This window comes from Ornithodoros turicata, chromosome 3, assembly GCF_037126465.1.
Source record: "Ornithodoros turicata isolate Travis chromosome 3, ASM3712646v1, whole genome shotgun sequence".
NCBI classification, from domain to species: domain Eukaryota; kingdom Metazoa; phylum Arthropoda; class Arachnida; order Ixodida; family Argasidae; genus Ornithodoros; species Ornithodoros turicata.
In genome coordinates this window covers 80,738,365-80,854,599 of record NC_088203.1, presented here as the reverse complement: position 1 = coordinate 80,854,599, position 116,235 = coordinate 80,738,365, and the positions used below count along the sequence as shown (strand labels likewise).

General features: G+C 45.2%; 2 protein-coding genes and 2 long non-coding RNA genes across 5 annotated transcripts; 3 read left to right on the top strand and 1 right to left on the bottom strand.

Moving 5' to 3' along the window:
* Window positions 1–11,996: 11,996 nt before the first annotated feature.
* Window positions 11,997–12,605, bottom strand: LOC135389707 (uncharacterized). The gene has a single exon (XM_064619740.1). The coding sequence runs from the start codon at window positions 12,603–12,605 to the stop codon at window positions 11,997–11,999; it is 609 nt and encodes a 202-aa protein (XP_064475810.1).
* Window positions 12,606–38,218: 25,613 nt separating this feature from the next.
* Window positions 38,219–79,986, top strand: LOC135389706 (ovostatin-like). The gene is made up of 17 exons (XM_064619739.1): window positions 38,219–38,307; window positions 39,188–39,335; window positions 39,424–39,669; window positions 41,099–41,150; window positions 49,620–49,667; window positions 50,708–50,779; window positions 55,186–55,356; window positions 64,248–64,498; window positions 65,311–65,527; window positions 65,610–65,776; window positions 70,118–70,276; window positions 70,349–70,429; window positions 71,785–71,897; window positions 72,792–72,879; window positions 72,953–73,018; window positions 79,155–79,257; window positions 79,758–79,986. The coding sequence occupies exons 1-17, from the start codon at window positions 38,240–38,242 to the stop codon at window positions 79,883–79,885; spliced, it is 2,178 nt and encodes a 725-aa protein (XP_064475809.1). The 5' UTR covers window positions 38,219–38,239; the 3' UTR covers window positions 79,886–79,986.
* Window positions 79,987–99,752: 19,766 nt separating this feature from the next.
* Window positions 99,753–100,848, top strand: LOC135387396 (uncharacterized). Its single transcript, XR_010421093.1, has 7 exons — window positions 99,753–100,324; window positions 100,384–100,416; window positions 100,476–100,511; window positions 100,568–100,591; window positions 100,647–100,676; window positions 100,733–100,759; window positions 100,818–100,848. It is a non-coding gene; the product is annotated as an uncharacterized LOC135387396 (long non-coding RNA).
* Window positions 100,849–101,027: 179 nt separating this feature from the next.
* Window positions 101,028–101,680, top strand: LOC135387394 (uncharacterized). 2 transcript variants are annotated; one of them, XR_010421091.1, is made up of 6 exons: window positions 101,028–101,051; window positions 101,148–101,171; window positions 101,268–101,291; window positions 101,385–101,432; window positions 101,529–101,552; window positions 101,646–101,680. It is a non-coding gene; the product is annotated as an uncharacterized LOC135387394 (long non-coding RNA). The 2 variants fall into 2 exon arrangements; XR_010421092.1 differs by lacking the exon at window positions 101,148–101,171 and having other exon boundaries at window positions 101,032–101,051; window positions 101,268–101,432.
* Window positions 101,681–116,235: the final 14,555 nt, after the last annotated feature.

Genomic DNA, 116,235 nt, shown 5'->3' with positions numbered 1-116,235 from the left:
GTGACCTGGAAAGAGAGTAACATTATGCTTCGTAAATTCTGCCACCCTGAGCTCCCATCTGACTAGGTGTCCACAGTTACACAGGTAAAAATGAAACTTGCACAACTGTGATGCTCATATAAAAAGAGAATGTATCACTACATCTCCATGAAGGGCAGTAGTTTTCACCAGCCAGTAACGAGCACCTCAGGAAGAAAGCAGATACGAGAGTACTGCCTAGTGCCAGTCAAAACAAGCAGCCATGAGGACAATTACGAAGTACAGCTAAGGGGCAGATGGGACAACTGCTTACTCGCAACTAAACTTTTACTGAACGATGGAGGGCTCCAATTGATGAGAGACGCCTAAAAACTTGGATACCGAGTACAAAAGGATATCTTAGTTGCCGAGAAGATAGTTTGTGTCCTGAGGGTTACCGACGGGGTGCTTATACAAGCGTCCGAGGTGCCCGATAAGAAAGTCTACCCATATCTCACGATATCTGTTAACAAAATAACGCCCTATTGCTGTAGAAATTAAGATTTGCCATTCAGTTTTTCTTCGCGTGTTTGTTTGAAGTTTTTGCTTCACTTAAAGTTTTAGTTGTGAGTAAGCAGTTGTCCCACCTGTTCCTTATCTGTACCCCATGTTCTTCTCACAGCCGCCTGTTTTCATTTACCAAATACCAACAACCGCCTTGCAGGTGTGGTACTACCGAGGTAGAAAGCTACAGACATCTGGGCTACAGGAAAACAGTACTCGCACTTCAAGTGCACTGCTGCCACTCCGCTGTGGTTCGTCCACATGTGGAACTCCTGTGAACGTGTCCATTGTGCACTTAAAATAGTGCATAGAGAATACAGCAGAAGTGCAGTATAGGATATGGCGAACTGGCTGGTCCTGCAACAAAACAGCATCCTTCGCTAAAGGGATGTTTCTTTTCTCACACCTCTGCTGTCTGCTTCTTCTTCCGCCTTCTAATTCTGGGCACCACCACTGTCACTGTCACAGGTCAGCCAGCTTCTACAATGCTCTTTACAACAGCATCCGTAATGATGTTGAGGTGAACTCTAGCGGACGCTGGAAACATATGAGTGAAACGCCTCTTAATAAGTACACTTACAATATTAATTGGCACAATACATGTGCTGTTTAACTGACTTGGCACTGAACTCCTGATAACTCAAACACACACCACCCAAGTGTGCATTTGGCTTCAGCAGTGGTTTCACATATCCAATACACATCATAATACCGTAAACATATTTTTATGCGCGATATATTAATTTACGCGAGTCGCGCATTCAGTTATTTGCAATGTTATTCCCGTCTTTTCACGTCTTTGAAGCGACGTACAGACCTCACGTCTCGATGATGCTCACTGTGTCCGATACAAACGGCTATAGCACCCCTCGTTTTGTTGACTTCGACATAACTGATGAAAACAAGTTCATGTACCAGGTAAGTGGTAAGCGCTAAAAGGCACAGACGATCTGCCAAGCGTTTCTTACATGATATGTTTATTCATTCCCATCTAGCATAGAGTCCTTGAAAAGTCGACTGCGACGAGGTTTCTAACCAGAATTCGACCAGGAGGGATTGGCTGTGCTGTTATATTTAAGCCCACCTTGTTGTGGTCGATATCGCTCGATTTTCTCGACTCTACGAGATGACTTTCTTGCTGTTGAGAACCCATCTATTATGCCTGCTCACTGAGGGACGTGACTGCCACGGACTTATCTTCACGGGGTGGTCTCTCAGGCTAGCGTTAACGTTAACGTTATCCATTGACGCGTACCGTGCTCTGAATGCGCGATTTTCATCAGTGTCGCGGATAGGAAATCCTGAATTTAATTTAACAAGCTGGCTAAACGCTTAGGGAAAGTTTAGGGAGATCAGTAAGCAATCTTCTCTGGCTCATTTCGTGGGGTCAATATTACACACATACACACGATACAGGGAATAGTAGGGCAAGACATTAAGGAAGATTGATTTACTAATTGTGTGACTCATTGAATTAGTCAACAATACAAATCTGCACTAGAGGCTTGGGAATTCCATTGGAATGTCATTGGTGGCCATTTAATGCTAGGATTTATATTTCGATGTAACCACGTTTCTTGAAGAGGCATCTGGGATTGAATCATTTTTATGGAGTGGGATATTACGATTGAATCATGCCCTTGCAGAGGGCTTTCGATTGAATCACTTTTCTGCATAGGGATTTGGAGTCAGATTGAATCCTTCTGCTGCAGACAAAACTGAATTTTAGCTGACTCGACATTCACATGTGGGCTTCCAATGCTCGTCCATGATACGTATTTAAAGCCACAGTGTCTTATACATATATAATGCCGTGTTCGCCCTTATTTATATATACGATACCCCAAAGAACACATGCGGTCCTCAGGACGTCACCACAGTGTCATCGTGTCCTCATCCTTCTAACATATCCTCAGGACGTCCTGAGGATAACACTCTCAGACTGACCGTGAAGAGTCATTCAGGTACGTCCTGTACCCGTACCTGTGGGTAGCTAGCGGGACGAGAAATATTACTTTGTTTAATTTACCTGTTCAGACTTTCTGTACACATTTGTTTTCTTTTTGGGCCGATCATAGGACCTGATTGACATTTTTCTGAAATAAAGGGTGGTCCTGGGTAAAATTCTCTGTATCTAAAAAGGATGACTGTCTATGATAAATGGAGCGCATTACTTGTGCAATGAAGAGAAACGCGCGATTCTGTCGCACTGCTTTTGACTTTCAAAGCTCCTACCTGAAGGTCTCAAACCAAAACGAGTAAGAAACATAGACTTTGCATTGATGTGGAGCTAATACTTCAATCAATTCCTCACTTTGAGTATTCTTTCTTTACATAATCGAAAGAAACATGGATAGCTCACTCTTCATTTTGTGTCACAGCCGACCAGGACTCTCGAATGTACGGAGCATCGCGTTATAATCATAAACTGTTAGCAGTGCAGCGCAGGGCAACCTAGGTGTTCTGGAACAGAGACAGGAAGAGGAACCGAGACGTGGTTGATCCAACTTCAACGCTTTTCTTTTTTGATGAATGCGCTGGGCGCGAGCAGTGCAATATATATACCAAACCAAACAAAGAAAACGAACCACTCCCCTTTCGCCCACTGGTGGCGGTACATTACACACAGAAATACCAACACACCCCCTAATGTACTGACACCATAATCTATACACATGTCTTGATGCCAAGGTTATTACGGTGTTCTGCAGTTTTCGTTCCAGGCATGGCCTTTGTGAAGATGTCGGCAGGATTTCTGGAAGACTCAATGTGCTGCAGGTCCAACTTTTCCTCTTCGATCTTCTCTCGAAGAAAGTAGTACTTAATGTCAATGTGCTTGCTCCGTTCTGATGTTATGTGGTTTTTGCTTATAGAGATTGCCGCCTGGTTGTCAGCGAACAACACTTGTGGTTTCCGTGTGAATTCTCTGGCCCCGATTTCTTCTGCGAAGTGCTGAAGCCATAGCACCTCTCTTGCTGCATGATACATTGCCATGTATTCTGCTTCGACAGTTGACAGCGCGATAGTTCGCTGCTTTTTACTGCTCCATGAGATAACAGAACCTGCCAAAGTGACCGCGTATCCGCTGAACGACTTTCGGTCAGTCTTGTCTCCAGCCCAGTCCGTGTACGCAGTTTCCGCTTCGGCGGTAAACGAGCCCATGATTGATTGTTTGCTTCACGTAGGGAAGGATATGTTTTATTCCATTCCAGTGCTCCTCGCTCGGGTTGTCGCTAAATTGGCAGTTGCAGGCTAAATTGGCTTCATGTAGGCAGTTGCGAACGCAAGATCCGGCCTTGTTCCGCCCGAGAGGTACAGTAGTGCTCCAACCGCTTGTCTGTGCTTTCGTCCAAGCTCTCTACTTGAGCTACTGCTCTCCGCCCTTTCGTACTTACTTCCGGGATCCAGGGGTGAGGATGTCCCTTTTATGTTCGACATACCGAAAGCCTCCAGGATCTCTTCAGCGTAAACTGCCTGGTCGAGAGATAGATCCCCGTTCGCATTTCGCTTCAAGCCTATTGAGAGAATGTGACTAGCCTCTCCCAAGTCCTTTATCTCAAATTTTTCGCCAAGCCGTCGCTTGAACTTTGCAATTTCTTCATCGTCTTTAGATATGATGAGCAAGTCGTCCACGTAGACCCCTACAATCAACTGCTTGTCTGGACTGACGTAGACACAAGGGTCTGACTTGGCTCTCTTCATGCCATCGTACTTCAAGAATTTGTCCAAGGTGTAATTCCATTCTCTCCCAGATTGTCGTAACCCATAGAGACTTTTCCGTAGAAGGCAGACTTCGTCTTGGTCCTGTGGCTCAAAGGACTGAGGCTGCTCCATGTATATTGTCTCCCTTAATGTCCCGTTTAGGTAGGCTGCTGTGACGTCCACCTGGTGAATCTTCCACCCTCTTTCTACGGCTAAGACCAGCAGTGTCCTTACGCTCTTCAGCTTTACAACGGGCGAAAAGGTTTCACTGAAATCCACTCCCTCCACTTGCGAATAGCCACATGCCACTAGGCGTGCCTTATAGCGATCCAGCTCGCCGTTTGCGTTGTAATTTTTGTGAAACACCCACTTGCATATTATGACTTGCCTGTTCTTTGGTCGAGGCACAATTTCCCACGTTCCGAAGGTTTTTAGATTGTCTAACTCGCAGTTATTAGCAGATTTCCACTCTTCTCTATCAGGTGCTGCTAGCGCTTCATCAAAGGTCTTCGGATCTTTGCTATCGACTTGTTTGGCAACGCACGTCACGTGACTGGCCCCTGCTTGCAGTCTCTTGTTTGCTAGCCTTTCTGAGCGCCTCAGCGTGGACACTTCCACTTGGATGTTCACTGGGGGAGTCTCTGCGGGGACTTCTGCCCTCCTCCAGGGTCTCTCTGATCGCTGGTGTCGAGGTGTTCGGCTCTTCTCCCAGTTTCTTCATAAGCTTCTTCTGCGTCAAAGGTAACTGCGATGTGACCGTCGTCGGACACTTCAATGCCGGTGTCTTTGGAGTGGAGTGCTTGCACGGAAAGAACTCCTCATTAAAGACAACATCGCGACTCACGAAGAAGGATCCGTCTTTCAGACTCAGTAGCTTATAGCCTTTTACTCCTTGTGGATACCCGACGAAGACACACTTTTCTACTTTCGGGTCCAGCTTTCCTCTCTGCTTCCTCCGGCTCTGCGGACTCCATGCACGGCATCCGAACATCCGTAGATGATTTAGTACTACATCGCTCCCTGACCAGAAAGCTTCTGGGGACTGTCCTCCAATTGCCTTCAATGGGCACTTGTTCCTGATGTGACATGCAGTAACTAATGCATCCGCCGAGAGCTCTTTGGTCACTCCAGACTCAATGAGTAGACATCTGGTCGTATCCAGCAGTGTTTGATTCATTCGTTCCGCAACTCCATTCTGTTCAGGCGTTCCAGGTATGGATAGTTGCCGTCGAATTCCGTGCTTTACCAAGTACTCGTTGAACTCTCTGCTGGTACACTCCCCTCCATTGTCACTGCGGAGTGTCTTGATCGTCCTGTTGTGCAGGTTCTCTGCCATGCGCCTGTACTCATCAAACTTTTGGATGACTTCACCCTTTGTCTTGATCGGATATACTACTGTGTATCTCGAGTAATCATCGATGAATGTGACAAAGCAACTCGATCCTCCCTGCGACGTCGGAGTGATCCTTCCCGCTACATCCAAGTGTACCAGTTCAAGTGGTGCCTTTGCTCGACTGGCTTCGGCCTTTGGAAAGCTTCGTCTTCTCATCTTTCCCAAGCAACAGGTTCTGCAGACGTCCCCTGTACGCTCCTCTTCGTTTATTCCACACAGCTGCTGTACCGCTTCGTGATGGAGATGTCCCAGCCGTCGATGCCACAAGGACAGATCCCTTAACCGCGGGCCTTTCGATTCTGTTTGAGATTCGCTGGTTTGGTACAGTCGTCCTTCACGAGTTGCAGTGAGGATTATCACACCAGTGTTTTCGGTAACTTCAGCTGAGCCTTCAGCAAAGGTGACACGCAATCCGCGTTCTTCCATTTTTCCTACAGAAAGAAGATTGCAGTTCAAGTCGGGCACGCAAAGTATGTCTTCGAGAGTGAGGTTTGTCCCTCCATGCTCTTCAGCCAGCTGTATTTGTATGCGCCCTTTGCCGATGACGCGCATGGATTCCTTACTTGCTGTCTGGACATTTGAATCGCAGGGATGAAAGTCTGTCAGCTTGGCCCTATGTGACGTCATATGATCCGTGGCGCCGCTATCGAGGTGCCAGACATAGGAGTCCTGCGACACGCTATTCCTGATGCACAGTGCCTTGTGCGCAATGATCCTCTTCTCAGATCTCATTCTTCTTCTCTGTGGCCCACTCTTCTCTTCTCTGGGGAACTGGTCACAGTCTTTGGCAATATGTCCTATCTTGCCACAGGCAAAACAGCGTACTCTCCTCTTTTCCTCAGGCCTTGAAAAAATATTTTGGTTCCCTTGTCTGTCATCCCGTCTCCCATAAGCTTGAGTGATGAGAGCTGCGGTCTGTCCGTCTTCTTCCACAGCGTGCCCATCTTGACGACGGGACTTTCTTCTCTCTTCGACGAGAAGCCTCGTCTTATTCACGGTCTTCGTAGTTAAAGCTTCCTCGTCCTGTTCGAGGTTTAGGATGAGTGGCTCGTACGTATCTGGGAGACCCATGAGCATTACCAATGCTACCTCCATGTCCATAAAACCATGACCAACATAAGCCAGCTTCCTGTGCAGTTCCATGAGTCTGCCCAAGTAGTTCCTCATTTCTTCTTCTCGCTTCATCTTCAAGTTGAAGAAATCCCGCATTAATTGAAGGATGTGTAGGAGCCCAAACTTGGAGTGCATTTCATGCAGCGCATCCCAAGCCTCCTTAGCTCTTGAACTGGTGCCAATGTCGTCTAGATAAGTATCTTCAACTACGAGAAATAGGAATGTGAGGGCTTTGCTATCATTTTTCTTCTCTTGGTCGGTCATTTCTTCGGCGTATCCGGGATCGATGGCTTCCCAGCATCCCTTCTGGACCAAGGCAGCCCGAACCTGTATTGACCATGAATGGTAGTTGTCCGAGGACAGCTTTATAAGCTTAAACTCATCCGTCGCGGACATGTTCCTCGAGAACTCACTGCTTAACCTCGTCTTCTTGACTCGTCTTTCGCAGCAGCCGTGCCCCGTCTCCAGCCTCTTGCTCCTCAAATGATTCCGGCGTACGTCAGCGGAAACCAAAAGATATGTCAAGGATACCGAGCTCAGGTCCCGTGATGCCGTCCGCAGTCACAACTGACGTCTTAGATGCCGGTCCAGAAAATGATTCCCGATGCGCTGGCCTGGGCCCATAACCTGTTAGCAGTGCAATATATACCAAACATCCAAACCTAACAAAGAAAACGAAACATTGCGCTTTCGCCCACTGGTGGTGGTACATTACACACAGAAATACCATCATAAACAGTGTCTGTTTTGGCTTCGGAAGAGAAGACTAGTAACTTTCAGAGTGGGTTCTTCGAACTTCCTGCCCCTGACGAGATTTTTATTTTGCGTCTTTTGTATTTCTCTCTGCTTTCTCTTTGAACCACTGCGCTCGTTGTCCGTTATGAATTGTACTAGAAACAAACAGCGACATTGTGTTGCAGAAGTTAATCAAGATGTATGGAAAAAGAGAAGTTATCAGGACTGCGTCTGGTTTCCTATGAATTATACGCAGAAAAATGAGGTGCAGGTGAAGTCGTCCTCACAAGGTCCTGCGAGTGTTCAAGGTTGACACCCTGAGGATGTGCAGGTGATATGACCGGGAGTCCCACTTTAACACGGAGGTAACACTGGGAGGACCAGTTGATAACTTCCTGAGGATGTCATCGTCGTCCGGGGTTGACATCCTGGGTATGATCGCAGGACGTTTCTGTGTTGTTGGGGTCATCAAACTGTGAGTCACTAACAGGGCTGCGAATTAACTAGTTATAAGTCACGAAGTCACTTCAAATAATTACTTTTAGCATAATTAACTGCTGCACGCAAAATACTTTTAGAACTGGGTAACTGCAGTTGAAACGCAATTATGTTTTGCCTATGACTTGGACTGGGAGGGATAGTGACTTTCTGAAGTGACCTAAGGTAGTCACATCGGCCGAAGTTTCGTGTCTTCAGAACTGCACCGAATCTTTACTAGTTTGAACCGCACCGGCTTTCAACAAACATAACAAAATACAGTTAACGTTTCGGGTCCCATTCGGGTCCCATCATCAGAATGACGCTGTCGTGGTCGTCACCGGGTATTTACGTAGAAGAGGAGCGTAGCATTCTGGGAGGGGGCCTGGTTGTCGATTGATAGCTTCTTTTGTTTTCTTTATGTGCCATGACTCCAGCTGTCTCCTCACCCCCCATTTGTTCTTTTTCGCCAGAATGCATGGGTTGTCAAGGTCTAACACGTGTCCTGTTTTGCGCGCGTGTTCACACAGTTCTGTTGGGTTTGTTGCTGATTTCTCGATATCTTTCTTGTGTTCCTTCATTCTTGTTCGTGTCTTCCTTCCTGTTTCTCCGCTGCTGCTTCCTGTTTCTCCGCTGCTCTCGCTCCTGCTCTGCCGTGTACATCGGAGAAACAGGAAGGAAGACACGAACAAGAATGAAGGAACACAAGAAAGATATCGAGAAATCAGCAACAAACCCAACAGAACTGTGTGAACACGCGCGCAAAACAGGACACGTGTTAGACTTTGACAACCCATGCATTCTGGCGAAAAAGAACAAATGGGGGGTGAGGAGACAGCTGGAGTCATGGCACATAAAGAAAACAAAAGAAACTATCAATCGACAACCAGGCCCCCTCCCAGGATGCTACGCTCCTCTTCTACGTAAATACCCGGTGACGACCAGGACAGCGTCATTCTGATGATGGGACCCGAATGGGACCCGAAACGTTAACTGTATTTTGTTATGTTTGTTGAAAGCCGGTGCGGTTCAAACTAGTAAAGATGTCTACTCCCGGCAATTGGACTATATTCAGACTGCACCGAATTTACACAATTGCTTATAAAGTTTCTCACACTGTACGCGTCAAAAATGAGAAAATACAACGGATTTAGCACGTTCGTGTTGAACATTCAGGATATTTAGCGCAACAACAACAGCAGTTTTTTGATGATGATGATGATGATTGGGCAGTTTCATCGCCAAGGGCGATACGCTACCCCATTACTAATGCTGGTGGTTTGTTGCAGTAAAGTATCACGAATGTCCCAAAATATTGTGTCTCAATGAGAACCTGAAATACTTCTGAAAACTACCGATCATGTTCATTGTATTTCCAGTTCCCATAAAGACACAATATTTTGGGAGATTCGTGATACTTTAGCGCAAAAAACCACCGTCACCAACAGCAGCAATGGGGTAGGGTATCGCCCCTGGTGATGAAACTTTCCAATCATCATCATCATCAAGTCATTCATGGAAAATTGCATCCGATTACGACATACTTCTCAAAACTATCTATTCATTTTATTGTATGACGTCATCAGATGCAATTTTCCACGCGTCTGGCAACATTGCTCCCCGAAGGTCGATGATTTCTGTACCGTCACCGAAGCCAAAGGCAGTCTTCGAACGTGGGGTGGAGAACACATACTCAACATTTGTTTCTTATGTCTGTATTTTTTAACTTTTTATGGTTATTGCTACACTGAAGGTCTAGAAAATCGAACAAAAATAAATATTTTCCCTCAGGTCAAGTATAGCCTCAACGTGAACAGCTTGAGACCATCCAACACCTTTCAAGTGAACGCAACGTCCGTTTCGCCAAGCGATTGTTCTGCAGCAGATGTTACCATCTGTGTGTGGTAAGCTAGACGCAAAGTGCTAAAAATCTACGAATTGATTAAAAGACTATTGATAAGCTTATACAACATGAGGAAGTACACAGCACGCATAGCATTTTTCATTGCTAGAGTGTATTCGAACGAAATAGTTCCCACAATGTCAAAGCAGAATGTAGACATCCGATTTCACGCTTTTTGGAAGAGATCACTGTTTTGGAGCATTATCACTGGTCTGCGCGGGATCACTAAGCTTCGCTGTCTGTTTAGGAATACGCAGTATTATTATGCCAGGACTGTCGTTATTGATGTCACACTCTTGTCTGGATATATCGTTGACGTTGCTTCCCTGCAGGGTGTACGTATAATTACCATTCTTTAAGAGTCCTTTTACCTAATATTGGATATTTCAAAGCCAGATTTTCTTCGCCGCTTCTCTGCAGTAGAGGCGTCCTTGCCTACACCGTCGGTGCGAACTCACTACTGATTCTACTAGAGGTAAGCTCTTGTACATCTTTCAGCTGTGCTTTGAGCTGTGAGTAAACAGTGAGTTTTAGTATATCGTTCGCAACACCTTACGTATGCAAGGGCGATGCCGTACGATGCGCTGAAGTTCACTAATTCGCACTGCGTTAGCGAAGACACGCATGAACTGGGACTTAAAAGAAATGTCAGACATAGGATAATAGCATGTTCACGTTCATTTGGGTACCAGTTCTTGTATATGGCAGAGGTTTACCCGAAAGAGAACACCCAGAACCACACACCGGAAGCGAATAATTTGTGACGTTACTATTTTACTCGTGGCGGGCTCTATCGTGCAAGCAATAGCATCTGCAACATTGTCCCTCTCCCCCCAAGAAAAAAAAGATAGAAAACATTCGAAATGATGTTGGGCTACTTAGTACAGGCTTCGCAGGCTTCAGTACTTTAACCGAAACGCGCAGGCAACTCGACAGATCACCTTCCATGTGCGAAGGTCACGTGCTATTAAACGATGTAGTTAATTGGAGCGAGATGGAGCTTAGCTGCTGGGTATGTAGTCCTTGTGAAATATTGCTGTGCATCTTATTGAAGTTTGATTCTTTTAATTAGGTGACTCCGACAGGCAGCTGCTTCTGCTTCCGTCAGAACCGGATCGCTGTGGTCCGCAACTTGCGACCGGCTCTAGTGACTGTTACGGACTACTATAATAGCGGTAAGTTAGAAACAGTTCCTTGTCTATTCCTCATTTATATTTCACACACCTATAATAACAAAAAATAAGAACAAGTATTGCAGTAGGGCTACGATGAACGTATTCAGTACGTCAGTAGTATGCAGTAACTTACGAAAGTGCAACGAAAGTAATTTACAAAAGTACAACTAAAGTAACTTACACCATCACAGACTTAGAACAAACTCTTGCGTGCCTCAGTTCCTGAATTGTTCTCTGTGATTACAGTGAACAATGTCTCCGCCCTATACGCTGCTGGGGACAACTGTGAGGAACCCAACATGATGTTCGGTACGGGTGAATCCTACACCTTTGGCGCGTCAAAGCAATATGGTGGACCATATACTTCTCACTAATATTTTGCGGAAAGCGTGAGATACCTTCCTATACATTATGGTGACCTAGTGGTGATACCTGCGTATCGCTACAAGTGGCAAATAAATCGTTTCTTTCTTTTAAGAGTGTCATATGAAGTGCGCAATGGAAAGCTCATCATATAAACAAACACGTAGACAGTCTTTGTCACCAGACTGTGGCTGTGTTGGCTATTAAAGCCCAATGGTAACTATATAACTCATATTTGGGTGTAGAGTTAGACGTAAGGTGAGGCCGAATGACAACAATTAATTTGCGGTGTCCAATAAGTTTTCCATTCACACTCGAGGTAACTGTTCGATGGGAAGATCCTATACCCCATGCGTTTGATTGTTTGCCCCGCATGAACTCACGAGTGAACTCCAACAGCCCAGAAAACGAGGGAAAGATCAATTAATTAATTAATCTACCTATGCAGTCGATGAAAACTTCCGGATGCAAGCGCATCGTTAACTGCGACGCGAAGTCCACGGCAACGAGAATCCAGAAGTCACGAAAGGAAGGTGTAGGAGCCCGAGAGGGATGAAGTGAACAGCCCGAGTGACAACAGCAACTGGTTTATTGGACGGGATCGCCTAGGTTGCTATAGGCGCGCGCTCTGCGCTATCTTGCTCATTGTCGATGGTGACGATATGCTACATAGCCCCCCCTCCAGAGACGGCGAAGGGACATCCGACCAACGAACGTGTTTGGTCTTCGGCGGAGAGGGCGTCGTCAAGGGAAAGAGAGCAGCGGCGAGGCACTCGTTGTCGACGTGGGCGGGCTTCAGGCGGTCAATGCTGACTGTGTCCTTATGGCCGTTTACCGAGATGGTGAAATGCTTGGGTGAACGGGACAAGACGAGGTGCGGACCAGAATATGGAGGGTGAAGGGACTTCCGCGTGGCATCAGTTCGAAGATACACGTGAGACACTGTGGCCAATTCGTGGGGAACGTGATGCGGGCGGTTGGAGGGTACACGGGTATCCGTGGGACGAATCTGAGCGAAGGTATGGCGGAGGCGATCAATGTATTCGGGCGCGGCTGTGGAGGGCTGAGCTGACGTGTGGAAGAATTCGCTCGGGAGTCGAAGCGTGGTGCCAAATACAAGCTTAGCACTGCTGCACGAGAGGTCTTGCTTGACGGCAGAACGGACTCCGAGGAGGACGATGGGGACGATGTCAACCCAGTTGGTAGGGTCTGCGTGAGCCATGATGGCTGCCTTGAGCTGCCTGTGTAACCGTTCTACAAGGCCGTTACAAGTAGGTGATAGGCGGTTGTGCGGCTGCGAGATGTCCCCAAGAGCATCGCGAAGGCGGCGTAAAGGTGCGCTTCGAACTGACGGCCTCTGTCGGTGACGATTTTAGATGGGACACCAAACCGAGAGATCCACGATGAAAGGAAGGTGGAAGCGACCGTTCGCGCTGAGGCGTCAGGCATTGATGTGGCTTCAGGCCATCTCGTGAAGCGGTCAACCGCCGTCAGTAGGTAGCGAAACCCTTGACAAGGTGGCAGTGGCCCGACAATGTCCAAGTGCACCACGTCGAAACGTGCGTCGGGAGGGGCGAAACGCCCTACGGGAGCTGTGGTCTGGCGAAAGACTTTGGTGGTCTGGCCAGGCCCCCACAGCTCCCCCTCTTCGCGGCTCTAAAAAAATGTTTGCACGTCATAAACACGTGGTATTACTCCGTCAGGCATCATAGTTGATATCCATTGGCCGAAGGACATTGCGCGCTCCGCTATTGGTTGGCAAAGTTTCAAAAGAGCATTCTTTCGCGCGCTGCCTGTCCGGCGGGCAGTTACGAGAAGAGAAGGGAGAGAAGTGGCAGCGGCGTCTCGCGTCTCGACGATGTCAGTTGACACCACGGTATGATGGCATTGTTCAAAGAGAAGTCCCAGATTTGTTCGTGTGTGAAGGTGACTCAACGCGTGTTGTGATGTTTCCCGACACAAGTATCCTACGTACGAACAGTCTCTCGAGTTCAGAACTGGAATGCAGTGGTGAGCTCACGCCTGAGGAACACTTGTGAGCGCCGTTGCATCTTCAAATGCAGTCACAACTGAGACAGGATTCCGTGTCCGTGCGACAAGCATTGCCCGCTGCGTTGAAACCTTCGCACTGCAACCAACGAAAGGAGATGCTAACCGTGAAATCGCGTGCACTCGTGTGAGCGTCGCTCACTTCTGGGAGTAGAGTGTGTGTTTTTCGAGTTCGAACTTGGTCAACGAACGCAACGATTTGGACTCTGTAGGCACGGTGAATATTTGTGTCAGACTATTGAATCAGTACGATGTTTCAAATAAATGTGTATTTTGTCAAAAATTTGCCTAGTTGTTCTGGAATACGGAATATCAAGCGTCGGGCATGAAAACCAGTAAAAGTAAAAGCCGATGGTAGCCAGTACCGGGCCGAAAGGCGAGCCAAACTGAGAGACTCCTGATTGGCCGAAAGGTAGGCATCATAGTTCATTTTCATTGGTTGCATGTCCAGTGTTGCCTGAATTATCTCAAACTATGGGCTCTATGGGGAGCTGTGGGAGCCTGGTCTGGCAAGCAGGACAGGAAGCAACCCAGGCTCGTATGTCCGCGTGCATTTTGGGCCATACGAAACGCTCAGCAACGAGCTTTTGTGAGGGGCGAATTCCTGGGTGCGAGAGGCGTTGCAGCGACTCGAAGACAGTTCTTCTGAGTGACAAGGGCACGAATGGTCGTTGTCGGCCTGTAGATGTGTCGCACGTGATACGGAGGGAGGAACCGGGAATTTCGAAATCTTCAAAGCATAGAGAGGAGGAAGACTGCCGGAGGCTTTGGAGCTCGACGTCCGCTTGCTGCTCTCGAGCAATGTCCTCGGAGGAACAAGTCGTGCCGTGTATGGCGTCGATGCGGCTGAGTGCGTCCGCGGGACCATTGTCTGAGCCCTTCACATGCACGATGTTGGTGCAGAACTGCGAAAGGAAAGCTAGATGGCGCGTTTCCCGCGGGGAGTAGCAGGTGCTTGCAGATCGAAAGGCAAAAGTCAGGGGCCACCAAATATGTAGGAGCCCGAGAGGGATGAAGTGAACAGCCCGAGTGACAACAACAACTGGTTTATTGGACGGGATCGCCTAGGTTGCTATAGGTCGCGCACTCTGCGCTATCTTCCTCATTGTCGATGGTGATGATATGCTACAAAGGCAAAGGTTGAGACTCGAAACAGCATGCTGCCATGTACATGATGCCGTTTGGGTGAACAGTTAGCACCGGAATCATCAGACTTCCATTGACAGGTGTATTACAATGATATCTTGATCACACTGGATACGACGTGGGCCCAACAATTCCCGTATATTCGACATCACAGCCCATCATATCATGACCCATCATTTAACATCATATCCCATTATTAAACGTCACAGCCCATCACATCCCCGTTATTTAACATCACAGCCAGTTACATCATATGCCATAATTCGTCTGTAACTCAGCTTCAGAACTGGTTCTGAATTCAACTTCAAAACCTATCATTTCTAGTTATGGACAGTAAAGTATAATTAAAGTGATGGGTTGAGATTTGGGGGAGAGCCGCTGGTAGCCGAGCAGTCCGCCTGCCTGAATTCGAGGGCGGCATAGCTCGTGAGACCTGTGCGTCCTTGGTGCGGACTTCACTTCTGTGAGATCAAGTCCTAAATTTTGAGTTTTGCAGTTGGGTGGCGGTGACGTTTTCTGAACTTGAACTGAATACCGCCATCATGGCAGGTTTGTTTTCTTGACTGGTTTTTGCTTCTTTTTGTTTTGCGGTGGTTGGTTGAGAGGACGAGAGTTCAGTAGCTCCTCTTGCGTTGTGGTGTCGCCATAGCGGGGTGCCCAGAGCCGTGTGTGTGTTTGGGACGGGAGGGGGGGGGGGGTTGCCGGCAGTGCTACACCGAAATCCAAAGGGGCAAATGTCACCGCGTTAGCAGTGGGTGGGAAGCTGTACACTCAAGAAGGCATAACAGATCTCGCCGGCTTTATCTCAGCGAATACATGGTGGTCTAGTAGACATCGAAACCTGTTCAAACTTTAGATTTTAGAGCTAAGCAAAAAGCTAATCGTTTACTAAACATCTGAAATTCTTACCGGTATTTAGACGGAACGGCCACGCTTCCACCTTTGTCCTATCAACGTACTCTTTTATTGCAAAACCAAACCTACCTTAGTGACCACTCCGAAGTGCCTTAAAGTGCTCCTTGTATTAAGCTTACGCCGAACCGGACGAACGCCGACATCGAAGACTCTGTGCTCCCAACTGGAGCTCTTGTCATGACAAGTCACTCAGTCCCATCTAAGCGTGCACGCCTTTCTGGGGGTGAAGGAAGCGATAGTGAGGATAGTGACATGCCTTTCGCGAGTGATGATATGTCCGGCGACCGCAACCTGGAGGCCGACGACACGCGCGGTGGCAAAGTCAAAATGGCAATTAATGCAATCCCCAACCAGAATAGCAAGATGGCGAACGACGGTGGCTTTATTACCGTCGTACGCAAGAAGAGCAGGAAGTCAGGAATCCGAGTAATCTTGCGTTCCGTGAATCCCAGACCACACGTTCATTCCAGTCAATGCCAATGCAATGGCAAAAGAAGTGATGAGCGCCACCCAAGAACGCATCAAGGGACATCGAATAGCCTCGAATTGTAGCCTCGTCATTACGGTTGCTTCCCTACCTGCGGCGAAAGCCATGCTGTCGCTCACTAGTGTTGCAAACATCGCCGTGACGCCTCGAGTGCCAGACTCCTATGCCCGCAATGGCAGCGGTTCGTGCTCAAGCCTACGAGGAAAACGTCAACAAGAAAACCATCAAATCAATTAACATGTAGCGGCACCGTTATCGTCATCGATCATCCCGATCATCTCGAGCATAGCGCGCCGCTGCGGAATAAACAGTCGAGATTCTGGCACGAACCCGAGCTCTTGTCTGCTCTTTGCCTCCTAGCCTCGACAATCTGGTGACCCGGACGTGATACGTTCGCCGACCTTGCGAAGCCATGTCCCGCGACGAACCCTCAGCCAGTTTAGTCCCACAGCCTTCGCTGTCCGCTGTTGCTGTCAAACTTCCGCAATACTGCGACCGAAACCCCGGGGTATGGTTCATCCAGGCGGAAGCCCAATTCAGCCTCGCTGGCGTCACATCCCAGCAAACAAAATTCTACCACGTCATCTCTGCCCTTACTCCAACCGCAGCAGACGAGGTATATGACGTTCTAGCTAACCCGTCCCCTACAACGCCGTACGACCAACTCAAGAAGGCCCTCCTCCAGCGCAAAACAGCTTCCAGCCGCTCCGGCGCGTCTCCGCGAACAGGTCTCCGGCGCGAATTCCGCTGGATGTTTCTGGTCGCCCACGTCAACCAACCAATTTTGGGCGCGGACTTCTTGAACAACTGTCACCTCTTGGTCGACATCCGCACTCGCAAGCTCACTGACTCCAATACTAACCTAGCTGTCACTGGCATACGTTCTTCCTTATCATCTTTACGTGTTGCCTTTTACCACGACACCAGCAATGCCTTCAGTGCCATTCTTAAGGACTTCCCCGAACTCACCCGGCCACCCGACTGGTCGAAGCCAGTAATGCATCGTGTAGTCCATCACATAGAGACTAAAGGACCACCTGTGTTTACTCGACCACGCCGACTGCCCCCGGAAAAGCTGAAGATCGCTCTTGAAGAATTTAACCACATGCTTGACATGGGAATTATTCGTCCCTCTTCTAGCGGCTGGGCATCGGCGCTACACATGGTGCCGAAGAAGACAGGTGATTGGCGTCCCTGTGGGGACTATCGGGCTCTCAATCGAGTTACCATCCCCGACGAATACCCGGTGCCCCACGTCCACGACTTTACAGCCTTCCTTCATGGCGCCACCATCTTTTCGAAGGTAGACCTAGTCCGAGCTTATCATCAGATACCCGTCGCTGAGGAGGATGTACCCAAAACGGCCATTACCACCCCATTTGGTCTATTCGAGTTTCTCAGGATGCCGTTTGGGCTGCGAAATGCCGCACAATCCTTTCAGCGCTTCATTGATTCGGTTATCCGTGGTCTACCTTTCGCGTATGCTTACATCGATGACATTCTTGTCGCCAGCTCATCCATCGAGGAACACGCCGATCACCTACGTGCACTGTTCTCCAGGCTTTCCTCCCATGGCATTATCATCAACGCCAGCAAGAGTCAATTTGGCGCTCCGTCTCTTGAGTTCGTGGGCCACCATATCTCTTCTCAAGGCGTCAAGCCTCTTCCATCCAAAGTCCAGGTCATTTCCGATTTTCCCCGTCCTGCTTCTCTCAGCAAGCTCCGCAATTTTCTCGGACTCGTTAACTTCTACCGGCGATTCGTCCCACGCTGTGCTAAGATCATCCAGCCCCTCGAGAAATTCCTCTCGACCTCTAACTTGGACGGATGACGCCATAGCAGCTTTCGACAACATTAAGCAGACTTTAGCTAACGCCACGGTCCTCGCCCACCCCCGCCCAGATGCGCCAACCTGTCTTATGGTGGACGCATCTTCAACCGCAGTTGGAGCCGTCCTGCAGCAGAACATGTCTGATGACCATACCGATTGGCAACCCATTGGCTTCTTTTCCCGGAAGTTGAGACCCCCTGAAACACGCTACAGCACTTTTGGCCGTGAGCTGCTTGCGATCTACCTGAGCACGAAGCATTTTCGCCATTTTCTTGAAGGACGAACTTTCACGATCTTCACAGATCACAAGCCGCTCGTCTACGCTTTCCAATCTCCGAGCACGAATCATTCATCAAGAGAGCAGCGGCACCTCTCATTCGTGTCTGAATTTATAACGCACATCAGACATCTACCCGCCATTCGGTACCCTGTTGCTGACGCCCTCAGCCGTGTCAGTATTGCCGGACTGAACAGCGATTCGTCCGCACCGTTAACCTTCGCCGCCATAGCTGACCTGCAGCGCACGGACGATGAGTTCCAGTTTTACCGTTCCTCTTCTCAGACCAGCCTTCAACTCCAAGACATTCCTCTCCCAGGGGTTGGAGGTACCATTTGCTGCGACTTGTCAACCGGCAGCCCACGCCCATTTCTTCCTCGGGCCGCTCGCCGACCCGTATCTGATCAGCTGCACTCCATGGCACACCCCGGGATCCGCGCCACCCAGAAGTTGATCTCTTCGCGGTATGTGTGGCCACGTATGCAAGCTGATATCAAGCGTTGGGTCCGTTCCTGCATACCGTGCCAGCGATGCAAAGTTTCCAGGCACCCCAAGACCGCACGAGCTCAGTTCCTACCACCAGACTCTCGCTTTGATCATATCCACCTGGACATTGTCGGTCCCCTGCCTTCATCTAACGGCCATCGATACCTCCTCACAATGATCGATCGCTTTACGCGCTGGCCCGAAGTCGTCTGTCTCCCCGACATCACAGCCGCCACCGTCGCCGTTTCCTTCGTACAAGCTTGGGTCGCCCGCTTTGGCATGCTCTCAGTCGTCACAACGGACCGCGGACGGCAATTTGAGTCCGCCCTTTTCACTCAACTGACAAACTTGCTTGGCACATCCCGTACAAGAACAACAGCTTACCACCCTGCAGCCAACGGGATGCTTGAACGCTTACACCGCCGGATTAAAACAGCCCTCAAGTCTGTATCCCCCGCTTCCTGGACGGACGCCCTCCCCCTCATCCTGCTGTCCCTTAGGGCCACCGTCAAGGAGGACCTGCAGTGCTCACCCGCCCAGATGGTTTACGGGACTACTTTACGCCTGCCTGTCGAATTCTTTGCGCATCCCTCGCCAATCGTCCATACCGACCCGACAACCTACCCTGAACGCCTGCGCACGGTCATGCAAGCCCTACCAGCCGTCCGACCCCGCTCACCTGCGCAGCCCTTCACCTATCGCCACCCCCTTCTTGAAACGGCTTCTCACGTCTTCATTCGCCATGACGCGCCCCGAAAGCCTTTGCAGCCCACATATGACGGTCCCTACAAGGTTCTGCAGCTGTCACCGAAACATTTCACGCTTCAGCTCGCTGGCCGCCAGGACACTGTATGTCCAACCCAGAGAAAACGTTAGAGGCATTCCCGAACCTCCCAGCTGGCGCGAGGCCCCAGTCACAACGGCAGCCGCACAAGAGTCGGGAAAAGAAAGCAGCCATCAGTCAGCCGCAGGGCATTTTGGAGATCAAGGAGACATCCAGTTAGAAACTGCCAGCACCAGCGGGAAAGCCAGTGCAGCAGCGCAGACAGAACCAACAGCCACGCCCGTCCCAAACACGGGTTCCACCGGAAAGTGAGACCCGCCGAAGCCAGTCGTCATCATTGACTCTTGAAGGATCCCTGGTGATGAAAATTGTCCTGTTCCTCTTAGCCACACTCAATACGGTTATTGCTGCCATTCCAAACGCAGCAGAGCTATCGGAAATTCAACCAGTCAAGACTTTCGAGCCACATTTCCTAAACGTCCTCTCATCCATCCACCATGGCTAACGTCTACAACACAGCCTTCATCCTACAATGGAACTGTGACCAACTTCAAAGTAAAATTAGTGATCAGAGGAATCTGCCTCATCGCCACCCCGTACCAGTCCTAGCCCTCAGCGAGGCGTATATCGATAGGACATGCAACTGGGTAACTATGAACTGCATTTCTTGCAACCATCGAAGCGCCGGATGGTGCTTGCAGTAAAGAAGGACTTACACCATCCACCATCCTGCATCTATCACCAGGCACCATTGAATTTTTCGCCTTCAAAGATAGACCGCCGTCCTCCTGCATCACTGTAGTCAGCACGTACATCCATCCTAGGGCAACCATCAGCACTACAGCCATCAAGACACTGCCCTCCCAGTTGGAACAGCCGTTCATAATCTGCGGGGACCTGAACGCCCACTCACCGGTATGGGGAAGCCACAAGACGAATACTAAGGGAAGAATCATACAAGAAGCAGTCACCGAAAGCGGGCTGTGCATTCTAAATGATGGTTCCCCAACATACCTCCAAGGCCCGCGGTACTCATCCTGCATCGACCTCACCATCTGCAGCCCTGGCGTCGTAGCAAACTTGGCTGGGAACGTGGACGAACCTTGCAGTAATATGCACTACTGATGGTGGTACCACTGGGCAGCAAATCAACGCCAGCCTTGCCCCAGAAAACCGTGGCTATGACATTACCCGCAAAATGGGTGCTTCGGAACTTCTTGGGAGCTGGCGAGCTCGAATGCTTCCACTGTTTTGATGCGCGTTTAGACTTAGGAGTAAAATGGTGCACGAACGTTTCATCGCACGTGATGTCATGACGGCTGTCCTTCAGTGTCGAAACTGCACCTTAGCTCTTGGGATATTTCCAGTCTTCTCTGCCGATAAAACACGGAGAGCTGCCTCGGGACCCAACGGGCACTAACTGGACGTGCTTATGAATGATAGTGTTCAACGTTCCCACAGAAAGGTCCGTTTTTCGAGCCAGTTCGAGACATGGTATCCGTCGGTCCCTGAGGATCAGGCACTCCACAAGTTGGATGTCCCCAGGAACTCTGACACGGGGCTCCGACCCGACCCGGCCGGCATCGTCCTCCACTGATGTACGGCCGTCTCGGAACCGTTTGCACCACTCAAACGCTTTGCTGCGGCTAAGTGTATCGTGGCCATACTGAGCCTGAAGTATTCTGTGAATTTCAGATAACTTTACGCCTTCATTCACGAGAAACTTCATGACAATTCGCTGTTCGATGTGCGCGCTCACCTCGTTGTCGGCTATCTTGTCCAGCACGTGTCTTCTGTTTTGCACAAACTTTGGACCACCACGTGGTGAACACGGAGGCCTGTCGCGTGTGAAAATGACGAAAAAGAAGTAGCGCGAGCCATTTGTACACTGGGTCAATCCACGCCAAGTGATCCAATGATGTTGCTCGACCATCACGGATTTCAATTAAAAAATTCTGGGTGATTGGTGGGGTCTCTGATAGATAGGTCACTAAATATCAATCCAAAATTCTGAAGAGTTTCGCCGCTAGAGGGCTCCAAATATCTCGCCGTGACCAAAAACCATGTTTTCTTTGGTAGCCTAGTGCTCCGCTTCTACTAGGCGTAGAAAGCTGAAATTTGGAAGTAATAGCTCCGAAACAGGTCTCCTCGAAATGAACTAATCGTCGATGATGTGGAGCAAGCGGTGGCAACAGTAGCGTCTTTGCAAGCGAAGCGAGAACTTACAAACTTCGACAATTTTTATTTAAAAATTCGCTGCGGCTAGAGACGCGAAATTTTACACAGGGACAGTGCACGGAAAGAACTTCATGGAGAAAAATTATGATCGCCATCCTCAGCAATTTTAGACCAGTAAAAATTGCGTAAATCTACGAAAAAACTAAAAAAACTCATATTTCAGGACGATTTTTCTCCATGTCCCTAACGAGGTAGGAGAACGCGGGTTTCACAGAAATGTAGACGATGGTGTCCGGAATGCGTATACCAAAAATTAGAAAAGTACTTTTTGTTAAAACGAAATTATGATTTTTTTTTTGGACGACGTACTTTGCACATAGAGTCCGCACCGCGATCACGACTGATCGCTACGGGGCAGCGCTGAAGAAGGAAATAGCAAAGATTCTGGCAATTATCGAAACAAAGGGACGAATTATCTTTGTTATTAAGCATTTATTAAGCACTCTTCAGGGCATTTAACATTTCCGTAGATTCGTGCGAGGTACCTTGCACGGAGTCCACACCCCGATCGGGACTCGTAATGACTCCACGCGGCAGCACTGATGCAGAGATAGTAAAACAACCGACATTTTTTTTTATCATGAGGGCAAAGGAACTCTGATAGAATACTTTAAGCGAAGGAAAGACCCTGCTGCTATTTTCCCACCACTGCCCTGTTTGAGCCGAAGGACAGTAGCGGCTAAACGCAGGAAGTTGCGACACGGGGAAGCAAGAATAGACTGTCAGATATGTATATCCTGTGCTCTTCCAGTAAAGATTTCTGCAACAACAAGTTTTAATGACACTAAGACGTCAACACACTCACTGGTCCACAATATTGTCTTTTGCAAAGCATGATCTATCCGTCGAAAACGCGGAAGACTGTTTTTTCAACTGAGAAGGACGTTGCCATTGCAGCGATGCTGGACCGTGTTAAAGGAAGAAAGCAGTGAAATTTTCTTGTGCCTGGCACAGTGATGGCCTTGCTGTACCTCCATGAAAGAACCTCGCCTTCCGCTTCGATTTCGTTCTTCGGCACCCATACCGGAATCACGTTCTTCATGTTCTCCTTTGCCCACTTGTACAAATCGTGAGGAGTCAAGATCTGGTTCTCAAACCGTCTCTGCAAGCTTGCTTTGGCTGCAAGTCTTTTCAGTGTTCGACCGATGCCATCGCATGGTCCCTTTCCATGCGAAGTCGCGAAAAAGTGCCATGAGGCGCGAATACCGAAGTCACCTTGGTGATGGCAAAGATTGACAAAATTCTTTTTGTTTTTGTACTGTGATGCCGCACCGTCCGTAAAGTAGGATACTGCTTCAATACGCGGAAAGTCCTTTGTGAAACTTTGTAGGAAGATCTTCTGGAAGGTGTGTACCGTAGAATTTTCGTGAGAAAGTGAATCGGATAGCATGACGTACGTCTTGTGCTGTAACCCATCATCTCCCTTTTGCTGGTCTCGGTAGTAAACGATTATTGGATGAATCGTAGCTTGACTGTCGTGCCAATAAAATGACTGAGGGGAGTCTTGAACTACAAAACTGTAATTTTCGGAGAAGTCCATCAAGACAATAGCTTCGTCCTGACGAAGCGTGCATTTCAGATGTTGCAAGTACCGCGCCTGCTCCTTCGACACAAAGTGATGGATTTTGAGGTCTTTAATGTCTTTTACTAGACGATCTAGGAGATCCTCATATGGAAGTATCATAGTCTCCAGTCTTGTGTGAAAACCAGGCACCCAGTGTTTGAACGCAACGTCCCCTATTAGGTCCTCATCACATTCGACGTTCGCCTCAAAATAGTCTCGCAAAGTGTCAACGCCAGGGCACATACTGCACGACCCATACATACACTCTTCTTTTTGCATGTCGCAAACCACCATACTAAGCAACTGTTTGTAGCTTTCTTTTACTCCGAGGGCATGCAGGATCAGCTTGACGTTTTGGTGGTAAGCGCACACGCAAACGGTGTGTGTTCCTGGACCCACTGCTAGTACGCACCACGGTGGACGTAATTGTGCAAATGTTGAGAAGCCAGCATTGAGACCCGGATTCTCTTGCTTCCAAATCTCGTAAGCCTCCCGCAAATTCAAGAGCAGCATTCTCTTTTGATGTCCGTGTTTTGTGTCCTTCTTTCCAGGAAAGCTGTGAGATATTCTGTCATCCTCGTAGAAGGATGCTATGGATGCTCGCACATCTTCGCTAATTCTCCTGCCGAGCTTCACACCAGGCTCCGAGAGAACGCCTTCTTCCTTGCGTAGCTTCTTTGCGGCTCTAACCATTCTCTCACTGGCACCGAAGTACTTGGCAACCTTTTGGCGGCTCCATGAATGTGGCGCTACAGTAAGGATGGCTACTTGCTTGGACCGAGACTTCTCCCTCTGAAACTTTTCCTTCAGTTCACGTAGCAGTGCCCCGTAATCAGATGAGACACCTAGCTCAGCGCTCACGTCGGAAATGTTGACCCTTAGGGAAGACTGAAGTCTTGCTTGAAGCGTCTTACGGGCTTGTTCCAATTTCCTTTTCGCGTACGCCTGCCTTCTGCTCAATGCAAGTTTCCGTGTGACCGGACTTTCACCTAAGGCAGCGAATGAAGCATTGAGAGGGCTAAGGTGTTCTAGCTCTTCAACAGCAGACGATGCTACAGGTGGAACGGCGCACTCTGGGCTTGCTTGTGCCGGGTTCAGACGCGAGGAGTTGGCTTTCATGTAGCACTTGGGGCACAATCTGTCGCCAGGAACCAGGCTTAGGCCAGCAGCTGAACTCGCAAGGTTGTTGGTGATCACGTTTGTTCCCCTGGCTTTCTTTTTTTTTTGTGGACGTCAAACGGATCGACGCAGTTTTTCGACGCGAGCATAATTGTATACCCCTTCGTATACAGGTAGAGGTGGTGACTACAGATAGTCCTTACGTCCTCTCTTTTGCACTTTGACCGAAGGCACACTATCCTTTGCGTCCTGCTGCTCAGGTGTCCGAAATCCTGCAGACTGGCCGATGCTACGAAATTGCCCTTGTGACAGCGAAGGGGTCCGAAGCTACATGGCGACAGAACGTTGCTACTTTGCCTGCATGAAAAATATGTTGCCGTGTAGCACACTGTACACAAAACTGCAGAATATTGTGACGTCGCCGACATTTGCGAAAGAGAGAGAAAAAATAAATAAAATAAAACAAAGCGCGAAGTGGTAGTGGGATGGTGAGACGCTGCATAATACAGTATGGCATGTTACCAAACACGGCGGAAAGGATGAACAATATATTACATTAAACAACAGTAAGCTAGGAAAAAACGTACGGAAACTGAGACAATACTTGCCTTTGGGGACATTCGCCACTCGGACCTGGTGCAGACATCGCATCCTGTTCCATGTCGTGATTGACACTACCGAAAAAGAAAGCTTGCTTCGCCTGTCGCAAGGCCGCGGTCATAAACCAGACAAGGTCAACCTGCGTTATCTCAACCATCCCTTGACAAAACAATGACCCTTGCCTATCATAGGTGTGCGCCATAAACCACGAAGATGGGAGAGCTGAGGACGGCGGAAACGCAGCCCTTCCATACCACGCTGTCTGCGAAGCACTGCGTCTATTCTTAACAGCCCAACATCGACAGTCATATGTGTATTCCAGAATATTTATACTCTACGGTATAGGTCACATGTCACGACAGCTCAAAGACTTACGTCGGTGACATTTTGGCAAGCAGCAAGACAGGGCTCTACGGAAACGTTCAACGCCCTGAATAGGGTAGACTGAAACTGTGCAACGCTCGTCCTGCTTAATTAATGCTTAATAACAAAGATAATTCGTCCCTTTGTTTCGATAATTGCCAGAATCTTTGCTATTTCCTTCTCCAGCGCTGCCCCGTAGCGACCAGTCGTGATCGCGGTGCGGACTCTATGTGCAAAGTACGTCGTCCAAAAAAAAATCATAATTTCGTTTTAACAAAAAGTACTTTTCTAATTTTTGGTATACGCATTCCGGACACCATCGTCTACATTTCTGTGAAACCCGCGTTCTCCTACCTCGTTAGGGACATGGAGAAAAATCGTCCTGAAATATGAGTTTTTTTAGTTTTTTCGTAGATTTACGCAATTTTTACTGGTCTAAAATTGCTGAGGATGGCGATCATAATTTTTCTCCATGAAGTTCTTTCCGTGCACTGTCCCTGTGTAAAATTTCGCGTCTCTAGCCGCAGCGAATTTTTAAATAAAAATTGTCGAAGTTTGTAAGTTCTCGCTTCGCTTGCAAAGACGCTACTGTTGCCACCGCTTGCTCCACATCATCGACGATTAGTTCATTTCGAGGAGACCTGTTTCGGAGCTATTACTTCCAAATTTCAGCTTTCTACGCCTAGTAGAAGCGGAGCACTAGGCTACCAAAGAAAACATGGTTTTTGGTCACGGCGAGATATTTGGAGCCCTCTAGCGGCGAAACTCTTCAGAATTTTGGATTGATATTTAGTGACCTATCTATCAGAGACCCCACCAATCACCCAGAATTTTTTAATTGAGCGTTAGATTTGTGCCGCGTATTACATTTGTGCCGCGTATTAGTGCATTGACAAGCGTATTTTTCAGTCGGTGCCGCGTATTACGAGTAAAATGACACATTCAGCCTTGTATCGCTAACAAATTGACGGGAAAAACGCTTGCAATAGGCGTTTTTCCATCGCAAGCGCCACAGTAAGCGTTTTTGGATTTAGAGTGTACTTCCGCCACAAGCTGGGTTACAGTAACACAATGCTATGCACTTGCTGTAATACTCCAAATACAGTGCAGCACATTCCCATCGACTGGCAGCAATATTCCACTCAGCGACGCGTCCTCCAGCGCCAACTTGAAGCCACTGGGACACCCTCACTCGCCCTTCCTGAACTGCTTGGGCCTCCGGCTATCCCAGCCCATCAGGTACGAGCTCTTCAAGCCCCCATCACCTTCTTAGCACCTTCTTAGCAGCATCAGGGCTCCATCGTGAACTCAGAACATTCATCATCATTCACCATCTTCTTCTCCCCAAGCAATGGGATAGGATACCGCCTCAGCGGCGCAACATCCCATTACATCATGTATTGTATCTTATTAACGAGTTTCGCTGTATATACAACTGTTATTCACTGCTTACACTGTACATATCATCAGGCGAATGTAATAAATTTTCTTTATACATCATCATTACTTATTTGTTGTTGTTGTTGCTGACAGCTTTATCGTATCGTTTCCGTAGGGTACTGCCGAATACTCCCGAAGTGTGCTTATTTCGAAAGCGGGCTTCTTTTGCATCTGAAATCGAGTCGTCGTCCTTCGTCTGTCGTAATGCTATCGCATTTCATACGCGTTTGGCAGTGTACAATCATTTTGTGCTCGCTCGCTGGTGGACAGGAGCATTTTGGGGACAAACCATTGCTGACCAATCATGGAATCTTAGAAAGCAAAAGTGTGTGTTTGCGGGATTTTAAAAAGCGAAAGTTTCTTTGTGTTTTGCTTGTTATGATATTGGGCGGGACGCGCGGATGTTCAACAAAAAAGCCGTGTCGCCCACGCCGTGGAACTTTTCGTTTTGGAATGAGGTAATGCTGGACAACTTGTACACAGTGTAGATAAACATATTCATCTACTACAACCTGGACTGGCCTGGTTCGCTCCGAAACGGACTTTCGTCATCCCAACACCATCTCTTTCACGATAACTCTTCCTCGTCACGCGAGGAAGAAGTTGACTGGCACCAGGAAGCTCGGGCGTTTCGATAATATACGCAGAACACTACATACCACAATGGATAATATCACCTGCCGCCAGAAGCTGCTCTTTCCAACTTCGAAACAACGAAAGGGACAATGAAGATAAACGGCAAAGTGAACAAAGTGAAACGTTCAGCGAATTCCTGAGACGATTTCCCGATGAATTTCCTCAACGCACTCACAGGGCTAGACGCATTGTTTTGCTTAATCGTTCGGACTTAGTTCATGCTCAGTCGTTCAGCTTGTACTCACCGAATCAATTATTATTGCAAGGCTCCGAGTAATCCATGCAGAGGAGGAATAACCACGGTCGCCGTCTTTCACGCACGCAAAGTACGTAGCAAACCAGTGATGGCCAGTAGTTAGCTACATGTAGTTAAACTACTAGTTAAACTACTATTTCGAGTAGTTAACTACAGTAGTTAGGCTACTGCAGGTGCCAACTACTTCCGATTTTGCCGCAAGATTTACGGCACGATTGTGCTTTCGACATTACCTTGAGCTGCTTCCGACAACAGAGAGAGGGCGCAGACAAGCTGGTTCATGATGACAAGGATGCAACCCGAGGCAGGGAATTAAACAACAGACAACAATTTCCTCAGACACAGCAACAAAATTTAAGAGCAAAACCGTCACTATATACACAACAACCTCCGGAGAGGGGGTATGGGCACAAAGGAGGGCTTGCTGACGCAATGTCCACGTGCAGCTATTTCTAAAGATTCCCTGAGTAACCTCCGCCACAAGTTCCTTTCTTTACACAAAACTTCGGTTTCAGAGAAAATCGGTTGGCGATTGTTGCATTCACGTACACGGGCTACGGGTTCACTGGAAATGTGATTCTTCCCTGTATTTAGGTTATGCTCTTGCAGTCTATGATTCAAGCACCTCTTTGTTTGCCCCACATAGCATAGACCACAACTAAAAGGAATACAGTAAACCACTCCGCTGGAACAAGGTACGAAGGGCTTTTTGTGCGTAACAGTACAGCTTTGTGATCGGGACAAAAAAGGCGTCACTCTGGATAACTTGTAAGCATTAGTGAATACTACCGTTATGCCATAGTCTTTTGCGACTGCCAAAATATTATGAGACACTGAGTGGAAATAGGGAATAGAAACTGTATGGTCGAAAGAAGGCTCTGTTGATGATTGATTACTGGGGGGTCCCATCATCTTGCGCAAAAGAATTACAGCACGCTTGGCCAGAATGTGTTGTTCGTACCCAGCCTGTATCAAACGGAAACATTGTGCTGACTGTACCCAACGTGGTGGACACAACTTTTCGAGATGGCAGAATTAAAGAGGTTGGAAAATTTGACCATTTTGGAGTGAGAGCTGCGTTGAGGTAAAAGGGGCTTTGGGTTGTCTTTTCCATAATACCAACAGAGGCCTCTTTCGGCAATCAGGATGAGGTCAAAAAATTTTAGTCTATGCTCTGTGGGATGTTCAATAGAAAAAGTTAGTTCCGGGGAGAAGGACGTGATCGTACTCGATAAAAGCTCGGCCGTCAAGAACGGAAGATCGGTTAGGACAATGATAGCGTCAACGTACCGCCGTATACACAAACGTTCACAGGAAGTCTCGGTTATCAAATTTCTAATAGAACGATCAAGGACACTGAGGTAGATTTCAGCTAGAATGGGTGCAACGGAAGCACCAATACAGACACCTTCGGCCTGAATATATGGTTTTCATTCCCAGGTTACAACAGTAGATTGCAGGTAACATTCTAAGATGGTGAGAAAGTTCGCGGCCGACATACCAGCAGTGTTTTGGAAAGCTCAGTGGTTATCAATTATCTCAGAGGTGTTATCAAGGCTTGTGGTTATCAATTAGCTCAGAGGTGCGTTCGAGTAGGAGCGGTACATTCATTGAATAGTATAAGTCCTTGATGTCCAGGGAAGAGAGAGTAACCTTTGAACCATGAAAAGGATTTAGAAATCGTAGCAATTCCTGTGAACTACGTAGGGAGGTCGATTCGGGGAGGGGAAGCGAGCGCAGGGACCTTTGTAGAAAATCTGAGACTATTCTTTGCCATGAGCCACGCTGACTGATGAAGACACGTACCGGCATACCCGCCTTATGATCTTTTAGAAAAAAACTTGACGGATAGGGACGAAGGCTTACAATTAATGATTGCATTCTTGAGAGGATGTTGATTCTTTGAAAGGACATTGACAATGCTTGATTTGGACAATTTAAGTGAACCCGTGAAGGGCTTAAAAAGTGAGTCAAGAGCGGTTCGCACCTTGGACTGGAAAGATGACATCGGAAGAACACCAAACTTGCCTGACTTGTCGCATTGAATTAGTTTGAGGTCGGCACTGTGGAGTTCACTCTGCACCTCCCGGATTTTACGCAAGCTATGATTACTCCCAGTACGGAAGGCATCTGACGGAATCCTGGAGATACATCGTTCAGCGAAGGCATTTTTCTTGGTTGGATCACTTATTTTGGACGCGACATTGGAAATGATAGCAGCAATATCAAATTTTGAAGGTGTCACAGGAACTTGTGGCGGAGGTTACTCAGGGAATCTTTAGAGATAGCTGCATGTGGACATTTTGTTGCTGTGTCTGAGGAAATTGTTGTCTGTTGTTTATTTCCCTGCCTCGGGTTGCATCCTTGTCATTGAGCTACTTGTTTGATGAGAACGGAGGTGCAGAGCAGTTGTGTCGTGCATGTGTACTAAATCTTCATTTTTAATGCTTGTGTAGTGAAGCCTCTTTCGCTGTGAAATAATTCTGCAACTTAGTTTATACATTTGTGCGTGGCGGATTGATCTGTGAGGAAGGAGCCTGAGTATAAATCTCGTACATGGTCGGTCGTATGTTGTACATACCTTTATAGCCCGGAAGCTTTCCCTCAATGGAAAATATTTCCGCAGCAAGCTCTTTTGTCAGCGCATAATGTACACGGGACAGGGACTGGATTTTACGACAGTATGTGAATTCAGCGGCGTAGGCACAAGAGTATATTTTAAATATCATTATCACTGCTTGTGATTCATATTTAGGTGTCCAAGAACACAACAAGGGATTGGTGTTGATGGACAACGTTAAGTAGTTATAGATGTAGTTAAAATACATTGCAGTAGTTAAAGAAGTAGTTTTAACTACTGCCCTGAAAAGGAGTTGAACTACTAGTTAAACTACTAGGTAAACTACACCATCGCGAAGTAGTTGGTAGTTATAGTTGAACTACTGTAGAAGTAGTTAGTGGCCATCACTGTAGCAAACAAATGCTCCTATGTTACAATTTCGTACCGTCAAAAGGACGCGTTATTTTTTTCTCACGACAAAATATATCAATTCGTATGTCCACTGATATAACATATTACCTCCCACATGGTGTTCATTTTCTGTTACCATATTCCCGTAGGGTTCCGCGTTTTCGATGTTTATTTTCGGGCGGATTCGGCGTGTGTTTTTCGATGTTTATTGATTTTCGCGAAATCGGAGTGTTTCGATGATTTTCCTTGCGTGTACATGGTTTACCCGACAGTTATCGACGAATTACAATGTAATTTCAGTGCTGTTCGCGTCTAACGCAGCCCTAACAACAGCAACCCATGCGAATTATCGGTTTTACTAGTACCAGTTTTACGAAGTACTAGTTCGAGTTCTATAAGTGCTGCAAGAAATGACCGGAAGGCATTTGCTCGCCTTGTTCGTTACGAGGATTCTTCAGATTCACGTGGCACCGCGATTGCACGTGCACCCATATGCGCGCCGCACCTCTTCCACAGCCCACATTAACTGTCACGCGACGATACTTGCACACTACAACATCTTCCTTGCCCGAGAGTACAAAATCTTGATTCTAGCAAACTTTGTCCCAGGCTCTCTTACTTTCTCTTCGCATTTCGGGTGCCGCGGAAAGACAGGACCGCCGTACGTGAAACGTGGAGATGTATGTACTGTCGTGACATCTCCACTAAACAACCAAAGGCCGGTGACCGAGATCGTACTTGACGTCACGTCCCTAAAAGGTTCACAAGCGCGGTGGGGCACCTACAATGGCAGAAGAATGAGATTCCTACCAGCACATCCGATCCGGGACAACAGGATTGACCCTGGAACACTCAATGTGGTTGCAGGTCATCCAACCTTGGCAAATACCAAGAAAAGAAGAGTAATGAAGGAAAGCCTGCTTCGCATGTTGGAATCTTAAGCTGGCAGGTGCAGCAATTTATCGGTCATGGTTCCTGGAATGTTCCTCTGTATTCGATGTTTTTCGCGATGTTCCGCCGTCGGAAACAGCATTCCAGCTGTCGGCTTACGCCAAAAGTGCAGCAAGTTGATCGAAATTGATGTAACCAGTTCTTAATTCGCCAGAAGTAAAACAAACGAAAAACGTCACAGAAAAGAAAAAGCTTAGATGAAAAAGTCCACCGGGCTATCAGTATCACCGGGCTCATTCGCATGAACTGTAAACAGGTTAGTCAGGTGGCAGCGCAGGTGGCAGCGCAGGTGCGACCTCCTGTTGAACCAACATTATATCCTGTCGCCGAAGTAGGAGGCCGGGCACTCTTCCTCGACGTGGAAGGTAGTGAAGCGGCCGAGTAAGGAATCGTGCGAAAACGCGGAGGGTCTCGCCGTCCGGCAGGACGCAGAAATATTCTGAAAAAAAAAAGAAGAAAAGAAAAGAAACATGATTTTGATTGCAATAGCGTTTTACGACCACGAACTTCCGGAATTCAGGAAGAAAAATGCTGCCATTGCGCGCGGCAATTTTTAGAGATTAAATATACATAGGTAATTCCAAGTAGTCGGTTGGGGTTAGTAGAAGTAGCATGGTTGCCAACCGTCATTCTATCGGCAGGCTCCTCTATATAGGCATGATTGTGGCATGTGATCGAAACTCAGCTTCGTTTTTTGCCCACATTTATAAAAAACAGATAAAACACCGGCGTGTAGAGAGAGCCAGGTACATCTAATCAATAAATTCAAGGAATATGTTATAGGTATTTATATGTATGGTCTGTATTGCGGATATGAATACATTAGCTAAGCTGGTCGTTATACAAACACGCAGTTGCCGAAACATCAAAGATTACTTTCCCGAAACGTTTCCGTTGCTTGTTCACTTGCTTTGATTGGCTTCGTGGAAATCTTCGGTTTTCAGCAAAAATTGCGAGCATATGTGTTACATGGAAATATGTTGAACGTACAAGGGGGGGGGGGGGGGCAACATGTTTATTAAGAAAAGAAGAAAGGAAGGGTCAGCCAGACGGAGGTCGGCTTGCTATTCCAAAAAAAGAAGAAAGGAAAGGAAAGAAAAAGGAAGAACACAAAACAAAACTGAAAAATTACACATACGGTCACACAATCACAAGCCGTTGGCAAGGTTCGAAGCGTGGAGAAAGAGGAGGAGCACAGTGGTGACGGCCCACTGGGTCGGCTGCAGAACGGGACCCAGTAAGATAGCCAGTGTCATATAGTGCCGTAGCCCAGTTGGGATACACGACGACAGGGGGCGTCACGGTGCAGAAGGTGTTGCCGGCAGTGTAGATTGCAGTGGGGAATATCAGCTACCACGCCAAGGCTAGTGCACAGGGGAGTGCTAGATTGACCCATTTTCAACAGCTGTAGAAGTGCGCTGGCGACGTTTAGACGGAGGCAGTGAAGGAGCGATTCCTCGTGACGAGTGCCGCGACACGTAATAAAGAAGTCCATTGAGGGGTCGATTGATTGCAGGTGACTGTTGTATGAGGCAACTCAGCTCTGAACGTTTGGGCACGAGCAGCACACCGGTGGCGTATAGACATACGGCAGACAGAAACAGTAAGGGGCAGATGTACAGTGGCATGCGTCACAACTTGTGCAGCACGTCGTGTAGCCGCACAACTGCATGCTTATGCCTTACCATTGCAGCGCATTTCCTATGGGGCTCGTACATGGTCGGCTCGTACATTCATATATTTAGTGCTGTGGCGTGACCCGGACGTGGCTCACCTCCTGCTCGTGGCTGCTCAGCTTCCGGAAGGTGCCTGTAGAATGCCGCCGTGTCCGTCTTGTGTCTTGCGTTGTGAGTCATGTTTGCTCCAAACGAACATACTCTTCACCGCCTCGCATAGAAACGAAAAGTTCAGCTTCAACCCCAACTGACGAGAAAACACAGAACAAAGCTGCATATAACGTCACAGCAGTAAATATATGAATACATGCAAAAAATTCAGCAGTGTCACTACGACCAACGGAAATGTGTATCCCGCTTGTCAGATAAAACGAGACTCTCATATCTGACACAATGACAACAAATTGAACGCTGGATGGTGACACGGGTTTGAATCCTGTCACCGGCTGTGCTGTCTGAGGTTTTCCCTGGGTTTTCCGAAGGCTTTACAGACGAATGTCGGCACAGTTCCCCCTGAAGTCGGCCCAGGACGCATACTAAACCCCCTGTCCCCCACTCCTTCCTGCTGTCCACTCTCCATCTGTACACGTCTGTACGCCGCTCATAGCCACAGTTGCTTCGCGGCGCGAACACGGAATTAAAAACAAAAACAAAATGAACTGTCAGTTTTACAATTAGAAAAACAAAAGCACCACAAGAAACTGTGGTCATTCCAGTCACAACATTTACCCATCATGGGGCACCTAGAGTCACTAAATACGGGCACAGAACATCGCATTCTTTTTCCGCGCCGGAGACGCCGTTCGTTGCCCGCCATTGGGCCGACCGTGTCACGTGGTTTTACCTTCCAAGAACACACCGTCTATGTTGAGTCCCTCCATCCAAACCGGTTTCCTCGGTTGCGATCTGGATCGGCTGCGCGCTGTTCTCCGGCGGAGAAAGGGGAGATTGGCGCCCCATTGCTTAGCAACGCAGCCCTGCCGGACACAACATGGCGGGCTCGCTCGCCGACGTGGCTCAGTGTCGCTGCTCTGCTCCCTTTTTAGTGACTCTAGGACCACCATAGGAGTTCTGACAGGAGGGGGGGGGGGCGCTTAGAGCCAGTGGAAATTGTGTTGTAACGACAGTGAAAGTGGTACATGTGAAAGAAAGAGGCGTACGACTAGTTGGCAACCTGTAAAGTCAAGGTTTACACGTTGCCATTGCTTGCATTAAGGTGTCAATAACTTGAACATTAACTGCCGGGTATACACACCACAGGTTTTGACAGTTTGCAGAACAGTGGCAAACATTTGCCACAAACGCTAACCTGAAAAAACATCTTCAAACAAACGCAACAAGGGCGATACAACTCAACTTAAAAATGATATGCCGCATATGCTATTACAACGAACGCACAACTATGCGCCGCACAGGCTATCGAGGTTAGCAATACCACATGAGCTAATTCAAATCAGTAGCAAAAGAACAGAAGAAGTTACTCTGTATTGCTTGCGTGGCGCAGTAGTAAGGTTTCAAGTTCTAGTTTTGTCCTAACATTTTTACTTTTGTTTATGAATTACGACGCTCCTTCGGTGTGACCAGGGAGAGGCACCGCACCACAGTGTGAAATCATGCCCCGCAGATGTATCTCAACGACCGTTACGAACACATTCATTCAGTTTCAGTACTGATAGTTAATAAAGTAATAAAAGGTAATAAATAATAATAGGTAATAATAATAAAATAATAATAAATCATAGGTAATAATAATAAAAGGTAATAGTCAAAGAGGTAATATGATGAAGTTATACGCGATGTGCCCCCATAACGCCCTGCTTCCACCCGAACAGCATCGTGAAACACCCCGTATAATGCTGCCAAGCTGATACTTGTGTCAAATCGAGACCACGTGGTGCGATCGAAAATCACCCACCGTTCGAAATTAAGGCGTTATCAATCATCATACAATGGTGTGCACTTGTAATCTTTAACTCTGCCGACACTTAATCAGAGAAAAACAACGCGTACCTTAGCTTATTATCTCAAACTCCTCAAACATAGCGGTGGTTCATGCAGATTGCTGTCGTTCGTTCGTGTGCGGGTCCAGTCGAGTCGACTGGACCTGATGCACTCACGACTGAGTCGACTGAGTGCGACGGGACTCGCCGACAGAAGCCACGACACAGCAAAAGCCTAAACTTCGCATGGCTTACCACGGCCGTCGGTATTATGTCGTAACTTCATCGGCGAACAATTATTTTCTTCAGGCTAGACCAGTGTTTCTCAACCGGGGTTACCGCGGAACCCAGGCCTTCCGCGAGCCTCGTCCTGAGGTTCAGCGAAGAGGATTCTGTTCAGCACCCGCGAGTGTAACTTGATCGCCCACCAAGGCTCGTTCTCAGACAGCCTCGTTATATCGGGCAGTGCTCGACATTTGATCGTTGGCATCGAAATTGACGTCGAGATCGCAGGACCAGGTTGCCAAGGCTGACGGTCATTGCAGACAACCAGCAGCTGCGATCTTCATGGTTTGGCTCATCCCGCAACTCAACCCAACAGTTTCTCCGCACCGCGCTTTTGCTTTTTTCTCCTATGCTTCAAAAGCTGTGGTCCCTGGCCACATCCAGCCCACCAACGTTCTGTACCTCAAAGCTCTCTTCATCTTTCTGGATACCATAGGACTTCAATCCTTATTGTGAAGGGGCTCATTATTTCATTCCTCGCATCTCCACCAGCAATGGGGTAGAGTATCGCCCCTGGCGATGAAAGTCCCCATTCATCATCTCCTGATAAAGTTGTTGTGTTGTGGAAAGCCATAGCTACTTCGGTGAAACTTCGGAGAGACTCTCCTGGCCACGTGGGATTTACAAGCATCAGTGGCAACCCACAAAACGTTACCTGGGGAGAAGTATTGCGAAACAGTTGAATGAATCCAGCAAACCTCAAGCAATAAATACTTAAATAAATTATAATTCAACGTTTATAAAATCAGTTAGACAGAATAATTATTTGCTACTTGTACGGAATCAAGTTCGCCTCATCCGCTTCTACACACAGTTGCCCCAGTGTGGTAGGTCCCTTGAGGTCGTGCTGGCAGGATCAGGGGTTCCCTAGAATAAAATAAGTTGAGAACCACTGGGCTAGACTGCCGTCTCCTGGTCCCATGACCATTTGTCGGCAATCGGTCACTGGCAGGTCGGAGCGCGTTCCCGTCTTCCTCGCCAATGTGTTTCGTCCTCGCACACGAGACGGACACCGGTTGGGCAACTCGTGCGACAGAGAGCCGATCGTGCCATGCTCTTCCCGTACTGCACCCGACACGCTGTACTGACTGGGCACTTCTACTAGAGGCCCACAAACAGTGATGGGATGTACTTGAAGTACCAAGTACTCAAGTGCTACTTTAAGTGCATTTCTCAGTACTTTTACTTTACTTCAGGTACATTTCAATTTGTGCACGTTTGTACTGTACTATAACTCCTTTTCTTCGGTACTTTCCTTTCAAGTACTCAAGTACGCAGTTGGCAATACAATCGCAAAACTTGGAGGCAAAATCATTTATTCCGGTTCATATCAATGAGTCAGCTTAGCCTAGCCATGTTTTGTAATTAGCACTTGGCAAAAATGCTAGTTAAAAAGCTAACAGTCGAAACATATAATTACCTCGCGTTTTATCACTACCAAGTTTTGAAACGTCCAGCGATACGATCTAAACTTGTGATCAACTGGATGAATACTTTAAAGGACTTTGTATTTTACTTTAAGCACATTTGTAGTATGGCACTTTGCGCTGTACTTAAAGCTCAGCTCCGCCGATTTTCGACTGCGACAGAATGGAGCCATGCTTGGGCTGTGCGTTCGTTTCCCCACAGGGAGCATACATGTGAAAAATTTTCACCCATTTGTTTGTAGTTTTTAAGAAAACAATTGTTTAAATTTCCCTGGCACGGCGGTCCTGTGGTCGGCAAACCCTCACCAATCCCGGCTTCGTCCTGGCTTAGCCGCGCTCGTGGCTTGGCTAACGCCAAATCGTCGATACGATGGCGGAGATCTATGGGCGAAGGTGGATGTTTTGGGTGTGTTCCGTGATAATTGCTGTCGTTAATAGCCTCAAAGATAGTTTTGCCGGTCTTCTTTAACAAGCCTTACAGGATGGCCTCGTTGTGCAACGACGGCCGTCGTGAGCGGACATTCTGTGCCCGTACTGTGCTTCATGCTACCAACAAGACCTAACACCTAACGTGTGACGTACACTTACGCATTCTCAATAGCTTTGGCAGCGCACTATGCGCGGAGTTGCTGCGCGTGCAGAAAGCACCACCAAAGCTATTGAGAACGAGAACGTGTTCGAAGACGAAGTATTCCTTATAAGTAACATCATAAAACGGTGCGGTGGTCCCCGATAGCTCGTGACAGCTATTTCAGCACGATACAGCGGCCATGACGGAGTGTAAACACAAACTGGTTGCCAGGCAGAGCTGGCTAGGTGTGGCTATCCAATCCGCGCAGTTCCAAGTATGACGAACGAGTGGAACCGCCGCCCGGTAGTTTTTCTCAAATTTCTCACGAAGTAGTATGTAAATTTGGAAAGCAATGTGCGTTTATGAATGAAGTTGGGACCACGGTTCTGAATATCACAATGTCTTCATACTTTCGGAACAGCAGCGGAGCTGCACTTTAAAGCACGACAGGTGTTATGTACGTGGTACTTCAGTTTGCCCATCGCTGCTTACAAAGAGTCGTTCAAGACAAACACGGTACTATTTGCGCTACACGCTCTGCAATGTTATCGTTCATATCTGAGTAAACAATGATGCCAGCTGTCGACTGGCGAGCAAACTGATGGAAACTGGTGTAACCCGTTCCAGTTCGCCAGAAGTAATGTAGAACGAACGAGAAACGTGAAAGAAATGTAGACGAAATAGTTCACCGACCTGTCAGTGACTTTCCCATGCGCATGAACTGTAAAGAGGGCAGTCAGGTGGCAGCACAGGTGGCCCCTGTCGACCACGCGAGCTCTGCGTCCCATTACAATACCATATATCGTGGTTTAGTAGTTGTCAAGTCACTGCTGGTTCGCTTGTAATGGCACACGTCGTAGTGCTCGCGATTTCCCTTGCGTTTTTTCGAATGACTTCCGCATCGGTGGCTAGGTAAGGTAGAGTGGTTTTAGGATACACGCTAGATAACTACGATATTTCATTTCTATAGGCCTAGTCCTTTTCCCGACATGTGTGTCACAAGTGGTTAATAGTGAGTTTTAGGATATCGTACGCTATCGCCTTTGCTTACGTAAGGGATAGGGTAGGCGATTCTGCGCACGCGCAAGACACAAGTAGAGCTTTTCGCATTGCGCAGAACCATCACGGTACCCCTTACGCAAAGACGACGGTGTACGCAAGGCGTACGCAAAGGCGACGGCGTACGTTCTACTAAAACGCAGTAATGAATGTGCAATGCGATGGCACGAGGTGCATAAGGAGCACTAGAGTGCAAAAATATCTACCGGGGGAATTTAAGTTGCCGCTACCTGGGCAACAATTCAAAAGGAACGGGATTTATCCGTTGCGTCGTTCATGATTTACACGCAAATGAAACTGCAATTCACGCTTTCCTCTTTTCTCCGTCTCAAGAAGCGCGGCAATGTGGTGCGGTCTGCCATTGCTCTTTTGAAACGATTCGCGCAATTATGCTGGGAGATCTGTTAAGGTGACCAATGGCGCATGAATCACGAACAAGGTCGCGGATCAATACAGTTCATTTTTGTGTTTACGTCGTGGTAACGCCATCTTTCATCCCACGAGGAGAAATCTTTGCACTTCAATGCCCGTCCATGTAATACATTTCAAGTCATGTTTTCGTTTATATTACATGCCATAAAGTTTGCTATTCCAGTATAGGTTTCCCAGCGTCAATCATTGTTTGAAAGTTTCACACGCCCATCAAATTCGCGAAATTCATGAAAGTAAGGGGCTCGCGTACATCAAGAATCTTACAGTAGAACGGGTGTCCCGCCCTAAAACTTCTGCGTAGTGGAAGCACAACCTATGACTCTGGCGTCAGAGAACACAAAGGACCTCAACCGGTTTCTCTCAATGTTACATTCCCTCCGTACATTGCATTGGGAGAGAAAGCCAGCGTCATTGTTACGGCAACAAGCAACGTCGATCAATGCATTGTGGTAAGTTTGGGCACTGCCTGTTTCGGGTATGCAGATACCGGGAAAAATGGCGTATTTGACCATTTGCACAATACGGATGCTATTTCAGGTCAAAGCAGGTCTACAAGCCACACAGAACTTGAATATAGTCTCGGCACCTTGCGACATCTATGCTTCGATATGTCGACTCTCGGGCACCGCATCGTTCGTCTTCTACGTTGTCCCATTTGCTGCTGGAATCGGCGTGCTCACTGCTACCGTGGAATACGATCCCGAATTTGCTTCGTACGCTCCGGGTAGCAATGTGTATCCTCACACCGGTGTAGACAGGGCTGCTGTGTCTCTGAGTATTAGGGTAAGTATGCCCGGTCTCGACTATACTGAAGGTGACGGTGATAGAAAATAAAATCAGTGCAATAACTAGGTCGCGGCTTATTTGTATGTCAACGCTTGAAACCCAGGCATTGGAAAAAACTAGGCTACCACAATAAGATTTTTGACGCAGTCGTCTAGTTTTTTTCCTCCGTCCGTCCTTTTTCGCTAATCTCTATGTGTCCTTACGGATTACTGCGGTATTGATAGTCTCATTCATTGTATGCCATGTCCGTGCTGGTCTTATCGCCGACGTGGTGAATATTGACTCGGATGTCTATTGCCCTTCAGATATAGTCTATTTGGTACTCCCCGAATCAGTAAATGAGAGCTTGAACGGGTTATTACAACGGCGTAAACGAAACCACTTTCAACGGGAGTCAGATTTCAGACAACGTTACACATGGTGTAAACACTTTACTTTTCTATTCAATTCGTGAACGTGAATTCAAGAACGTGAACAAAATCAATATGCAAGTTTCCGGCGATGCAGAATCAAATATAATATACCCGGTTAAGAGGCCTGTGTACGGCGACTGTGTACGGTGGCCCATTACAGTCGTTTATACAGTGAGTTTATTTATTTTTATTTATTTTTATTGTACGAATTATTTGTTTTTCTGCCCATTGTCATCTGTCTGTTATTCTTCACATGTTGCACAATGATACATAATCAGTAACCCGCGAACTCCGCACCACTTTCCCAAAGTCTGTAGGCTCTTAGCCATCAAGGTGCTCCGTGTCCTCAATCCTTCGCCCTTGAGCCCTAATTCCCCGAACGCATTCTAAGGCTCGTTTTCGTTAACTGCCCGCTGTCTATTGATGTGATGTGCATTGGTTTCCTCCACGTACACCTCCAACCCACCTGTATGTCTGTCTGGCCACCACCACTTGGTCTAGCCACCTCATATGAATTGCGTTTTGCTTTTGTTTATACTTGTATTGCATTTGTTTGTATTTCTCTGAGCCCTCACCCTTTTCTCTTGTACCATTTGACATGACTTCGATATATCCTTCACCACTTGTAACAGGTCCTCAAGCCTGAAGAAGTGCAGCCTACTGCACGAAAGTCTTGTTTTTAATTTGTATATAGTAAACAGTTGATGCTCTTAACCGTCTTCGTTATAAGTGTACTTCAGCAAATAACAACGTTTTTCGTACCAGGCAATTCACGATAAAGAAACATATTACGCAACACTCAGAAAGAAAATTAACGTGCTCTCGCAAAAGGCTCCTCATGTTGTTTATGGCGTCATCGTGCCGCAGAGAATGGGAGGAAGCGGCAGTATTGGTGCGGTGCGTCACCCCTTCCGTCACTTCACCCGGTGCGGACCGCACCCCCCGCACCCCCTAGTGACGCCACTGGTTGATAACAGCTGCTATGAGGCTGATAATGACTGCTTCCATTTCAGCCAGGAGGAGTGGTGGTGCCCGTGACCATTACGTACCCGATCTGCGCTGAAGGTAAGTAAGAAAAAAGACGGTTGAGAATATTCCGTCGAGACGGACAATATTTAAGTAATAGTGTAGAATAATTATTTTATTGTCGGTAAATAAGTAATGGTAAAATTTTAATAATAGTCTAGTAAGTATGTCAATGAAAAACGTCTAATAACAGTAAGAGTTTTAGAGTAGGAAACCCAAGCGCTTTGTGCTCCGAAAGATAACACCATTGCGTTTTCTCTAATGCGGATGCTCAGAACCCAAGCCATGCTGTAGTATTTGGGATCGCTCGCTATTTTTCGAAAATAGCGCTGGGGCAGCGTAGTTGACTTGCGTCGCTCTCCGGCTAGAGAGAATACGCGTGAGTGTGTCGTCTGCAAACGGCTGAAAGTATTGGCAGCACTAACAAAACTATCATGACCAGAATTCTGTGACAAAAACTGAAAGCGTGCTTCACCTGCATACTCCTCGAGGCGCATTCCATAAGAAATGCAAAATTGATTGTAATTTGCTTGGTTGATACCGCTCTACGTTTGTTCTCTAGAGGTACGTTCTTTATACCACCAAGGGTGATTTTTATCCAAATTTGTCGGTAATTAACGCAGTGTTGGAGGTTCAATTTAGGTTCCAATGTACAATCGTGCAGGTGAAGCCAACTTTACGTTCTCTCCGTATTTGTTTCGTTGTCACTTAATGCCAATTTCTTGTGGGAGACCAGCGAAAACAATAGACGACGCACAAGCGTGAAGTGATCCAGAAATAGTAGCAGCAACAACGCGCGCCGTCGAAGCTACTTCGTCTTGCTCTCTGCAGACCACCATAGTTGTGGTGGTACTGCAGATAGTATACAGAAACTGCTCGTGGTAGTCGAGCTCGCTATGGCGGGAAACGTGACGGGAAATGGCCAACAACAACAACATCAACTTTATTGTGATGTATTCGCTCCGTGAAGCGAATACACGTCGAAAGAACAACGCCATTCGCTGGGCCTCTGACACCCTTCATGAAAAGAAATTGTCACCGTCATCGCAAGAATTCATTCCATGGGGTTGGCCTTTAGCTACATTAGCGGTCAGTCTGTCGTCGTCGTTTTAAAGGCACAACGCACTTTTTCCTACTGCTTTGTACCACTGTCTACGTATTACGTAGGACGGTATTTCATAACTGTGAAGAATACTCTAACGAAACAATCCAAAGAGTCACGTATAATTTCCAGGTCACAATTATATTTCGCTACGCAGTAAGCAGCCGGAAGCAAGGACTGTCACCTCTGGGCATTCTTAAGCAGGTCAAACCCGCCTGTGGATTTGAAATCGCGTTAACAGTAAAGGGGTAAGAGCAGCGCCGACAATGGTAGGAGTAGAGACAAAAACGTGGGATTGGATCTCCTCCTGGCTTTCCTACTATCTTCTCCGATCCTCTTTCATGTGCTGCAGAGCTATGCATTTCAGTTTGTACTAAAAGGGGAAGAGGAATCATCTCCTGATAAACATAAGGGTCCTGCTCGAGAACGGAATCTAACATCGTGAGAAATCCGCGGTGATACGTCGCGGGTAGGAGACACCCTCTCTCTGATCATTGGAGTCTATATGTTACTGTTTCCCCGTCCAGTAAAGATACGTTATCATTGTTCTTCGTGAATCGATAGTGCATTCTCCATGTTTGCTTACAATGACATGGGGACAGTAGGGAACTAAATCTACCTAAAATAAATGTGCGGCTCCATACTTGTTTCTTTATTTGTAAAACGGCAAGATTTACTGCTCGGTAAAGTCTGTATCAAACATCAAAACACACTAAATTATTTTTTCGTCTCTCGTTAGTCATAAACTGTAATTCCACAGCGGTCGCTATGTGGCGCATTACTATTTGCCACGCGAAGGTTCGTTAACCTGGAAAATGAGCGTGAGAGAGAAAAGAATAAGGCGTTGTCTTCGCACAGCATTTTTAGCGTGTGAGCGTGGTTACCATAATAAAAACGGGAAGATATTAAATTCGTCGCCTAACGAATTCTGCTACTCCCATAAAGATCCCCTAACTTAATGAGCCCCACCTACGCACCCCAAAAAAATGAAAAGATAAAAATAGAAAAACATCACCCCTCCCGGTCAGGGAACTGTATGTGCACATACGTAGCTGTACCCCCGGAAGCGAAATGAAATGGTGAGAAATTTTATCATAATTTTTTTCAAAAAAAAGTTCTTGTTGAACAGGATATTAACGTTAGGCAACATCCATAAGCACATATATGCGCCAGCTTGATATCGTCGGCTAGGGGTACACAGTATACACGCTGATTGATTTTCGATACAGCTGCCATGCAGTTTCCGCTATCTACAAAGGATGAGATATCAGTCGGGCACACGTAACTCTATAGGAGAAAATGATAAGACACGAGCAACTGATTGCAGAAAAGATAACTAAAACTAGATCGTTCGTTGACAAAATTGGAAAATAGCTATACCGATATGCTCGGGGGCATTTCAAGGAGCGGGCGACGTTCCGACAGTGACAGTATCTGTATATCTTACTTATAGTGCTGCAGATGAATATTTACTAACAGTTGAGCAGTATTATCATCCGAGTCCCTTTTACTTCTATGTTGTATCGATAATGATGATATTGATTACTCCTTGTTCAATAAACAGCTTAACATTCATCTTAACAATATTTACAACTGCGAAGAAGGTGCAGGTGTCCATACCATTTGCCGCACGCTAGTCGTTTAGACGTATTTGTACTGCTTGCAACCCGGTTGTCTCAAATTAGCGTCCCGTTGTTGATGCCATCCTAAATCCCCATTCGTTTTGAGTAGTAAACATGTGCACCATATGATCTACCTTTAAATACAACATTGACACAACATTTAGGAGGGCAACCAAAGAAGCGCGGGCTGCGGATCCACTGATCAGCGATTTCAGGCAACCGTATCGCGAGCAGTACATATTATGTGGCCTTGTACGGAACTTCAAGGCCTTGTATGTAAACAGAAGTAGACCTTATTTTTGTCACAACAAATAATTTACCAACAACAACAACAAATAAGTAATGATAATGTAGTGGTAGCAGTCTCTGAAATAATGAAAATCTTTGGTGTTTACGTTTCACGTTTTGTCTTCACCGTTTTCTTTTCTTTCTTTCTTCGTTTGACCAAATCTGTTTAGACAAACTTTTCTTTCGACTAAAGTAAGGTAGAACCCTTCCTCAGAATGCAGGCTGAATATGTTATCTCCGTTGGGCGTATGGCTGGAACGTCGACACAGAAGGTTGAATGGGTGGCAGTAGGGATCACTGTCTTTTCTTCCGACGTAGATAAAGTAACACCAGTGACTGTACCTTTCTTTCAAATTTGTGCTACAATATGTGGCCTATCAGGCCTTCCCTCTCCCCCATCTCTGTGTTCTTTTTGTTTTATTATTTTATGAAGCCAGAATAGGGCTTCCGCAAACGGCGGGCCACAGCCCAAGTTCGAACGATAGCGCTGATCTCACGGGTTTCATTATCGAAATACTTGCACCTTTATGCCCAGAAATAAGATAAGAGGATGGATACGAAACACAGACGCCTCCATGTGAGCGGTTTTCGAGGTGTGTTTGTGCAACAGATTTTCCGCACCTCCCTTGCAGTTACAGATTAGGGAGTCTTAGGAAATCGAAAGCGCGCTCCGGTTCTTACTCCGAATCGCTGTCAGTCAATCAGATATCAGCAACATGATGTCAGCCACCCCAAAGGAATCAGGCGATTGGCTTACCACGTTTTCTGAAACCTTATCGTGAAACTTCAACGTTTTCCTAAAGATCCCTATTAACAAGCGGCCTTGTTCGCTACTCAGGACATATATTACGGGCATAGATGGGGATCGCAGTCAGATCACGCAGTTAAATTACGATTGCAGCTCAGGTCGACGCAAGAGGGTAATAGTCAACAGAACAGTCAAAACTAAAAGAATGATACGGGACTATATCGGTTATACCTACTGCCGTCTTTCTGGACAGTAGAAAAAAAAAATACAAAGTGGAGCCTGCCCACTCACTGCCATTATAACTCTGACGGCCGTACACCGCCATCACGCCCATCTGCGCTTTGGAACCCAAATGGAACCTCCGAGATAGCACTCCATGTAGAAATCTGTATTCAAAAACTTCGGATGTGGAGGTCGTGATCCTAAAGAGCAAATGCACAAAATTCTCGCTATCAACCAAATAAACTACGGGCGATTGTTTGTTTGTTTGTAAGAAAAAAAAACAAGGAGAAATTGAACTCGTCTCCCGACTTGTTCTGCTACTCCTAACAAAAATTCTCACCCCACCCCACCCCCAAAAACTACTTCGAGACAGCTAGACAGCAGGGTCTTCGATATAGTGAAGGTGTTGGGACTTTGGGCACCGAATACGATGGATACTGCCTTGGCGGCACTTGTGAAATTTGTCCAGAGCTGTGGGATGGATACAACCTTCTAGCATCCTCTGTGCATGATCTTGGAATAATTGTGAATAGTGTTTAATTGTGGACTTCTAGAGAACATGTGGATAGTGGACTTCTGAATAGTGAATAGCGAACTTGCGAGTAGAGCAACTGAGAAACTACAGGCGATTCTGTATTCCTTATGCCTTGTGTCTATGGGAGTACGCAGATCAAGCACGTTTTAAGTTTTTGTCACATAATTCTGTTCGTTCTGTTCTTCGTTATGATCCTCTTGTTTCCTCCCACAAATGAATAGAATGTGACTTATATCCTATCAGAAATGTTTTTCTTACAGTCTTGAGGATGGTTGAAAGGATATCTCAGATCCTTCTGAGAACCGAAGCCCACAACGTCGTATATTGCTCACATAAGTCAAGTTTTTTCATGACATTTAACGTGTCAAAGCACACTTGTGCAGTAGAATTTTAATACAGTGTAGCACGAATTGAATAAGTCAAATTTATCAGCAATATTCGCTCCGAGATCGAACGGTGTCGCCGCGCTGCGGAGAACGGAGAACTAGCATAGTGTGGACGCGTCGCCTGCCTTTACACGCTTATTCCGCATTCAGTGCAGTAGGTGGAGCATTGGGGAACCGAACAGTATCGTACCATCGCGGCACAAGTGATCTTCGGGTGAATATACACAAGAATTACGAAAAAGAACCATCAACTCTGGACATCGGCCCACGTGTTATGCACACTAGAAAGGTGACAGTGTCGCCCCCTATAGGTCGATATCGCAGCGAATAAGCGCTGCATATGAAGCAAGCACGTTAGCTATCCTCGCTGCTTTGAGGCTGCGACAATAGGATAGTACTTTCAAAATCAAAGCACATTTTGTGCATTTATGCAATTCCAAAAATCGCATTACTCAATCTGCTAAACAGGAGATGCAGTTACGAATTCATTCATGTCAATGAAAGTCTGGAGCAGAGAAAATTGTTTTATCGATTGGTTTATAGCGATTTAGAACTCAAGTTGTGATGGAACACATATTCATCTTGAGAGGCAACTAACGAGTACAGGAGCGGGATTAATGTTTCCTGGTGCAGGGACAATGAGGATTTTTATATAGGAACAGAATACCGAGAAAATATATGTGAATTTTAATGGGAACGATCCCATTTATTACTGCATGCCAACTACAACAAAGCGACTAAATTCATAATGCCCCTCGGCTGGTCAAATTATAAAAGCGAAAGCTTCACCGCAACGAACTCCGCTAAACCGTCTGCTCCCGTGTGTATTCACACCGACAGCTTCCCAACCATGCCACTAGGAAACTTCTGCTCCGCTTATCTGTGGCAGGTGGTGAACGTAACCTGTTATCTTTTGACAGTAGATGGGAATATCTAGATAACGTTTTGTCGCACAGCTATCGTTTCAGGGCCTGATTGTAACCACTTTTGCGTCATGCTCACAAAAGGACCTTTAATGATCATCCAATACAGAGCATATAGAAGATTTAATAATAATAATGGGGGGTTTACGTCGCGAGACAACTGATATCATGAGCGACGCAGAAGATTTAATCCCAGCGCACTGTCAACGCGTAACTGTGGGGGAGGTAAAAGAACCCATGGAGGTTCAAATTATCCGCAGTCCTACCCTGCGGCACGTGCAACATGTCGCCACACTGCGCAGACAAACCTTACGTGTAACATTACAGTACCGTTACCATTAATTAAGTGGCTCCCGTATTTTTTTCCAACAACTTTTCTCCACTTCACCTGAAGAACAATTCGTAGACTTGTTCGCAACTTAAGCTGTATACAAGCATTGCAAAGGATCACAAACGCGTTAAAGGGGCTATGAACTCTACCAGGCTTATTCATTAATGTGTGAAAACAATGTCAGGATAATGATATACATCAGAATGATATAAATAACGGAATGATATGATGCGCATAAGCTTAGGTTCAAACAGGAATATTGGGCGAAACTCGTTTTTTTTTCTTTCTGTAAAACATAAAAAGCCGTTACAGACGAATGCTCACTGCATTCACCTGTAACGATTGTCTACCTCTACCACTACGACTTGTATACGTTGGAACCTAAATGGAACCTCGGAGGTCGTCTTAACCACCTCCAAATTTGTAACCAAAGTCATCCTTTGGACTTAGGGAACGCAACTCAAGGATAAAAACGCACAATGACACGAAACAAATAAACAAAAGACGCTTTACTACTCCCAATGGACTACGTCTATGGGAGCACGCCGTGAGTTGCTGAAAGACATAAAGCCTGCCCGCTCAATGTCACCAGTATTGGCGTAGTGTTTCGTCACTAATTCGCTATAATGTAGAGAAGAATATGTGTGTACACCTAAATTACCAAGAATGTACTTTAAAAAAATCACACACAGCGTTTGAAAGCGTTGATCTTCGTTTTTATATGCCGTCAGCACTTCCTCGACCCATCACGTCGCTTATCTACAGGCTCCGCCTCAACGTGCCATACAGTGGCCGACTTTTGTTTAAGCTCGGCAACGTTTCGTCCCCCTAATGCGGTCTGTGTGATGTAGTTCAAGACGTGGATCATATACTGCAAGACTGCCCGAGGTACAGTGCACACCGTTGTACCCTTGTGTCATCGCTGGCCCGCCTGGATAATCGGCCATACTTCACCGAAACGGTTCTTAGGTGCTGGCCCTGAAATCAGCTCATACCTGCCATGCGGACCCTTGTGCAATTCCTCGTGTCGACGGGCCTCTCTGACACTTTGTGACGCTCTTTGTTTTTTGTGCGTTGAGATTTCGCACCTGAACTCTCCTACGCTGTTGCTTTTGGTGCCAAGTTTTGTGATGATGTTTTTATCTATTCCGTTTCAAAGTGTATAGATTTGTGTAGTTTCCCTTTCTTATTTTCTGGGTAACGCGTGCTGGAGTAGCCAATCACGAGTGGCTCGGGACTAACATCTACGTTTTTTTTTCTTTTACAAGTCAATCAATCTTATCACATGAAGCGTAAAGCAGGCTTCACCCCACGCGCCTACTTTGGAACCTAAATGGAACCTCGAAGATGGCGCTAAGCATTCATAAACTTCTGTCATAATCATCATTGGTGCTTAAAGAAGATGCATTTAGAGAACAAATGCACTGCGACGCCAAGCAAACAAACTACAGCCGATTTTGTATTTCTTATGCGTTGCGTCTATGGGAGTGTGCAGGTGAAGCACGCTTTAAGTTTTTTTTGTCACAAAAAGTTGGGAATAATTTGTTTTAGGGTACCAATTATGGCTACTATAGCCGCACAATATATTTACAAAAATAATTGTTTTATTCCTGGATTTCTTTATCTTCTGTATTTCTTGGTCGTTATCCGTAGTCGCGCTGTAGACGAGGAACGCAAGAGCACCACTCTGCAACGTGAAAACCCTACTCTATATAAGCGGCACGCTGGGAGGGGCTGCTGCGTACGTTGTGGCGCTTGCGTTTTCGGTCCCCTATTCTCACGTACCCTATCCGAAAACCCTCTGGTCACTCGCTTCCGGCATATTTGCACGTTTTTACGTAATATGTGCATTTCCCCATGAAACGCAGTCGAAAATTTCGTTAATCGAATGAATTAAATTGATAAATACTAAGTAAACGAATTCTCAGACATTGCGCACCAAAACAACTTGTCCCTGTATTGGGCACACATGCGGGAAACATAAGAGTTCTAATTTGCTATGTAATTGAAATTTTACGCTAATAACTTTCTTAATGATTAAAGCAGTGACATGGCTGAAACTACAGAGACGACGTCCATTATACGAGTCTACCATTAACGCAAATGTTTAGGACCTACGGGCGCCCGTAGGCCGTTCTCAGGGGCTAAAAACGTGCCACTATTTTAGCCGTCGAAAATGACCTGAGCCACGTCGTAAGACTCTTCTGCTGAAGACAAGTGCGCGCATCATTGTCCTCACCTGTTCTATGCTGTTCAGCAATCCACTCATACCGATAGCCACGCTAACAGTGACAGTGATGAACACTAAAGACGATTGCTTATTAATCTGTTTCTCTTTTTCCTTCCTGAAGAACGACTGATTGGAGCAGGAATTTACCTGGGTGGAATTCTACGTGCACGTAAGTCGAAATGAATCTCGGCTATTCCATCTAATCAAGTGGATATTGTGAAGTCTTCAAATTTTTCTCCTGCATCTTCAAATTTCGCATGATTTTCTGAGTAACACTTTTAACGTCTACCGGAACCTGTATGTTAAGGGAAGAACCTCAGGACAAAAGCCGCCGGTATTTCGAACAGAGACTGTTATACAGGCTGCATCGTGATGGACTGTGCACCAAGAACAGTCTCTGTTAGAAATATCGGCGGCTTTCGTCCTAAGGCACTTCCCTTACCACTCACCCACCGGCTCGCTGAATTTTCTACCTTTCTACTGCCGGAACTTGTAGGTTTTCTCTTCCAGCGTCAAAAGTAACATATTGTCCCGTGTGGCTTCCTCACGTTTAGTCTTTGATCAGTTTTGATTTCTGAGAATAGAAATTACTGAGACGTTTATAATGTACTGCAAGTCGAAATTTTACACAAACGCACTTACCATCTAAAAAGAATTCAAGCTCGTCGTGTAGCTTTAGTACACCTACTGTACTTCAAGCGTTGTTGAGGCAATCGTTTATGATTGAATGGAGCAAAAAATCCTTACGTACTTTCTGATTTGACGGATCAGCTTACTCCTCCACCCGAAGAGTGTCAAGGAGCTATAATATATCATAGCTTATTTGTGAAATCGGTGCTGAAGAGAAAAAATCCTGCACAGGAGGAATACTGCTGCTGTCATCTTTTGATGCTTTTGCTAGACGTCCTTTAACGGTACAGAGGAAACGAAAAACGTGACTACTTTAGTGCAAATAAGAAGAACACTGCAAGCTAAATTCCGCAGCGCCTGCTTAGTCAATCATCTCCATTAATCACCATTGTCATGTACGCTAAGCATCTTATCCGTCACCGACAAGTAAAGGACAATAAGCGCCAAAAAGTTTAGCTTAGAACCACCCCTTGAGATTTCCGTAGTTCACGCCCTGCAGTGTCAGATTCAGCTTTCTCTATCCGTCAAGTGTCTTGCGTGATATCCTTCCTGACCGCTTTCCGCGGTGTTGCTGAACAGGCGGGAGGAGGTCCGTCTGCGATACGACAGCGCTTCCTGGCTTCCCCGCAACTGGTCACGTGTACGCCACAGGTATGCCAATCCAACTGTAAATCTGGAAGAGTGTTATTGTATTTAAAGGGACTACGCATTAAAGAAGTTTCGAGTATTGTGAGCTAACGCCCTCGTGGATGGAACAATCGAAATTCCTCCCACCGAAGAGCTTGATACACAATACTTTAGAACTTCTTTAACACGTGTTTCCCAGACTCCAAGTGGAATGGTAATGATGAGGATGGTGCCCAGTAGAAGAACAACCTATCTTCTGAATAGCGGGTGATCCCCGCTCTCGATTTCATTCATCAGGTTCTTACATGCTTCGCATATCCTGGCCGTGAGCTATTAGAGAGATTTCCTCACAATAATTGAACCTCTGTATGCGATAAGAAGATACGCCGAAAAACCCCAAACCGAGAAAACTCCGAGTGGACATTTGGTAAGGTGATCGCCGCTTGTATTCCTGCAATAACGCCAATGAAACGTGTGGCGTACAGGTCCTGACAAAAGGTTACGGAAAGCGCGAGCGGTGTAATTTTTCTTAAGCACAACGCCCTAGCGGCGGGCGGAAGCAGGCTCGTTCACTCCGGTGGACGAGTGCCCCTGTTAGCGACACGCCGCTGTAGTTCCGGTTGCATCATCACTTCAATGAAAAATCCCGCGCTGTGTCGCTACCAACGCCGCACTAGGCCACTCCTCTGAAGGAGTGAACGAGCCTGCTTCCGCCCGCCGCTAGGGTGTCGCACTGAAGTACACTGCTCGCGCGTTCCGTAAACTTTTGTCGGGACCTCTTCACGTGCGCATCTACCCCGATGTACCCCCGATCTACCCCGACATCTTCAATTCCGCGTGTGCGGTGGAGTGGGAGGGGCAAAAGGGAGCCTGCTCTTGTTCTTAGGGTGACAGCACTTTTGTTAACGCAGTCTGCCTTGGTGGACCGTGTCGTGGAACACACAACCACACCACTACATCACCACATTACACCAACACCACCACACATTACCATATCCCAGTCACCATACTCCTTCCAGCCACCTTCTCTTCTCATACCCAACACGCTATGTCTCAACTCAACAGGCTTCACACATCCATCCGACAGACAGACGATCATGATTTTCCAGCTTGCGGGTTCTAATGCTAACGCATTAATAAGGAACGAGTCAGACTTGTTGGCTCAGCAATGGTAATCTTTGGTAGGATGAAGTCACTTTTGTGTAGTGGAGCAGCCAAGATCTGGCTTATTGTGCTGCAAAATGAGCACGCTCTTGGAAATGATGTCCTGTAGATGACCATAATAGTATGACATACGACCTTGAGGCATGAATGCATACGTTTTCCCGATTGCAACGCCCACTAACTCTGATAACACAGTCATGTAAGGTTGGAAGAACGTGTCTCTCGAGCGGATGTCGAAGTTTATATCCGCATAGTAATGAACCAGTAAGCTACACCGATTTGCATGCACGTGTAGAAAAGAGACCCGTATGACTGTCCCTCTCCCGCGTTTCTCGTTTCTTACTGTCCCGTACTAGGCCAATGAATTGCTATACGGTCGTAAATTTTCTGTGGTAAGTACATACTGACGCTTCGATGCCGCTGCAGCACAAACATTGACAAGGGTATAAGTAGGCTTATCCCCGTATTGCATGCAGAGGTTCAATTGGAATAGAAATAAGAGAAGGACGACCACGGGGCAGCGAATCGAACACTTTTTCGTAAACATCCGTCTGATGTACGTACGGAACAATAGCGAGTTTTAGTTACTGTACCCCCCCCCCCGTTGGTATCGTCGCCGTTAAGTTACCGTGCCTACCGGAAGCAATGACAGCGTTCGTGGCTCAGATTCGTATCTGCTGATTGGCTGCGGTAGACGCGGTAGCCTACCGGGCTTCCGGTAGCGGTATGCTAAAACTGGCTAAAAGCAAATACGGTACCGACATAAGCATAAATATTTTGGAACGCCAAACAAAAAGTCATAGCTCTGGTGATACAGAGGGGAATCTAAGAATACAGACACTTGGTAGGGGTGTACCCGATTCGGTGATGGAAATTCATGGAGTAGAGTTTTACTTCAAAAATTTTACTAAAGTGCCGGTGAACTTCCAAGAGTCAGTCAGCCAGACCAAGACATTTCCGTTTACGACCTGCTCTTTTGTTGCCGTAGTTGAATTACTCGCTCACCGTGTTATCATCATGCTTTTTTGTCAGATACCATACCTGTAATAATCTGCTTCACTGCAAGCTGCATAATTGAACAATAAAAAGTACAAAGCATAAAAGAAAAGCTTGCATGACCCGTGACTTGCTTGCAGGTACTAGTTACGATATAATATTATATAAATGAATAAATGAAGGCCCTTTATAAATGCTACGGCATGCAAGCGGAGTCCTGCTTCGACCTTGTAAAGTCTAATACTGATGTGTCCACACAGCCCTGAGGGCCTTGGGAACCAAAGCGTCGAACCGCAAGGTTTTTCGGTCTGTTTCGGGTTCGGGTTCGGCTATAAAGGTAAGGTTCCGGTTCAGCTCCGGAGTTCACATATATCGGTTCGGTAATCGATTCAGAGGCTGTAAACCGGTTCGGAACCGGTTCGAGGTTCTAATATGCTACAAAATTATAGGTAGCCACTAAAAATGAGACAAGATCTCTTAGTTACGCTTTTTATGCATTTATTTCTGTTCTTCGACCAACAGAACCCCCTTTCATCCCTTCCCCGTACAACGTGCCGCCAATCCAGGCAGGCAGACCGCTCGAAAGCCCACGTCAACCCCCTCCCCCCTTCATGATAATTTAAATTGCGAAAACAACATACCTAGATACCTACCTAAAAAAACAATATACCTAGATCATAGCGGTAACACGTCATCTGGAAGTGGAACGTATTTTTATGTAGCATCTTCATATGGCAAATGAACTAGTCACTATTGCTCAACTACACTTCCAACGCCCCATCGAAGTCTCAGGACTTGCCTTCGTGGGCGTCACTAACATATACAGGGTGTGTGCAGAAAAACATGACCCGCATTTTTACATGTAACTCGTTGTCTACTTGGCCGAGGAACTTCCGGTGGCGCACGACGGCGTATTTATGCGTGCGAAAGCTACAAAAAATCCTGGAAGCCATACTCAGTGTAAAAAAATAAACAGAGCGCGAAAACATGGGCTTCCATGCATTAGAATAGGGCGGTCATGACAGTGCATGGTAGTGCATTTCGGTCTCATGAGAGTTAGGTGCAGGCACCGCTAGGGGTACTGCCGATGAGCATCCATGTGGGACATCGTTTCGATTTATGCACCGATAGCTCCCCTAGCGGTACTTGAACACCACTCTCCTACGTGCACCATGTTGCCCTTTCACATACACCCTGTTGTCCACCATGTTGCCCTATTTTGATGCACGGAAGCCGACGTTGTCGTTGTTCCGTTTATTTTTTAAGCTGGGTATGGCTTCCACAATTTTTCTACAGATTTCGCACGCATAAATGCGCATTCGTGCGCCACCGGAAGTTCGTTAGTTAGGTAGGCAACAAGCTATGTGCCTAAATGCGGGTCACGTTTTTCTGCACACACCCTGTGTATATATATATATATATATATATATATATATATATATATGGTTGGAGGGACTTCACTCACCGAAACTTGCAGTCACCTCCGTGTGCTTCATTTCGCCTTCTTTGCCTCTGCGTTCAGACAGACTGGCACAACTTCGGCCAGCGTCTACACCTCTAAAATCGAAACTATAGAAGTACGACACGCCGCAGCCGCCGCTGTCGACGCCTGGGCACTTCAAAGTTGCAAATAGAAGGACTGAACTGCTGTGACAGGCGAGTCGCGGCAAACTTGCAGCAGCAGTGCAGTGCAGCCTTATTGAACATAATGGTTCTTTGACTACGTTTTTAATGTTCCACATGATGGTGTTACATTAATCTGCTCCTGCAAACTTTCGAAGGTAGGAGTGACAAAACATGTTTCTTCCTTCACCCTTGACCTTGTATGTCCCGCGCTACCGAACGGACAGCCAGATCTCGAGTATTGTGTAACAAAACAGATGTCGCCACCAGACGATGGGATAGATAACAGGCAGTGCACACCAACCAGAACCGGTAACCGAACTTTTTAGATCGGTGCGGTTCCGGTTCAAGTCCAAGATGGCGCTACGGTTCAGTTCCGGGTCAGTTCCAGTTTAAAATAACGGTTAATTCCGGTTTTCGGTTTCGGTTCGGTTCGGTTCGGTTCGACGCTCTGTTGAAACATTGCAAACTCACAGCCTATTAAGTATCTGATGTTGTTTCTCCAAAGCATCAGTGTCGAACTAATGTATCCTGTGGCAGAATGTCGATCCTTGGTTTCTTCCTTTTCGTTTTTTCTCTCTCTTTTTTTTTTTTTTTTTTGTAACACTGAAACTCAAGCTCAACTCATTCATTGCTTCTTCTTCTAGGTGATCGTATGCCGAGAAGGGGCTACATCGATGTTAACCCTGCTCTAACTAGTCTGATGTTTTCGTACGCTGAGGCAACATTGGCATACTTGACAGTTAATGCGTACCTTTACAATTACACCCAAGCCACAGGACAAGACAGCTACCAGTTCAAAGAAAACCTTATTGCAGGCAAGTACATGCAGCTTCACTCTCTCAAGTTACCTGTTCACCGAGGGCTTTGCTTGACGTGCGGCGGTATGCAGCTTGGAGAGCGATCGTGCGTCCCGTGCCGACTGCACAGACAATAGACGATTTCAGAAATTGCATAGATGGCCCACCAGAGAGCGCCGTGTTGCGAAAGCCCCGCTGCACCTTGGGATTTAGTTTTCATGGGTCGAGCGCAAACGGGTTTCGGTTTTCTCTCTCCTTCACCTCCCGCATCTTCGAGCAACAGGCAGACGAACACGAATGTAAACCGTTTCCCACGACGCATTGCGCGATGCGCGTGACTTGGGCGACAAAGGGCCCCCGTGCGGAGCACAAGGGCAATATCTGAAATCGCCTATTGCACCGACACACGTCTTAAGACGCCTGAGAAAATATCTGAGAAAGTTACCAGAGCCGCTGCATGGATTCGAGACCGAGTCACCTCTCAGTCATGATGCCACTTTTCGATAAGTGCTGGCGCATACAGTATACACATAGGTCCTTTTTTATATGCTAACTGCCCTTGCAATTTGCATGTGCCCGACGAGGGGTGCAGCGTGCACGATTCCTCATTTCTGTGCTAGAAAATATGTCATCGAAACCCTCAAATGTCCTCAAATGCAAAGGAAATGGGCTTTGCTGGTACGCACACGTTGGTTTATCTGTGCAAGGGGTGGTGGCTCATATATATTTTCCGCTAATAACCTATTTTATTCTGACTGTTTCACCACATGAGTTTAATTAAGGGAATACCGCACAGCAAGAAATAGTCGGTGGCATCAGTAGAGTAAACAAACATCTCTAAACAGTACGCTAAATAAGAGTGAAACGAGTCCAAGTTCCCCGAATGAGTGTATCAGAAGTGTAAAGGGCAAAAAAGGGTGAGGAAGAGTATGTGTGTGCAGTCCTCGACCGTCAACCTTCACCGGTATGAAGGAGCAGTGAAAGGGTTCTGCAAGTGGGAGACCGTTACTTAACTGATTAAATATCAGTTAGGAGCAAAGTTTGCGGTTCGAGTTCTGTTCCTGAACGAGGAACGTGCTGCTGAAACAACAGAAAACAAGTTTAATGAACGCGAAATGGCAAGCAACGCTTCTCTTGAGTATTAATGTAAGGGGAATTTCACGAATCCTATTTCAAATGAACTTCACCCGCCCTGTTGTTACAATCTGATTTGATTGTGATTTGAAAGTATGAGAGATTGATTTGTGAACCAGAATTTGACTTTCAACTCAAAGGAATGCTCAGATTAAATATTATGGAAAATCGGAGACAAGTTAAGTACAGCATGCGCGTTGCGCAGAGGAAATCATGATAGGAAAAAGGCCATGCAAAAAGGAGCAAAAGGAGCAAAGAAAGTGCAATAGTTGCTAGAAAGCAAGCGAGCTGGTGACTGGAATTCAACACGGTGAGAACTGATGTTGTCCCCCTGTGTCGGGTTCTTAGCGTGATGAACAAAGAAAGCATATAATGCATAACAAAGTTAGAGCCCTGTCAAAGCTCTGTAACATGTGACATCTGCTTGAAGAGTATATCTGTTCAGAATACATTTAACATACATTACTAGTATGATTATGCTGGGATACTGCGGCATAGAGAGTACACGGACCGTTTTCCTCCTGGGCCGACTTCATTCGCGATTTTTTTTTTCGCGCGCAGTGGGTGGCGCGTGGGCGCATTTAATCAAAGAATATATTCTTAATCAATATGATAACAATCAAATTGCTACTTTTATTATAACAAGTCTCAAATTCTTATACATGACCACTACCATTGTGACACTAACAATTTCCACATTATTATATATCCCCCTGTCCCCCACTCCTTCCTGCTGTCCTCTCTCCGTCTGTCCACATCTGTACGCCGCTCATAGCCTCATACGCAGCTCATAGCAGTTGCTTCGCGGCGCTAACACGCACTAAAAAAAAAAACATAATAAGAAAATCCCTGCTATATGATGAAGTGCTGTAAGGATTTCGACCACAACAGGAGATCTAAGTTGGATATGCTTTATTCCAACATAACACATTTAATTAATTTAATTAATCAGTTTCTTACTAAGTGAATAGCGCAGACATAAGAAAATAATTTGAATCAGAAACAACACAACACGATAAGAAGCAATACAGAATAGTCAACAATATGAGAGCGAACTGGTTTCCATACCGTACTTATCCAACGCACAAAGAACAGTTACATGTAGGGAAATAATAGCGAAACAATACTCAACCAATCTATCAAAACAAAAAAAAACATTACAAATTTAATCAATTCCAACTGTGACTTGCGCAGACTTAAGGCTCAAGAACAGAGGAGTGCAATCAACAGCTAGCAAAAAAAAAACAAAGAACAGACAACGATATCAGAGCGAACCGGTTTCTCTAAGCGGCACATTCTCCAACACGCAAACAACAGATGCATAATATTAATTGAAATCACCATCGCGAACTAAGCTACGCGAACAATTTTCGTTCTAAGAAACACTAGAAACCTTACTTTGTTTTATGAATCCATTGGAGGTATTCACACTAACACACAGAAAATAGACATGGTACAATGAGAAAAACCAAGGTGAGCTATCTCGCGGTTTTTCCTTCTTTCTTTGAAACGAACGGAGACAATGTCTCTCTCTATACAGTCAAAGCGAAGAAACTCTGCATGCTTTGTCCCTCCAGGGATGGGAATCACTCTCTCTCTCTCTCTCTTTTACATTCTTTCTTTGAAATGGGTGAGGGGACCTTCTGTCACCAAACAGGAGGCATTCTCAAGGTCGATTGCCACTCCAAAGTTTGCGCAGAGGCGATATTTTTTATTGAACGAATAGAGAAAGTCAACATTATTGAAAGTTAGAAACAATACTCAATCACAATGAGAAACATTTCAAATTTAATTACGTCATTTTTTTAATAACGTCTTTGCAACATAAAGTTCTACATGCAGCAACCACAAAGGAGCAACACAAGTATTCATTCGAAATGTAAATAATCAGACATAACACAGAGAACATTCAATTCAAGATCATTATTTTTATTAATGTGAATCGAGTGAACACCTGGAACAAAGTAAAACGACGATAAAACCTGGAGACACGGACAGAAAAAAAGACAAACACGACACGTTCTCAGACACAGCAACCCATTTAATGACAGCCTACACTCCCAATAACCTCCTGATGGGTGGAAAGGAGGAAACAGAGGGAACACTAACGCTATTGCTTCGTGACTTAATCTCTTTGTACTCAGGTAAGAGTCGCCCAAACGGGTCACGTACCTTTTTAAATACAATGGTCTCTTGGAAAAGCGGGAAACAATTGTGACAATCTCTCAAGTGTTCGACCAATTTAGAACTTCCTGAAAGGCTGTCTGCATTCCTTTTATGCTCTTAAAGTCTAATGTTTAAGCATCTACCACTGTCCTACGTAGCAAAAACCACATGCAAAAGGAATATAATACACAACGCCTACGGCGCCTCAACAAAGCGGGTCTTGTGAGAAATACGGCAAACTGACTTATCAGAATGAAAGGGCGTTAGAGAGCTTAAACGCGCAACGTTTGAAAAAACAACTTGAACATTGCGCCGTAGGCGTTGTGTATTATATTCCTTTTGCATGTGGTTTTTGCTACGTAGGACAGTCTGGTAGATGCTCAAACATTAGACTCTTAGAGCATAAAAGGAATGCAGACACCCTTTCAGGAAGTTCTGAATTGGTCGAACACTTGAGAGATTGTCACAATTGTTTCCCGCTTTTCCAAGAGACCATTGTATTAAAAAAGGTGCGTGACCCGTTTGGGCGACTCTTAGCTGAGTGCAAAGAGATTAAGTCACAAGGCAATTGCGTTAGTGTTCCCTCTGTTTCCCCCTTTCCACCCATCAGGAGCTTATTGGGAGTGTAGGCTGTCATTATATGGGTTGCTGTGTCTGAGAACGGGTCGTGTTGTCTTTTTTCTGTCCGTGTCTCCGGGTTTTTATCGTCGTTTTACAATGTACCAGCTCGCCTTCACCATTGCACTTCTACCTGGAACAAAGACTAGCCAATAACTAATTCTGTCAATCATTTTCTTGCAAGCGAGAGATATTACTCTAACATCGGCAAGACAACACTCAATCAAAACGACAAATTTAAAGAGTTCAAATATTTCATAGTACCTTTGCAACAGAAAGATCTACATAGATCAACCACACAGAAATATGACAAGTTTACCCCCGCGGGATAGTGATTGTATTCGCAGAGAGGGGAGGATTCTCGCAGGGTCCCATACACAGAATCATTGAAAGCACACGTTTTTCTTACACATTACATATTTTTTTCTAAATCCTAATTCTCATGTTCACTTGAGCAGGATTTTAATTACATTCTAAGCCTGATAGCATCCCAAATTTTAACCAATAAAATGAGCACGCGTATGCTTTAATTAAGTATAGAAGCACAATAGCAAACAGAACGAGCACGAAATAATCATCGAAGAGATGGACGGATTTTGCACACGATACCACAAGTCATGGGAGGATGTGATAAAAAATTGCTTCAAAAAAGAAGAGCCTCGAAACAGTTGTATTATAGCTGCATTTTGATGCATCATAGCCGTGGTCGTAATCGGAGATATGGTAGAAATTACAGAATTGACGGTGCAAGAATTTGTATGCCGAATCTATAATAGTTATAAAAATATCTGCACATCAAGATCGGAAGGACCACTGGGATTGATGGTGGAGTTTTAGAGGTTGGCAAACGAAGAACTGAAGTTCTCGACACCGCATGTATTTTAGTCATTGCAAAGAGCATTGCATTAATCAAGAATGCAGTCAGATCAAATTATCATATACAAGCATACACTATGCATTTGTTGAAATTACGTTCATCTATTGACATGGAAACTACATAAAAATCTTATCATGTGATATGTTCCACTACCACGGTTATACAATTATTTTCATCTACCAGTTCTTGCAATTATGTCGAATGAGCAGATGTTCAATATTGTTGTACAAGGTCTGATGTAAGGTCACTTATTGAAACTCATCGACCATGACAACTGCGGTGGAGTACCGGACGATTTTCATCTAATACCCTCTTGTACACCATTCAAGAATATTCACACAAAGAAAGGAAACACCAATAAGAGATTGTGCAAGCTTGTGGCAACTAAATGTAAGTTACTGAACTGATTCAAATGAGGCGACCTCGTATCGATTGCATTAATCAACGCTGGATTGAAGCGACCCATCACAAGGACCTACTATATGATGCATTCTCAATTCATCAATCGAGAGCACAAACGAAAACTTTAGAGTTTTGAATAGGACAATTGCACTTTATCAAATTAAACAAGCGTATAATTGAAATAATAAATATATTTCCTTTTTCATCACTATAACGAATTCTATGCATTGCAACGAGCAGAGATTGATTTCTAATGTGTTTAGCATGGTTAGTTTGAAAACAATGATTGGTAGGGAATTATGTCATTATGTCATTCAAATTCAGAGGCAAGATACATCAATGTTTGCTTACAAAAGAGGACCACTAATATTTTGCAAAAACATAATATTTTGTGAATTGAATTGAACACTGTGTATATTTCTCAACTCGGCTGAACTAGCTCTCTTGCTCTCTGATTCTTGGGCAATGACAAATGCATAATTGAAAGAATGTCTATACCATCTTTTGGCAATATATGTTGAAAGGAATCCATTGCCGAATGCCGTGTGGAATGCCGAATGCCGAGGCGGAGTGTACAATTCTAATCACGTCATCGTCGTAAAACACAGCACACGAATGTGCGATAAATTCTAACTCGAAAGGGGTTTCTCAGACGAGCTAACCACACGATTATCATCAGAAATGATTAACCAATACACAATTAGGATGAGCATCATGGATAAGCACACGTAAACTTAATTATAATATTTTCTAAGTAAATATTCCTTTTCAAAGTTAATCATTTTAAGCAGCACAGGTCACACATAAACATAGATCATTTATCCAGTTCACAAAATGTACCTGTGATTTCTTGAAGATATACTGATATACTGATATCATCCTTTTCATAGTGTCAAAGCTTACGGACACTACAAATGGAAAGGGCGTAGCTTAACTGTAGAGGTTTTTAGCTCATAATGAGGAAAATGCAAACTACCAAAGACCATTTCTTGCTTAAATTTTCAACATTAAAACTGCATATATTTTCCTACAAGTTTTGTATTTTTTTAAAGATTGAGACTAAAAAGTTGTACATAGTCAGGCATCCTATACAACATATTTGATTGTGCATTAAATGGTAATCGAAAGTATGCGTTTGAGGGAATACGGTTAAAAGGGTTAAAATTCGCGAATGAAGTCGGCCCAGGCGGAAAAAGGCACGACGGTCAGCGCACGCGCAGCGCTCCGCCCACGCGCCACTCGCCGGTAAGCGTTTGAACAGCCCTCCGTCCACGCGCCGCCCACCGCGCGCGGGAAAAAAATTCGCGAGTGAAGTCGGCCCAGACGCGACGGTGAGACAGCCTAGCGACCTTTGCATGCAACTGACCAAGATACTATACTACTTAAAATGATGCAGAGAGTGTTTCTTTTTTTTTATGCGGCACAGTTTTTTCTATCAAAATACTATTAGAGCTGCATAAATTTCGTCTTCGCAGTTGGGTTATACGGCCAGGCCGACGTCCTGTAGGACAGCGTATGCAACTACTGGACAACTAATTAGCTACACTTCATTAATTAAGTTATTGTTTAGATATTTTGTGGGAAATGCGAGCTAGCACAATTGGAGCCAGTCCTTATTCAAATCCATCGCTCTTATTAAACACCTAAAGAAGAGATCGTATCTTGAGATATAGATTCCCGAATGTTGCTATTCAAATGAGCCGTGACCAGAACTACGCACTTCTCTAGCGCAGAAACGACACGACCTTGGCCTTATCTTGCCGCGGTCGTCTATCTTTCCAACAGATGCCCTCCTCTGTAGCTCACTCGGTAACGTGTTGTCTTACTAAGCTCAGGATCGCGGGTTCAAACCGCGGGCGAGGACAGCAGCAATGTCAGGAAGGTAAACATTGCTTCCAGCGCCGCGTGTCAGAGATTTCGGGCGCACGTGAGAAGAACCACAGGTGGTGGATATCATCCGCAGTCCTACCCTGCCGCACGAGTAACATGTCACCATACGATAGGCAGTCAAACCTTACATGTAACATCACGGCACCATTATTATTTTTTTGTCCAAGAGATGAGCGCCTACTCCAATCAGCTCAATCGTTCCAAAGCACGTGACCCTCTCATGTGGTATGACCGTCGCTCTTTCTGCGCTCGAGCAGTTCGTAGTTCTGGTTTTCGGCTCATTTACATGGCAAAATTCGGAAGTTATATCTAAAGGTACGTTCGCTACTCAGGGTGTTTAATAAGGACGATGGATTTGAATAAAAACTGGGTCCAATTCTGCTATGTCGCATTTCCCAGAAAACATCAAATTAATAATAATAAGTTAATGAACTATGTTTAGCTAGAGAGAACTGATGTTCTGAGGCTGGAACAACATAGAAGGATATTGAGTCAATATGTTTAGCTAGTTAGTCGTCCAGTTGGAATAGCTGTCCTACAGGATGTCCGCCTGGATGCATAAGCCACCTGCGAAAACTATGCAGCTCTAATAGCTTTTTATATAAAAAAAACATCCTGTATATCACACACCAAAATTTACAAGTATACCGAAAATCGAAAGTATATATGCACGGAATCAAGAACTCTATTATTAGCAACTGCTGATTATACAGGGATTTTTTTTTTTTTTTTGTCCGATACAGGTTTTAAATAAAAACTTGTGAGAGCAGCAGAGATGACTGTTCTGCAGGCATGCATTCTGTTCAAGAGAGCATGTAAATACTAGATGACTTTACCAAAGAAATCAAGACTGAACTTTTTTAAGTAGAGGCTTTCAGGAAAGTGTGAGATAGCAGAATTCAATTCATTATTTAATATCCCACCTTCTTTAACAAAATTTTGCTATGTAAATGAACCGAAAACGAAACAAGCGAGTTGCAAGCACTGGAAGGTCAACACCCATTACATGTCGGGGGGCCACGTGTTTTGAAGTAACGTAGCTCATTGAAGCAGGGGCTGATCTGGTGGCCATTATAAAATACGTCACGTCACAGATAAACCACCGACTCCTACCCCGCCCCTTACATCTTCTCTGCCTTACCATATCGTTTCCGACCACTGAATAGAGCCTTTCTTTGTTGATATTGCTGTCTGCCTCTCCCCTGGCCCAGCTGCTCAAGGTCATTCTTGGTTCCAACGAAGACGTTCGTGGCTCTACTGAAACTCCCTCTTCTATTCGATAGTCGTGCCGTTGCCCGCCTGAGCGTGACCGAGTACGGCAAGCAGTTTCATCACCACCACAATCCACGCCAAAGGCCGTGTCCTTCTTGCGGTCTTGACGCGCTTGCTTTCTGCTTACTTGTACAGAAAAATGTCGTGATCGATATCTCTGAGTACGTGTTCATTTCAGGACATTTTAAAAAGAAGGTGGCTTTAAATAGAGATTGGCTCAAACCCTGCTATCTAACGTTTCCCTGAAAGACTTTACTCAAAAGTTAGTGAATAATATAAAAGTAACTAGTGAATTAAAATCATCTCATGGCTTATTTATCGAGACACTTACAAATATGCTGTATACGGGGATGTTTGCTAGTGAAAATTAGTAAAAGAAAAATAAGTTCAATGATTTGTCCCCGTCATCTATTGGGTATTGGCCATGCTGAGGGGTGCAAAATGGCCGTCGAACGCGTTTCGTCAGGTCTGTGTCTAGCCTTTTACCCCAACAATGTTGTACTGTAGTTATCACGCTAAGAGTAACGCCATGCAATCTCCTTCCTCATAGCATATGAAAGGCAGAAGGCATTCAGGGCCAGAGACGGTTCCTACGGAAGCTATAGTGGTGCCGACAACGAACGGAGTGTCTTTCTGACAGCGTTCGCCGTACAGGCTCTGGCAGATGCGTCAAGCGTCATGAATGACCCCACTGGTATCAGCGACGCCGAAATCGCTCAAAGCATACAGTATTTGAAATCCCTACAGGATCCTTCCACAGGTTGCTACAGGGAAACGGGTCAAGGAAATCCTGCATTTACGGTTTGTATGAGAGAGCAGTTCGTGGCATGCTTCTGGCAAAGAGGCCGTGACCAAACTATACAGGGCGCATAATACGAAGGAGACAGCAACGGAATTTAATTGGCAGTCGTCCTGTGGAAGTCGGGATATAATTTGCATCGTCCCTAATTACTAAAAGTTAAGATTGACTACGTTATTTTAATATACATTTTAAAGCAGAGAAAAACAACAAATTCGTTGCTCGCTAAGTGCCTATAGTAGGTGGAATTTTAAATACCACGCGCGAAAATAATCTGATACACCTGAGACTGTAATCTCGTAAATTGCATTTTCTTAATAGCTTCGTTTAAGTTGCATTAAGCACCCTTTATGCAGACGTATGAAATCCATTCACTGGTGTACCAGTGGCCAGCACAGTGCCATATTCTATTGCGACATCATCAGATAACATGTGAAATTTCTTCTGTTTTTTTTTCTTTTCGCAATGACGTTAGCCTGATCCCTTGCGCACTGCACATAAATACCTGACGAACAGATGCTGAGCGAAGCGAAGGGAGTGTTGCTTCTTTTTTAATCTTCTGTGAATGCTGTCCAGCATTTACATTCAGATTGTTCAAAGTTACACTAGACGACAGATATAGGGCAAAGAGAAAACTTTAGACATGTACACGTGGGGAAGTTAACGAAAAAAAAAAAAAAAACGTACGTAAGAGGACATCATATTGATTGTTTCGTCTTTCGGTGATATTTTTAATCGGCTTAACAACGTGTGCATAAAGGAAGGCTGATGTGTGCATTGGATTACTGATTCCATATATCTTCTAAATCCATAGACTCCGGCGCATTTGACTCTGTACGTGGGGCTGTCGGTTATCAGAGAGAGAGAAAAGGACTACGACATCTACAAGAGCGTCGTGCAATGTGTGGAAGCTGAACCCACGCTCAACAATCACTCGTTGGCAATGTACGCCTTCCTGTCTGCAAGAATAGGAGAAGAAGCCAAGGCCTCTGAACTCATCCGCACACTCCTTGCTAATGCTGACCATTACTGTAAGTTTTATTCCATTACGTTTTATTTCTTTATTATCGGACAGTTATCGGATACAGCTTCTTAATATTTCCGCTCTGTCAGATTACTACACCTACTGGTCTGCCAGTACATACAACGAACAAGTGGAAACTGCTGGATACGTCCTACATGCCATGTTCCAGATTGGCCAGGACATGACACCCGCGGCACCAGTGTCGGAGTACTTGATTGAACAGTTGAACGTCGGTGGAGTAACGCCTTACACAGAGGTATGAGAGTGCATCCTATAAGTCCCCAGTGGACAGTTGCTTCTCTTACGTGCAGAAGCGCCGATACGGTTCCATTGAATTTCGTTAAGATGTGTACCGTTGATTTTTAGCATGCATCGATTGGGCGACAAATGTGTAACTTGTTGGCAAAGGGCCAGTGTAGCATGTTGAAGATTACAAACCGGAGCCCAATATTAGCCATGGGAAAAAATAAGAAACCTAACTGTCTTAAAATATGCGTCTCTGTTGTGCCCGTTTTGCTACCACACATTACCTCACCCGGGAACGCACGACAGCCAGCAGACTCTTACGTATGTTAGCCTTTATCACAGCCATGTTCAGCGGCTGACTTGATGTGATAGATGAGGCCAAAATCTACAAGCAGTCTTGCTCACAAATGCACAAGTGGCTACCACGTAATAGAGGGAAATCATGTCTGCCTTGTGCTAGCTTCACACCATTGGGGGAGGTCTGTGAGCTCCTCCTGGCTGGCATGGTCCTTTTGCGGGGCACCGCAGTATCACTCGGTTGGATGCAATCCATATTGGCAGTGCATGCGGTGCACAAGCACACATAGCGACCAAGGCAGCCACGAAAAGTGGAATTCGGGGATATGCCTCAAAGCTACACCCTCACGAGGAATAGACCTGCATGACCCGCTCTTCAAGTTGTGCCAACGGTTGCCAGATTTGGCTATAAGTAGTCAACTTTGGCTACTTTCGGTTTGAGCTGGCGCCGTAATATCGAAGTTTGCTATTCGGAAAAACTGAGAAATAATGCGAAACAGAAAGAAAATAGTTCTTTCTTCTTTTTTTAAGCGGGGGTTTGTCTTTTTCTCAACTATGGTGACATACCGTACTCAGAAGGGGTTGGCATGCAGTGCTTTGCAGACGATAAGAACCAACTAAGCATCTCGCCCCTCAGCGTTTCAGCAGTATACGTGGGATTACTTTCGGCATGTGGCATGATTTCTGTATTACAGTGAAACTTAACACCTCACATACAGGGTGTCCACGCTAAGTGTGAAGAGATTTTTTAAAAATATATCAATGGCTTTTTCCGAGATGAAATCAATTGCAATATAGCATATGCTGAAGGGCACTCCCCAGGGGGGCATTAACAGACTCCTAAGGCAATGTCTTAATTAGCTTTCAATAATTAACTTTTTAATTACAAAAGCTACGAAGTTGCTCCAATGAGAACATCTTATCTCTTCGGTCACCATATACCAAAGCCGTTTTCAGAACAAAAATCCGTTCGATAGATCGTCCGCAAAAAATTCGTGAAGGAACGCCATTTTTTCTTTATTTTATGCATTGCGCATCTCTAGAGACGCGTCTTTCATTCGCCCCCAATACGAGAGGATGAAAGAGCACACTATCACCTCTTGCGTCCTGGAAAAAGATTAAAAGAAAACAGAAAATGCAGCCCAAGATAAGGGCAGTCGCGATAGAGTCACCCGATAGATTTTTGATCTCACCTAGATGATCTCACCTTGATCACCTAGATAGTGTTTTTGTTTTGTTTCCGCAAGTTAAAGCTAATCTTCGACGCATGAGGCGGCACTGTGCTCTTCCACTCTCTCACACTGGGGGTAAAGGAAAGCCACTTCTTTGAAGATGCGCAATAAACCAAACAAAGAGAAAAATGGCGTTCCTTCACGAATTTTTTGCGGACGATCGATCGAACGGATTTTTGTTCTGAAAACGGCTTTGGTATCTGGTGACCGAAAAGATCAGATGTTCTCATTGGAGCAACTTCATAGCTTTTACAATTAAAAAGTTAATTATTGAAAGTTAATGAAGACATTGCCTTAGGAGTCTGTTAATGCCCCTCTAGGGAGTGCCCTTCAGCATATGCTACATTACAATTGATTTCATCTCGGTAAAAGTGATTGATATATTTTAAAAAAATCTGTTCACACTTAGCGTGGACACCCTGTATATACAGGGTGTCTGAGTGAAATCCCCGTGCTAAATAATTTGCGAACTGGTGCACCAGTCGAATAACTTTCTTTTTTACAAGTATCTGTCAGACACCGCCTACAACCTGCGCACCATGTGAATGAGTGGGAGGCGCTGATTAGTTAAATTAAAATGAGTTTCGTGAAAGAACATAACTTCTAAAGCAGGGCGCCGTCGGCTTTAAAACAGGTACTATCCCTTTAGGGACCTTCAGTGAACACCCTTTAGAGAAAAATCTGCCACCAAAGCCGGTCATTTGTTGCAGTAATTAATTGGTTTCGGTTTACATATTCTTGTCGCGGCTGGTCGGCGTGAAGCGCAAGAGGACGCTCTTCCACTCCCATGTCCACCAATGAATTACACCAATGAATTACGTCCTTTTGCGCTTCACCGCGACTAGCCGCGGCAAAAATATGTAAACCGAAACCAATTAATAACTGCAACAAACGACTGGCTTTGGTGGCAGATTTTTCGATAAAAGGTGTCCACTGAAGGTCCCATTTTACCCATTTTAATGCCGACGGCGCCCTGCTTTAGAACTCACTTTTACGAACCTCATTTGACTTTTTATTTAAATAATGAGCACCTCCCACTCATTTAGAGGGTGCGCAGGTTGTAGGCTGTATCGGACAGATACTCGTAAAAAAGAAAGTTCTTCGACTGGTGCATCGGTCCGCGAATTATTTAGCCCGGGGATTTAACCGAGACACCTTGTATATATCCTGTCGGGAACAATAATAGCTCTATTTTGATGACAATTATTCGGTCCTATCTATAATTAGGTAAATAATTGCTGAAGTTCAGTACCGACAGGTGCTTGGTCATTATGCGGTAGTGACCAATGTTTTTTTTGTGAGCTTTTGATGTTGATTAATAGTCGGTAAGAAAACGTATTATGAAGTGTTACGAACTTTTCGGCTACAGAGAGCCTTGCTTAGCTGGCTACAATTTGACGACGCGAGATTGGCTACATGTAGCTTTTGTCATCTGGCACCCCTAATTGATGTCTTTCCCTTTTCTTTTCTTCTTTCCCCTTTCTTTAATTTTACCTTTTCTCATTTCTTCTTCTCCTTTTTTCTCCTTCTTTTCCTTTTCTTTTCTTCCCCCGTTTTTCTTTTTTTTAATAGCAAGCCGACCTCCGTCTGGCTGACCTTTCCTTTGTTTTTTCTTAATAAACATATCGCCCCCTCTTCCGGGTCGGAGCTTCGTCGTGCCGAGAGCTGCGTCTGTTTTCTGTCACACTATTTGCTCACAAGCTCTATAACCACTCACAAATTAGCGGTCTGCTGGTAGCTAGGCATAGTTCATGGTAGCCAACCGCTCTAAACACTGTGTATAACCTCGTAGTTATTTGAAAAATTCCATTCGGTCGTGCTGAACCATGCAAAGACGATTCAAAGTGAGGAATAGCTGATGGACCCCTAGAGACATAACTCTACACTACAGGGTGTCCCACCGAAAAAGAGCCAGGGGCTAAAGAAAAAACGGAGTGGTCTACAAAAATGGAACCAACTGTACGTGCTTGGCAGTTGTGTGGTCTATCCAAAAATATTTTTTCATCGGCCATTGTCAATTAATTAGCAGTAATTAATTTTCTAACTTTTTATTTATCGGTTTTAGCTCTCAGATGTCAATTAGGAAGTTGTAGTACATGTCGAAAGAGACGCAACTGAAGTGGTCCGAGGTTGCTATGGCTTGTGGTTTCGTTTTTCCCCCGAGTTTAAAAATTGGTTTCAGAAGTCGCGCACACCACAGAGCTCTCCCCATAATTCGGCGCCCGCGCGCGACGACTGCAGTGCGCTCCGATAGCTGTGCCGTGAAACAGGTGAAATATCTTCCTCTTGCGTGACGTGGCCCAAGAATGGTCTCCAAGCGCTAATCTCGAGGTCAATGTACGCCGGAGGGCGCTGGAATCGTCGCGCGCGGGTGCCGGATTGCGGTCCGCCCGGCATCTGAAACGAGCTTTTAAACCCGGGAAAAAACGAAACCACAAGCCATAGCGAACTCGAACCACTTCAGTTGTGCCTTTTTCGACATGTACTACAACTTTCTCATTGACATCTGGGAGCTAAAACCGATAATTAAAAAGTTATAAAAAATTAATTACTGGTAATTAATTGACAATGGCCGATGAAAAAAATATTTTTGGATAGACCACACAACTGCCAAGCACGTACACTTGGTTCCATTTTTGTAGACCACTCCGTTTTTTCTTTAGCACCTGGCCCTTTTTCGGTGGGACACCCTGTATATAGCTCACCGTTAGTGTGTCACGCTGCAACACTCTGTATTGTGGCTTCTGGAGACTTTGTACCCGGTTATCGCTTTTATTTATTTTATTTTATTTCTGAGTGACGGATACAGTTAACCGTTCCAGGCGTATGCTGTTGGGATCCATGCGCTGTACCACTACGTCTTGGAGACCACGTACAGACCTCACGTCTCGATGATGCTCACCGTATCCGCTGCAAACGGCTATAGCTCCCCTCGTTCGGTCGACTTCACCATAACTGATGAAAACAAGTTCATGTACCAGGTAAGTAACAGAGCCCAATGACGCCGAGCATCCGCCAAATGCTTCTTACATGCTATATTTATTCCCATGCAGCACAGAGTCCTCGAAAACTCAACTGCGACGAAGTTTCTAACCACGATTCGTCCAGGAGGGATTGGCTGTGCTGTTACCTTTGTGAGCGTGCCTTTGTAGTCGATTGTACGGGATGTTGCTTGTTTTTCTCGAATCTGCGTGATGACTTTCCTGCTGTTGAGCGGTCATTCATCACGTTCGCACACTCACTCCCATGACCGTCACGGACTTATTACCGTGCGCGATTTCTAAGGTTGGTGCTGATCTTATCAACAAACACATCTCAATTGCCGTACTCTCGCCGGCCTTAGTGGCTTAGTCAGTACTCTCGCCGGCCTAGTCAGTAGCGTGCCAACCAGGGTTGGACAGTTCAAAGCGAGGGTTCGAGGGTTCAAACAGATCGAGGGTTCAAACCAAGCCGAGGACGGTGACAACTTGATATAAGGACATAAGGGTATAAGGACGCCGTCTTCCGCGAGGGACGCTAAATATGGTGCGCTGTGTGTCGAGATTTCAGCGCGCGGCGAAGACCCCTTAGGTGGGCAAAATTAATTCACAGACCTGACCATTACGGTCACTTTTGGTTGCTATTAAACTGCATGGTCATCAACTCGATGGAGACTACAGATACATCATTGAATCTGCTGATGATAATCGAAAACTGCCGGTGGAACTCTCGACCCCAGAAAGCAAGCAAGTGGTAAAGAAAAAAATTAAAATAAAGCGGCGAAGAGAGGAAATAGAATTAATAAAGTACAAAATTATGTGTAATGTGAGCAGCCCCGTGTAATGAGAATCATATATTTACGTTTTTATCCTTCACCACTGCGCCCGCCACGTCGCTCATGCGCGAAGCACCCCGTGAGCCCTCCGAGAGTTCCTCTGCTTCCATCACAACAACGACAAGAAGTAAAATGCAAACAAATGAACAATAAAAAGAGTATTAAAGTTCCAAAATTATCTTTCGCACTCAGTTTTGCTTCTCTGTACACGTGTTTTATCCTATAAAAACTTAGCTCAGAACTCGCTTACCACACGTGGCGCCATCTGACGTGTGACGTGTCAGACTCTCCATGCGCATCGAATCGCCCCTGCAGCAACGGTCAAGCATCAATGTACATCGGAACGTCGGGTGGTCATCGCTTTCCATGACCATCGAGACGGCCGTCTGGCAGGGGTACAAGATTACAAGTTCGCTTTACTAAAGAAAAAGCAAAGAGCGCAGTCCATGCATTTACGTACGAATGCCCCTGGCATATGGACATTTATGTGAAGGAAAAGCTGCCTCGAGCAATAAAAAGCGAATTTAATTGATCATGTATAGGGCTATTGTCTGTTTAATACTCCTGCTTCCCATGCATGGATGTTCTTTTTTTCTTTTATTTTTTTTTACTTTTTATAGTTCCTGCTACACTCAAGGTTTAGGAAACCGAATAACAGTAAATGACTTCCCTCAGGTCAAATATAGCCTCAACGTGAACAGCTTGCCACCATCCTACACCTTTCAAGTGAACGCAACGACCGTTTCACCAAGCGATTGTTCCGCGGCAGATGTTACCATCTGTGTCTGGTAAGATGGACGCAAATTGCTACAAATTTTATGACTTGATTCTAACATATTGATAAGTTAAACCACGTAGGACACTACACAGTACAGGTACACTATAGCGATGAGTATGGCCCGCAAAGTTAGGCACTGAAAACGATGGAAATAGGCAGGTATTTAGACCCTCAGAAACACAAAAATAAGCAATAAAATGCAGAAGATAGGCACATTCATCTGGTACGCTCTTTGTCTTTGTTAGTGCTTAGTGTTTCAGTGTGCTTCATGCAGGAAAACCGTGCTCGTTTAAAGGCTACGGAACAGCGTGAATGCTGAGGCGGCCTAGAGTCAAGCTATAATTATAATACTTTTAGTTCTCCGCCATCACGTTCTTAAAAGGAGAAGAAACGGCAAATATTTTGATCAGAAATAGATGAACACCTTCTGGCAAACCAAAGTATTGAAAGAAACCAAACGAAAAAAAGAACAAAAAGTGCAAACACGCGGAAACGAAAAGCATAAAGGAAGCACTGACCGTGAGCATGAAACGTGGACTTGCACTTTCACCACACACACATACACACAAAAAAAAGGCTGTTATGGCTTCTAAAAATGCTAAAGAAGGCTACCCTTCAGAAATCGATAATAAGATAGACATCCCCGAAAACGTCCCAGGTCGGTGTTTATAGGCATTTATAGGCAAATTAGTAAAATTCCGGGTCCTACTAATGAGATAATGCCACATTTCAACAAGGTTGCCTTTCCCTTTTATCTTTCCTTTTTTTTTCTGCAATAAATACTCCACCCAACAATGTCAAGGTCGAATGAGGGCATTCGATGTTGCGCTTTCTGGAAGAGTTGAATGTTTTAGCGCGTTCTCAGTGCTCTGTGCGAGATCACTAAGGTCTCGCTCTCCTTTAGGAATACGGAGTATTATTATGCCAAGACGGTCGTCATTGATATCACACTCCTGTCTGGATATGCCGTTGACGTTACTTCCCTGCAGGGTGTATGTATAATTATCATTCTTTGAGCGTGACACGGGTCCAATTTAGGTGATTTCAACCGGCTTTTCTTCGCAGCATCTTTGTAATGGAGCCGTCCAAGCGTATGCAGTTGGTGCCAATTCACTACTGATACTACTACAGGTAAGCATTCTGAAGTACTCTTTCACAGGTCCCAAGAAACGTTTCGGGAACGCGCGAGCGTTGTACTGTTTCTTCGGTGCGGCATCCTAGCGGTGGCCGAAGGTAGGCTTGTCTACACGTTCAGAAAGGTGCCCATGTGCGGCGTTGGTAGCTACACAGTGCGGTAGTGTTCCTTGAAGTGATGGTGCTACCGGAGCTACAGCGGGGTGTCGGTTCCAGCGCACTCGTCCAACCCTCTGAACGAATGAACGCGCCAGCTTCCGCCTCCGCTATGGCGTCACGCTGAATAAAAAAAAAAAAGAAAAAGAAAAACTGCAGAACTCGCTGTGCAGATTGGCATTCGAGATGCGACAGCATTTAAGAGCTCATCGCGGGCATTCTCTGACGATGAACAGTAGAGGCATGTGAGGACTACAGTAGGTGACGCACTTGGCCACCACCAGTAGTGGCCATTAGTGGGCATCAGCCCTTAGCAACACAGCCCGTACGTTCCTAAAAATATTAAGGAAACAGTGCTACGCGCAACTCGCTACGATCCAGGCCCAACAAGAAAATAATAAAAATAAATACAACCCCAAAAAACAACAACGACCTCCGACTACCATCAACCTGGACACCAAATCACGGCCGAGAACCCGCATTAGACCTCTACATTAAACAAGTAAGCAACGACATCCTTCGCGGTATTTCCCAAAGCTCGCGTGGTCCAACCTCACTAAAGGCTGGTTCACACTGTCACGTTTACGCTTGCGGCTACGGGTTACGGGCGCTTACGGTGGGGGTTGCCATGACGACGAAGAGACGGCGCCCGCAAGATCGTTTCCGCAAGGAGTTGAGGAAACTTCAACTTTTTTCCCGCAAGCTCCGTAACCGTAAGCGCACTGGCCAATAGGATGGCAGAAAAGTTCGGATGCCGCGCGTGCGTTTTGTCTCGCCCGTCTCCTTGCAAGATGGCGCAAACATTTCCTGTCTTAGAAGCTTATTCTCCAAGTTGAGAAGTTTCCCTGGCTATACAATAGCAAAAGAAGCGACTACAAGGATGCCACGAATAAAAGAAAACTCATGCATGACAATTAGCATAGCAGAGGGTCTGTCAGATGATATCTTCGCTCAATGAATTCGTCCGAAGTAGCGAGTTGTACGTTGCACTGTCGACGATGGCGTTAAGTTAAGAACATTAACAGTTAACTGTTAAGAACATCGTCAAGGAATGTCTGATTGTCTTCTAAAGCAGCCGGCACCGGGACGCTGGACGCCATGCTGCTCTGTGGCTCTATTTCACTTTTCTTCGGAAGGATGGCGCTCTAGGAGGCCGCTCCTCATTGGAGGAACAGAGCGCCGAAACGTAGTAATGTGAACGATGGAGGAACGTACCGGGCAACGAGACGGGTACTACGTAAGCGCAACCCGTAGCCCGTAAGCGCGAATGTGGCAGTGTGAACCAGCCTTAAAACACAGCGTGACATCATGAAAGCCCTAGCTGACAGAGATGATATCATTATCAAGCCCGCAGATAAGGGTGGGAGTATCGTCATCTGGTCCACAGATAAATATGTTTCTGAAGCTCGTAGACAACTCAACAATACGCAACACTACCTCAAACTGTACCATCACCCAACAAAGGAGCACACGGCGTTAATAACCCATACCATACAGGACCTCCACGAACGAAAGCTCATCACATGTGATGACCTCAGATATTTCACCACATCAAACACAGGCGCAGGTCGTTTCTATTTGCTGCCAAAAAATCCACAAGGTACACGCCAACGAGCTCTATACGGCTGACATCCCCGGCAGGCCAATTGTATTTAATAACAACACACCAACAGAAAGACTCTCGAAATTCCTGGACCAGTATATAAGCCATATTCCGACAACACTGCCATCGCATGTACAAGACACACCCCACCTCCTCAGAATAATCAGATATAAACAGCACTCGTACATTTGGTAGGGACACAATACTAGCCACGCTGGATGTGACATCACTGTATACTAACATCCCACACAACGACGGAATCACAGCCCTAGCTCTGCAATACCCTATCTACAACAAACACCAGAAAAGACTCGGAAACCATACTCGCTCTAGTGGACTTGGTCCTTAAATTGAACTACTTCGAGTTCAATGGTGAATACTACCTACAAGTACACGGTACAAGTATGGGCACACCTGTTGCACCTAGAGTCACTATAAGCTACGCTTCAGAGTATCGACACTGAGTTCCAAGAGCGAGCATGTGCCATCTTGTTTTCGCGCCACGCTGCCCATGCGCACGCGCACGTTAGCGCAAGATGCCATCTATCGTGCGCGGGTGAAATGTTCCTTTCGTTTACGAGCAGCAGTTGACGGCCTTGAGCTCACCTTGACATGTTCTGGACGCTCAGGTGGACAATACATGGATTATCGCAAAACAATCATACACGCTTCTCTATCCCACAGAGAGTATTATTAGCCGTCTTTGATCCTCAAATGTTTTTCGTCATTTGTCGAGTAGGTGGCGGCGCCGGCACTTCGGTTGTCGCCAGTTCCGGGTCAGTCGCTATGTCGGTAGCATCCGCATTTGGGGTTCTGCATGTTAAAGGAGCATTAAAGTGGTATCTAACACGGCCCAAAACTGCTGTCATCTTGTAAAGCAGTATGTGAAAAGCATTCCCACAAAATATTTCTGTCCAAAGTTGTATCACCACGGTGCAATTAATTTGGAAAATCGCTGCCGCGGTGACAGACCGGAGCGCTCCAACTGCAGACCACACCCACTCTAGTGTGACGTTCGTGGTAGAGAGCCCCTCATTCGTTCGTAGGAAAAACCGTCTGCTACGAACATTGCGAGCTGCTTCTTGTTGACTTCTATTATTTATATGATTTATATCACGTTTTCTTTAAAAAAAAGAAGCATATCCGCAGCCTCAGAAAATAAGATTACGATCACAAGAGTAATATATCCGTGGCTTCTGTGCAATCTCAGAATTCACAGCAGCAGAAAGCTAGCGATGGCGGCGGTATTGTGGCGCCACCTGTTAGCCACTGAACCAACTGCGCGGTGAAAACTGTCGGACAGGCTGCACACAGTCGATAAGCACGGGGTTTTTGCTGTACAAACGCAATTAATTTCGGGCTGCACCACTCGTTCTTCCCGAAAAATCGTGGTCCCAAAAAATCGTGGTTGTGTCGTGGACAGCCTTCAAACCCTCGGTTTCGGACATCACGAAGCCGGAGAGTGCATGGCGTCTCCGAAGCGGTAGCAGACGCTCCGGCCTGAGCTTTGTTGCTCACCTCGATCATGTGATCCCAAGTCCAATGAGGAGCGTCCTCACCACTTGCGTCACATAGTGACGTGTGTGGTGGCGCTCATCACGTGGCTATCGTGAAGGCGAAGGAGGGTGTTTCGCGCGCGGGAGCTTCGGGGAGCTATTGCAGGCGTCCCAATTTAGCTACGGTTGCACTAATTGTGGGAAAACTGTTTTCGGCCGCCTAACATTCCATACTGACCAAAAACAGAAACAAAGTTGTGGGCCTCTAGACTGCTCCTTTAAGGGCCTCCATGTTCGTCGTTCTCCTTGGCCCGCCGCACCAGCTTTTCGGAAATCTCGAGACAAGTGGGTGTTTTTGTTTGTTTTTGTCCACCGCGCGGCCCCCTTGCATTGCAGATAAAGTTGGTGCTGTTTGTCCTTTTCGTGAGCCATTTAACGTTTAAACGCTAAGGGTAACACTTAAACGGTAACGTTTGGCAGAGAAGCGGTCTGCCTGCCTATAGTCTAGCGGCACGTTGCTCGGGGGAGAGGTTAGTGGGAAGGAGGGGAAGGGGAGGCCTGTTAACTTATTTGCTGGTGGCTTGCGTAGCTAGCTTCAGCTTGCATCTTTCATCCGTCTCGCGTCGCCCGCTTAGCTTGTCGCATTTTGCGCAACTGCGCTTTACGTTGGTCTGATGTCTCCCTCGTACACAGATGACGCTGCACATAGACTTACGCTTGAACTGGAGGTCATCCTCCGCCGACAACTGCTTGCGCCGGGTGCGTGGCGCCAGGACACCCACGGTGTGTGTCACACACGTGCAGGAGTGAGGTCTATACCACGTGTGAGAAAGAGGTACCCGACGTTCAAATAACGCTGGGACGGGACCGTCCAGTCACTCGATCATTGAGCAGTCCGGTCACACACTTGTTTACATAGCATCATTTATAACACTCGACCGGCTATGCGGGAACATAAAATATTACAACGGACTGGGCTTGCATAAACCATGGAACACAATAGATCTCTTGCGGTCAAAACAAATGAAACTTGCGATTGGGAAGTCCCACAGTCCAGAAGTTGAACCGTGGGGTCCCCCTTCGGATGGAGCCGCGAAGCGCAGATCAAAAAGTATGAGTCAGTACTCGGAGCACCGTCGACTGAGGTGTGCGACTTGTCACGGAGATGGCCCGATACCAACTAACAGATTGTCGGGTTTGAGATGCCGAATAAACATAGTCGAGAGGCTATGACGAAGGCTTGTCGGTGATCACAAAGGGCCTGCGTTTCTACGAGCGCTATATCCGAAGGGGCAGCTTATTTGTGCATCAAGTTAAGCCTACAATTTCAGGGCCGAATTCAAGGCGATCTCAAGCCGAAGAGACACCATGGGACAGAAGATGAGTAAAACATGTGGTTGTGTTTGCCCCGAGGTATCTGAAAGACATCTGGAAGAGCGTCCTCACTCATGGCGGTTTTTTTTTTTTTTGATTGGGTGTTAGCGCCGCGAAGCAACTGTGGCTATGAGCGACGTACAGATGTGGACAGACGGAGAGAGGATAGCAGGAAGGAGTGGGGGACAGGGGGGTTAGTATGCGTCCTGGGCCGACTTCAGGGGGAACTGTGCCGACATTCGTCTGGAAAGTCTTCGGAAAACCCAGGGAAAACCTCAGACAGCACAGCCGGCGGTAGGATTCGAACCCACCACCTCCCAGTCTTCAGCACGACCTTGGTTACCACCAACGAGCGGACGCCTTAGCCCACTCGGCCATGCCGCTGGTCATGGCGGTTTGTGTCCGCGCTTGAACACGTATGGGAAGTTTCACACCGAAATCACATGCCGACCTGTCTGACCACAGCTGCTGCCCCATGAACACAGCAGCGTACAAGTTAACGAACAGGAATATTTGCTTACATGCAATTCTGCCGTGCTTCAGCTGTCCACGAAGCTGCGAAGCGCAGATCAAAGAGTCCGAGTCAGTACTCGGGGCACCGTCGACGAATTGCAAACCAGAGCGCGGTCCATGGAAGCACACGGCATATATGACGGACACACTTCACCTGACGCAATCACGAAGCGCCCAATACGAGCGATAGAAGCGCTCTGTCTGCTCTGTGCAATGCTGCTGTTGGGAGTGTGCCCTGCTTCGCGCTTCTGGAGCCCACATGCCTGCGAAGGAGTTTTTCCACGTTTGCTGCCCACGTTTGTTATCGCCTGGGAACATTTACAAGTTATCACCACACACTTGATTTCCGAGAAGCAGCCAATGAGTGCAGGTCTGATGCTGCCAGATACCCTGCCTCAAGAAAACGCAGTGGGAATCGATCATAAATACTATAGCACTTAAAAGTACACTATTTGCGCGTTCCGTGAACTTTTGTAGGCACCTTTACATTTTTCTGAGGAGTGAATATCCCACTGCGCTGGCGCAGATTATAGAACTATGGTACCAATAAACTGCGACTATGGGATCAAAAAATACGTGTAGCACATAGGGTGATAACAAGTTCACTTGCATTGGGTTGCCAGTTCCGTATACGCGGCGGAGTTCTAGCAACTATAGAGAACATCGAAAACTACACACCGGAAATGAGAAATTTGTGATGTTACTATTCTACGCGCCGCTGGCGCAAACATGCAAGCAGTAGCTTGTGCGATAATGTCTGCCCCATAAAAATACACTCGAAACAATCTTCGGCTACTTTGTGCAGCCTCCGTGATATTTAACTGAAACATTCGTCGCCGTGCAGACAGCAGGAGAAATCACATTGGGTGTGCAACGGCCACGTGCTGTAGAACGATATAGCTGATTGGAGCGAGTCAGAGCTTAGCTGCTAGATCTATAGACTTTGGGAAATATTTGTGTACATATTATTGAGTTTCGATTCTTTGAATAGGTGATTCCGGCAGGCAGCTGCTTCCGCTTCCGCCAGAACCGGATCACTGTGGTCGGCAATTTGCAGCCGGCTCCGGTGACCGTTACGGACTACTATAATAGCGGTAAGCTTGAAACCATATAATATCAGTTCCTGATTTATATTTCAGCACCTATAATAATAGATAAAAAAAACAAGTGTTACAGGAGATCTATGATGAAGATTTACGTGCTGAAGTAACTTGAACTCTAGAATACAAGAAAGCGCAACGATATGCATGCACTGAGAGACGTTAAGCTGGTAATTTTTACACTCAATTGTTCTCGTAAAAGCACGTTCCTCGGCATTTCACTGTGTCATTTTATTTTACTTTCTGTTTTTCTCGCACAACAAAATGTAGAATTTCCCCTGGTGATTGTCATTGGAGCAAACTGCACTTGAACCACAGCTTTTTACGACATCTGTTAGATTAGAGTTCTTTATAGACGGGAAAAGATGACTGTGGAATTGATTCAATGCGTAATTCAGCGATAGCATTTTTGTTTTAGTTTCGTAGTTTTGTTTTCTGGTCACTTTGCTTCTCTTAATTTGCCTCTCTTACTGAATCGTTCTGTTCAATTGTAGTGAACAACGTCTCCGCACTATACACTGCTGGGGACAACTGTGCTGAACCCAACCGGATGCTCGTTATGGGTGGATCCTACACCTTTGGCGCATCAATGAAATATGGCAATCCATATTCTCCTTATTAATATTATGCGGGGAGGCGTGAAAGAACTTGTGAAACATTATTAAAATGTACTGATGATGTCTGTCTGTCGTTGGAGGTGGGAAATAAATCGTTAGCTCTTTTAATGGTGTAACAGGCAATGTGCAGTGGAAAGGTGATCGTAAACATTCACGTAGACAATCTTCTCCTAAGCACCATCCAATAAACATCGTCACCTACTTGCTCTCCTTGTACTGTATTCCAAAATAGTGCCGAAACCCGGGATCTGAACAAACGACGAACGTGATCGATTTAGGAACCTGACATACCTGAACGACTCAACCGACAGGGAAGACAACAGTGGGTAACAACAGGACTAACTTGGCATAATGGAACGATTTGATCTGATCCACAACCGACAGGAGCTGCGAACGAAGGTGATAATCTTAATGACCGACCTCGAACGCAAACGATCCACCGAAGAACTGCAACATGTAATCGTTATTCCAAGTGAGGATGGAGCAACTACGCAGATTAAACATCCACCTCCAACAAATTGACAGCGAGATAGAATTGATGCTCACCGAGGACGAATTTGAAGAAGAGTTCACGAAACAAATAGTTCTTCAAGACAAGATAGAAACTGCACTGCAAGATAGAAACTGAACAAATGATGTCTCAGTTTCAATGTCAACCTCAAAAGCGAGCAACCGCGCGGCGCCCGGGACAGCATCCACGACTGCACAAGTGCCATCAACGTTTACTATATTGCCTGTAGCGCACGACATAGTCCAGCACCCGGACCTGACCTTTGTCAACTTGTACGGCGAGATGCCAAGCCAACAGCACTATCTCAATACCGATGTAGTGATAGAGAATTGACGAGATGCAGAACCGACGTACGTTGATTGTCACCACACTGTGACTGTGTTGGCCATTCAAGGCCAATGGCAAGTTGGTCAAATTGTTGGTTTCCGGCGTTAAAGGTACTGTAAAGCAGCTGAGGTCAAACGTCATTTGACGTGGCTGTTCGATAGTCCAAGCAATCAGTACAAAAGCGGAACAGATTTCATTCCAATCGGCGGTGTAGCTAATTAGAAAATTAAAATTAAATATTACGGGCAACACTGTATCTGGTATTCGGAAGGGATCCGTACTACCTGCCGCGTACAGCGGCAACCACGTTGCATGCGTATAACATTGGGTTCGACATAACGAGCCACAACAGTCCACCATTAAATTCGTCCCTGCAATCCAGACAAGAACCCACATGCACGCATAAACAAACTGAACAAACACTGAGCAGCTGAAATGTGGCAGTCGTTGAATAAGGCAGACAGCGTCCAGATTTTCTTTTTTGTCCACTGTGTGCTTTATCCTCAGAACCATTCTTGCTTTCCGTCATGGCAATCAATATGCGATTTCTCGACACTCGGAAGACTGCATCGATGACTCGTTGTTACGGACTACTCGGTGGGGAGTGGATGCATTCTGACGGAATTTCTTTTTAAGAAACTACATCCACTCTACAACTGACTCAGGTACGGCTGCGGTAACTCCAAAGAAACAAACAGATTTCAAGTGTCGGTGCTGTTGAGGGTTTCCAGAAATCGTCGTGAAGCATCATAAACATGCAATAGCGGCCCTCGGACTGTGGATGTCGACGTGATATAAAACTGTGTGTCGGCAGCGTGAACTCGTACGCAATAAATAGTGGCTCAGCTGCACATGTGATGTACAGGTCATAATTCTGAATTTGTATGGTGTACGTTTTCAAAATCACCTTACAATTCCCGAACTCAAACCGCTGCAATTCAACAATTTTGCGGGCGTGTTGCAGCACAGCATCTAGGCAGAGAGGGCAGATGTAAAAAAACAAAACAAAAAAAAACAGCAATTTGGTACTTGAACATGTGTAGTGAATCACAAAGTTCAGCACAAGAGCAATCAAAAGCAAAATGTAACAAGTCACTTAAATAAAGAAACGCACGAAGTTTATTTTGCTGAGCATTCATTAACAAAAGGTAATTAAAACAACTGAAACTGGATCAATCAATGATCCCATGATACGGCTACACAGTTATCTCAAAGGGGGGGGGGGTATGTTTCTTAAAGATAAAGACAAGGGGGAAAGGGTACATCTCACGAGCTTATAAATGATGTCCAAGCAGTTACCGGACTTTTCGTGAGAGTTGAGCATGCATATCCCCCCCCCCATCCCAAGGACAATAGTGGTATCTCTCCACCATGGCAACACATCCAGTGGAGGGTAGCTTTGCCATGGTCTTGTGGATCCAAACAATCATTCCCCCACAGTACAATGTTCCATTGAAAAATCCCTACATTTGCTTTATTCTAAATATTTATTGAAGTATATCTGCTCCTCACAGTTACAGGGAATCTGCATTACAGGGAATTATTACATAACAGATAAATAGGTTTCAATCGCATTTGATGTATAACGAGGGTATAAGCAGCTCAGAGCTGTGGAAATACAGTATTCAAAAAGTTAATGTACGAAGGATGATTCAAATGCTGCTTCCCAGTCATGAACATCAGACATTGCACAACAAGATGTAAACAATACAGCGTATGCAAAATAAAGGTGCTGCCAGCTCCCATCTTTGCAATGCTTCCTCCCCACCATAATGTGATCTGAGTCATTGACCTGATAGGTTTCTGTGACTTAAAAAATGTCTTTGCATTGTGGTATAAACAAAAAAACAATCGTAGGAGAACTTGGTTGAACGCAACGAAGTCCAGATGAAAAAGAGAGGCAGCTCAGATGAATTCAAACAACTCAAGGAAAAGTGGTATGGACACCAAGAATAGGACCTGGGTCTTCCAATCTTCGGCCAGACACGCTAACAGTCACACCATATCAGCATCATGTTTTATGTCGTCCCTAATTGTGGTCTGCCTCAGCCGCATCCCAAACCAATTAGGAGTAGATTTACATGTAAGGTGAGTCAGCCCATTTCTGTGGCAACATGCTAAGTGTTAACGAAAGACCATGTTTGTGTTTGTCTGTTTTTGTCCCTACCTCGTCTCGGGTTTTCAAGTCATGGATGCTAAGTGTGCTGCAAGGTAGGACTGGAAAACTGAGTAGTGGGTACACAATTACAATTGTGAAAAACAGGAGCCCAAATTGTGGAAAGTACTCCACACCCTAAGAATTAAGTTTATGTTTTATGTTTAATTAATTTTATGCACTCATGGAGCAGTCTCATTTTCCGCATAGCAATGCATGGTAGAGTTAGAAAGCACATTCTGAAAACCTACAACGACCGAGGCTGTCTAAGTAATGTCACAACCTATAATGATCTATATTATTGAGGTCTAATCATTCCAGTTGTAGAAATTTCTGTGTAAAATTAAATTTGTGGCACTGTAAACTATGATTCCGTGAGACCTTTTACAGCATTCTATGTGTAAATAGTTTGCTGCGAATCTGTCTCCTGTCCCTTTCGTGAATGCTCCAGTTCCTGGATGCTTGTCCCTTCTAATGCAATAGACACCACAACACATTTCAGGCATTTGCTTATTTGGTTGTTTTTTTCTATGACACAAGGGCAACTATCATACATTTGCGACTTCGTGTTTCTCTATTTGGGAGCCTGATATCATCACATGTCTACGTCTTTGTCTTTGCTGCGAATTCCGAACCCATAACCAATTCAATCTCAGTAAGAAAAAAAAAAGACTGACAGAGTTGAATTATAGCAACATTCAAAGCACTGTTTCTCCCAAAGGATTGTACTCATTCATGGCCTAGCAAAATTTTGAGTCCAGTACCTCTGAAAAAGCATCCCCTGACTATAGGTAGTTGAGATTAAGACATTGTTGACTATTGAAGTCGGAACTTCCACCAGAGGAAACTGAAGCCTCTTTTAGACAGATATGAATATGGGAAAGTGTCGCTAAAGCGAATGAATTTCATGATCGTATAAATTGTAAATGAGCAGAAACTGCAAGGGAGTTAATTAAGCGTCGTTGTGTTAGTGTCCATCCTCTGTATTTTGTCCATTCCTGTAACTCAAATCATGAAATGATCACTAGCACTCTTGCACATTTCTTATCCTTCCTTCTTTTATAGGCAGCATGTACCGTGTTTTGAAGTGTGGATACACTGTCGTTAAAAGGACTGTCGCCATCCGGAACCATGGTTACAAATCCAATACCAATGTGTTCGGTATACTTCCACGAGCTATTTGCCAAATTTTCTCCTTCCAAAGCTGCCCGGGTGATGAGGAATGGAATTTCAAACATCCGGTTTCGTTTTGATCCCCGACTGCGTGACATCGCGTGACGCAAGGTGGAATCTGGCTAATCCGCGGTGAAGAACGCTGTCGTCTGGGGCTGCTTCGTTTTTTTTTTTTTTTTTTTTTTCCTGCACGTCTCCTGTGTTCACATGTGACACTTTCTGGTGACGCGGATACTATTTGTGAATCGGGAGAATCTCTACGCTTGCATCGTTCGCGTGACATGTCGTTTGGAAACCGACGCAGCGTTCCCGACTCCAGGAAAAATTTCCTTCGAAAACCTAGATGTTTGACTTCGCACGCCTAGGGTACAGCTACAGCCAGACCTTAGACGAAAGGAAAGTTGGAAGCAACTAGATCACTAGCGGGTATCCAGATGAAATAAGGAGTGTTCATGCTGTCCGTGTATGCTCCTCGTATTTCACCGATAATGTGTACCTGGATGAGAACATCATGCAAGTGCAACTTGGATTGATACAAAAAAGGAAAGAGCTGAAACTTCCGACAGTGTTCCACGGACAAAGGTAGCCAGCAACTTCAGCAGTAAGTCACAATGTCTATGTAGTTTCCCAATCAGATCTGTCACTCGTGCGCGTGAGTAACTTAGGCGCAAGAGACGAAATCGGTACAACATAACGTATCCCCTCACCCAGCGTTTCCCAAACTTTTGGCGGTGACGGACCCCCGGAAGCGATGAGAACTAATTCACGGACCCCCCCCCCCCACACACACACACACACGCAAATATACCGGGATACGCGCTGTGTACACAGCATTGCAGACCGCGTTTAATATGCGCGACAGGGTATAACAAGGTAGGAAATCACATTTGTGCAGGCATAAACATGGTCAAGTGACTGTCTAGACAGAAGCGAAGTTGACTTCCAACGCCGCGTTCAGTGCGAGGTATCATCTGTAGTGCCACCATCGCTGCAAGAGGTCCGCAGGCTGCCAAATATAAAATGCGCTAAACACAGGAACACTCTCAGTCAGTTCGAACTCGAAGCAAAACGATATGACGCACTGTATTTCCCATGCTAGCCAGGGCATAACCAGCAACCTCGTCAGCTGCTGCGTGCTTTCGATACAGCTTCAGAAACGATTCCGGTCTGGTTTCTTCGTCTTGTTTGTTTGTGTATGACGCGGACAAACGTGCATTGCAGGACTTTTCTATCAGAAATTAGAAGCTAGCCGTTGAAGCATGCTTGTAGCAATTTTGGAAGTTCTGGGTGTTTTGAAATCGGGCAGGATGTACGAGCGCGTGTTTGCGGGGACGAAAATCCTCACTGAAATGTGAGAGACGGTCGCGGACCCCCACGGACAGTCTCGCGGACCCCCAGGGGTCCGCGGACCACACTTTGGGAAACACTGCCCTAACCTATGGTTAATAAATAGATAAATAAGATACAATAAACAAGTAAAGGAACGTGATGTCATTCATATGAACGTGATTGGCTTTTCTCGTTGTCGGACGCGTTATCATGAAACTTTCCCTAATACTGAACCTGTGATTCTCGTCTCCTTTTGTGGAAAGTGGTAGACATGATTGGTTTTCATGTGTATTACAGCTGCAGGCACCTCGACAGGGTCAAGCACAAGTGGTAGGTATATTACTTAAATACATATAATGTGTTTACAATTTTTGGACACAAAACAATTCGCAAACTATGGACCCCGATCACTAAAAGGAAGAGCTGACGCTGTTTGTGTGCTGGTGTTAGAAACAGGCACTATATACAAGCAGTACCTCTGTGCGTAACATAAGCGCCATAAACCACTTCCCAGTTTCCTTTGATCTCGCTGTTTGTGAACTGTTTGTGTGCTGTAGGGCGGCAGTTTTTGCGGTTGTCGTAGCCAACTTGAGGTGCACTTTTGACGTTGTGTATAGAAGGACCAGGTGCTCCTGATCCTAGTCCCATTCATCCATGAAACGGCATCAAACAATGTACGTGTGTGCACGACAATTCTGCTGAGAGACCTGCTTTTTACACTAAGGCCTCTACGACGCCTCTGACAAATTAGGATCTTCCAGAACAGTGCTTTCTTCATGCAAGTTCAAGAAGTAAAGAGAATGACTTCATGGCTTCTACTGACATCTCACAGCTACATGTCAAGACAAAATAACTTGAAAGAAGGAAACGAAAAACAAAAAAAAAGGTCATTTTGAGGTCCACAACACTGAGGCTGACAACAACAATCTTATTGTGAGATGATGAATGATGCTGATGCAGCGTTGAGATTAAGCCCTTGTTTCCTTTTTTGCAATGCTATACATTACTGCTGGTTAAATGTAAAATGATGCACCTACCTCCAGACATTAAAGGGGTTACCAGAGATGTAGTGTCAATTCAACAGAAAAGCTGCATGTTCTACGAGGCACTGTCACATAAGCATTGGCCAAATTTGCTGTCCTGTGAGCTTTGATAGGATATGCCGTAGATAGTACGAGGTCTCTTACTGTAAACGGGAGGTGCATTATTCGAGTAGTGGGGGTCTGAGGCATGAGGGTCGTTTCAGGATGTACTAACCCTTCCAAAATTTTACACATTGTTGTGCCCAGAGATAGATCCAGATCGCCCCCAACACCCCCAGTTTTTTTCCTGTTAACCACTGTTATAATGTAACTGCAGCCCCAATTTATTTTGTTTTTTTTTGCAACACACCCCAAGCTTGGGGTTCTCCGTAAACTACTGATTGTGCATTTGGCAAAGGTAAGTGAAGGTGGAACTCGTCTACCCCATGTTAATTACCCGAACTCGACTCTAGATTTTCATTGCAATTGAAGTACTTACGAAGCTGTTTTTTGTGAGTCCCCGCTTCAGATCCCAAGGGACATTGCCAGTGTGGTGCACGCTGATAACTGCCTGTGCATAGCACATAATAAATATCTGTGCATGAAGAGTGAAGTGAAGAAGGTGAGAAGTGAAGAGTGGGTATTATGCAAAAAGTATTCCGTCGACCGGGATGGGACTTTCGGAGTCATGGTCAGTGAAGGACGGGGAATCTCATTTCACTGTGGTTTCGGAATCGATCTGTGGTCGATGCGACTGTCCCTTTAAGTTATTTCTCAGCTACACACACTCTTCTAAATACCGGGGTGTGTATCTTCGCAGGTGACGGTAGTGACACGTTTGGTAAAGCATCCATGACCTGATCCACATTTTATCCCAGGTGTACAAGCTTCTGCATGAAGGTTTGCCTAGGCATCTGCGAAACAAAAAAAAACATAAATTAACTGATATTGTACTGCAGCGTATGCAAAGGTAATGCAGTTGGGAAAATTCCAGAATGATGTGGTCTTCTTTGGGCGAGGCTCTGCTATTGCATGGCCTGCACTGATATGAAGTTCACATGCCAGGTTCTCAAAACAAAACAAAAAAGCAGTTTTGAAAGTTCTAAGTTCATTCTCAACTGGTCCAAAATCAACAGTCTCAGAGCATTCGACGTGTTGGCACTCATAAGCCAAACAATCCAAGCGAGAGGATTGGAAAACTTCTGGTAACAGACCACTGTGCAACTACAACGCAATATAAAACGTACCTAAACCTGTATTAAAATGACATACCAGGTGTTTTCGAGGGCTGTGTAAAACACGAGTGTTTTCTAAATCTTGAAAAACATTTTTGAATTCCAGGAAATTCAGCAGTTTGGAGGACCAGAGGGAACCGTTGCCTTGCATCCTGTGAAATATGCACATCTTCTGAATCTTTTCTCGTATAAGCATGAAAACGAGTTTTGCACAGCACACTTGGCTCAGATACCATTGTACTTTCCTAGGGTATTACAATAACATTAAGACAGCAACAAAATACCTTAGTACACAATAACAACCTGATGCTGTGCATGTCATACTCATATATAAATAACTCAACGAACCTCACCAGCATCGGCGATTCCTGTCCGTGCTTTTGCTTGGAACTTGCGCCGCGCTGACTTTTTCAAGCGTCGACGTTGTGAGCCAGGCGGGAAACCTTCTTAAGGGTCCAATGTGAAGTGTTTCGAGCACACACGATGGTCTGACTGCAAATCCATGCCTAGCAACCGAGGCAATTCCTATCTTCGCTGTTCAACTTGGTACGACGCGGCACAAGACAGCTTAGTCTCCGCAGACCGAAACACTGCACTGTGCAACTTGAGTGCACCAAGTAGTGTTTTGTCATCGAGCATGAACATTTGAAATGAACAGTTCGCGTAAGCTACGCGCTACGCAACGCGATCAGAAGACGCAACACGAAAGACGCGCCCGCGGACAGGTTGTTCCAGGTGGCGTCTCCGTCGGACAGCGCTGCATTGTCTTTTCTCATTTTATTTCACAAAAAATGCGCTAAACTGTAATTTCTGCGCTCTGGCTGATATATGATAACTAATATAGACACCAAAAGGCACAGGGGGATGTTTGACAAAAGGCGTCACGCCGCTGCAGTACGCAGAATTTTCATAACAAATTAAAAATATCTAGAGCGCGTTGTCGGTCGTATGATTCCACATACGGCATTTACAAGCAACAAAGTCTCAAGTATATCCACTATATCAATATCCACTATATCTTGCTTGACCACTGATTTACAGTACATTTAATAAATCTTCGCATGACACTCGACCCGATGTAAGTGTTCGATGGGGAGCTCCTTGCGCTCCCGTCCCGTTTGATTCTTTGCGACGCATGAACTCACGAAAAAGCTCCGACGGTTAAGACAACGAGGGAAAGATCGATTAACTAATTAATCGACCTATGCACTCCACGGAAAGTTTCGAACGCACACGCTTCATTATTTGCGACGCGCGCGTCCACGAGAACGAGAATCCAGCAGTCGTGAAGCTAAGGGAAAGGTGAAGATGCTCACATGTGCATGGTGCCTTTGGGTGGGTAATTAGGTCTGAAATTATCAGACTTTGCTATGTATCTCCATGGTGTCACGATCACATTAGATACGGCGAGGGACCAACAAATTCCGTATTGCGTGCGACCGTTGTAAATGTCAACGTCGGTAAATGTCAGTCTTACTTGGAATACGTTATGCCAGAGCAGGAAACAGACCATCTTGCACGAGATTTCCGACCACTATCCTGCTGCAATCGGGTCAGCATGGCACACGGCAGATGACAGGGGCATGGAGGACAGATGATCGAGACAAATAACGGGAAAGCGCGCGCATTCACATTTCTTCGGCTGTTGTACCACATGTCTAATTGTAAGAGAAAATCGTGGGGGAACGCACAAGGCTGTTATTCGAAACGTCTCTTGCGTGCTTCCTTGTTTGTCTTTCTCGCATTTTCGCAACTTGTCCTCGGCGTAAGGGTCGGGTCCCATAGCTTTATGGGATCAACAGAAGCAAAGCAGCAGCGGTGGAGCAACACGGCAACATGGAAGCAGAGCAGTTTTCTGCTGCCGCGGCTCTCCTGCTAGAGGCGTCCCATAGCTTCGTCTTGAATTAGCGGCAGCAGCGGCGTAGGAGGTCAAAAACGTGTTGGCAACTACGGCATTGTTTACGTTTCGAACATTCTGAAGGCGTACGCAGTAGCTAAGTTTTTAAGTACACACACACGTAGGAATGCAATTCTAGGTGAAAGGCTGACATGTGTGAGATATATTATGGATCTGTAGCTCACAAGTGGACTGTGAAATGATTGTGGTGGTGGTCTCAGCCTCGTATTACCTAATTGACTCTTCGTTGATATGGAGGAACTCTCGTGATATTCAACGTTTGTTCCTTTCTCACTGCTATGCTGAACAGCCTCTGCTGCGGTTGCAATGAGACTCTTCTACGGGATTTTGTCGTATAAGTATCGTCTCGCTACTAGTATTCAGTAGATTGATTTCTTGTGACTGTCGAATGCGTACGTTGCTGTTAGTGATCACTAGCTTCTGCCCGTCTTCACAAGGTAACGAGTTCATTGCCTATCTCTACCGAACCTTTTTGTAGCCTGAACATTGTCTATCTCTATCGAACCCTTTACAACGGTCAGTTTCATTTACAACCTCTTAAGTCGTCGATCCCCTCAGGAAATGTGGTTGGTATGGTGTTCACTCAGGATGGACGTGGAAGTAATTTGCCTGAACGTTATCAGGTCACAGGTAATCAAGTACTTACCAGAAAACAAGCGAACATGTTATCTGCAACTCTGGCACAACATATGTTTCACGCACGTTTTGTCCAACACCTTATTAGCTGCAAATAGTAAACTAAATGAACTGAATTATGTCCTGAAAGCGCACTTCATGCGGTACCGATGGTTGAACACTCACTCCAAACCACTGGTAGTCGGCCCAGGACGCATACTAACCCCCCTGTCCCCCACTCCCTCCTGCTATCCTCACTCCATCTGTCCACGTCTGTACGCCGCTCATAGCCACAGTTGCTTCGCGGCGCTAACACGCAATAAAAAAACACTGGTAATCACAAGCGTGTTAAGTTCTTCAGGAACAAATCACAAAACAACCGGACACAAACCTTCAGCCGTCGAAGCCCTGCTGACCCTAAACACTGTCGAATGAAAACAACACCAACGAACCACCTGATTGGCTTGCGGGACCGGCTGCTCAGGCTGCGGTCAGGCTGCAGAGCAACAGGGCTGCACAGCAACCAAAAATTCGGATACGGGAGCAGCAGGGAATTTCTGCAGCTCGGCAGCGCTGCTGCTCTCGCCCAGTGCTATGGGAGCGCTCGAGGCGCTGCAGCTCTGCTGTTGCAGCTCGGCCCCGCCTTAACAGCCTCGGCTGTTCCTCATAATCGTTGTTGTGGACGGAACTAAAAATCGTAGAACCCTATTTTTGCGCCTAGTGAGCAATACGTAAGTGTAGTGTACCCGCTGCACGTGCTGAATCATCTTCGGTTACTGCAAGTGTCACGGACATCCTGCGTGTTAGCTAAAGCTGTTAGGGGCAACAAGCAGGCTCCAACAAAAGAATTGTCACTGCTAGGCAATGAATGCGAACACAAAAAAGACTACGAGCTAATTCTCTTTCGTCTCCCAAGCACACGCTTCTTCGTCTTTTGTTCCTTTATCTTTTCGATTTCTTTGCTTCATTTATTCTAATCGAACGGAAGGAACCGGGTTATGGACCAGCTTGTGTGCGTCCGGTCGCTTAGGTCGGCAGTGTTATGGCCACGGCAGTGGTAGCGGAGTGCCGCTATCCGCTACTCCTTTAAAACGAAGCGCAATTACTAGCACAGCTACCGGAAGGAAATATGTAGAGGCGCTACTGCAAAGCTGCCTCGTAAGATATTCTTTTCATGATGAACATGTAACCATGATGAGTAAAGCCCACACAACGCTTAGGCAATAAAATATTGTTTTATGCAGGAACAATAAGCACCAACCACCAACCAACCAATAAGCACGAGAAATGTCGATACCAGCTCTGAAAACTTTATTCTAGGTAGAATAAGAGCGCACAGAAATGAGGAAGTGTCACTTTGATAATGCCGGATTCTGAGATTTCGGACACGGATACTGCCTTGTCGAAGTGGAATGGCGTGGAATACGAGTTACTTCTTTTGTCTTGCCCACGAAAGGAGCGGGAAAGGAGCGGAAGCAGCATCGGACACGTTTACAAAAAATTTTAGCGGAAATTATTTTTCCGCTATTGGATAGAAATTTAGTGCGACCGCTCCTCCGCTACTGAAAAAGTAGCGAAAACGGCTGCGCTGCTAGTAGCGCCGCTACGCACAACACTGTCTGTCGACAGGGAAACATGTCCAGCCACACACACAAACACGGCACGGATCATCTAAGCCTGTTATAGAACCCTCTAGAGGAAGTGTTCTCCGAGTACGTTGCTGTCAAACGTTGATGCACGGTCTCCAAGAAACGCTTCAATGGATCGCAGCAAATGAGTCGGGCGGCGATCGCCAAGCTCTCTTCTGTAGTTAGCAATTGCTGCAGCCGCTTACGTTCGGTCATGGTGGTGCGGTCAATGATCACAGATGGAAGCCTGGTGTACGGCTCTTGAGACGGCGGTGCTTGAAGCACGTCAGCAACTTCCATTGCGATGTCGTGTGGTGGTAGCGCAGCCACTATGTGATGGTACGCCGTGAGTTGGGACGATACGCTGGCTAGCCGGAGTAGTAGAGCGGGGAAGAGCGTGGTAACCAAAGAGCATGGTGACCATCATTCCCCACCGCTCTAGATAGGAAGGTATTTGGAGCAAGAGCGTTCGCGCCAAGGAGGAGCACGCACCAAGACCGCCCCGCGCGTTTCGCGGCCGCGCGTCGCGTAGAGAGGGGTTTCCTTCTCGCATTTGAACATGCGTGAACATGCAAAATACATCTTATTCCCTTTCCACATCTTTTAATACATCCCCGAGCGGGGAGTTTTATTCGTCATTTACCAACGATCAACTCACCTATCAACTTTCTACACAAAATGGGAGCTGCATGGAAGCTTTTCACTCGATGTTTTGGAAAGGAATATCATGATGAGCGGGAGACGGCGGACGAGAAAAAATGGCGACTTAAACAAGAAATATATGAAGCAAAAGCAGAAGCTGTGAGGAGGTTCCTCGCACACGAGCGTCTTATAGAAATGAAGCGTCGTTCCGCAAAAAGTCAAGACGATCAAATCGATTGGTGAGATGTACAATAAATCCATTTCTCACATCATCACTTATTCATTGTCTCATTTACTTTTGCATCGTGATGTCTGACGCAGGTCGATTTGCTTTTATCCACCCTGCAAGGGTTATTATTTGCGGTCCTTCCATGTCGGGTAAAACCTATCTCGTTCGTAACATTTTAAGAAATCTTACAGTATTCACTGTAGTCCCAGAGCAAATCTTTTACGTTAGCAAATATGATGCGACCTGGCAAAATGAATTCGCAAATGATGTTACATTCCAGAAAGAGCTACCAAAGACATGGGATGAGAGCGTGCCTACTTTGATTATAGTCGACGATCTCATGACTGAGAAGAATGTGATGCAAGAAATGGTTCATCTCTATACGAGAGCGTCACATCATAAGAACGCATCCATTGTTTTTCTTTGTCAGTACTTATTTCACAACGACGTCAACTATAGAACATTATCTCACAATAGCACATATATAATATTATTTAATAATTTAAGGTCACGCACGCAGCTGGAACTTTTAGGACGCCAGATCTTCGGCAAAGCTCAATTACCATACTTTATCAGTGCATTTGAGCAGGCAACAGAGAAACCATTTGGTTATCTAGTGATTGACCTACACCCTCTGACGCAGTCTCAATTTCGTCTGCGAACAGGCATTACTGGAAACGTTCGACAGTTTGTTTTCTTGCCAAAATGAAAACTCTGCGTCATCATTTAACTTTTCTAAAAGTCCTTGCAACATGTACACCTAAAGAGCGCGATGAGATTTTAAAGGAGGCGCCACCTCATAGCATAGAAGCTCTTTCTGAAGTCTGTAAGAATATATTGAATGGTAATATTAAGCTACCGCCCAGATTGTTCAAAGAGCTGGAAAAGTATAAACACACCATTCGATACATTGCATATAAAACGCTGCACAAATCACCAAAAAGACTAAGATCCTTCCTCTATCGTCAGAGGGGTGGATTAGTGCCACTAATCCCCTTATTACTCACGGGATTAACCAGTGTGCTCGGTGGTGTCGCAGGTCGTGCTCTAGCAAAGACGGTAGGTGTCTAAAAAATGGCTACAAAGGTTGAGGTATTGACTCCTATCGAATCAATTCTGGAATCTAACGAAAGCGATGATATTAAAGTAAAACGAATGTTAACTGCTATGTACTACATTATAAAAAATCATCAGAAACCATCTAATGAAACAGAGCCAGCATCCACAGTACAGGAAGAAAAAAATGATGAGTCACTTCCAATGGGACGCTCATTTGATTACAATTCGCTTCCTTCTAATGTCAACATTAAAAAAGTAAGACGTGTAGTCTCAGTGCTACCTAGGAGCTTGACTTGGAATGATAAGGGAGAAATCATTCATAACAACCAAACAATCGCTGGTTCTAATATAAAAGAATTGGTGTTGCATCTGTCCGGACACAAGAAAGGGAAGCCTGCCTGGTACCGAAAAGTGGCAAAGTTCTTGCAGCCACACAAAATACGTCAGAAGAGGAAAGCAAGGAAACGTATACTATGGGAAACGTATAAATCGCCCCAAAGAACAAAGTTGCTTTCATCATCATCATCAGATGAATATATCACAGAAGAAGAATGAATTATAGGGATCCAAACGCTGGTTTGGGGGGGGTTGCCCGATACTGCAGAGGTCGAAACATCTCTAAGAAACAGGCAATCGAAGAACTACAGCGAGATGATGTCTACACACTTTACAAAGAAGGAAGACGTAGATTTAAGAGAAGAAAGACCATCTCACTGCACATCGACGATCTTCATCAAGCAGACCTGATTTCATTCCTGCAGTACAAGAAACAAAATAAAGGATTTTCCTTCATACTCATTGTGATAGACTGCTTATCAAGACGACTCATGGCTACACCCATTAAGACCAAGCGTGGTGAAGATGTGAAGAAAGGATTGATCAAGCTCTATAGGAGTCATAAAGCCTATCCAAATCTCTTGCAGGTAGATAGAGGGCGAGAGTTCTATAACAAACATGTGAAAGCATGGTGTAAACGTCACTCAATACATATGTATAGCTCTTTTTCACCCTTGAAGGCTGCGGTCATTGAGAGGGCGATCAGGACTATTAAAGCTAGACTTTATCGTTATTTCGCCAGTAAAGGCCATCACAAGTACATTGCTGTTCTCCCAAAGATCATCGCTGACTACAATTCATCATATCACTCGACTATCAAGATGGCCCCGAACGACGTCGATAAAAATAACGAGATTGAACTATTCAATAGACTTCACAGTAAAAATGACAACAAACCAAACAAGATTACATTGAATATCGGTGATCAGGTGCGCGTACTCACAAGTAGATCAATTTTTGACAAGGGGTACATTGGGCACTGGTCCTTAGTTGTCTACACGATCACACGATACAAGAACTCGGATCCACCAGTGTTTTACATAGCTGGACCAGATGGGGTCGAAGACGATGCAACTTACTATGCCAATGAATTGCAACGTGTAGTGAAATCGCAAGACGACCCATACCCGATTGAACGCATAGTAAGTCGAAAGAAAATAAACGGTGTCACACATTATAAAGTGAAATGGCTAGGTTACGATGACTCATTTAATTCCTGGGTTCCAGCCCAAGATGTCGCGAAGTTCTGATTTTTACATGTATCTCCTATCTAATGATTGCATGGATATGCACCCGAACAACAGTCTCAATGACTTTACAATCACTCTGAGTGCACCACTACAAGTGAATGAAGAATATGAAGTTGGCCTGCATGAACTTTCCATCTCTAATGTATTCTACAACGTTCCACGGACTAACGATGCTACTATACATATTACTTCCAGAAGCATTATTGAGCTGTGTAAGGAAGTTGTTGTGATAACGACTTTGGAACATGCGCTGCAAGATTTTTTAAAAGAATTCAACATCGCATTTGGTTATGTTGATGGAAGGTACACATTCCAACTACCTCAAATAATTCGTTCTATTAAGTTTTTGGATGAAGAACTGCAACAAGCCATGGGTGTGTCCACTATACAGGGTTTGAAAGTTGCAGGTGCTAAAGTTCCACGTCAGAACATGTACATGGGAGAGGAAGCTATCTCAAAGATGCTTTTAAAGGAAGAGGTGACTATCATTACACAATATGCTCCAATCATATTCATACCAGGTCGCCCTATCACTGTCACACTAAATCGCTTCTTTAAAAGATATGAAATCGATGGAAAGATACAATTTCAAAACAATACCTATACACTATTGGTCCCACGTCTCTTTGTTATCCCTGAACAACTCAAGAGACTCCTCAAATTAAACTCCAGTAAACTGTTAGAAAATACAACACAATACATTGGAGATCCATTTACATTCAGTTTTAGTGTTGTTCTAGAAAAAGTAATACTTGCAAGGGAAGAAGTCCAAATTCCACCAAATTATTACGAGACACCACGTTCGCTTCTACAAGCTATCAGAGGTGTGATAGGCAGCAATGCTATACTAACATACAATGAAGATACACAGCTGTTTACTTTCACTCCACTTGATGGAGTAACTATAGATCTTTCTGAATATTTGAGTAATATGTTGGGTTTCGCACCAATTCAGTCTATTGCAAACACCACCACCGGAACCACACCACTCAATCTTAAACCATTGTTTCATAATTTCGTGATTTATTGTGATATTATCGAATCATCTCATATAGGTGCAAAAAAGTTTCCCATTTTGAAACTCGTCCCATATTTACATAAAGATGATCCCCAGATTCATTACAGCTTCCATAACGTGCAATATTTGAAGCTGTTACAGAATGAAATCACGTCAATTTCGATTAAGTTGTATGATGAGACAGGTCGTCCACTTTATTTTAGAGGACCAGGTCGTACAGCTCTAGTTCTACACTTCAAAAATGTATCTTAAAGAAGTGCCGGAGATCCATTATGGATTGGGACTTGGTGATTTAGTACCGTATAAAGGACCTCTTTTTCAATCTGGGAATGGCTTCTTTAGTTCTTTGCGTAAGCTAGCATTGCCACTATTGCATCGTGCAAAGCCTTACATAGCCCGTACTGCGATGAGCGCAGCGAAAAATTTGGCGAAAAAGTTATCTGAAGGGCAAAACATCAAGCAAGCACTGAGAGCAAGCTCAAATGAATTAGGCACACAGATTTTGAAGGACATTGCAGGCAGCGGACATCGAAGGAAAAAGAGGAAGAGAAGAGACATTTTCGATTAATCCTCTGTAACCATGAAATAAAGAAGACACTTTTTTTTTTCATATGTTGATGTTTCTTCTTTATAAAGAAAAAAGGTTTTTCTATGGAAAAGGGTCGCACTCCGAAAATGGCGACCAAGAGGGGTTAGAAGTCGGGACAATGGGTCGCCCCCTTTCACCTGTAGAAAGTGTGGCGGACAATGCTTCGAAACGGCCATCGCATTCCGAAATACAGGTGGCCCCAGGTAGGGCTGGCTTGTGAGGGTGTTGTCAAAAGGTAAAAGGGGGATTGGAGGACAATGATTCCAATCGTGAACGGGATCGCATTCAGAAAAGTGGTCGGCGGGGGGTTAGAGGAGTGGAACGGCTGATGGTTAGCAAAAACGGACCATGCTCGCCAGCGGACAATGTCAAATTGTAGGGGGACTGGAGGACAATGATTCCAATTGTGAACAGGATTGCATTCTGAAAACAGCGGGTCAGTGGGGGGTTAAAAGTGTGCATCAGCATCCAAGCTGGTTAGAAGTTGAGCAATGGGGCGCCTTTCACTTGTAGAAAGTGTGGTGGACAATGCTTCGAAACGACCATCGCATTCCGAAATACAGGTGGCCCAGGTAGGGTTGGGTTGAGAGGGCGATGTCAAAAGGTAAAGGGGGATTGGAAGAGTCTTTTTTTTTGCTCGGGTAAGATGCTAACAAATAAAGCTATGCGGAAAGCATTGTACCTTTTCATTTGCAAAGATGTCGCAGGTCAACGTTGTACACGCACAGTCCCAGCTGGCTTTGAAGGGGGAGTGTGAGTTATTCAACATACCTCCGACCCAAGTTTCAATAGAATCATGCGAGGCGCAAGTTTATTATCCTGTTTCTACAATCAGCGGAGGAGAATCGACGATCGAATGGAACATAACAAATCTCTCAGACTTGTATCTCGATTTATCATCTCTGTATTTTAATATAACTATGCAGATATTGAGGTCGGACGGGAGTGAACCGATTACCCGAAGAGCAGATGGTATCACTGAGGACATTGTATTCCCAGTCAACAACTTGGGTGCCGCTTTATTTAAATATGTAACCATTCACTTGTATCAACGTCTTGCAAGCAGCAACTGTTTGAACTCCTATCGATGTATGATTGATACCCTACTTCATACGAATACTCATCTGCAGAAGACTTTAGATGATTGTGCAATGTATACATATGATACAGGAGAGCATGCAGCAAATGATCCAGTCGCTCGGGATGCAAAGTTGCGCATAGCTAGGACAAGTGGGGGGAAACTATTTGAAATTGTCATGAAAGTTAACACAGACCTCACAAACCAAGGGAGGCTTTTGTTACCCGGTGTGGGGGTTCGAGTGACTGCTCTACATAATACGGATAGCTTTAGATTGCTAACTGGCACCAATGAAACTCATAAGCATCAATTGAAAATCCACAGCGCGGCACTTGTAGCACGCAAAGTCAAAGTTAGCAACTCAAGTTTTATTGCACACCAGAAAGCCCTTAGATCATCCCCGGCATGTTACATCATGCGTGGACTAGAAAGCAAAGTCCGCTCGCTTTCGCCGGGCCTTCATGATGCAATCTTTGAAAACTTATTCCCTGATAGAATTCCTGATCAACTTACTGTATGTCTAGTTCGCACCGAAGCTTATCAGGGTGATTACAAGTCGAGCCCCTTTTGTTTCGAATATTTTAATGTTAGTTCTGTAACACTATCAGTTGATGGACACAGGAAGCAACTATCCTATGACTGGGAAAATGATCTGGGTAGAGCAAGCTACTACGAATTCTTGTATCAACTGAATGAAAAACATGTTGAGTTGAGTTATGAAAAATATAAAAAAAATTCCTTTATCATGCATTGGAACTTGAGTGCTGACGAAAGTTTTGGTTCCTACTTTAATCCATTGCGGAAGGGCAATTGCAGGATTGAAATGAAGTTTGCTAAGCCATTACCTTGCGCAGTGTCGGTTATACTTATTAGTGAAGCACCCAAGATTTTATCAGTCGATGGTGATCTTGTTGTTCGAGTGGACTAAGCATGAATGTGTTTGATCTGGAATTATTGTTTTCTCTGAACCATGAAACTTTGAATCTGTATCGCGGGACCTTCGCAATTGATATGGTACCAAGTTTAACGACAGAAGGGTTTATAGTTATCAATACACACCCACACGATGGTCCAGGAGAACACTGGCTATTGTACATGAGAGACAGGAATGACAAGTACATCTATGTGGACAGCTTTGGTCTACCACCGATTGAAGAAGAGCTGCTAGATCTACCCATTGATCAGTATTGCGAGAAATGCATTCAAAGCATTTACAGCTCACACTGTGGACTTTTTGTTTGTTTCTTTGCTTCCCGCCTTTGTAAGAATTACCAACTCAAGAGCATTGTTTCCTTATTTGACAATAACCTTGTACACAATGACCTCAAGATAATAAAAATGATTGAAGAGGAATACCTCATTTAAAGAAAAATGTCTCATTTTATTTCTTCAATGTACAGACCTCTTTCAGATAGTCCTCCAGACTCGACACCTTGCGACAACCATCTTTCTTGCGACGCACGATGTATTCCGAGTGTTGGATGTAAAAGTTTCGAATTACTGGTCGCTTGAGTCCAGCATTAAGTATGGTTGGAGAGATATTGTCACCTTGACGATACCGTCGCAACAAGTCACACTTGATGGCGACGAAGCGTTGGAGCCTCCGACTAATCTTTCCTCGTTTCGTCCGCATCGGAAACGGGAGAATTTGCATAATGAGACGAAAATCGGCCTCTGGCCCGTTGCAGTTCAGATAGGAGTTTAATTTCATCAAATCCTTGTACATCAGCCATTGTACCGTCAAAGCAAAACGTTCACTGGGCTTCATGGTTGATCCGAGCTTGGATGGCAACCGAGATAAGGTCGGATGTTATTGTCTAGCCAATGAGATGGATTCGATGACCACAATCCACCACAACGACAGCGTCGCAGATGCTCATCATATTGTATAAAGAAAGTTCTGGGTGGTGGCTTCAATGTCTTCACAAGAGGAAGATCCCCCGTCAGGAGACAATCAGAATCTTAACAAAGAATCACATTTTTAGAGAGGGAAAAAACGGGAAAACTTTCTATACATACAATCGTCCTCGGAGACCGCGTAGCACTTCTGCGCTTCCATCGTCGACTGTGAGGGGGATGTTGAAAAGGAATCCGATGGAGAGGATGTGCATACTTTCCCTATTGGTTGCGTTTTTCCTTAGTTTGCAATTGGTTGTTTACTACAAAGACTTTTGCTACATGTGGATTTCTCTAGCCCACCATCTTGTTGCTAAAAGTTGTTTATACAAAGTAGGAGAGGATGTGATATGATAATGAGGATGCGTCAGCTTTAAAAAATGAAGATTTGGTTCCTAGAGCATCACTTGGAAGCAATATGGCCAACGATGGTGGTAAGTTTTGATGGTTTTTACCTTAAAGTTACGTTTCTTATGAAGGTTGTCTTTCTCAGTTTTCTCCAGTTTTGAAGATGATGATGATAGTGGTGAGTTTTGGTGGTTTTTCTCATCAAGTTCATTTTCTTAAGAATATTATCTTTCTCAGTGTTCACGTCGAGCCCTGTGTTTTACTTCGAAGACGGTAAGGAAATGGTGAATATGAAAAGCGAGAAGTATCTAAAGTTCCATTCTTTTCAGCGCCTGAGTCGCCACCACCAAGCTGTATGTATTAGCGACATTTCATAGATTTCATGTTAATATATGAGTTTCATTTCAGATGAATCAGTTTGTGTGGTATCAAATGAAAGTACGTACCAGCATATGACTTTGATTACTTGATCTTAATAGCAAATATCTTTTTAGATGATCACAGGGTACCACCACCAGACAGTGAGTATAGTTATAGATCCTGTTTCCATGTCTGATCTTAATTGCAAATATCTTTTAGATGATCATCGGGTACCACCTCCTGACAGTGAGTATAGTTATAGATCTCGTTACCATGTTTGATATTAATAGTTGTTGTCTTTGTTTTCAGACTACCCGGCCCCCCCTATGCAGTGTATGTATTAGTGAACATTCTCTTTCAGGATATAGTGTTCCAGTGGCATATCGTTTTTATGTAGCCGATATTAATAGTTGTTGTCTTTGTTTTCAGACTACCCTGGCCCCCCTATGCAGTGTATGTATTAGTGAATGTTCTCTTTCAGGATATAGAGTTCCAGTGGCATATCGTTTTTATGTAGCCGATATTAATAGTTGTTGTCTTTATTTTCAGACTACCCCGGCCCCCCTATGCAGTGTATGTATTAGTGAATGTTCTCTTTCAGGATATAGAGTTCCAGTGGCCTATCGTTTTTATGTAGCCGATATTAATAGTTGTTGTCTTTATTTTCAGACTACCCCGGCCCCCCTATGCATCGTATGTATAAGTGAATGTTCTCTTTCAGGATATAGTGTTCCGATGGCATATCGTTTTTATGTAGCCGATATTCATAGTTGTAATTGTTTTCAGACTACCCTGGCCCCCCGTTTTCAGATTACCCTGGCCCCCCTATGCAGTGTATGTATTAGTGAATGTTCTCTTTCAGGATATAGAGTTCCAGTGGCCTATCGTTTTTATGTAGCCGATATTAATAGTTGTTGTCTTTATTTTCAGACTACCCCGGCCCCCCTATGCATCGTATGTATAAGTGAATGTTCTCTTTCAGGATATAGTGTTCCGATGGCATATCGTTTTTATGTAGCCGATATTCATAGTTGTAATTGTTTTCAGACTACCCTGGCCCCCCGTTTTCAGATTACCCTGGCCCCCCTATGCAGTGTATGTATTAGTGAACATTCTCTTTCAGGATATAGTGTTCCAATGGCATATCATTTTATGTACATGATGATATTCATAGTTGTTGTCTTTGTTTTCAGATTACCCTGCCCCCCCCTATGCATCGTACGTATATGTGAATGAAAGTGTGGATGTTGTTCTTTAATATTTAGGTTCTCTTTCAGATCATTGCTGCTACTGCTGCAGTGAGTCATCTGGTTGGGTAAGCAATGTGGCGAATGCTGATTATATGTTATCTTTCAGATCCTGACGCCATTAGGGACATTATTCGAGAAAGTTTATTTCAATCATTATTTGATTTGCTAAATATGGAATAAAAATATTTTCTGTTGTAGAAAATGTGTACTGTCTTGTATGTTTCTTCTGTTTCAGGTGTGAAGGTTTTTCCGCTGGGGTTTTCTCCTTCACGCAGATTGGCAACATAATTGGCAATCCCCAGCACCATTGGCTTTAATTGGCATTACTAAGCATCATTGACTTTAATTGGCATTAATAAAATATTTTTCACTTGTACAAATGTGTATGTCTATTGCTTGCATGTCTTCAGGATGAAAGTATGCTATGTTAAGTGCGGTAGGAAAACTCCCCACCCGGGGATGTATTAAAAGATGTGGAAAGGGAATAAGATGTATTTTGCATGTTCACGCATGTTCAAACGCGAGAAGGAAACCCCTCTCTACGCGACGCGCGGATAATGTAGTACATAGCAGTTAACATTCGTTTTACTTTAATATCATCGCTTTCGTTAGATTCCAGAATTGATTCGATAGGAGTCAATACCTCAACCTTTGTAGCCATTTTTTAGACACCTACCGTCTTTGCTAGAGCACGACCTGCGACACCACCGAGCACACTGGTTAATCCCGTGAGTAATAAGGGGATTAGTGGCACTAATCCACCCCTCTGACGATAGAGGAAGGATCTTAGTCTTTTTGGTGATTTGTGCAGCGTTTTATATGCAATGTATCGAATGGTGTGTTTATACTTTTCCAGCTCTTTGAACAATCTGGGCGGTAGCTTAATATTACCATTCAATATATTCTTACAGACTTCAGAAAGAGCTTCTATGCTATGAGGTGGCGCCTCCTTTAAAATCTCATCGCGCTCTTTAGGTGTACATGTTGCAAGGACTTTTAGAAAAGTTAAATGATGACGCAGAGTTTTCATTTTGGCAAGAAAACAAACTGTCGAACGTTTCCAGTAATGCCTGTTCGCAGACGAAATTGAGACTGCGTCAGAGGGTGTAGGTCAATCACTAGATAACCAAATGGTTTCTCTGTTGCCTGCTCAAATGCACTGATAAAGTATGGTAATTGAGCTTTGCCGAAGATCTGGCGTCCTAAAAGTTCCAGCTGCGTGCGTGACCTTAAATTATTAAATAATATTATATATGTGCTATTGTGAGATAATGTTCTATAGTTGACGTCGTTGTGAAATAAGTACTGACAAAGAAAAACAATGGATGCGTTCTTATGATGTGACGCTCTCGTATAGAGATGAACCATTTCTTGCATCACATTCTTCTCAGTCATGAGATCGTCGACTATAATCAAAGTAGGCACGCTCTCATCCCATGTCTTTGGTAGCTCTTTCTGGAATGTAACATCATTTGCGAATTCATTTTGCCAGGTCGCATCATATTTGCTAACGTAAAAGATTTGCTCTGGGACTACAGTGAATACTGTAAGATTTCTTAAAATGTTACGAACGAGATAGGTTTTACCCGACATGGAAGGACCGCAAATAATAACCCTTGCAGGGTGGATAAAAGCAAATCGACCTGCGTCAGACATCACGATGCAAAAGTAAATGAGACAATGAATAAGTGATGATGTGAGAAATGGATTTATTGTACATCTCACCAATCGATTTGATCGTCTTGACTTTTTGCGGAACGACGCTTCATTTCTATAAGACGCTCGTGTGCGAGGAACCTCCTCACAGCTTCTGCTTTTGCTTCATATATTTCTTGTTTAAGTCGCCATTTTTTCTCGTCCGCCGTCTCCCGCTCATCATGATATTCCTTTCCAAAACATCGAGTGAAAAGCTTCCATGCAGCTCCCATTTTGTGTAGAAAGTTGATAGGTGAGTTGATCGTTGGTAAATGACGAATAAAACTCCCCGCTCGGGGATGTATTAAAAGATGTGGAAAGGGAATAAGATGTATTTTGCATGTTCACGCATGTTCAAATGCGAGAAGGAAACCCCTCTCTACGCGACGCGCGGCCGCGAAACGCGCGGGGCGGTCTTGGTGCGTGCTCCTCCTTGGCGCGAACGCTCTTGCTCCAAATACCTTCCTATCTAGAGCGGTGGGGAATGATGGTCACCATGCTCTTTGGTTACCACGCTCTTCCCCGCTCTACTACTCCGGCTAGCCAGCGTATCGTCCCAACTCACGGCGTACCATCACATAGTGGCTGCGCTACCACCACACGACATCGCAATGGAAGTTGCTGACGTGCTTCAAGCACCGCCGTCTCAAGAGCCGTACACCAGGCTTCCATCTGTGATCATTGACCGCACCACCATGACCGAACGTAAGCGGCTGCAGCAATTGCTAACTACAGAAGAGAGCTTGGCGATCGCCGCCCGACTCATTTGCTGCGATCCATTGAAGCGTTTCTTGGAGACCGTGCATCAACGTTTGACAGCAACGTACTCGGAGAACACTTCCTCTAGAGGGTTCTATAACAGGCTTAGATGATCCGTGCCGTGTTTGTGTGTGTGGCTGGACATGTTTCCCTGTCGACAGACAGTGTTGTGCGTAGCGGCGCTACTAGCAGCGCAGCCGTTTTCGCTACTTTTTCAGTAGCGGAGGAGCGGTCGCACTAAATTTCTATCCAATAGCGGAAAAATAATTTCCGCTAAAATTTTTTGTAAACGTGTCCGATGCTGCTTCCGCTCCTTTCCCGCTCCTTTCGTGGGCAAGACAAAAGAAGTAACTCGTATTCCACGCCATTCCACTTCGACAAGGCAGTATCCGTGTCCGAAATCTCAGAATCCGGCATTATCAAAGTGACACTTCCTCATTTCTGTGCGCTCTTATTCTACCTAGAATAAAGTTTTCAGAGCTGGTATCGACATTTCTCGTGCTTATTGGTTGGTTGGTGGTTGGTGCTTATTGTTCCTGCATAAAACAATATTTTATTGCCTAAGCGTTGTGTGGGCTTTACTCATCATGGTTACATGTTCATCATGAAAAGAATATCTTACGAGGCAGCTTTGCAGTAGCGCCTCTACATATTTCCTTCCGGTAGCTGTGCTAGTAATTGCGCTTCGTTTTAAAGGAGTAGCGGATAGCGGCACTCCGCTACCACTGCCGTGGCCATAACACTGCCGACCTAAGCGACCGGACGCACACAAGCTGGTCCATAACCCGGTTCCTTCCGTTCGATTAGAATAAATGAAGCAAAGAAATCGAAAAGATAAAGGAACAAAAGACGAAGAAGCGTGTGCTTGGGAGACGAAAGAGAATTAGCTCGTAGTCTTTTTTGTGTTCGCATTCATTGCCTAGCAGTGACAATTCTTTTGTTGGAGCCTGCTTGTTGCCCCTAACAGCTTTAGCTAACACGCAGGATGTCCGTGACACTTGCAGTAACCGAAGATGATTCAGCACGTGCAGCGGGTACACTACACTTACGTATTGCTCACTAGGCGCAAAAATAGGGTTCTACGATTTTTAGTTCCGTCCACAACAACGATTATGAGGAACAGCCGAGGCTGTTAAGGCGGGGCCGAGCTGCAACAGCAGAGCTGCAGCGCCTCGAGCGCTCCCATAGCACTGGGCGAGAGCAGCAGCGCTGCCGAGCTGCAGAAATTCCCTGCTGCTCCCGTATCCGAATTTTTGGTTGCTGTGCAGCCCTGTTGCTCTGCAGCCTGACCGCAGCCTGAGCAGCCGGTCCCGCAAGCCAATCAGGTGGTTCGTTGGTGTTGTTTTCATTCGACAGTGTTTAGGGTCAGCAGGGCTTCGACGGCTGAAGGTTTGTGTCCGGTTGTTTTGTGATTTGTTCCTGAAGAACTTAACACGCTTGTGATTACCAGTGTTTTTTTATTGCGTGTTAGCGCCGCGAAGCAACTGTGGCTATGAGCGGCGTACAGACGTGGACAGATGGAGTGAGGATAGCAGGAGGGAGTGGGGGACAGGGGGGTTAGTATGCGTCCTGGGCCGACTACCAGTGGTTTGGAGTGAGTGTTCAACCATCGGTACCGCATGAAGTGCGCTTTCAGGACATAATTCAGTTCATTTAGTTTACTATTTGCAGCTAATAAGGTGTTGGACAAAACGTGCGTGAAACATATGTTGTGCCAGAGTTGCAGATAACATGTTCGCTTGTTTTCTGGTAAGTACTTGATTACCTGTGACCTGATAACGTTCAGGCAAATTACTTCCACGTCCATCCTGAGTGAACACCATACCAACCACATTTCCTGAGGGGATCGACGACTTAAGAGGTTGTAAATGAAACTGACCGTTGTAAAGGGTTCGATAGAGATAGACAATGTTCAGGCTACAAAAAGGTTCGGTAGAGATAGGCAATGAACTCGTTACCTTGTGAAGACGGGCAGAAGCTAGTGATCACTAACAGCAACGTACGCATTCGACAGTCACAAGAAATCAATCTACTGAATACTAGTAGCGAGACGATACTTATACGACAAAATCCCGTAGAAGAGTCTCATTGCAACCGCAGCAGAGGCTGTTCAGCATAGCAGTGAGAAAGGAACAAACGTTGAATATCACGAGAGTTCCTCCATATCAACGAAGAGTCAATTAGGTAATACGAGGCTGAGACCACCACCACAATCATTTCACAGTCCACTTGTGAGCTACAGATCCATAATATATCTCACACATGTCAGCCTTTCACCTAGAATTGCATTCCTACGTGTGTGTGTACTTAAAAACTTAGCTACTGCGTACGCCTTCAGAATGTTCGAAACGTAAACAATGCCGTAGTTGCCAACACGTTTTTGACCTCCTACGCCGCTGCTGCCGCTAATTCAAGACGAAGCTATGGGACGCCTCTAGCAGGAGAGCCGCGGCAGCAGAAAACTGCTCTGCTTCCATGTTGCCGTGTTGCTCCACCGCTGCTGCTTTGCTTCTGTTGATCCCATAAAGCTATGGGACCCGACCCTTACGCCGAGGACAAGTTGCGAAAATGCGAGAAAGACAAACAAGGAAGCACGCAAGAGACGTTTCGAATAACAGCCTTGTGCGTTCCCCCACGATTTTCTCTTACAATTAGACATGTGGTACAACAGCCGAAGAAATGTGAATGCGCGCGCTTTCCCGTTATTTGTCTCGATCATCTGTCCTCCATGCCCCTGTCATCTGCCGTGTGCCATGCTGACCCGATTGCAGCAGGATAGTGGTCGGAAATCTCGTGCAAGATGGTCTGTTTCCTGCTCTGGCATAACGTATTCCAAGTATTAGAAGGCTGCTGTGGGAGAAGCTAATCTATTTTGCTAATAAGTATGATAACTTTTCGTGAGAGCGCAGGACGTTGGAGGAGGTAAAAAAAGAAAACAAAAACATAGGGTGAGGCTAAAGGAATGTACGGGTCAAATATCAAGTACGTTGGTGCAGGGATTGTGATATTGCTATGAACATGCCCCTGCTGACTTCATCGTACTGCGGAAGCGACCACCCAGTTGGCCAGGGTAAAACAACGGGATGAGGTAGTGAGGCAACTGTAGCAAAGATAGAAAAAGAGGAGATGGAACACAGCAATTATAATTTGGTAAATGCATATATTGTTCATAATAGCGTCCGGGTCGAGCTGAAACGCATCACATCGTACGCCAGTCTCTTGGATAGCTGCAAGTGAAAGTTGGCACCACTGTGGTAATCTGAAAAGGGTAAAATGCACAAAAACCTGGCAATGCTCTCATGTTCCTCTTTTATATCCATAAAATTTTAACAGGTGTCGGACGCTACTCGCCGCATCCTTTACCTAAATGCATGCTACCCAGGGAGCTGCCACGATTCAGCTATATGGAGTTTGTGTGACCTCCGTCGCCAGGCTCCTCAACTGTTTGCAGATGGCGAATGGCTTTTAGGCAAGTATACATTCTACTCCTCCAAGGGAAGAAACAGTAAAGCAAAATATTTACACATTTGTTTGCGTGGAAAGCAGTTATCTGCGCAAGACTGTGTACTGAAAAGAAAAGAAAAACACCTTCAGCAGAAAGCTGCTCACTATGCTGCTAGTAAACTAGTGCTTGCTTCAGAAGTGCAAGTACTAGTGGTTACATTTAAAGTACTAGTGGTTAGATTGTACTAGCCACGTAATCAGGTTTCATTCATTGGGAGTTGCAAGCCCATAGGTCTGGGCTTTCCCATCATGCCATCACCTTTCCCCGTCATCGCAACAAAGAAATCTGTGTCCCACCCTGATGTAACGTAATCTTCAAGTGGACTACGACAAGTGATTGTGTCGGGAGTGTACAAATATCTTCAGCCTCATTTTTCATAAATATGTTTCATGCAGAGCTTGGAAGGTGTGTAAAAGTCATAGATGCAAAAGAGAATGAAGAAACCCTGATAATGGCCGCAGTATTACTGCTTCCACTACACATATTCATATTCTTGTCCACTTTTTGAATTGTGATTCGAACAGTACTGGTTAAATAGGGGTAACACACAAATAAACACATCCGAGCCAGGATGTGTATCACCAATATGCATTGTTTAAAGGTCAGCTACGCCGATTTCCCGATGTGTTGAAACGGTTGTGATATTCAGAACGAGCACATCCAACTGCCCCCGAAACGCACCTTCGTTTCTCAATTTTGTCTTCCTATTACGAAAATTAATTCATCAAAGAAACCAAAACAAGCCATGGGCGCAGCCATTGTTGTGACGTAGATGGGATAAACCTGCTCCATCTACGTAGATAGAGAATCGTGCGTCTGATTGGATGAAAGCTGAGGCTTCCTCTGACTTCCCTGGCGTCTTCTCCCGTTTGCGAGGAAATCCAGTTATGGTCGCCGGCTACGATGAGCGTTTCGTCCGAGGTAATTCCGAGAACTATTGAACGATGGAAACAACAAACGCGAACTCACCTCAACATCATTTTTGGGCGTGAAATTGTGATTATGTGCTCGAGAACTTCGCAGTTCAACCGTTCAGCTGCCATTCACGTCAACCCGTTTGCTGCGTTCACTACAAGTGCAGGAATGGGAGCGATTGAGCAACAACGTGAGGCTTGGTGATTGTTTGAGCATATACCTGCAGAGGACTGGTCTTCAAAGAAAGAAGGCCGTATTTCTGCCCATGCACATCGCGCGATTGCCAGGCTTGTTACACGAGATACATATATTGTGCAGCATCATAGCGCGACTGCAATGAACGACGTAGGAATGTATCGTGACCACTCGAACTGCATTCGTTGAACCATTCGTCGGTTATATGAAAGTGCTCATTAGAGTTGCCCCGCACAAAAAATGTCGGATGTAGTTTTGTAGTGTGTTGTTTATCTCGTAGAGCGCATCGCGGCGTGTAGGTCGAGAGATCTTATACGTATTTTTTGCATGTTTGCTTGAGTGTGCGCATTGTTCTATACCACACAGGCCATATTTCATTCATAATAGTTTCGCAAATAAACACGTACGGGTCGATCTCATATTGCTTTTGAGTTAGGCATAGTGTCTTCAGATCAGGGTGTGTGTATCCTGTTTGCTGTGCCCAACAGATATTATTAAGGGTAGTGCAACATTTCCCACTTCTTGAACCATGCTAACATTGCCAGAATAAGGAACATTACACTGTGCTGTGTATTCCACACTCAGTTGTCTCGCGACGTAAACCCCCAATGATTATATTTGGTACTCCACATGTTCAACCAGTCAGCACTTCCCATATCCTATTTTTTTTAAATATGTGCTTAAAATTGCACAACTGCCACTCAAGTAACTTTGCCACCAAATTAGTCAGCGACAAAAGGTATATGTACTTTGTCACAAATTTAATAACCTTGGTGGAAATGGTTGATGGTGTCCTCTGCCTTGTATGGTGCACTTCATAGCAAAATACACAATAGTCCAAATGTTTTCCTTGTTCACAAATGCCCTGTCAAAGCTGAAAGACTCTTATCAAAATGGGGAAGCGGGCTTGCTTGTTCAGAGAAACAAATATGAAACTGCAGTGCTCAACGTAAATAACTGCATGCTCAACAACTAAGGCTGGTGATGCCGAAGACCTAATATTTCTAGGTTAAAAGGAACAAAGGAGAAAAGACCACTGCGGCGTATTAATGTTGTTTCAAAAGTATAACACCACAAAATTTGTGAGAGTCGGTTGGTGTATTTAGTTATGTTGGTCACCTCCTGCACCAATTTTTAATAAGATTCAAATGCGTTGCTACCAACCAGGACCTAAGCCTGACCTATGATCTAATAATAATAATAGTATCTATCTATGACCTATATGGACCTTCACCACTAGTTTGGTCTAGGTTTCACACGTGGCTTCTAGTGAAATTCGAAGCTGCTCTGTAGAGCTGACAGGAGACTTGGAGAGTAGAGAATTTTTTATTTATATTTTCCAAAGAATATGTAAAAAACAATGTGCTGTAGCAACTGTATTCAAAGAAATACAAATATACTTTGTTTTAGCTATGTGCATATTAGCAGATTACAGGTGACCGAGGAGACACAATGGGCGTCAAGGGTGAGAACACAAGAATACTACCACTGCAGGCACTGTCCTGAAATTCTAAGTCACCATTTGTCAGAAAGCAGTGACCACACACAGCCTAAGGATCATATTGAGCTCCTTCCATTATTCTTTTTATTGACAGCATGTTGGCTGCCATCCAGTCCATGAAAGTGACCCTTATCGTTGAAAGAACAGTTCAACAGCAAGCGAGCTGGTGATAGTGTCCATGATGGCGAGACCTGAAGAGGAGATACAAGAAGGGACATAAACACGCTACGTTGAGACATTGTGTATGTCCCTTGCTATCCCTCGTCTCAGGGTTTTTCGCTATGGACCTTCACGATGTTTCCTTCGGCAAACTTTACATATTTTTATGTAGAATTGTGAAGGTACAGCCAGGCATTGTTAGCAAATCACACAGTACTTTTCTTGAATCAAGAATCCATACAAGGTACACAGTCATCTTCAGCGTTGCACACATCTATGGGACATGTTAATCACTTTGGAATGTCACAGACATGTCATGGAGGCTGGCACATGATTAGTGGTGCTGAACAAACAACTATTTGTCATAGCTTAGCCATAAAAAGCAGTTTTGTCACCTGCATGTTGAGACAGATGTATATCTACATACTTTGCCATGACACAAATATATGAAGCAACAAATGTACCCTCTACTTTATTATGGTTATTAGTCAACACTGCCAAGAATGTGGGAACACAGTCTTGTACCGCCTACACTCTTCAAAATGACCTTCACACACAACACATTGTAGGTCAACGAGACTCCAGAATGATGTCCTCTCCCTCCCCATTAACTGAAAACCTTTTTCTACAACCTTGCATAAGGGGAAGTTAGTACAAGAAACGCACACATTCCTTTTTTGAGCAAATCAGTATTAAGGGCGTTACCATACTGTGGTAGGCCTGCAGTGCATTACGTGGTACAGCACACACTGTAAAAAATTTCACAGTAGAACATGTCCTCCATTCTAATGACAGTCTTCTCCAGTTTTTCAAACTGCCATTTCCCATAGTGCTTTATGGTATGACACAGTATTTCTAGATCTTTACTGTAGTTTACTGGTTGTAGCAGAAAAAAGACACCACTGTTTCCAATCACAGGACGCAAGCCATAAGTGCTATATGGAAACAGTACATGTTGCTCTCTAGCAGTTGTTCGTGTTTAGACATGGTATGGTGCATGCAGGGTAAATTCCATGGTTAAAATATCTAAACGTGAACAACTGTTAGATTACATGATGTAGAATGCTCTATAGTACAGTAAAACCTCCAAAGCCGGACACCTCCCTACCTCGGACAACTCCCCATGATTTCATTGCACGGGCAGGCTCCCATTGAAACTACATGGGGATGAAATTCTCTATGTCGGACGCCTCCCTATCTTGGAAGTAGGATAGGGTTTTCCCTGCAAAGTCGGACAGAACCCTGGCCAAATTACCTCAATATCGGCCCATCTTTGCACCAAAAAGACCCAAAATGAGCCAGTGTCCTTGACTTTTGCCCCTTTTTCCCCCTATACTGGTCTCAGCATTGTGTTGCTTTAGTTTTTAGAGTCCGAAAACAAGTGCTGTCAGTCTACATTGTAATTCTTTATGTGAGCACTTGTCTTCAGTTTGTCTAGAGCCTTTGAACGAGCACTGCACCAAAGCTATGAGAAGTGGGCTGATGCTTCAGACACAAGTCCTTGCTGCTCGAAAAGCTCCAGAGATAATGCCATTGAGTAGAATCTGAACGGAATTGAATATACTAAAATCAGTAAGAATTATCAGTGAAGAGTGGGTAGAGGTACCATTACCAAGCACCACCACCAGGTACCACTAAGGACCTTAAATTGAAGAAGGGGGACATTTCTCACAGCTGTGATCTCTTCCATTTTTTGTTGCCGTCATATTCTGTAACTCGGACACCTCTATAAGTAGGAGACGCTTCGGCTGCACCGCGGGTGTCCAACATAGGAAGGTTTCACTGTATTTATGTTCCGTGTCATGTGACCACAAACAATATATGCTTTTGCTCATGCTGCACAGCACAGGCGAATTGAGCTGCATGTGAGGATAATAACATGAAACCCGAGGCGGAGGAAAAGGCATGACTTTACGGTCTCTGTGTCAGTTGTTTCATGTTGTAATTGCGTACCAGCTGACCTGTACCTGAGAATAGGTTTGATGCATTGTACACGCACCATAGACATGCAGTATGTGGTGTGTTGTGATAGTAATGCCACTGCCAATCGAAGAATAATGCTCCAGGTGGATTGTTTCGGTACAATCTTGAACTATGCATACCAAGGGGTAGGGCATCTGCGTGACAGGTTTACCTGGAAGTAAGAATGTAAATGTTAGCTGAAGTCATTGAATAATTAACATTATCAATATACTGCTGCAGATGATACAAACAATAGCACACAAGATGCTCCGATATGTTCTGCAGGAATGTCTCTGTACTCACAATATTAGTACAGCAGCTACAGAAAGGCATATAAACAAGTTTTTGTATACATGATACCACTTGAATGCAACAAAAGCTTCTGCTGCACTGCCAGAACACCACGGCGGACAGATTTACCTTACTTCACATGAGAAAAAATATGTACTGTTGCACACATGATGCTGTTTGAATGTCTCGAAAAACATAATTTATGACTGAAAGACATCAACTGGAAGATTTCGATTTACCTTAGTCAAAACTGAGAAAAAGTGTGTGCTGTTGCACACATCAAACTGCTTGAACTGCCCTTGAGCGCTCTGGAAGAACACCTTATTTGTGACCAAAATACAACAGCTGAGCCAACACTGAATTTATACTTTACTCAAAATACACAAGATGTGCTGCCGTGCATATGATACGATGATACTGCTTGAATGTACTCTGAAAGCGCTGGCACCTCAGGCATGGTTGCTCTAAGCTAGCGAGCAACAGCAAGGGTATACGAACACAAGAAGTCGAGCACAAGTGATGGAATGCACTTGATTAATCAGAAAATGAAATGTCTCAGTACCAGGTGTTACTGTTCCGTCAACAAAAACAGATGAACTTTGAAGGGGCGACTGGTTGGCACTGGTGACAGCCTTCAGCTTGAAACCCAGACGGTGATAGTTGAGACGCGGAGTGCAAGCTTTTCGGTGGTGCCAGAATGCCTGCGAAATCATTTAACAAATAAGGCAATTCCAATTCTGTACTGAGAATACACCCGCTGGGGCGTAACCTCTAAAGGATGAAGCAGTAACTGACAGATAGCGTATTTTTCTCTTCTACGTGATGCAATTTGCACCGAATGACTGACTTGTCTAACATTACGCGTCTTACCTTTATCTGCTGCCTAGTCCTGACCCCTGCAATCTCCTGCTGCAGATAAGGTTGGCACAGCATCCCGAACGAGACATCTTCGGCTTCTTGTGAAACAAGTTGCGCATTGCTTCCGTAACATTCGTATGAGCCAGATGAACAGACCAAATCGCTGCTTTCGAAGGTGGCACCCAGTCGGAGTTGTAACCGATTGTTGCAGTCAATTTCTGAAGTCAGATTTCTCTTTCGCCTTTCGGAAAATTGTGGTTTGAAACATTGGAACTGCATGCTGAAGTGTTCTTGCAGACGGGAGCAAAACGCTCACGCATTCTCGGCACGCAGCACAGAACACGAATCACACCAGGAAGCTAGACTGTACTGGCCTAGCAAATGCTTTGCAGTCGAAGGAAGCAAAACTCACGTTCCTCGTGGGTTTAGTGAAGTCCAGAAATATGCTGGCTCTCTAATAGCGAACTGTTTATCACTTCCCCAATGTGAATCTGCGCAGCAGACGGCTCGGCAGAAGAAACTGGCCGGCTTGGCGGAAGAAACCAAGCCAAAAGTCATGCCAAGCCGGAGCGCGGGCAGACCACGAATGTGTCGTCGACACAGGGTTTGCGGGCCACAAGACGGGATGTCAGTGAAACTAAAAATTCACTTTTTCGGAAAACCGCGAGGAGTTTGTGATAACTATTTTGCATACATAATCAGTGTTCCCTTATGAACACATCGTGTGAGTACCATTCCATTCTGTAACACTCGAAAATCGGCGTAGCTGAGCTTTAATGCATGAAGAATAGCATGACTATAATCACTGTTCTACATACCTTTCCGACATGTAACGTTTTAGAAAATGTTTATCTGTGGGTAGTAATTCATGCAAGCAGCTTATGTATTTACAATAACATAGGTATATGTCATTCAACATTGTCAATCAATGGTGTTGCACCATAGCTGTGCAACACCATTGCACAACTATGGTGTTTTCTGGGCAGCATGTGTACAGAAGTCAGTGCTAGGAATTTTCAGTCACTCATGCTCACTACGTTCTCACTTCATTTGCACATCTGCTCACAAAAAAAGAGGGCTGATAAAGTAAAGGGGAGCACGAGTAACGGATTATTCTTTAGAAGGCCTTTCAGAAAATTAGGGGCGATGTATGCAAAATGCTGTGCACTTGGCTCGAAATTTCACTGTCACTGACAAGAAAAAAATGACCTAATTCAAACGAAATCGCGGTTTGAATTTATGAGAGTCTGCTATGGCGAAAGAGAAAATGGAATTGCATTTTAGGAGACATTACGAGAAGTGATGTTAATGTTTATTGAAATTTAGATGTATCCAAAATGCTGTACACAGGTGCAATGTATGCCTTGTATGCCCTCGCACATATGACAAATGTAGGACGATAACTAAAATATGGTGTGTACACAATATGTTTGTCACGAAGCAAGAAATATTGTAAGTGCACTATATACATATATACGCGATATACACATGTTGGCATGCAGCTGTGTGATCACATAGGACGTGTCTTCAGTTTTCTGCTCTTTATTTTCCCTCAGGTGACCTCGGCTATCCTGTTGAGCCCTGGCTCACACACACACACGCACACGCACACGCACACACACACACACACACGCACACACACACACACACACACACACACACATACATACATACATACATACATACATACATACATACATACATACATACATACATACATACATACATACATACATACATACATACATACATACATACATACATACATACATACATACATACATACATACATACATACATACATACATACATACATACATACATACATACATACATACATACATACATACATACATACATACATACATACATACATACATACATACATACATTGGATGGTGATGGGGTGGGCGATTCACCGCCGCTGAGGCGGTGCACTGCCCTATTTCGCGTTGGGAGAGGATGAAGGGATGATGATGGGGAGTAGCGAGGAAGCATACAATAAAGCCAATCGTAAAACAAAGGTCCGAGTTGAGCAGACATTTGGTGTTCTGAAAATGAGGTTCAGATGCCTGCAGCGATACAGGACACTACACTTCTCACCGGATCGGGCCTCCAACATAATAACAGCATGTGGAATCCTGCACAACATGTGCCACGAATACAACACTCCTGAGCCAGCATATGAGAAAGAACCAGAGAACTATGAGGATAACAGTGCAGAAGCGTTGGATATAGACATCGACGAAGCCGATGATTTATCTGTTGTAACCAGGGGACTGTCTAGAAGGAGCCAGATAATAAGGCAATATTTCTGATGCTTTACAATTCCTTCCATTTTCAGTGCTGTTAAAATATTCAGTATTGTAAATATGCTGGTGAGTTCACCTTTGTAAGCAGCTTCCGGATAACTTGTAACTAGGTCTGCAAGTGCCGTCATTTCACACGTATTACCCGCGGCTTATGTGCGATTTTTTTCTCTCACGGACGCTCCGCGGCTTATCCACCGGTGCGGTCTAGCTGATGACTACTTTTTCCTGGCATCTT

Coding starts and splice junctions, on each gene's coding strand:
- LOC135389707 (XM_064619740.1), bottom strand. CDS start 12,605: ATGGCTCACGCAGACCCTACCAACTGGGTTGACATCGTCCCCATCGTC.
- LOC135389706 (XM_064619739.1), top strand. CDS start 38,240: ATGGCACACGTCGTAGTGCTCGCGATTTCCCTTGCGTTTTTTCGAATG. Junction 55,357..64,247: donor CAAAGAAAACCTTATTGCAG/GCAAGTACATGC, acceptor CCTTCCTCATAG/CATATGAAAGGCAGAAGGCA. Junction 64,499..65,310: donor AAGGAAATCCTGCATTTACG/GTTTGTATGAGA, acceptor CTAAATCCATAG/ACTCCGGCGCATTTGACTCT.